The following is a 144,179-nucleotide window of genomic DNA, read 5'->3' as shown; positions in this document are numbered from 1 at the left end:
GACCCCTCTACTTAGCCCACTCCCCGCCCCTCTAAGTATTTATCCTTCCCTTTCCCACCTAGCAGAGCCACTTAGAAACCTTTTATTCTGTTTTTCTAGTTGGGCCCACCCTCCCTAATTACCCCCTCCCCTTCAGCCCCAGAAATCAGGAGATCCCAAAGCGCTTTACCGCGGTTCTCAGGATCAGCCTTTCCAAGGCATCCCGGTAGCCCTCGGTGATGGAGGCTGGATCACGTATTTGGGGAGTGATAGAGGAGGGAGAGGGCCGAGTCTACTGGCCGGGGCGGGAAGGGTGGGCAGAGAGCCCAAGGGAGGACAAGACAGCGGTGCCACTCAGCCCCTACTCAAAAAAGCAGCAGTCCCCCGGCTTGCTCTAAACAGGAAGTGGCAACTTGGGGGGACCGCGGAGACCGACGGGGAATGCAGTTCTTGCTTCTAGCTGTCCTTGAACTTCTCGCCCCTCCCGGACTACAAGCCCCACAAATCCTCGCGGAAAATCTGGACTCTCTTCGGAGCGGTAGTCTCCACCTGGTTCCAGAATAGAGACTTGGGTGGCTTTTCTGTCGTAGGCTACCTCTCCTTCCTGGCTTCTCTGGGAACAGTTTTGGGGCCCTCTGGAGGGACTCTAGTCACGTGCCTTAAGGGCTACTGGGACTTGGGACCCCAGTCCCGGCTTCTTCTCACATGATCATAGCTAGGCTGCTGTCACATGCCTCTTCCCCACCCCCAGGATGGCTGCAGGAGCTGGTTTGCAGTTTCGAGGGCAGGCTTCTTGTCTTGTTTTCGAAATAATTTGTCAGACAAGTAGAAATATCTCCTTCCCTGGGATTGGATAGAACTAACTCAACAGTAAAGAAGCCTATCTTTTAACACACAGAATATCTGGACCCTACAAATACGTGGAAAGTACTCAGAAGACATTGATCCATGTTTGAGAGCTGTATGTTAAGTGACTTGAAAAAACTCATTAGTCCTTTTGAGCCTCAGTTTATTCATCCGTAAATGTGACATTTGAGCTAGACCTAGCATTCTTAACCTCTTTCAGTGTCATAAACTCCTATACTAGGGAAGCCCTATTTAAAGCATAAAATGCACAGGATTACAAAGTATAGCAATTACATATATTTTTAATCTTTTTTCCCCCTTTATTTTCAATTCCATATTCTCTCTCAAATGTGTTCCCCTTCCCCACCCTTGGAGAGAGCAAGAAAAATAAAGCATTACAAATATGTATAGTGATGGGAAATTAATTCCTACATTAGCCCTGTTCCCCCAAAAAGGCAGGGAAATATTTCAATCTGCTCAAGTCCTATCAATATATCTAGAGATGGATATGAGTTCTTTATGAGTCCTTTGAATTTGTCAGTTATTGTATAAATTATTTTCCTGGTTCTGCTTACTCTCTATTTAGCATCAACTCATACAAATCTTCCATACAAAGGGAAACCAGTTATATTGAAATATAAAATATAAAATCTGTTTTAAGCCAAACATACCCCACGCATACACCCTAAAGATAATTTCTAAGGTCTTTTCTGGCTCTAAATACCATTACCCCATGAAGACTCCCTACCATATTTCCTCATTGAGATATGGCAAGTTCAAAGTTTTAACAATTACTGCACCCTTATGGCCACTATTTTTTTTTTTTAACCCTTACCTTCCGTCTTGGAGCCAATAATCCAAGGCAGAAGAGTGGTAAGCGCTAGAAGGCAATGGGGGTCAAGTGACTTGCCCAGGGTCACACAGCTAGGAAGTGTCTGAGGCCAGATTTGAACCTAGGACCACCCATCTCCAGGCCTGGCTCTCAATCCACCGAACCACCCAGCTGCCCCCCATGGCCACCACTCTTTTTTTTTTCTTTAATACCCTTACCTTCCATCTTGGAGTCAATACTGTGTATTTGCTCCAAGGCAGAAGAGTGGTAAGGGTAGGCAATGGGGGTCAAGTGACTTGTCCAGGGTCACACAGCTGGGAAGTGTCTGAGGTCAGATTTGAACCTAGGATCTCCCGTCTCTAGGCCTGGCTCTTAATCCACTGAGCTACCCAGCTGCCCCCTGGCCACCACTATTGAGAGATAACTTTGCCTACTATGTTATCTGAGAAGACACCAATTACTGTGTGAGCTCTTTCAGCTTCTCCTTAAAATATTTGGTTTTACCATTTTCCTTTTATCCTGTCTCTGAGGTAAGCACCTCCCCTTTTTAAAGCTAAGTCCAAAAAGCTGTTCTTGAACCTCATCCTCTTTGATTTCTAGAAAATAAAGCAAATGGATTAGAATTTAGTTAGACTTGGTCCTTTGGTGACATAGAGCCCAAAACACTGGTAAGTGCTGCCTAAACCAAATTAAAATGTAATTGGGAAATATTTAACAAAATGAATAAAACACAAAACATAATATTAACACATGGTTTTTTTAAGCCAATATGCAGCTCTCAGGGATCATTATATTTGGTTTAGTGGCCCCTGTTTATTTTTTTTTTTTTTAATTTGACACCACTGGGTTAGTTGATCTCTAAGATCCCTTCTGGCACTAAATCTATGATCCTTGCTGTAACTGGAAAACAACACATTAATGCATTGTTAGTGGAGCTGTGAACTTGTTCATCCATTCTGGAAAGCAATCTGGAACTATGCCTGGAAAGTTATTAAATCATGAATACCTTTTGATTTAGCAGAACCATTATTTTTTGTTGGGTTTTTGTTTTTGTTTATTCATTTAAAAATATTTTTCCATATTTACATGATTCATTTTCTTTCCTTCCTCTTTTCTCTTCCCACTCCCATAGCCAATAAGCTATTCCACTGGATTATACAAATGTATCCATTTCCATATTTTTCATCTTTGCAGTAGAGCAAGTGATAAGTCATATGTTTTTCCTTTTTTAGCAGTACCATTATTTAATCTATACCCACAAAGAGATCAAAGAAAGAGGAAAGTGACTTTATGTAAAAAAAGAGCACTTTGTTTTTGGAAACTAAGAAGGTACTTTTAGGGCATGAAGAATGGCTAAACAAATTATAAGTGAATGTAATGGAATCCTGTAAAAGACTTATTTGAACTGATACAAAATGAAGTGAGTAGAACGAGGAAAATAAATACAATAGTATCAAAGCTCTTTATAATCTAACTTTCCTCTCTTTTTTTTTTAAATACCTTATCCCTTCTCTCCCTCTCCTTTCTTTGCTACCCTGTGACACTGGCCTCCTTGCTGTTCTTCTAACAAGACACTTAATCTCTAGATTCAGGCCATTTTCACTTTCTCATGCCAAGAAGGCTTTCTCTTCTTATCTCCATTTCCTGGCTCTCCTGGATTTTTTAAAATCCCAGCTAAAATCCTATTTCCTACAAGAAGCCTTTACTGATCCTCCTTAATTCTAGTACCTTTCTTATGTTTATCCTGTCTATAGCTTGTTTATACATTGCTATTTTGCACACACACACACCCCCCATTAGACTATGAACTCTTTGAAAGCAAGGGTCTTTTACCTTTTTTGGTATCCCCATTGACAAAATTACAGTCCTTGACACATATCAGGAACCTAAATGGTTTATTGACTGACAAAAGAATGCATCTAACCTAGCACTGCTTTTGGCAACTGTCTCTCTTTAATTGGCAATTAAGTCAAATGTTTGGTGGCTAAGGTGTCTTCTGTGTTCTTTTGGTCTGCATGTTGTAGCAATTAACTTACATTTGTTTAACTTCTGTATGAAATTATTGTAGTCAGTGTTAATTTCACATTTTTCACTTTGAGTCAATAATTCATTTAAATCAGGGTTAATCATTTCTTAGATAGCTGACTCAAAGATAACTTCCATATCCATGATAACCTTTTTCAAGTTTATTAAAATATACTTTCCCAGATATTTGTCATTGTCCTCACCTTTCCCCACCATGGAAATGAACTTAATCCTGCCATTCTCCTAGCAGAATTCCTATTTTTTAATTTAAATTTTTTCGAAAAATTTTTTCCGTGATTACATGATTTATATTCTTACTCTCCCCCAAACACCCCCCCATAGCCAATGCACATTTCCACTGATTTCTTCATGTGTCATCAATCAAGACCTATTTCCATATTATTGATAGTTGTAGGAGGGTGGTCATTTAGTTTCCTTCCCAAATCATGTCCACATCAATCCATGTGTTCAAGCAGTTGTTTTTCTTCTGTATTCCCACTCCTGTAGTTCTTCCTCTGAATGTGGGTAACGTTCTTTTCCATAAATCCCTCAGAATTGTCCTGGGTCATTGCATTGCTGCTAGTATAGAAGTCCATTACATTCGATTTTACCACAGTGTATCAGTCTCTGTGTACAATGTTCTTCTGGCTCTGCTCCTTTCACTCTGCATCAATTCCTGGAGGTCTTTCCACTTCACATGGAATTCCTCCAGTTCATTATTCCTTTGAGTATAATAGTATTCCATCATGAACAGATACCACAATTTGTTTAGCCATTCCTCAATTGAAGGGCATAATCTCGTTTTCCAGTATTTTGTTACCACAAAGAGTGCGGCTATAAATATTTTTGTTCATGTCTTTTTATCTATGATCTCTTTGGGGTACAAACCCAGCAATAGTATGGCTGGATCAAAGGGCAGGCAGTCTTTTATTGTTCTTTGGGCATAGTTCCAAATTGCCATCCAGAATGGTTGGATCAATTCACAACTCCACCAGCAGTGCATTAAAATGTCCCAATTTTGCCACATCCCCTCCAACATTCATTACTCTTCCCTATTGCCATTTTAGCCAATCTGCTAGGTGTGAGGTGATACCTCAGAGTTATTTTGATTTGCATTTCTCTAATTATTAGAGATTTAGAACACTTTTTCAAAGTTCATTGATACTTTTTATTTCTTTATCTGAAAATTGCCCATTCATGTCCCTTGCTCATTTATCAATTGGGGAATGGCTTGATTTTTTTGTAAAATTGATTTAGCTCCTTTCATATTTGAGTAATTAGACCTTTGTCAGAGTTTTTTGTTATAAAGATTTTTTCCCAGTTTGTTGTTTCCCGTCTGATTTTGGTTGCATTGTTTTTGTTTGTACAAAATCTTTTTAATTTAATGTAATCAAAAGTATTTATTTCACATTTTATAATTTTTTCTAACTCTTGCTTGGTTTCAAAATCTTTCCTTTCCCAGAGATCTGACAAGTATAATATTCTGTATTTGCCTAAATTTCTTATAGTTTCCTTCTTTATATTCAAGTCATTCACCCATTCTGAATTTATTTTGGTGTAGGGTATGAGATGTTGATCTAAACCTAATCTCTCCTATATCGTTTTCCATTTTTCCAAGCAGTTTTTGTCAAATAGTGGATTTTTTGTTCCAAAAGTTGGACTCTTTGCATTTATCATAGACTATCTTGCTGATGTCACTTACTCCAAGTCTATTTTACTGATCCTCCTTTCTGCTTCTTAGCCAGTACCATATTGTTTTGATGACTGCTGCTTTATAGTATAGTTTAATATCTGGTACTGCTAGGCCACCTTCCTTCACCTTTTTTTTTCATTATTTCCCTTGATATTCTTGATCTTTTGTTATTCCAAATGAACTTTGTTATATTTTTTTCTAATTCCGTAAAAAAGTTTCTTGGTAGTTTGATAGGTATGGCACTAAATAAGTAAATTAATTTGGGTAGAATGGTCATTTTTATTACATTAGCTCGTTCTCCCCTTGAGCACTAAATCTTTTTCCAATTGTTTAGATCTAGTTTTTTTTTTGTTTTTTTTTTTGTTTGTTTGTTTTTTAAACCCTTGTACTTCGGTGTATTGTCTCATAGGTGGAAGATTGGTAAGGGTGGGCAATGGGGGTCAAGTGACTTGCCCAGGGTCACACAGCTGGGAAGTGGCTGAGGCCGGGTTTGAACCTAGGACCTTCTGTCTCTAGGCCTGACTCTCACTCCACTGAGCTACCCAGCTGCCCTGTTTAGATCTAGTTTTAATTGTTTGGAAGGTGTTTCGTAGTTGTGTTCATATAATTCCTGTGTTTGTTTTGGTAGATAGATTCCTAAGTATTTTATATTGTCTAGGGCAGTGATGGGCAAACTATGGCCTGTGAGCCAGATGTGCCCCCTGAAATGTTCTATCTGGCAGCACGATATTATTCCTAATCTGATGAATACAATGAGTAGAATACCATACAATGAAACTTTGAAAAAGTTGCCTTAGAAACAGACTGATAAATGAGCATTTCCTTTCCTTTGGCCCCGTCTTTAAAACGTTGGCCGATGCATCACTGGTCTAGGGTGATATTATACTTTTTTTGTTTGTTTGTTTGTTTTTAACCCTTGTACTTCGGTGTATTGTCTCATAGGTGGAAGATTGGTAAGGGTGGGCAATGGGGGTCAAATGACTTGCCCAGGGTCACACAGCTGGGAAGTGTCTGAGGCCGGGTTTGAACCTAGGACCTCCTGTCTCTAGGCCTGACTCTCACTCCACTGAGCTACCCAGCTGCCCCATCTAGGGTGATTTTAAAAGGTGTTTCTTTTTCTAACTCTTGCTGCTGTGATGTGTTGGAAATATATAAAAATGCTAATGATATATGTGCATTTATTTTGTATCCTGCAACTTTGCTAAAATTGTTGATTATTTCTACTAGCTTTTTAGTTGATTCTCTAGGATTTTTTAAGTAGACCATCATATCATCTGCAAAGAGTGATAGCTTAGTCTCCTCATTGCCTATTTTAATACCCTCAATTTCTTTTTCTTCTCTAATTGCAATTGCTAGTTTTTCTAGTACAATCTTAAATAATAGAAGTAATAATGGGCATCCTTGTTTCACTCCTGATCTTATTAGGAAGGCTTCTAATTTATCCCCATTGCATATGATGCTTGTTGATGGTTTTAGGTATATACTGTTTATTATTTTTAGGAAAGGTCCTTCTATTCCTATTCTTTCTAGTGTTTTCAATAGGAATGGGTGTTGTATTTTGTCAAAGGCTTTTTCAGCATCTATTGAGATAATCATGTGATTTTTGTTTGTTAGCTTGTTGATATGGTCAATTATGTGGATGGTTTTCCTAATGTTGAACCTTCCTTGTATTCCTGGTATAAATCCCACCTGATCATGATGGATAGCCCTCATGATCACTCCTGGAGTCTTTTTACTAGTATTCTATTTAAGATTTTTGCATCTATGTTTCATTAGGGAGACTAGTCTGTAGTTTTCTTTCTCTGTTTTCAATCTACCTGGCTTTGGAATCAGTACCATATTACTGTCATAAAAGGAATTTGGTAGGACTCCTTCTTTGCTTATTATGTCAAATAATTTGTATAGTATTGGGATTAGTTGTTCTTTCAATGTTTGATAGAATTTACTTGTGAATCCATCAGACCCTGATATAAAATATGACACAAAATACAAAATAAAAAATGATACAAATGATACAAAAATGATACAAAAATACAACACCCATTCCTATTGAAAACACTAGAAAGTATAGGAATAGAAGGACCTTTCCTAAAAATAATAAACAGTATATATCTTAAATCATCAACAAGCATCATATGCAATGAGGACAAATTAGAAGCCTTTCCAATAAGATCAGGAGTGAAACAAGGATGCCCATTATCACCTCTATTATTTAACTTTAGTAAAGTTGCAGGATACAAAATAAATGCACATAAATCATCAGCATTTCTGTATATTTCCAAAATATCCCAGCAGCAAGAGTTAGAAAGAGAAATTCCATTAAAATCACCCTAGGCAATATAAAATACTTAGAATCTATGCCAAGACAACTACAAAATGCTTTCTTCATAATTAAAACTAGGAAAAACATTGATTGCTCATGGGTAGGACAAACTAACATAATAAAATGATAGTCCTACCCAAATTAATTTACTTATTCAGTGCCATACCTATCAAACTACCAAGAAACTTTTTTACTAAATTAGAAAAAAATTATAAAATCATTTGGAAGAACAAAACATCAAGAATGTCAAGGGAAATAATGGGGAAAATGTGAAGGAAGGAGGCCTAGCAATACCAGATCTTAAACTGTACTTTAAAGCTGTGGTTATCAAAATCATATGGTACTGGTTAAGAGACAGAAGGTAGGATCAATGGAATATACTTGAGGTAAGTGACCTCAGCAAGATATTATACGATAAACCCAAAGACCCCAGCTTTTGTTACAAGAAATCACTGTTTTACAACAACTGCTGGGAGAATTGGAAAAAAGTATGGGAGAGGGGGGCAGTTGGGTAGCTCAGTGGATTGAGAGTCAGGCCTGGAGATGGGAGGTCCTAGGTTCAAATCTGGCCTCAAACACTTCCCAGCTGTGTGACCCTGGGCAAGTCACTTGACCCCCATTGCCTACCCTTACCACTCTTCTGCCTTGGAGCAAATACACAGTATTGACTCTAAGACGGAAGGTAAGGGTTTAAATTTAAAAAAATAAAAGTATGGGAGAGATTAGGTCTAGATCAATATCTCACACTCTATATCATGATAAATTCAGAATGGGTAAACAACTTAAATATAAAGAAGGAAATTATAAATAAATTAGGTCAACATAGAAAAGTATACCTGTCACATCTATGAGAATAAAAAGAATTTAAGACCAAGCTAGAAATAGAGAATATTACAAAATCTAAAATGAATAATTTTGATGACATTAAATTTAAAAAGTTTTTGTTCAAACAAAACCAATGCGTCCAAAATTAGAAGGGAAGCAACAAATTGGGAAAAAAATCTTTATAACAAAAAACTCTGACAAAGGTCTAATTACTCAAATATATAAAGAACTAAGTCAATTGTACAAAAAAATCAAGCCATTCCCTAATTGATAAATGGGCAAGGGACATGAATAGGCAGTTTTCAGATAAAGAAATCAAAAGTATCAATAAACTTTGAAAAAGTGTTCTAAATTTCTTATAATTAGAGAAATGCAAATCAAAACAACTCTGAAGTACTACTTCACACCTAGCAGGTTGACTAATATGACAGCAAAAGAAAGTAATAAATGTTGGAGAGGATGTGACAAAATTGGGACTCTAAAGCATTGCTAGTGGAGTTGTGAATTGATCAAACCATTTTAGAAGACAATTTAGAACTATACAGAGGGCTTTAAATGACTGCCTGCCCTTTGGCCCAGCCATTCCACTGCTGGGCCTCTACCCCAAAGAGATAATGAGGAAAAATACTTGTACAAAAATATTTACAACCATGTTCTTTGTGGTGGCAAAAAATTGGAAAATGAAGGGATGCCTTTCAATTTTGGGGAATGGCTGAACAAATTGTGGTATCTGTTGGTGATGGAATATTATTGTCCTGAAAGAAATAAAGAACTGGAGGAATTCCATGTGAACCGGAACCACCTCTAGGAACTGATGCAGAGTGAGAGGAGCAGAGCCAGAAGAACATTGTATACAGAGACTGATACACTGTGGTACAATCAAATGTAATGGACTTCTCTACTAGCAGCAATGCAATGACACAGGATAATTCTGAGGGACTTATGAGAAAGAAAGCTATCCACATTCAGAAGAACTGTGGGAGTAAAAACACAGAATAAAGATATTTCCTTGATCATATGGTTTGATGGGGATATGATTGGGGATGTAGATTCTAATTGATCACTCTATTGCAAATAATAATATGGAAATAGATCTTGATCAATGTACACATGTAAATCCCTCGTGATGTTGGAAATTTGGGGTCCTTGATCATAATAGAGGGATCCATGATATAAACTTCCTGTGTACGTTTAGGAGACTTGAAAACGACATTTCCCATGATTCCTCTTATGTAATACAGATGGGCAGGAAGTGTGATTACACAGACAGAGGTTTAAAGTCTCTGAACTTGATTGGGAAGCTCTCTTTCCTATGAAGTAGAGAGAGTGAAGGTATGGCGGGCATTTTGAATTAGATCTTAGCAGGCACGTGGCTTTCTTAATTAAATGTAATTAATATGGATACAATAAACCATTAATATTTTTAATATACCCTTCTATATTAATTTTATTTGTAACACCCTTTTAAATTGCTTGTTGGCTATGGGAGGTGGGAGAGAGGAGGGGAGGGAAAGAACACGAATCATGTAACCATGTAAAAATATTCTAAAACAAACAAATAAATAAATAAAGAATTTGGAATATTACAAAAAGCACTTATGAATTTGTAAAAATATGTTGCAACCAATTGGGATATTTGAATTATTACCAAAGTATATACCTTGGGCAAAAATGGTTTTATTACTGAATGTAAATATGGATTTAATGTAATCTATTTGCCTATACAATATAATTTTGTGTAAAATCCAAATGATGTATGAAATGTGTACTGTGAAGAAAATTAATATCTGAGGTGAATTGGATAAGACAATATGTAAATATATGACATGTAAATTAAATTATGTATGAGATGATGAAATTGATAAGAAGAATTAAAATTAGGACTCTTCTGAGCCACTAATAGCAGGTGACAGAGTACCTGGTGGAAGTTAAGTTGAGTGATGGCAAAAGTAAATTGAAGAAGGTGAGAGAGGTGTAATTTAAGCGTATGAAAGACATAAGGTATAGGAGACATAATAGAATATTGGGCCTCTTTATGATAGCCAGAAGACAGACATGTTGTTTGAACAATGTAAGCAGGTATGTGAAGGCATCAGAAGGGAAAAGAGAGAATTCTGCTTGAAGCAGAGGTTTGAGGGGGGAAAGAGTAGATGTTTAAAAATTGAGGAAGTGGAAGTCTTTTGAAGACCATGGTAATGCAAATATAAATAAAGTTTAGAAAATCACATGTTTAAGAGTTGAAACATCACAGTTCCTCCTTCTGTAGGATTTGACAGAGGGGAGGAGGAGAATCTTATGTCAGAATTATTATAAAAGTCTGTGATTGTACCTAGAAGAAGAGATTTTTGTCCTGAGCAAGCGACTTGTGTGGGCAGAATCTCTTTTCCTCTTCTTCCTTTTCAACCCCACTGCTGTGTGCTGTTTTTTCTGAATAAAGCCACTTTTCTCTGCAAGTATCTTATCAAGTCTCCTGTCTGCTCATTAGAATGATTTCTAGGGGTACTAACCTCCCTAGAATTCCACTCCACACAACCTCAGTAATGGCTATAGGACTTAGGCTAGAATTCTGTCACAGGGCTGGTGATCTTAGTGGCACAGCTCTTGCCAAAGATCTTGGGTTCAGGGTCCTGAACTATCCTCAGAGTCAAAGGGGAGATGATGGTCAAGATGGTGGAGATGGTTTGACTTGCCTGGCATATGTTGCTTCTTCTTTCTCCTTCAGATTTCCCACATGGTTCAACTAGACTGGTTTGCCTGACTCTAGGTGGCAGTTGGTTGGCAGTTGGTGGGGACATCTGACTCCTCTACAGGAATTGTTTCCCAGTCAAATAGCTATAGAGGCTGGGATAGAAGTAAGATCTGAAACAGTCTATATAGTACTACTGCTCCCAAAGCTTATGTGCTTACTTGCTTAATCTTGGCAGTAGATATTGGTGGTGACCAGGAAAGGATGTTCTTTCTCCATGATCACTCCCCTCAATGAACCAGAATCCCTTGATTCTAGTCTCCAGCATATCCTGATTATATGACCCTTGGGAAAAAACCCAACATATTTAATCCCCCTTCAGTAGACTAGCTTTTAAAATATTTGAAGACACCATAACACTCCCCTGAGTCTTCTCTTCAGCAACCCCAGTTCCTTCAACTAATCCTCATGTGCCATGGACTCAAAGCCCTTCACTATCCTGACTTCCTTCATTTATATTCTCTCCACCTTAGAAATTTCTGAATGAAAATTTGTTTTTAAAAGTTTTCACTCAAGATGGCAAAGTAAAGTCATGGGAAGCTTGAATCTCTGTAAGAATCCTCTCCAATCGACTTTAAAATAATGCTTCAGAATGGATGCTGGAGTGGCAGAACCAACAAGGGGATGGATTGGAATAATTTTTCTGCAGAAAACAACTTGGAAGGTAGGCAGAGAGGATCTCTTTCACTGGGATGAGAAGAGAGCATAGCCCACAGTAAGGCCACACTAAGCCAATAGCAAACCTCCCCTCCCCCCCAACCTCTAGAAGTGCTCAAGGTTCTGAACCTGGGCCCAACCCAATATTGAGACCCAAAGATCCTGCCTAAACCAACAACAGAACACCCACATGCTCACCCCTAGAAGTTCTAAGCCTTAGTACAAGCCCATAGTGAGGCCCCAGAGCAAGGCACCTGACTGGTACAAGCCCAAGCGAAGGCCCAGAGCTTCATCACAAGGTAGCTCATAGTGCTCTGGGTCCTAGAGGCCCTAGAGGCCATCAGTAGGCACTGTAGGAAACTGTATCAGCAGTGGGAGGTGGCTTTCAAAGCTTCTAGTCCATAGGCCATCATACTACCTTGGAAGAACTAAAATTTGCAGAAATCCAGAACTAGAGCTGAGGGTAGCAGCAAGGAAAAACTGAAGTTTAAGAGAGTACTCCCTATACCCTGTGAACAGAGCCCACTTTTAAAATAAAAGTCAAGAAAAAGACAAGGAAAAAGAAGAAACAAACAACTCCAAAAAACCCAACCCCAAACACCTATCTATAGAAAATTAATATGGAGAAAAAGAGCACAGCAAAAACTAAGAATGGGACAGTGAGATCAAAGCAGCTACATGTAAAACTTCAAAGAAAAATGTGAATCAGTCTTAGGTCTCAAAGAGCTCAGAAAGGATTTCAAAAATCAAATAAGAGAGGCAGATGGGAAAGAGAAATTAAAGCAATAAAAGAAAACCTTTTAAAAAAGCAGAATTGGCCAAAATGGAAAAAGAGATACAAAAATCCAGTGAAGAACAGGGTTTCTTAAAAAGTAGAACTGGCCAAATGGAAAGGAGTTCAAAAGCTCACTGAGGAAAATAATGTCTTAAAAATTAGAATCAGGCAAATAGACACTAATGATTTCATGAGACATCAAGAAACAATGAAACAAAATCAAAAGAACAAAAAATAAAAGAAAATATGAAATATCTCATTGGAAAAATGAGACAATTTAAGAATTATTGAACTACCTTGAAAAGTCATGATTTAAAAAAAAAAGCCAAGACATCATATTATAAGAAATTATCAGAGAAAACTGCCCTGATATTTTCAAACAACCAGGTAAAATAGAAATTGAAAGAATCCACGAATAATCTCCTGAAACAAATCCCTAACATTAACGCATTGCTGGTAGTGTGAATTGATGCAACTATTCTGGAAGGCAATTTGGAATTATGGTCAAGGGCTATAAAGGAATACATACCTTTTGATCCAGTAATACCACAAATAGGTGTATATCTCAAAGTCAAAAAAATGAGAAAGGGCCTGTTTGAACAAAAATGTTTTTAGCTGTGCTTTTTGTGGTGGCAAAGAATTGGAAACTAAAGCAATTTCCCTCAATTGGGGAATGGCTGAACAAATTGTGGTATATGATATTGATGGAATACTATTGTTCTACAAGAAATGATGAAGAAGATGATTTCAGGAAGAATGGGAAAGACTGATATGAATTATTACAGATTGAAATAAGCAGAACCAGAAAATCATTATACTCAGGAAGTGCAATATTGAGGAACAATCAAATATGACAGACTTTTCTACTAACAGCAATACAATGATCCAGGACAATTCTGAGGGACTTATGAAAAAGAATGATATCCAGCTCCAAAGGAAGATCTGTTAGAGTAGAAATGCAGATGAAAGCACATGACTTATCACATTTATTTGGGCACATGATTTGGAGTTTGGGTTTTATAAGATTATTCATTTACAAAACTGAATAAAGTGGAAATATGTTTTGTTTGATAATACATGTATAATCCAGATTGAAATGCTTGTCAGCTCTAGGAGGGTGGAGGGAAAAAAGGAGAGAGACAACATGGATCATATAACTTTGGAAAATTTATTTGAAAATTTGTTCTTAAAATGAAATAAATCCCTCAACAACTACTTATTATTGTAGCAAAATTCCAGAACTCACAGGCCATAGAGAAAATAATACAAGCAGCCAGAAAGAAACGATTCAAGTATCATGGAGTCACAGTCAGGAGTGCACAGGACTTAGCAGCTACTACATTAAAGGATCAGAAGGCTTGGAAAATTAAATTTCAGAAGGCAAAGAATTAGGTTTATGACCAAAAATTACCTACCAAAACAATATATTTTTTCAGGGGGGAAAATGGTCATCAAATAAAATAGGTTTCCAAGCATTCCTGATAAAATGACCAGACATAAACAGAAAATTTGATGTTCAAATATTAGATTCAAGAGATTATAAAAAGATAAACGAGGAAAAGGAAATTTAAGAGATTCCATAAGGTCAAACTATTTATATTCCTATATGGAAAAATATTTGGAACTCTTAAAATTAGGGAAGTTAGAAGGAGTATACAGAATGCAGAAATAAATTGGCTGGGATGACAATATCAAAAAAAAATCAAGGGGTGAAAAGAATTGCATTGAGAGAAAAGGGAAGAGAGAGGGATAATGGGATAAATTATCTCATCCAAAGAGGGATGAAAAAACTATAGTGACAGGCAATGCTTAAATCTTACTTTCATAATTAGCTCAGACAGGGAATAACAATCATACTCATTTAGGTACAGAAACCTATGTTACCCTAAGGGATGTAAGAGAGGAATAAGAAAAAAGTAGGGGTTAATAGAAGGAAGGGTGAAGTAAAAGAGGCAGTAGTTAAAAGCAGGGACAGAGTGAAAGAAGAGAGAAAGCAGGATCAAAAGTAAAAAATAAGATGGAGGAGAATACACAGTAATCATAACTGTGAATGTGAATGGAATTAACTCACCCATAAGACTGAAGCAGATATCATAATGGATTAAAAACCAGAATCCTGTGATATGTTGTTTACAAGAAACACCTTTGAAGGAGAGAGGGACACAGAGATTAAAGATAGAGCAGAATTTAGTATGCCTTATCTGAAGTAAAAAAAAGCAGGAGTAGCAATCGTGATCTCAGACAAAGCTAAAGTAAAAACAAACCAAATTAAAAGAGATAAGGAAGGAAATTACATCATGATAAGACGTACCATAGATAAAGTAATATTAGTACTAAATATATATGCACCAAGTGGTATAGCCTCCAAATTTTTAAAGGAGAAATTAAATGAACTATAGGAGGAAATAAAATATATTATTTGGCAACATCAATTTTCCCCTCTCGGAATTAAATAAACCTAACAAAAAAAACAATTAAGGAAGAAATCAAGGAGGTAAATTAGAAAAGTTAGATTGAATAGATCTATGAGGCAAATTGAATGGGAATAGAAAGGAATATACCTTCTCAGCAATTTATAGCACCTACATAAAAACTGACCATGTATTAGGGCATACAAACTTCACAACCAAATGCAGAAAAGCAGAAATAATAAATGCATCCTTTTCAGATCAGAATGCAATAAAAATTATAATCAATAAGAGTCCATGGAAGAGAATATGAAAAATTAATTAGAATTATATATACATAGAAACAATAATTTCATTAAAGAAAATGACAATGAGAAGACAACATCTCAAAATTTATGAGATAAAGCCAAACCAGTACTAAGAGGAAAATTCATATCTACAAATGCTTATATTATTAAAATAGATAAAAAGATTAATGAATTGGACCTGCAACTAAAAGAAACTAGAAAAAGAAATTAAAAAATCCAAAATACCAAAATGGAAATTTTAAAAATCAAAGGAGAGATAATACAATTAATAAAATTGAAAGTAAGTGAGCCATTGAACTAATACATAAGAGTAAGAGTTGGTTTTATGAAAAAAAAAACAAAATAGAACATTGATTAATTTGATTTTAAAAAAGGAAAGAAGAAAATAAAATTACCAGTATCAAAAATTAAAAGGGTGAATTCACACCTAAAGAAGCAATCATTAGGAGTTATTTTGCCTACTTATATGCCAATGAATCTGAATAAGTGAAATGGGTAAATATTTCCAAACATATAAATTGCCCAAATTAATAAAAGAGTTAATTGAATACTTAAATAATTCCATCGCAGCAAAACAAATTGAATAAGCCATCAATGAATTTCATAAGAAAAAACACTAGGCAATATAGAATCATAAATGAATTCTATCAAATGTTTAAAGAACAATTAATCCCAATTGACTATTTGGCAAAATAGGCAACTAAGGAGTCTTACCAAATTTCTTCTATGACACAAATATGGTGCTGATACCTAAGCCAGGAGGAGTTAAAACAGAGAAAGAAAATATAGGTCAATTTCCTTAATGAATATACATGCAAAAATCTTTTTAAAATAGCAAGGAGACTACAGCAATATATCACAAGAATCATGTACTAGGACCAGGTAGGATTTATATCCAAAATGCAGACCTGGTTTAATATTAAGAAAATTATCAGCCTAATTGACCACATCAATAATCAAACTAATAGAAATCACATGATTATCCGAATAGATGCAGAAAAAGCCTTTGACAAAATATAACACCCATTCTTTTTAAAAACACTAGAAAGCATAGGAATAAATGAGCTTTTTCTTAAAATGATAACTAGTATCTCTCTAAAACAATAAGCAAGTATCATCTATAATGGGGATGAGCTAGAAACTGTTCCAATAATATCAGAGGTGAAGCAAGGATACCCATTATCATCACTATTATTTAATATTTATTAGAAATGCTAGCTTTAGCAATAAGAAAATTAAAAGAAATTATAGGAATTGTAGTAGGCAATAAGGAAACTAAACTCTCACTCCTTGCAGAATCCTAGAAAATCAACTGAAAAACTAGTTGAAATAATTAAACTTTAGCAAAGTTGCAGGATACAAAATAAAACCACATAAATCATCATTTCTGTATATAGTACCAACAAAACCCAGAAGCAAGAGATAGAAAGAGAAATTCCATTTAAAGTAACTCTAGATCAGTGATTGAGAAGCTATGGCATAGGTGCCAAAGATGGCATACAGAATGCTTTCAGTGGGCATGCAGCCACCACCCCCAACTCCCACCCCCACCCCTATCCCGCCCCCAGAGTTCTTTACTAGAAAGGCAGAGGGATTTGGGCAGAGCTGCTCCCCTCACCCTCTCCACCTAGCCTGATGACATTTTTTCACATCCACCACCCCTCTGCCCAGCAGCCCAATGGGAACTCACAGGAGGTAAGGTGGGCGGCTCACAGGCAGCAGAGCTGGAGGGGCACAGAGTGCTTGGCCACTCCCCTCCCCCCTCTACTCTTTTTTAAAAATTTTTAATCATTTATTAATATTCATTTTTAACATGGTTACATGATTCATGCTCCTACTTTCCCCTTCACCCCCCACACTCCCCCCACCCATGGCCGATGCACATTTCCACTGGTTTTATCATGTGTCCTTGTTCAAGACCTATTTCCAAATTATTGTTAGCTGCATTGGTGTGGTAATTTCGAATCCACATCCCCAGTCATGTCCTCCTCAGCCCATGTGTTCAAGCATTTGTTTTTCTTATATGTTTCCTCTTCTGTAGTCCTTCCTCTGAATGTGGGTAGTGTTCTTTACCATAAATCCCTCAGAGCTGTCCTCGGTCATTGCATTGCTGCTGGTACAGAAGTCCATTACATTCAATTTTACCATAGTATATCAGTCTCTGTGTACAATGTTCTTCTGGCTCTGCTCCTTTCACTCTGCATCAGTTAATGACCTTCCCTGTCTTTTTTAATCATATCTATTTTTACTTTGGCTTTGTCAGAGATCATAATAGCCACTCCTGCCTTCTTTTTCTCATTTGATGCCCAAAAGATTTTGCTCAAGCCCTTAACCTTAAACTTGTGTATGTTTACCTGCCTCATATGTGTTTCTTGTAGACAACATATGGTAGGATTTTGGTTTCTGATCCACTCTGCTATTTGCTTCCATTTTATGAGTGAGTTCATCTCATTCACATTCAGAGTTACAATTGTCAGTTGTGCATTCTCTGACATTTTTGTATCCTCCCCTGGACTCACTCCTTCTTCTTCCACTATTTTCTTTTAAACCAGTGGTTTGCTTTGAGCCGGTATCCCTTATCCCCTCCCTTGATTTACTTCCCTTTTTACCCCCTCCCTTGTTATTGCCCTCTTTTTATTTTTAAAGGCCTAATGAATTCCCTCCCTCTTCTTCTCCCCTCCCTTTTTTGACCTCCCCACTCCCCTGCTCCCCTTGGCTTATCCCTTCTGACTTTCTCAGTAGGGTTAGATAGAGTTTTTTATCCCAATGGATAATATAGCTACTTTTCCCTCTCCAGGTTGATTACACTGAGAGTAAGGTTTGATTATTACCTCTTAATGCTCTCTTCCTCTCCTTCTTATAATAGTATTTATCCCCTTCCCTTCCCATGCCCTCTTTGTGTGTAATAGCATATCCTATTTTTCTTATTTACTCAGATTTCTCTTGCTGTCCCCTACGATTCCCCCCCTCTTTCCCATCCCCCATGTCATCTTAGACCATTTAGTATCTTGCCCTATCCCTATGAATTATTCTTCTGATTACTATGATAGTGAATAGAGTTCACTACAGAGAATTATACATAGCATTTCTCCACATAGTAATACAGATAATTAGATCTTATTTAAGTCCTTAAAGAGTCAAATTTAAAAAATTATGAGTTTTCTTTCTTTTCCCTCTGTTTCTTATTTACATTTTCATGTTTCTCTTGATTTTTGTGATTGGATATCAAACTTTCCATTTAGTCCTGGTCTCTTTTGTGCAAAAACTTGGAAATCTTCAATTTTGTTGAATGCCCATACTTTCCCCTGGAAGTATATAGTCAGTTTTGATGGGTAGTTGATCTGTGGCTGAAGGCCCAGCTCTCTTGCCTTTCTGAATATCGTATTCCAAGCCTTGCGGTCTTTTAGCGTGGAGGCTGCCAGATCCTGTGTGATCCTGATTGGTGCTCCTTGATATTTGAATTGTCTCTTTCTGGCTTCTTATAAGATTTTTTTCTTTTACTTGAAAGCTCTTGAATTTGGCTATTATATTCCTGGGTGTTGACTTTTCTGGGTCCAGTGTAGAGGGTGATCTATGGATCCTTTCAATGTCTATATTGCCCTCTTGTTGTAGGACTTCAGGGCAATTTTGCTGAATAATTTCTTTAAGTATGGAGTCCAAGTCTCTATTAATTTCTGCTTTTTCTGGAAGACCAATGATTCTCAAATTGTCTCTTCTAGACCGGTTTTCTTGGTCTGTCACTTTCTCATTGAGATATTTCATGTTTCCTTCTATTTTATCAGTCTTTTGACTTTATTTTATTTGTTCTTGTTGTCTTGAGAGATCATTGGCATCTAATTTCTCAATTCTAGCCTTTAGGGACTGGTTTTCCTTTTCAATCTGGTCATTTCTGGTCTTCAGTTGGCTTGCCTCACTTTCCAATTGTGAAATTCTGCCTTTTAAACTGTTATTTTCTTGCCAAATCTCTTCCATCTTCCTCAACATCTCATTTTTGAACTCTTCAATAGCTTGTGACCAGTTTTCATTGTTTTGGGAAGGTTTGGATACTTGTTTGTCCTCCTCTGTTGTCTGGATTTTCTCTGTGTAAAAGTTGTCAAGTGTTCCAGAGTTTTTCTTGATAATCTTTTTTCTTCTGGGGTTCTCGGCTTGCCATTGTTAGCCCTGCCCCTTTTCAGCTTTGTCTTCACACTCAGAGTCTGCCTCCACTTTCTAAGCTCCCGAGGGCTCCAGTTTCCTTGTCCTTGGGGTCAAGCCTCCTGGTCGTCCCCGGTCTGCCCCTCTGCCTGAGGCTCCTTCAGCAGTCTCAGGGGCTGCTTCCACAGCCATGCTCCCATCTTCACCGGGTCCCTCGAGGTCCAAGCCTGTGCTCGAGATCTTTGTCCACGTCCAGGGCAATGTCCCCACCCGCGCAGACGCTCGGGAAAGTCCATGCGTGTTCTTTAGCCACTTGGGGTCCTATGTCCTGCAGCTCTCAGGTACAAGCCCTGGAACTGCCGGTGACTCACTGGTTGCCCCAATCCCACTTTCACTCTTGTGCTTTGGCCTTGGTGCTGTGCGTGGTGTGGGGGGTGGTGGAGGGGTTTCTTCCTCTCTCATTTTAGTGAGAGCTGTTTCACCCCTTCACAGTATGGAAATGCCCCGGTTCTGAGTACCTTCAATGCTGCACCCCGTTGTGGGGTTCTTTCGTTCGTCTGTATTTGTTTTTATGTCCCCTTGAAGAGTCCTGTATGCTTCTGTTAGGAGAGATGGCGCAGCTGCTCCTTACTCTGCCGCCATCTTAACCAGAAGTCATCCCCCCTCTACTCTTATTGAGGACATTCCTCACTTCAACCACCCAACAGCCCAATGGGAGCACTTCCTCTCTTTCTCCCCTGTGTGGGGTAATAGGGAAGCAGGGTGTATCCAGCATGTTGGTGGGGAGGGGCCCAGCACTCTGTCTCTAAAAGGTTCACCATCACTGCTCTAGACAATTATAAAATACTTGGCAGCCTACTTGCCAAGACAAAATAAGAATTATATGAATATAATTACAAAACACTTCATATAAATAAAATCAAAGCTAAACAATTAGAAAAATAATAATTGCTCATGGATAGGCCAAGTTAATATAATAAAACTGACAATTCTATTTAATTTACTTATTTAGTGCCATACCCATCAAACTACCAAAAAATTATTTTATAGAACTAGAAAAAAATAAAAAAAATTGGTCTGGAAGAACCAAAGGTTAAGAGTAGCAGGAGAATTAATGGGGAAAAAAGGTAAGGAAAGGTGACTTAGCAGTACCAGATCTCAAACTGTACTATCATGCAGTAATCATCAGAACAGTATGGTACTGGCTAAGAAATAGAATGGTGGATCGATGGAATAGATTAGACACACAATATACAGGCAAAAGTGACCATAGTAATCTAGTGTTTGATAACCCCAAAGATCCCAGATTTTGTGATAAGAACTCACTATTTGACAAAAACTGCCAGGAAACTTACAAAATAGTATAACTAGGTAGAGACCAATATATCAGATGCTTTACCAAGATAAGATAAAAATTAATATACTATTTAGACACAAAGGGTGATGCCACAAGCAAATTAGGATAACATAGAATAGTTTATTTGTCAGATCTATGAAGAAAGGAAGAATTTATGGCCTAACAAGAAATAGAGAACATTACAAGATATAAGATGAATAATTTTGATTACATTAAATTAGAAACTTTTTGCACAAACAAAACCAATGTAACCAAGATTAGAAGGGAAACAACTGAGAAAAAATTTTTTCCCACAGATTTCATTGATAACAGCCTAATTTCTCAAATATATAGAGAACTGAGTCAAGTTTATAATAACACAAATCATTCCCCAATCAACAAATGGCCAAAGGTTATGAACAAGCAGTTTTCAGATAAAAAAATAAAAATTATTAGTAATCATGAAAAAATGTTCTAAACTATTCTTGATTAAAGAAATGCAAATGAAAACAATTCTGGGGTAGCACCTCACACTTATCAGATTAGCTGATATGACAGTAAAAGAAAATGATAAATGTTGGAGGGGATGTGGCAAATTGGGACACTAATGTATTGTTGGTAGAGTTGTGAACTGATCCAACCATTCCTGAGGACAATTTGGAACTATTCCCAAAGGGCTATAAAACTGTGCATACTCTTTGATCCCATAATGTCACTATTATATCCATATCCCAAAGAGATTTTTAAAAAGGGGTAAAGGACCTACTTGTATAAAAACATTTATAGCAGTTCTTTTTGTGGTGGCAAAAAATTGGAAATTGAAGAGATGTCCATCAATTGGGAGATGGCTGAACAAATTATGGTATATGTTGATGATGGAATACTATTGTTCTATATAACAAATGATAAACAGGCTGATTTTTTAAAAAGCTGGAAAGATCTACATTAATTAATGCAAAACAAAATAAGTAGAACTGTGACACAGTACAGCAATACTGTATGATGATCAACTGTAAAAGACTTAGCTATTCTCAACAATATAATGATCCAGGACAATACTGAAGGACTTATGACAGAATGCTATCCACCTCCAAAGAAAGAACTGTTGGAGTTGGAATGCAGACCAAAGCATGTTGTCTTTCACTTTCATTTATTTACATTTTTATTTGGAGGAGTTTGGTTTTATATGTGTTCTCTTACAAAAATGTGTTTTACATGATCATACAGGTATAACCTAGATCAAATTGCTTATCATCTCCAGAAGAGGGGAGAGAAGGAAGAGAGGGAGACAATCTGAATCTTATAATTTCAGAAGACAAATGTTGAAAATTGTTGTTACATGCAATTGGTAAAATAAAAAATTTTAAGTTCTTACTATGCTAAACTCAGGGTCACAAGACTTATTAACTCTGATTGCAGTACGCTAAAACAGCCAACTCTTTTTTTTTCTTATTTTTATTTTTTTAAATTTTAAAACCTTTACCTTCCGTCTTATAATCAATACTGTGTATTGGCTCCAAGGCAGAAGAGTGGTAAGGGCTAGGCAATGGGGGTCAAGTGACTTGCCCAGGGTCACACAGGTGGGAAGTAGCTGAGGCCAGATTTGAACCTACGACCTCCCATCTCTAGGCTTGGCTCTCAATCCACTGGGCTAATCAGCTGCCCCCTCTATTATCTTTTTTTTTTAAACCCTTACCTTCCATCTTGGAGTCAATACTGTGCCTCCAACTCTTTTTTAAATAAACTATGGTCTAACCATGAAGATCTTGTACTTGTGAAGTCAATTGTTTGAATCTAAGTGTGTAAGACTTTATTTGTATCCTTATCATGCCCTGCATGACAGGTCTAAGCCTTTGGGATTTTGTATTAGTTCTAACAACTTCTCCTCACATTGACATAATGCTGGAAGCCAGCCAGCAGCTCCAGGGGATCTGGGAAGGTGTATAGTTTAGGTGAGAAAGAAGAGAATCAAGAGACACAGTGGATTTCCGAAAGCTGTTCTGAGAACTTTCCTGTGAAATTTTATTTTTTATACTTTTCTCTCACAGTCATACAAACACTGGGAAAAATTTACATTTCAAAATCAAAACATAGACAAGGTTATGCCTAGTTGCATAAAATTTAGCACACAAAACGTATTTCTACATATACCTAGTCTTAACAGTCTTCAAGGCTACCAAGACCTTATGTTATCCAAGTTTTATTTTAATAAAAGAACCTTCAACATATTTCAAAAGTGGATTGAAGTGTGAGAATGTTGAAGTTCCTGGGGTTGAGTTTAGTGTGGGAATCTAAAAAAATGAGAGTATATTGTTTTGATTTATCATTCTGTGTCCTTCAAATTTCTGAGTCAGAGAAAAAAAGCAGCTTCTCCTGTCTTGTTTTTTACTAAGGGTAGGAGCTATTAACTCATTAAATGCTGGTTTGTTATAGAGTAATTAGAAGATTTCTATGAAGGGATTTCTATTAGACTTGGGGCTATCCTAAAAATATAGATTAAAATAATTTCAATAAAAAAAGTGTTGGTCAGAAGAGAGTCACACAGAAGAGTCTGATTGGGTTTTTCTATCCATCTTGTGGCTCGATTTTCAGGCCACAGGGATCAAAATGCAGGGCTTTGCCTTCTGCATTGACTTGATGGACCCCGATGGAGACCCTTATTTCTCTGGGGGGCTCTTGGCAACATAATATTAGTAACTGAGTCCTTGCTCTTGGTGCATTTTTGATGTTTTGCTTTATTGTATCTCCTTATACCCCAAATCTGTAAAATGATAGAATCTTCTAGGCACTGGCCATTAGAGTTGCTGGAAGCTCCATAAAATAAAGGGAGAATTTTGTTCAAGAGAGATGAAATAATATGATTTCAATGTCTAGGTTTAAAATTCTTTTGTCTCATCTGAATGAAAGATCTAGTCAGTTTTATCTTATTTAGCTAAGGAGACAGTATCTAGCCATTTTGGGGATTAGCCCAGAAAAGATTGCTCTCTGAAATGCATCCAACTAAGAACAGGAGGCTTTTGATTAATTCAATTAATAAAAATATCTCTTAGTTAACCTTTGATCAGAATGAAAGGAGATTCCTTAGTAGGAGTGTTTAAAGAGGGACCGAATGGTCTCAGGAAAATAATTTTCCAGGGTTCGTGGAAAGTTTGTGGAAAGAGTGAAAATGTTTGACCAAAAAGATTTTGAAAGAGGATGGATTTCAGTTCTTTTGGGTTCTCTTTCTAAGTATAAATATTCTTATTTATTCATTTATTGATTAATTTATCTGTTTACCTATCTATTTAATTTGTCTTTGGCACATTTCTGCCTAAAATGCATACTACAGAATTTCTTCCACATTAGATTACTACAAATGAATCAAAACCCAGCACCTATATAATGAAAATGGAGTCATTAACAATACTCCTTAAAATAGAAGATACACAATTATTTTTGGAAAGAGAATGGCAATAGATTAACAAATGATATATAGCCTAAACCCATAGGGTTTTCCTTAGATATGAACCTACTGTATCTATCTCATAGCAGAAGCAAAGGAAATAAAAAGAGAAAAAGGGGAAAAAAAACCCTGATAATGGCCCACCAGAAGAATAACTTTTTTATTGACCTCTGCTCCAGATATTGAGAAGCCACCAGGCTCCCTATTTTTTTGTACTTCAGCAGAGGAGAGAACTAAAACAGAGAGGAGAGAAAAGGGAGATAAACTGATATATAGAGAGACAGAGACAGATAGGCAAAGAAAGAGAGAGAAGATAGAGACTTGAAGAGACCAGTAAAGGAAAGACAGAGATTGAGACAGAGATTAAAAACGCTGATCCTCAGACCAACTGGAAGTGGAGAAGACCAAGATCTAGAAAAAGAATACAAGAGCAGGACCAACAGAGCTAGAATTCCATGTGATGGAAAAGGCTTTTTCTGTAGCGTGTTAATATCTGGGCTTTAGATTTCCTCCTTCAAAACCATTACTCTCTCCATGCCTCATTACAATTGTCTCTGAAGGACTCCCTTGAAGATGAGCCTTCCCTTTCCCTTTTTAATACTTTGCCCTCACCCTCATCCTTATTATATTGTCCTTTATTCTCCTTCATTCCCCCTTCCAACTTAATTTGTCAGCTGTAGTTTCAGCCACAACTATAGTAGCATCATTAACAAATATGAGGGCCAAGCCTCAAATCCTCTGTTTAGCCTGAGGGAAAGGAAAGGACTGGGAACAGAGCCAAGAGGAAGCAGCTTTCATGGCCAATAAAGAAGGGAAGAGAGCTAACTCAAGAAAAAATTTCAAGAGACCTTGTCTTGAGCTCTACTAACTGCTTCTGATCAGGTAAGATCCTGAATCTTCTGGGGTAGAAGTTTTATAAAGCTTAACCTTTGAAATGAGGTCTTTTCCTTCTTTCCAAGCTCTACAGTGCTGAAGGTCACTGAATGTAAGGTCCCTTTTCCAAAGTAAAAGTCAGCCTCCAATCAGAATTTTTACCAAATTCATGAACAGAAAGCTTTGTCCTCAGTCTTACTTGCTGGGGATCATTTTTATACTGTTTGTAGCTGAGTGAGGGGGAACAGATTATTTTAAGTTTCTTTTCCACCAACCCTCTTCCCTGTTTAAACAGTTAGAAGGTCTTAATAGTTAATTCTAATAGTCAATGATGGCTTAGCTTGAAGAAGCATCATTGAATGAATGGATAAAAAAAGCATCTGTCAAGCACTTCTATAATCTGAGCACTAGGCTAAATGCTGGGGAAACATAGAAAAAATTAAACACCCGGAATACTAAGATAAGTGCCAACCAAGTATGTGATTTAAACATAAAGGGTAACATCATAAACAAATTAGAGGATTAAAGAAGAAATAACCTATCAGATGTATAGAGAAGGGAAATATTCATGACCAAACAAGGGAAAGTTTCACAGAAAGTAATTTATTACATAAGTACATAAGTATTACACAAGTCATTAGTTACATAAAATTAAAAAAGGTTTTGTACAAACACAGCTAATAAAGGTAAAATTAGAAGAGAAGCAGAAAATTTGAGGGGGAAATCTGCAGTAAATTTCTCTCATAAAAGTCTCATTTCTAAGATATATAGAGAATGGAATTTAATTTCCAAGAAATAAGACCCATTTATTTACCAATTGATAAATGGTCAAAGTAGATCAACAAGTAGTTTTCAGAGGAAGAAATCTAAGTTACCAATAGCCATATGAAAAGATGCTCTAGATTACTAACAATTAGAGAAATGCCAATTTAAACACCCATCATTTTAGCTAAGTTGACAAAAAGGAAAAAAATAAATGTTAGAAGGGCTCTGGGTAAAAGGCACTTGAGTGTACTGTTAGTGGAGCTATGAGCTGGTGCAACCATTCTGGAAAACAATTTGCCTCCCAAATCTGTTAAATTTTGCATCCCTTTTTACCCAGCAGTGCTTCTGCACTAAGTCTATACCCTACAGAGAGCAAAGAAATAATAAAGGACCCATATATACAAACACATTTATAGCAGCTCTTTTGTGATACCAGAGAATTAGAAACTGAGGAGATGCCTATTAACTCAAGAATGGCTGTACGTGAATATGATGTTCTATAAAAGATGATGAAGGGCATAGCTTCAGAAAAATCTACAAAGTAAAGTGAGAAGAAACAGGAGAGCAATTTGATAGTAACAACATTATTAAATAAATGTGAAACAATCCCAGCTCTTAAGGAGCTCAAAATAGTAGCTTTCACCCTTGTGCATAAAGTAGAGCTACTAGGAACTATAAAGGATAATTTAATTAAGATTCTTTATAACTGTATATGCCCTACATGTAATCTAAGTAGATAGTATTAAAAAGATAAATTGTAATGATAGTAAGCAACAGTCCCAGTTAGGAAGATTGAATGAGTAACTGTGTATGAGAATCAGTAATCGATAGTTATAGTAACTTAAAATGACTAATAGAATTCCCTAAAAATACCAAGCAGAGTTTGCCTTCACTGTCTTGGAATGTGTCCAGGTGTTTCTAAGGCTGTGGGTCCATAATATCTCATTTTAGCTTTGAAGAAATCACAGAATAACCTTTTTTTACATGTATGGACAGGTGTCTTATAGAAGGGAGGGTGCCCATCCCCAAGGAGTAGAGAAGAAATCACCTATCAGGGCTATAGAGAAGAAAAACTTTCATGACAGAACAAGAGGTAGTTTCACAGGAAGTAAAATGTAGGTGATCTGCCTCCAATGGAAGATTGACCTCCAGAATAAAGACCCTTCATGGCAGTCTTTTAAACTGAATTTGTATAATTTAGCTCTTTTGCATAAGTATAAATATCATTCAATTTATAAATTCAGGGTCTCAGACAATACTGGGTATATCTACAGACCACTGATTCATTGATATGATTTGTGCATTTACAATACAGTCAGTTTTGTTCAGAAAATTGTTCTCAGTATTTTTATTTTACAGAGGCAATGAATATTCTGTGTTGAAGAGAAGTCTAAACTAATTTGGTCACAGTGACAATAGAAAAGGAAAGATGGTGAAAGCTTCCTGAGATAAAATTAAATCTAGCAACTGATAGGCTGTTGTCATTTTGGAAGAAGAAAAAGGCATCTTGGAACCCTGGAATATTGTGGTTTTCTGATTCTTTAGTTAGGGAGAGTGACATGGGAAAGGGTGATGAGTAGTCATTAATGTATTAGATTTTACATGAGTCTGAGAAATAACTTATATGTAATGCCATTAATCTAAAATATTTATTTTGCCTTATGTAATTTAAAAACTTATGGTAGAATTAAATTTAATATGATATATTATAGTTTGGATTCAATTTAATAAAAGGAATACATTCTTATAATTAATAGATTCACTAAACTATTGACCAAAGTGTGGAGGGATTATGATCTAGAGTATCTAAGTCGATAATTAGTGAATATGAATTATTTTATTACATAATTACATAATGAACACCAGGTCCTGAGCCTAGTGGGAGTTATGTAATAGTCAATAAATAAAGAAAATTAGAATTGGGAAAGTTTGACAGGTAGGAGAGAAAAAGGGCTAAGTCTAAGTTTGGCACCTTGTTCCAGTATGTTGCCTGGAGTTGCCTTTAATGTGGCACTGTTGGCATTTCTATGCAATAGGATAAGGACACTGGAATATTGGGTAGAGAAGGGGTATGTACTGAAAGTGGGAAAAGAATCATAAGAGGTTGCTGAAGATACCTGGTCTTATTTACACTTTTGTCCAGGAGTCTTGTTAAAAGACAGACCTTCCCTTCCTTCCCCTCCATCTCTCTCTCTGTCTCGCTCTGTCTCTGTCTCTGTCTGTCTGTCTCTCTTTCTTTCTCTCTCTCTGTTTCTCCTCTCTCTCTCTTACTTTTTCTCTCTTTCTCTCTTTCTCCTCTCTCTGTCTCTGTCTCTCTGTCTCTCTGTCTCTCTGTCTCTCTCTCTCTCTCTCTCTCTCTCTCTCTCTCTCTCTCTGTTTCTCCTCTCTCTCTGTCTGTCTCTTTCTCTCTTTCTGTCTCTCTCTCTCCTCTCTTTCTCTCTCTGTCTCTCTGTCTCTGTCTGTCTATGTCTCTCTCTGCTTCTCTGTCTCTGTCTCTCTCTCTCTCTGATCCCTCCCATATCCAATCTATTGTTTCCAGTTTCATAACATCTTTCCTCTATGCCCATTTCTGAAACTGCCACTATTTTTGCCACCTCATCACCTTACTTCTGGATTACTGAAATAGCCAGGAGGTTGGTTTCCTTGCCTAGTCTCTCCCTACTCCAGTCTATCCTCTACTCAACTATTAAATTAATCTTCCAAAAGCTTGGGTCCAACCATGTCACCCCCTATTAAACAAACTCTAGTGGCTTCTTATTATCTCCAAGATCAAATAAAAATCTTGCTTCACTCTTCACTGACCTCTTTGTACCTTTTCAGTCTTCTTAAGCCTTGTTTCCCCCCCATAGATTAATCTGTCATCAAGTGACACCGACTTCTTTGCTATTTCTTGCACAAGACACTATCTTCCTACTCTAGGGAATTTTCACTGGCTAACTTCCATGCCTAGAATGCTCTCTCCTCCTCTTGTCTCCTAGCTTCCCTTGTTTCTTTCATGTCTCAGCTAGAATCTCATATTCTAGGAGAAGTCTTTGCTGTTGTTGTTATTCAGTCATTTCAATTGTGTTTAACTCTTTGTGACTGCAATTGGTGTTTTCTTGGCAAAGATATTGAAATGATTTGCCATTTCCTTCTCCAGCTCAGATAAGGAAACTGCTTATAGATAAGGAAACAGAGGTGAAAAGGGTTAAGTGACCTCCCCAGGGTCACACAGCTGGTGCTGAAGTCCTTCTTTGAACTCAGGACTTTTAAACTCCAGACCTAGCACTCATCCACTGTACCATCTTGCTATTTTTCCTGGTCCCCATTAATGCTAATGCTGTTCCTCAGATTATCTCAAATTGATCTTGCTTATCCAATCTTGTTTGTATACAGTTGTTTGCATGTTATGTTGTGAGCTTTTTGAGGATATCTAGTGTTTTTTGCCTTTCTTTGTACTCTAGGACTTAGGATAGTGGTTGGCACAAAGAAGATACTTATACATGCTTGCTGGTTTGACTTAGTTTGACTTTTTGAAAATTGTCTTCATATGTTTTTTGACCGTTTAGCCACTGTGATAGAAATGAATAATATGATTTAAAAAAAAAAGAATGCCTTTATTTGGAACTATGCCCAAAGGGCTTTAAAAGACTACCTACCCTTTGATCCAGCCATACCACTGCTGGGTTTATACCTCAAAGATATAATAAGGAAAAAGACTTGTATAAAAATATTCATAGTCATACTCTTTGTGGTGGCAAAAAATTGGAAAATATGGGGATACCCTTTGACTGGGGAATGGCTGAACAAATTGTGGTGTCTGTTGATGATGGAATACTATTGTGCTCAAAGGAATAATAAACTGGAGGAATTCCATGTGAACTGGAAAGACCTCCAGGAATTAATGCAGAGTGAAAGGAGCAGAATCAGGAGAACATTGTACACAGAGATTGATAAACTGTGGCACAATCATATGTAATGGACTCCTCTTTTAGCAGCAATGCAATAATCCAGGACTATTCTGAGGGTCTTATGAGAAAGAATGCTATCCACTTCCAGAGAAAGAACTGTGGGAGCAGAAACACAGAAGAAAAACAGTTGCTTGATCACATGGTTCGATGGGGATATGATTGTGGATGTAGACTATGATCACCCTAATGCAAATATCAATAATATGGAAATGGGTCTTGATCAATGACACATGTAAAACACATTTAATTTTGCTTATTGGCTATGGGAGGTGGGTGGGAGAAGGGGAGGGAAAGAACATGAATCATGTAATCATGAAAAAATTAGTAAAAAAAATAAATAAATGAACTTAATTAAAAAATGGATGCCTTTGGTTTTTATATCATATTCATTTCATAGTATGTCCTTTTGACCTTAGATGCTTAGTATGTGACTATGGGCAAGTTGCTTAACCTCTGTTTGCCTCAGTTTCTTCAACTGTAAAATAAAGATTACAACATCCACCTTGAAAGACACGTGATGATCAAATGGAGAATATTTGGAAAGCATTTAGCATATTGCCTAGCATATAATAAGCACTCTATAAATGTTTATTCCCTTCCCTTTCCTTTCTCTCCTCCCCTAATACAGGTAAATTACCTTTTGTAACAAAGATTAAAAAAAAGAAGAAAATCAGTTCATCAAGACTTACCAGCACAGTTACTGGAATATATTCCACAGCCATAGGCCCCATCTCTGCATTGAAGGGGATATGAAACATTTTTTTAAAACTTTTTTTCTAGAGCAAGGTTGGGTCATTATAATTATACATTGTTCAATTTTTGCTACTGTCTGTCTTTCCATTAACATTGTTGTAGCCACTGTGGATATTATAATTCTGCTTTGGCTTTCATCATTGTCCATCAGTTTCATATGTCTTCTCATCTTTTTCTTAATTCTTTATATTTGTCTCATAGTTAAACAATTTTCCATTACATTTATATATTACAATTTATTCAGTCATTCCCCAATCAATTCCTCTAAACAATGAGTATCCAGGGGCAGCTGGGTAGCACAGTGGATTGAGAGCCAGGCCTAGAGATGGGAGGTTCTAGGTTCAAATCTGACCTCAGACACTTCCCAGCTGTGTGACCCTGGGCAAGTCACTTGACCCCCATTGCTACCCTTACCACTCTTCTGCCTTGGAGCCAATACACGGTATTGACTCCAAGAAGGAAGGTAATGGTTTTAAAAAACAAACAAACAAAGAGTATCCACTTCTTTTCTTAATTACAAAAAATTTGCTGTTATGAATATTTTAATATATTTGGGACCTTTCTCTCTTTGTCTCCTTGAGGAATATGCCTACTAACTGTCGGAGTCAAAAGCTATAGATAATTAATTCACTTTTTAATAATCATCATTCCAAATTGCTTTGAAAAATGGATATACCCATTTCACCAATATTAGATTAGCATACTTATATTAAACTAAATTAAAGGTAAGAGATAGTAATAGTATGTAAGGAGCTGACTCCAAAATCAGGATGACCAAATTCAAATCATGCCTCTGACATAGAATTGTTTTGTGAGATGAGGCAAATCATTTTACCTTTCAGAATCCCAGGAAATCCTCTAAGACTGTAAGTTGCAGAGCAGAAACCCATATCTAATATTTAATTGGTGATATGAGACTGAAGAGAGATGGGTTAGAAATAAAAAGCATATTAGTATTATCAGCATAGAAATTATAATTAAACAGACACGTTTAGATTTTCTCTTCTATTTCTGGTAGTAATCACTTTAGTCACGGATTTTAGTTGATAATATCTTTCAGATCTTTTTAATCTTAGAAGTAAATTTGTCTGTTTTCATTTTTTTCTAGATACATATTTTAAGGGTCCAATCCTGATTAAAAAAAAATTTGTGCCTTTATATCCATCTTTAACTTTTCCTTTGATGTTTTAGAAAATTATGATTTTACTTTAATTAGTACTTTAAGTGTGCTTTAAAAATACTCATTTTTCTTTTTATAATTTCTTTTTCTATAATGTAACATAATTTATTTTTATAATTCTATAATTTTATGATTATGGACATCTTCTTGCTAGTAGCCTAAGTATTCTTCCTATTTTTATAATGCCTAATCTAGTCCATGTTGTTAATCTTTATATTTAGGTTCTTGAATACAAAGACTAGTTTTTCCCTCCTTCAATATCTGTTGGATTTTAATTTCCGTTCTCTTTGCTTTGTCTTCTAAATTTGTTACTTTATTCTTTAAATATTTTAGTTACTTTTTCAGTTCTCTGGCTTCCTGGAATGGTTTTACAGTTTTATTAATAGAATCTATTGATCTTTGCTTGATTTAATTGATATTGGGGTGAGGTTTGTTTTGTTTATTTTTTGACATTTCCATAAATACTTTTAAACTGTATACAATCATCAGTTTTCATGGGGGTAATATTTCTACAAAATTGCTTGAAAAGAAAAATGCAAATGTTGATATCTTGAACCTATAAAAAATAGGGGATTAAGTTCTCGTGGACACCAAAAGCTGTAATCTTTTCAAAGAAATTACTGAAAATATATTTTTCTGCATAAAATTCCTTATAACAAAACACTAATTCGAATAATGCGCACTTTTCCTAACACAGTAACCATGAAACAACAAACGAAATGCAGTAGATAAAATAAAATTAGTAATATGCAAAACATTTTTTCTTGCTAATAATTCCCTAAGATTCTGTGACTTTTTATGCTAACATCTCAATAAGAAAGCACTGATTTTAGACAACATTCATTTTTAATAACACATGAAATCTGGAGTGCCATAAATATTGGACAGCAAATAAAATTCTTAAAACTAGAACATTTTTCAACTGAATTTTTACCTTCTGTCTTATGGTAGTATAAGGATGTTATACTGTATGCTATACTGCTGAAAATCTCTTTACCTAGTCTACTGTCTGAAAACCAAGGAAGAGGTTTTTGGGACTTTAGTTGTTGCTGTCAGAAGATGCTGAGACAGATGATGTCTTGACATCATTTCTGACACTCTGTTTTTCACAGTTGGTGAATGATATTATATTAGAGATCATGAAATATTTGCTAGCTTGAATTAATTCATCAATGACTTCTGCCTACAATGACTACAGGAGCCTAACAAAGGTGAGTTGACATTTAACCTTGAGGCTATCAATGATGGGATCAGCAGCCTTGGTGTCTCTAGCTAGTTAGTAGTTGATTATGTCAAACCACCCTTGTAGAATGAATACTTATAACTCTACAAACTTTCAAGCATTATATCTCTCATTTTTTCTCTATTGTGCATAGTCTTGAACGTGCATGATTGCTAATGCCAAAGTGAAAATGAAGTTACTAATAAAAGTGTAAGAATGTTTGAAATTTAGAAAGTTAAACTCATCAATGTTGAAGATTGATTGTATATCATTTTGTAGTTTCCCTTGTTACTACTTCTTGTGGTTTTAAAATTATTTTAGTTGCCTGCCTTCTTCCTTTGTATGTTATCCAATTTAATTTTTCTTTTGGCACATATTCTCTCTTGTATTTTTGTATTTCAACTTGTATTTTTGTATTTTGGAGAGAATTTTTTTCTTTAGGTCTTTTATGTTACAGATTTTTATTGAGATGTAGATTTTCTTTTATTAAACAGTCATTTTTCTCTTCTAAGATGGGAATGGTGAAAGTGTCATTGGTGTGTGATGGGGTAGGATGGCAGATAGGAGGCCTTTCTCAAAGATAGGAAAAGAATTATTTGATATCTATTGGTAGAAGTAGGGGATAAATCAGGTATTCCTTTCAGTAATTTTCGAGGATGAAGGAGGTAGGGGGCTGGACTTTCATTAAGGAGGATCTCAGCCTCATTGCAGCTTTCTTGAGTGTAGGGACTGGCCCATGGGGCTAGGTCTTATTCCCTTTCTTTAGCTCAGGACTAGGCTGAAGAGAAATGCAGATTTTTGCTTTAAGCTAAGGGGAACAAAGAAGCTAAGCAGTTCAGGAGGCAGTCCAGGCAGCAGCTAGCCCTGGCTAATTGATTTGGGGAGGCAGAAGTGAGGAGTTGGAGTCCAGGTTTACAACTTGGTCATAAATAGGCTAGAGGGAATGATGACCGAAACTACTTCCTTTGCTCTGGAATAGCTCCAGAGAATTCCTGGGATTTCATGGAGCTCCATCATTTTTCTTAGAGTGGGGTTGAGGATGTGTCTAAGTCGGCAGTAGGTCAAAAGCTAAACTCCTTAAGCTCTTCTGGCTAGGACTGTGCACAGGCCAGTCTTGCTTCTGGTTCTGATGAGCTCCAGCTCCACATAGGGAAGAAAAAGAGGTAGGATACAAATGGATCCCAGGACCAGTCAAGAAATGAAAAGGGTGTCGATGAAGATATGGAAGACAGCAATACACTGGTTCTAGGTCAGCATATCTCTGAGGCTCTCTCCTTGGCTGTATATGCCTATCTTGCCTTAATAATAATAATAATAATAGCTAGCATTTATATAGTGCTTTAAGTTTCATGAAAAAATTACATACATTATTTCATTTGATCTTTGCAGCAGTCCTGTGAGGTAGGTGCTATTATTATCTCCATTTTATAGTTGAGGAAATTGAGGCTGAGAGAAGTAAAGTGAGAAGCCGGGGGCCATGTAGCTACCAAGTGTCTGATGCAGGATTTGAACCCAGATCTTCCTGATTCCATGCCCCAACATCTATCTCACTGAACCACCTACCTGCCTTGGTCATTTCCCATTTTTGTCTTTCTAGTCTTGCTTCTTCTTTACCTTTTATTTTTTTAAAGAAGAAGAGTTTGAATAACATTTCGTAATCTATGGGGACTCTATTCTCTTTGTTCCTTTCCCAGTGCTATGTCATGGAGAGGTGGGGATTTGGTTACAGAAGGAACAGGAAGTAAGGAGAGACACAGCCTTAGAAGATAGGTGATGTTCAAGGTCTGACAAAAAGGGATGCCAAGACATCCTAGAGGCAGGAGTCTTCTCTTTGTCAGCCACTGAGCCCACTCCCCCTGCTTCATGATGGCTAGATGTGATAGATCTGTCAGGCAGCCTCACTGAGGAATTGAAGAGCCAGACACAGAGATTGGAGGTCCTGGGTTCAAATTTGATCTCAGACACTTCCTAGCTGTGTGACCCTGGGCAAGTCACTTAGCCCCCATTCCCTAACCCTTCCATTCTTCTGAAACCTTGGAACCAATACACAGTATTTATTCTAAGACCGAAGGTAAGGCTTTAAAGACAAAAAAAAAAAAAAAGGAAGCTCAGCATTTTCCCTGGTGGAATGGATGTGGGACTCCTCAAAGAGTAGTGATTGATAGATAGATGGATTGTCTCAGGGCCACCTGGTAGTTTTAGTCAAGGAAGTGACTATCCTGGCTTTCTTACTGCTCAGCCATCTGAACGAGAAGTCCCTAACTCCCTTTTCCCAAAATTTTCACCTTGATTCATCCCTCTTGGATTATTCAATACAAAAGTTCCTCATGTCACTCAGGCTTTTCAGTCTTACTCCATCACAATCTTTCTTTCAGGTTGGCTTATACAACCAATACCAGCCTGAGGCTACTCCCTAATAATCTTAAATGGGCAAGAAAAGAAAAGGCCCAGGAAATAAAATGTTCACAATTGCCATGGTTTTAGCTTCTTGATAGCCATTATTACAAACATGTATTTGAATATTTACATGTGAAAAAGAGACTAAACTTGTTTTGCCCGGCCTCAGAAGGTGGAACAAAGTTCAATGGGTGGAAATTGCACGGGAATAGATTTTGGTTAAATGTTAACAAAATACTTCCTAAAGCTACTTCAAATTGCTTTGGAAAGCAGTGGGCTTTCTATCAGTGGAAGTCTCCATGGGAAATCTGAATAATACTTGTGTAGGATAATGTATAGGTGATTCCTGCTCAGGTGCAATTTGGACAAGATGAGCTCTAAGGTTCCTTCCTACTCTGAAATTCTGGGATTCTTTATTTTAATGAATAATTTCTTCAGCAGAAGACTCAGAATTAAGCTCACATAGTAAATAAGTTTTAGATAGGTGGAAGTAGGTGATGGGAGTTGGATGGGACATTTGAATATTTTGATCCCAGAATATTATGGCAGACTACTTTAAAAATCAGTTAACAAACAGAATTGGTTGTTGATATTTGAAGTTGTTGTACAGGTTTTGATGATTTCTTTCTGCATTCTGTCCCTAGCCATCAATTCTGTCTCTGGTTTTAACTGTCTGAACAAATTATTTCTTCTGGTTCAGTTTGGCATGGTTTTGTCTGGTATCAGATAATTAATGGTGGAAATGATGGGAAAAGGAAAGTACTCATTTCATCTAACTTATCTTCAGGTACTTTGTTTTAGTTAAATTGACCTATTTATCCCTCTAAATAACATTATGTCTTTATGCCTTCTTAATTAGCTTTTACCAATTAGAGATGTCTTAGGATGTTCAAGGGTGTGGTTGAATAATGAATTCCTAAAAATCTATTTGTTAAGCTGCCTGACTTGGGTCATAGCCTGGGTCATCCGTGGTCATGAGAGAGCTATAGAGATCGTATATCACTTTGTTGCTTATGATGCTGGCTTACCCAATAACCCTGATATAATCAATAAACTTATGTTCTTAAAAATAAGCTTCCCTAGAAAATTTTAATTGTAACAGTGATTGGGAGAAATGTCGAACAAATTGTGACACATCAACTGATACAGAATGAGGGGAGTAGAAGCAAGAGAATAAAAGATAAGATGACTAAAAGAATGTAAGTGAGAACAATACTAAAAGGAAGGGGAATTCATGAATTTTATTGATTAGTATTGATCCAGTAGAATGAGTGACAAACATTTTTTTCTCATTTTCTTAAATTTGTTTTGCATACCTGTTTTTGAAGACATCATATTTAAACTGCCATAGCACTAGATTTGAATGAAGGAATAAATCCAAACTCTGACAAAACTTTGAGCAGCTCATTACTTATTGAATCAATTTATGTTCCTTAGTTTGATATAGTTTCCTTTCTTTTCTTTTTTCAAATTCAGAACCTACCAACCATCAGGTAAAATGGGCATTTCCTTAAGCAAAGAGGAGGAGATGATGAGTATCATTCATGAAGATGCAAGTCTTTACTTTGTACAACTTGCTTTACCTTTTGTATATATAATAAATTCAGTAAGTTAATTTCAAAGCATCTGTGCTTCTGTCTGATTTCCTTATATTCACTTAAAAAGTATTGAATGATTTAGGGTTTGGTCTTATAAGATTACTCTTTTACAAAAATGAATAATATGGAAACAGGTTTTGAATGGTATAACCCACTGGAATTGCTTGTCAACTCTGGGAGAGGGGAGGAAAGAGCGGAGGGAGACAAAATAATCATGTAACCTTAGAAACTTATGTAAAAACTTATGTATAAATATCACATAAGGTCACTTTGTTGTTTGGGGTTTTGCTTTATATATATATACATATATATATCTCAATACATATACACATATATATTTTTTCATCACGAGGGAGGATCAGATGGAAAATAATACTGGGAAGTTAATGTAGACAGCAATACAATTTATATGTATATAAATATTTTGATTTTTCCCAATCACATGTAAAAACAATTTCAAACATTTGTTTTCCAAAATTTTGAGTTCCAAATTCTCTCTCCCTTCTCTCCCCCCATCTTTGAGATGGTTAGTAACTAAATCTAGGCTATACAGGTATGATCATGCAGAACATATTTCGGTAATCAATAGCATTTTAAAAAGAAATGCTGAATAATAATAACAAAATAAATAAAAGATTATTATAGAAAACTTCCACAAAGTTCTATACCAATACCTCACTGTAGTTATGGAGGTGAATTCTCAATTGCTATGCTACCAGAGTGAAAACTGTGGTGGGTTCTATTATGCAAGAAAAGCTTTGAGTATGATCCTAGAAATAAACTATTTCTTTTGTCTAAGAACTGGTCTAGTTAAGTACAGAAAAGTTCCATGGCTCCTGAGTGATGATTTCTTTGGTAGTGACAAATTGTGATTTTTAGTCTGCCCAAGATTGGCAGCTAAATATGAAAATTTTGCCTAAAACCCCAAAATTTGACATGTTACTTGAAAAATTCAGTTCTATTGATACTAATGTTCTTGTTCTAAATTAAACCAGAAGGTAAAAAGAAGTTACAACTAAACAGAAAGGATAGCTTACTAGATCTACTTGGAGATTTAAATGAAGATATTGATGGATTTAGTCAAATGTTCAAGGGCAATCAAAAATATAATTTCCTGCCATGTTTGATCCGCTTATATTGTTGTGCTTATGATAATTATTTGTAAACTGAAGGGGATGTCCATTAACTAGGTAATGTTTGAATAAAGTATGGCATTTGAATGTATAGAATACTGTTGGGTTGTCAGGAATGTTGAAATGAATGGCTTTTTATTGATTTGGAAAGACATATAAACTGATGCTGAGGGAAATGAGCAGATCTAGGAAAATAACTTATATGATAATAACAACATTGTACAAGTAACTTTGAAAGACATTGGAACTCTGATCAAGGTAATAATCAACCATGATTATAAAGTACCAATTATGGAGAACCTCCCAGCAGAGAGACGATGGACTCAAGATGCAGAAAGGGATACATTTTTAGACATGGACCATAAGAGAATATATTTTTCTTGATTATGTTTATTAATTATGAGGATTTAAATTTTCTTTTTCTTATTTTCAGTGTTGGGGAGTTGGGAGTAGGGAAAAATAAATGTTAATTAACAAAATTATATTAAAAAAAGAAATCACAAACTTAGAGTAGCACACACAGCATTCATTAATTTACATCTATAGTCACAAATAGTTTAAAGGCTAATATTTTAAATTTTTTCAGAGCATAACACTGTTGTGCAATGTTACTAATTAAACATTTCACATTTCACTTTGGCTCTGGGTAGTCATCAAATAGCTGAGCTTGGTCTTCTTTCAGGTAAACCTTAGGGCTAGTAAGAAATGGATTTTATTGGTCCAGGATGGTTACAGATGTCATGAAGAGGTTGGAAAATAATAAATAATCAACACATCATTCAACCAGCTAGAAGACTACCTTCCTGAAGTGATGATTAGCAAGATTTCCTGGAGACTGAGAGCATTTTATAAATTTGATTAATAATATTTATTATTTATAAATATATAAAATATAATGATCCATGTTAAAAAATTTCAAACTTTCTAACTGTAGAAAAAAAGAGGAAAAGACCCTTGCCCTAGCTAGAAAAACTCTTGAGCTAATTGCTTTTATCTCCTAGCTCTTAGGTGACCATTGAACAGAGGCCTTTCAATTTTCTCAGTGTACTAAGAGAAAGTAGGAATAGAAGTAGGGGCTTATCAATCCCACCTATGATTCGGAGAGAGATGAGGGGGTTGGGAAATGATCCTTCCTCAAACTGCCCTTCATAACATCTATTAGTCAACAAATGCAAAGTTAAGCATAGGGAGAATAGTGACTAATATGTTCAGGAGTAAGAAATTAGAGAAGTCAAATTATTATGCATTGTGCAGAAGCATCACACTATATACTGTAAATAATTTCTCCCGGAAGAGAGTTGCGAGGCCTTAGATATGGCAAGCACTGTGCAATATTATAAAAAATGAAATTGAGTTCATTTTAACAGACATAAAAATGACAAGTTTCCAATCAGTTTTCTTTGTATAGTTAGTTTTAACTTGTTAGAGCAAAGATCAAATCAGTTTCAAACAGAATAAAAAAAAAGATGGATATAGAAATTAATTGAGACAACTCTAATCTGACCTCTGTGAACAAGATGTCTGTGCTGCCAAATGGGACAGTTTTCAAACAACAGATATTTATATGGATTGTTATCTTTTTCTAGAACATTTTTGTACATTACATAATTTGCAGACCAAAATGAAATGGTCTCCAGCTCAGCTAGCAAACATTTAATCTCCTTTCCGAAAGAAAGATTTGGTAACCAAGTGCAATGTTGTTTAGAGCTTAGACTCATTTGTGAGATTTTAAAGAGGATAGTGGAAGATTATGAACAGTTTTGCCTCATAAAGCACTGAAAAACAGGAGAGAAAAATTAGTTTAAATAAAGTTTGATGATAGGACACCTTTAAACTAAGCAACATCATTCTGAACCAGTATAGATAAACCAAGAAAGAAAGGAAAGACCAGAGAGGCAATGAAGAAGGTGACTACTGAGATATATTCCAATTATCAAGTGTAAGAATTCTGCTTAGAATAGGTGATACAACAAACTTTGAGATTTACAAAGCACTTTTTTGTCATCCTCTTTTTATAAGAAGTAAGGAAGGCTCAGAGATTAAGTTACTTGCATATGGTTATTGTTTGGGTCTTTCAGCTTTTTTCTTGACCCCTTTTGGGGTTTTCTTGGCAAAGATAGTGGAGTGATTTGCTATTTACTTCTCCAGCTCATTTTTACGGATGAGGCAATTGAGGCAAAAAGGGCAAAGTGACTTACCCAGGGTCACACAGCTAGTATATATCTGAGGCCAGATTTGAACTCAAGAAGATGAGTTCTTATTCCAGGTCAAGTGCTCTCTTCACTTTGCCACCTAGCTGCCCTTTGTACAAGATTAGAAGGCTACTAGTGATTGTAGGTAGGTTTGCATTATGGTTCTCTTTTAATTCTATATAATGCACTCACTCTCTGGTACTAAACTCCATCTGTTGTTTGCTTTAGAAAAACAAACAGTATAATTAGAAATTTTTCATTACATTCTAATGAAATAATTTTACAAGGAATGGTAGATGTAAAATTTAACTATTTTAATAAATGCAAATGTATTAAACTTCCTCACAAATAGAGATCAAGTTAAAGAATCCCCATTTATGTAAGAAATTAAAATAAATCCAAGATTAGAAACGTTTGGGGAAGATAATTTATTAAAAATTATTGGACACAATGGGGAAAATATGAGAAAGATCCTAAACTTCATAATTTCAATTGATATTTTTAATATGAAAAAAATGGGAAAAAAGGAAAAAATTATTTCATTTATTTTTAATTAAAATTTAACTTCTTGCAGAAAATTTAATTTCTTGAAGAGGACAAAGAAATAGAGAAATTATATAAGAAGCTGGGTAAGATCCTATGAATTCAATCCATATAATGCAGTATTTTAATACTCAGTGGCTTCAATACAAAGGATATGGAGAGGACAGGAAAAAAATCGTTAAATATGGCTCAGTGTGGAAAAGAAACCAATTAGAAGTCTCATATCTTAGTAGATCAATTGTTTATTCAGTGTCTGCTCAATATGGTGTAATTGATGGGCCAAAATCATACCTAAATCTTGAGATTTTCTTTTAGGCTCTTAAATTTCCAGAATAAGAAAATATTTAGATGTCAAAATTTAAATTTCTAATAACCATTCTCTCTATTTATTTTCCCCTTTTGATTTCCTCCTCAGAGGTCTAACTGCTCCCACCCCACTGACACTCTTTTACCTCATTAAGCCCCTCTCTCCTAAATACCTATTCACTTTTAATTACCTTTAGACTTGAAGGCACCTAGATACCCGTTTCCTTATTTAAAAAAAAAGAAGATTGGACTAGTGGATCTTTAAGGTCTCAGCTCTTTTATTATACACTCACTCTGGAGTGAATGAATATTGTTACATGAAGCTTTAAACATATTCAAATAACCAAGAAAATATTTACTTGAATTTATCATGTTTACCACATTAATTACGCTTTGCTGAATAGGACCGTTTCCTATAAAAACCAAAAGCAAATTATTCTACACAAGCGCATTAAGTCCTTGGGGATTGGCTGGGGCCCCCAGAGGTTAAATGAATTGCCCGGGGGTGCATGGGTAATACGAGTCAGGGCCTGGAATTTGATCTCTGTCTCCCCAATACTCCTGTCTCTCCAGAATCGGAATTGCTCTGTTAACTGTATGCAGTGCCAATGCGGGTACATGCATGGGTTTTATATCCAAGACCTTCCTCAGCCTGCTTGCAAGCTGGAGCCTCCACAAACATCCGGTGGGAAGGCCCTAGGAGGAAACTGCAGGCTCTGTTTCCCCCTCCCCTCCCCCGCCCCAGGGTAGACCGAGGTTGGGGGTGGGGGGGTGGGGGAGAGAGCACTGAGTCGAGCTTGGTAGAGCAGACGTGGCGTCGAGAGTGTGGGATTCGAATGAGCGGACGGGCGGGCGGGGCAGTGGCGGCAAGTTGAAGCTCGCCTGAGAGCTGATTGGCTGCCGGCGCCCGTCGCCCGGTGCGATTTGTTGTTTGGACAGGGCACGTGACGCCGCCAGGGCGCCGGCACGTGCGGCGGTTTAAGCGCCGGCCGCGTTTGGGCGGGACCGCTCTGTGAGGCGGTGGCTGCCTGTGGTCGCGGGAGGTGAGGAGGCGGCCCAGGAAATGGGACCTGGGGCCCCCAGACCGTCTAGCCGGGGCGGACACCGAGCCTCGCCGCTGCCTCTCAACCCCTTTCATGGTCGGATGGCAGCAGTGGAGGGAAGGGAAAAAGGGAAGGCCAGGGTGGGGACCCCGCATTGCCCGGCCTCGAGTAGGTGCCCGCGGGGGGCCAGCGGGCCCAGGCCTCGCCGCCTGGGAGACCTGAGTGTGTCCCCGGGGCGGCTTTAGGGCTCGCTCTCTGGGACTGAGGGGTTGGGGGCCGGCGGGCGGGATGGGTTCCTTTGTACCCCCCATCGAGTCTCCCCCTTCCCTGCCCACCTCTTCCTTTAACCTTGGAGCCCTGTCCCCAAGCTGTCCTTGGGAAGAAAACTCGGAGTTTTCCTCCAAGGGAGTCTCAGAGTTTCCTCCTCCTCCTCCATCCCACCCTTCTCTCCTCCCTTTAGTTTTGTTCGGGACTGTTACAGGGATTGCAGTTATTTTCTTTGGAAAGGTTGAACCTGTGTACTGTGTAGTCTGTGGGTGATGGGGGTGTATGTGGGTAAATTTGAGTATTAGATGAACTAAACTCCTCTTGTAAGGATTGATTATTGATGCATAAAACCAGATAATAATAAGCCATTTATATAGCCCTAAGAGGTGTTCAAAATGAGTTGAATAATTTTTAAAGTCTATATATGAAATTGGAATATAATTATTATGCTTATGGTTCTGTGGTCAGATATGCAGAGTTGTGTTTTTATTTGAATAGAACTTGTGGCCAACATGGGAGATGAAGATTGGGACACAGAAATCCTCAAACCTCATATACCGTCTTTTGTCCCTGTATTTGACAAGGTGATACGCTTAAAGTTATATTATGTGTGTTAAAATAATGCACCCGGAAGTTTTAAATGTTGTAGTTTTAGTTGGCTTTAAGACATGTTTTGGAGTGATAATTGGACAGCCTTATATGGAATGGAATAATAAGAACTTTTAAGAAAACCAAGGCATCATGAAAGTGTATTCCCAGATTCTGTAACGAGGAATTTAATATACTCTACAGGTTTCGAAACAGGAAGTAGTCATATTAAGACTAGTTTATGATCACTTGGCATAAGAACAACTGAAAATGGCTATTTCTGTAATGGAAATTTCCTCTTTTGACTTTCACAGAGTCATTGACTTTGGCTTGATCAAAGTTTGTGTCTGAAACAAAAATCGAGAGAGATTAGCCAATAAAAAGCAATTGGTGTACAGTTTTCATTAAATATTGGCACTTGGTCCCCTTAAGGAGATTCCCATGAATTAAAAAATTCAGTTATGCAGTATTTTGATTTCTGTTTTGTATAAGAGAATGGTTTTTTGTTTAGAAGAAAATCTGACTTCAAGTTGTAAGAAGAAAACTTTCCTCTTGGTAAAATGAATATAGTTAGCTATGAAAACGGAAGAACAACATAGATTTGATGATATAATTCTATAGAAGGAACCAAGACTGCTTATTAGCTGTGTCACTGAGCAAATCATAATTTTGGTGGACCTTAGTTTCTTTATTTGTAAAATGAGAGAGTTGGAGTACATGATCTTTTAAGTCTCAGCTCTCTGAACAGAACTTTTGAGTTTTTGTTACATGAAGTTTAAATTCATGAAACATCAAAATCCCAAGAAAATATTGATTTGAATTTATTGTATTTCATGCCCTAGGACTTTTGTACCCTAAAAAACACATTGTACTTAAAATCATAGAATCATAAGCTTTTAAAGATGAAAGATCTTAGAAGCCATCTAGTCCAGTCCATACCCAACCCTAATATTACAAGTGAGAATATAGAGGTCCAAAAAGCTTAAATGATTTATTTAAGGTCACACATTGAGTTAATGATAGAACTAGAACTTAGGTGTTGGGATAATTGAGGAGTACTCCTTCTATACCATGCTATGTTTGAACCACAAAATCTGTTGTTTATTTTTCTCTCCTCAGTTTTAGGGTAACTTCATATATTTGAAATATTTTGCTACTCATTTGGAAGCAAAAGCAGTGTCTTTCTGCTTTTTTTTTTTTTTTTTTTAATTTAAAGACTGAGGGAGTTTTTGCAGTGGATTTTTAAAAAATAACATTATTATTACCATGGGCAGCTGGTATAGTACTGTCTTAATTTCAGTAAGGAACTATATTTAAGAATTAAGGTAGTCCTTTGGATGTAGTTTTTTGGGGGAGTTATAGGTCCTGACTATACTTTAAAGTAAATCATTAAGTTTAATCTTTTTTTTTTTTTCTTTTCTGCTAGGATACCTATTCTTCTGGAGCAAATGGAGATGCTTTTAATAGGGCTTCAGATTCATCAGGTATGTGTTAAGGCAGAAATGTGAATTTCACCTAGGATTAGGTAGGATAGTATGAAATTTTTTTTGACCTCATTCTGAATTTATCCTGTTTTGGATCTTGTATCCCTTTAAAATGCTATCTTGGAGCATGTTTGACCTCTGGGTCAAAGCCTTAGGTTTCCTGTTGAGGGTAGGATCCAGAACCTGGAGACTCTTGAGTGTTGAAAGCATTTGGGACAGGGAGGTTCATGTCTAATCCCCTTAATTTCAAGGGATTTTCATCCGGAGATGGGGTTGTTGACAAGTTAACCCAAAATCTTCCCTTTGATAACATATCTGTTGTGCAAGTTTTGGCACAATTCTTAACCTCTTAGGATTTCATGTAATTCTTTTAAGACTGTAAATTACAAAAAATAGTTGCTGATTTGTTCTGGTATTGGTGGTTTGCTCACCGTGAGCTCCTTTACACTGATGAAATCACAACTGTTAACCAAAAATAACCCATACCTAAAATAAAAAATACTATTTCTTTTTGTAAAGAAGATATATTTGTGATTGAATTAACTTGCCATATTCAAACTAGCTTACCATTTTTATAGTCATGATTCATTCAATGCGTCTTTTCAATTAGATTTTAAGTCCTTCAGTGGAATAATGTTTAGGATGATGAAGGAATTTAAAACTATGCCACATAAAGATTAACTGAAGGGTTTGAGGATGTCAACTTGGACGAGAAAACTTAGTGGAAGTTGAAGATAGTGTTCTTTAAAGTATGTGAAAAGCTCTTCTGTGGATAATTGTTTAAAAAATGCTTGACTATATAGGATAGAAATATGAACAATGGGTAGGAGTTGCAGAGTCATTTTTTAGCTTTTTGTTAATATAACTGTTCAAAAGTAGAATGGATTGTTTTGAGAGATGGATTTTCCATCAATAGAAATCTTTAAGTAGAGTCTGGGTGACTACTTGTAGAAGAAATTCATGAATAATGCCTTACAAAATTGAGTGGATTTGAAGTGAGATTTGGCTTTAAATGATAGCTCTGTTAATTAACTCCTTCAGCGACCATGGCAAGTTACTCAGCCTTCTTTGAATTGGTCTTTAATCTGTGAGGAAATTGAACTAGTTGACTGCTAATGTTTCTTCTAGCTTTACATTTATGATACCTTCAATTTCCCTTTCCTCCTTTGAAGGCATTCAACTCAAATTTTAAAAGCATTTTCTCTGTATCTTCTTTTCCTCATCATTCTTCAACTTGTATTATATTTTTTTCTTTGTGTATTATGTTTGAATTCTATTTCTTTTTTTTCTTCCAATTTGAGTCAATTTAATATCAAGGCCAAAGATTATTCTTTAAAAAAAATTTATATCCCCACAATAGATTCTTAATAAATGTGTGAATAAATGATTCTTGCTAATTGTCTTTTTGTATTACAAAACCAGCTTTTGCTTCAGCTCTGCTAACTTAGTGTATAATCTTAGGCAAGAAACTACCTCTCTAGGCATCAGTTTTTGAAAACAAGAATTTTTTCAGATTTTAGTAAAAAAAGATTATTCCTTAAAATACTAAGCTTATTAACTTGCATGCTTAATAATGCTTATTAACTTATTCATTAATTACTAACATTTTAATAATATATAAAGAATTATTAGTGTAATATTTTATGTAAGTAGAAATATCTTTTTTTTGTTTTATTAAACCTGGACTATTAACAATAACTGTTTAGTTTAATCCAACTCTAGGTCCAAGGTTAATCAAAAACAATTCATTCTGAACCAATTTTTAGTCAAATGCTGCCTTCTTTATAATAATAACTAACTTATATAATGCTTTTCCTACTCTAGCTACAATTTGTTTTATATTCTTTCCTCATTCACACTCTGAAAGTGTAAAACTGCTTTGTCTACTTTCCTGGAAGTGAAGGGAGAAAAGTGTGGGGAAGGAGAAAGTAAAACTTTGAGTGATAGGTCTGAAGGCCCAACCCTTCTTTTGGTAGCTAGCTTAAATTTAGTTCAGTATTATACAGTGTTATATGGCAAAGAAAGTTGTATCATGAGCAAAAAAATTTTTGAGTGCTTTAATAAATGAGTCACAACATTTCTTCTCTAAGGTAGGTAGTGTAAATATCTTTATTTTACAGATTAAAAAAATGAGACTAAGCTGTTAATAACATCTGCTCACATTTATATAGTTGTCAAATGATTTACCCAAGAATCATATAGTTAAGAAATATCAGATCTTTTGTTTTCCAAAAAAATCTAGCATACTTTCTGAACCATGCTCTATGGCTCTGGTGTTTACAGGTATCTCAGGAATAAAAGATATTTGGCATACCTTGCTGTTAGTGTTTAGTACTTTCCCATTTTAACATCTCAAGGGAAAGACTACATTTGTACTTCTAATTACTATCTTTGTTTTTCTCCCAACTTGTCACAAAATCATAGATAAACAACTATGCTAAAGTATTGTTCCCTGGTGCCTGGGCAAATTTGTTTTGGTTTCTTTTCAGTCATGAGAATTTTTCTTTATTTTAGCTTTCATTTGAAACTGGTCTGAATACTGATTTGAATTGACAATTTTATTTGTAACCACTCACAGATTGCTAACTCTGAGTAAGCTTATTTTATATATATATATACATATATATATATATATATATATATACACACATATATACACATATTAAAAGAAAAGATACTTTCCTCCCCCTTTAGACATCTAAAATACATTTTAAAACAGAGCTCTATTTAAATGAGTACATTATCCATAATCTGAAACCCAATCTACTCCTGGGCAAATAAATTGTGAGACTTTATTTCTTCATCAGAAATAATTAAGATAATACTTACATTGCTTCTCTCACTCTTCAAAGGTTTTTGAAGAAATTGATTATCAAATTTAAAACATCCTACATAAATCTTAGTTGTTGTTTTATGTCTTCTTCCTTCCCCCATTCTAGATTGTTATGTCTTATGATATATAAAAGGGCTATATGGTTTTAAGAATCTGAAGCCTTTTATATGTTGCTGTGTCTTTTGTTCATCTGTGTAACTTTCATTTATGTAAGATGTTTTCACAACTGTCAGACATTAAAAATGTTAACAGTAGTCCCATTTTGTATATGAGGAAAGAGAGACTCAGGTTAAGTGACTTATCTAGTATTTGAACTTAGAGTTGTTCTAACCTCAAGGCTAGTCTTTGTTGTATTAAACCACTTGATAATATTTGCATGTTTTTTTAAAAAAACTTTTACCTTTTGTTCTAGTAACAATTCTAAGACAGAAGGGCAAGGGGGTTAATTAACTTGCCCAGGTCACACAGTGGGTGAAGTCACATTCGAACCCAGGTCATCCTAACTCCAGATCTGGCACTATTTCCTGTGCCACTTATCTGCTCCTCCCATCCTTATATTTTGTATTGCATTGCATAGGTGTATGTGTATATATACACACACATATATATACACACATATATGTAGCATATGTGTATGTGTGTATATATATGTACATATATATATGTATATATGTATATACTATATATTTATAACAGGTAATGTTTGAAATTAGCCTATTTTTTTCTAACTAAGTTTAACCTGGAGCTACTATAAGGGTAAAGGACCAATAAGACTTTATTTTTAGCTCTAAGCAAAAACAGATTAAACCATGTTCATAGACTCTGACTAAAATATAATAAAAGGAGAAGAATTTAAAATGTTGAGAGGAGAAAAAAGAAAATTCATAAAATATATATGGGAAGAGAGAACATTGGAAATGCTTTGGCACATTTAACTAGTACTCTAAAGTTTGTGTTATAAGAGAATGTGGTAGTTTTTGACTTAAGCCCTAGGGAACATCAATCTCAGCAAAACAGCATTTTTATTATTTGTATATATTGAAGCTTTTAAGATCAGATCATTTGTGATAGTTGTTTCATACTTTTTGCTTTTATTTTGTTTTGAGGTAGGTGCTTTGTTCTGAAAATGTTATATGCTTTAGTTGATATGATGCTTAAAACTGAGTGGAGTAGTAGAGTTATAGCTTTAATGGAATCAGAATTCATGATCATTCTGAGAATTATAATCTGAATTTTAATAGGGCAAGTCCATCTTCCCAAGGTTTCTAGCTTATGTTTGTGGTTAGAGTGTTCTTTTGGCCTTGGCAAATTTTGAATCTGAGTTTGAGATACAACACTAAATTGGATACCATATCAAATTCAATATTAGAACTGCAAGGAATTGAGTTACAAATAATATCTTTAAAGATTTCTTATGAATTCAGCCAGAACTACACATTTTTCTTTTCATCAGATAAGAGACATTTAAAGTCTATTATTAATTAGTTGGTAATAAGTCAATTCATTTGACTAATGAGACATGGAGGATGGCCTATGCAAAGACATGGAGATGGAAAACGGAGCACTGTGTTTGAGGAACAGAATTACTTTTTAATGAATATTTGTAATAGATAGACAAAAATCAAACTGTACTTTTAAATTATAAATTTGCAAAGTAGTACTGAGTACATAGTTGCTCCTAGTAGTGTGTAGAGAATTGGATGAATTCGGACCTTGACCTCTAAAAATATATGATCTAAGCTCATATTTCATACAGGTAAAAATACATTGAAGTTATGTGGCTCTGATGTTTAAATTTAAAAATATTTAGTAAGTGCCTTTTATGTCCATCACTTTCCCCTGCTTTCTGCCCTCCAAGAGGAGGAAAGTGTTTTACCATTAGTCTTTTGAAGTTACGATTGGGTTTTGTTTCAGTCAGAGTTCTGAGATCTTTCCATCCTTGTTTATTTTTCATTTTCTCTTTGCTTCTTAAATTCTGAATTTTACAGATTTGAAATGGTCTTTTCCATTTATGTAAAACAAAAAAATTGTATATATATATAACCATGAATATGTCATGTTCAATTTTTTCTTTTCTAAAATATAATTCATGATGTAATTTTTCATAGCTGTCCTCCTTATCTTTTTTTTTTTTCTGACCTTCCATTTGTGCTCTAGTTCTTTGTTCCTTTTTTAGGGGGAAGGAGACTAGCCTAATTCCTAGTTCCTCTTTTCTTACCACTCACCTGTTAGAGAAAATCAACCCTTATAAGACAAGTTCTATATTGGCCATTTCTAAAAATGTAGGTTTTAAATTGCTTCTTGAGTCCATCATCTCCCTTTTAGAAGGTAGGTGGCATGTTTTATCATTAGGCCTTTGAATCTGAAGTTTTTTAAAAGTTGTTTTCCCTTACATTATTATTGTGGTGTAATGTAAATTGATCTGGTTCTTTCATTCTGCTTCAATTCATACAGGGTTTCCCATATTTGTTGTGTCCTAGAGTGTAGTAAAATTTCATTATATTCCTGTGTGCCAGTTTGTTAAATTATTCACTAGTTGATGGGTTCCGGTTTCATTCTCTTTTCCTCTTAACTTTGTTCTGATCTTCTGTGTTTCTGTCAAGGATATCACCATCCTTCCTTTTGGCTGCACAGGTTTGCAGTCTTTTGATTCCTCTGCTTCATCTCACATATCCATTTATTTACCAATCCTTGTTAATTCCACCTTCACAAATCTTGTATATATATCTCCTTTCACACAGCCATCATCCTAGTTGATGTCCTTATAACCACCTCTCAAATTTGAACTATTTCAGCATCTTCCTAGTTAGTCTCTCTGCTTCAAGTCTTTCCCTACAACAATCTGCTTTCCACACAGTTTCCAAAGTGATCTTCTTAAAGTATGCTCATATCACTTTTTTTATAAACTCCTGTGGTTTTTTCTTATGTTTAGAATTAAATGTAAACTTTTCTATTAGTTAAAGTCCTTTATAACTTGGTCCCAGCCTGCCTTTTGTGCTTTATTATTCATTACTTCTGTTTATGTACCCTGTGGGCTGGTCAAACTGACTTCCTTATTATACATGACACTCCCTCACTTGATTGCTGTGCTTTTACACTGGCATTCCATCATACCTGGAATGTCCTCTCTTCTGATAAAATGTTAGCTCACTGAGGCAGCTTAGTGTTTTACTTTTGTTTTTATGCCTGGTATAATACTTTTTCATAGTTAGCACTAACATTTTTTTGATTGATTGCTTCAATAGATATAGCCATAAAATACTCAAATTTAGGGACAGCTAGATGACACTGTGGATAGAGCACCAGGCTTGGAGTTGGGAGGACTTGGGTTCAAATCTGGGCTCAGATACTTCCTTGCTATGTGACCCTGGGCAAATTACTTAACTCCATTTGCTTAGCCCTTTTGCCCTTCTGTCTTAGAGTTGTTACTAAGATAGAATGTAAGGGTTTAAAAGAAAAAAACCACCCAAATTTATAAGAAAAGAAATACACTGGTGTGGATTCTGATGAAAGGACATTGGATATTGATGGGAGGGAAAGTAAGGGATGGATACATGAAATAAACTTTTCTAGAAATTCTAGAATTGCTTTTTGCTATGTTAAACAATACATGTGGCCATACAGAGAGAATTTGATTTAAAAACATGATTTTCCTATCTAATTTTTGGGATCCTATCTGAGGGCACTTCTGTAGTTATCAATGTATTATAGCCATTTCAATTTTAGATACTCTTAATTTTTTATTATTAAGTGATACCTTCTAAATGGTTACTGGTGTTTTAAAAAATTTTTAAAATTATTGATATTATTATACATCTATATCCACATATATCTTATGTAAGATCTTGATTTTTCTCCCCCTATATTTACTTCAAATGTGAATTGCTTTAGAAATCAGTGATGTACCAAACCGGAGAGATCAATTCATGAGGAGTGGATTTGCTTCTGGACGGAGTTTGGGAAATAGAGGTATGTATCAAACATTTGAATGACTGCTGAACAAATAGGTAGTAGAAGCAATAATAAAGTGAGTAGGTTGCTTTTCTCTGCATGCATGTTTTTTTTTGTATAATTACTATTATTTTTTCCTTTAGTTAAAAGAAACTTTTATGAAATAAGTTGTTCACTAAATGTATAGTGGATGACATACTAGAGAAATTTTAGGCCAATGTTGGTGAAACTTTGCTTGTAAACACTCCTGCATTACTTCACACAGTGGAGGGAGGAAGTGCTTGCATTGGGCTGCTGGGTGGAGCTTGTGAAAAATGTCCTTAGGTGTTGTGGAAAGGAGGCACGGAGCAACCTGCCCCCCTCCCCACCCCTCACCCCTCACAGTGGGGCATGCATGCCACACCTTCATCAACACAGTTCTAGGTCTTACCCTGCCTACTTTACCTGTTGTGAGGATAAAAAATGAATTAATGAAAGTAAAAATATTTCATAAACTGTAAATTGCTATAGAAATGTGAAGTGATTAATTTTTCCCCTTTAAAGATATATTTGAATAAGTCCTAGTTTTGTCACTTGCTGCAAGTTCACCTCAGTAGGCCTCAGTTTTATTATCTTTAAAATCAGGTGTTTGAACTAGAATGTGTTTATAATCCATTCTAAATTCTTAGCAGTTTGATAATATACTGCAGTTTTTAGGAGTCCTTGATTAATTCCTTTTGTCCTTTTAACTACTACCAATATGTAGTTGGTACTTAGAAAATAAAGTACTATACATCTTAGCTTGTCTTGTTTTTAGTGTTAAGCAGTTTAGTTTATTTTTCCTTAGTTCTTTTTTAGCATTTTTGATTTTGAAATTTGTTCAAAGAGATGTGACCAAGGTGATGAGGGGAATCAAAGCTATGCTTTATGAAAGTTGGTTGAAGGAAGTGAATATGTTTAATCTGAATAAATAACCTTCAAATATTTGAGGGATTTCTCATGGGAGGAGAATTAGACCTGTTTTACTTTGTTCCTGAATGCAGAACTAGGAAAAATAGTGGAATTTATGTAGAGGGAGATTTTGGCTCAGTATACGGAAAACTCAATAGTTATAGCTGTACAGAAAATGGACTCCTTTGAAGTATAATGAGGTCTCTGTCATTGAGTAACTTTAACTTGTTGGGGAGAGTATTTGCAGAAAGTTAATATTTTTGGGAAGAATTTGGCATAGCTCACTTTTGCAATTTCTTCCAACTCTCTCACTGTAATTCTTTATACAGTCACATTGGTATTTACAGAGCTCATTAAAAAGAATTTTTTTTTATGCAGTAGCAGTAGGTTTAATGTTATTTTTTTTAGATTTATTCCTAAGCCTTTTGTTTTATTTTTATTTATTTTTCAAAATTAGTAGAATGCTATCTTTTGGCTGGTCATTTACAAGAGATTTTTTTTTTAAACATTATGGATTTAATTCTTTCTGAACTTTTGCAGATGCCAGTGATCAGTCTTCTAAGAGAGAGAATCTATCCACAATGGGTGGATTTGGAGCTGGAAAGGGTTTTGGAAATAGAGGTAATGACCTAGTCTTAAGTAATTACTTCCTAGACAGATGATAGTTACCTCAGAATTTTATTAATGTGTAAGATGATAGCGGTAGATTATAGTATAATAGTTTCTTTTTTTCTTTTTTTTAAACCTTTAACTTCTGTGTATTGGCTCCTTGGTGGAAGAGTGGTAAAGGTGGGCAATGGGGGTCAAGTGACTTGCCCAGGGTCACACAGCTGGGAAGTGTCTGAGGCTGGATTTGAACCTAGGACCTCCTGTCTCTAGCCTGACTCTCAATCCACTGAGCTACCCAGCTGCCCCAGTATAATAGTTTCTTAACATATACATTAAGGTCTGCTATAACACATGATCCTAAAAATCATTGTGCTATACGAAGTACAATGAAACCCACAGAACTTAAGGGGAAAATGGGATTCCTGAGCACAACACTCAAAAATTCATCAGTTACACATGAAAAAAAGGTAGGAACACAATCAAAATGCTAGTAGTTTTGTACATTTTAAATTGTTAAGAAATACATGACTACTAACTATAAGTAGTGGTAATGTCAAGAGTCTTGGGCTATTGCTCAGCCTCTGGGGTTCTTACAGGACTTCAAAACTCAAACTGACAAAGTAAAGTTGCTATGGGTGAGAGTAGGACCTCAGTGGACTGACACTCCAGTTTTTAGATCTCAGCCATGGTAGAAGGTGGAGTAAGGGGTAGACTAGATTTCCTCAGCTCACAACTCTTAGTGTCCTAGAAGATACATAATAAATATGGCATTTTACCTTGACAATTTGCTTTTTGAAGTTTGCTTGTGAAAATGGGTATCAAAAGGTGCAGTTTGTGAGTTATTGTGGAGTAGTGTAGTTTTCGGAGTTCACCTAATGTTTCTTGAAGACAAAATTGAACATAAATAGAAACAGAATTGTTGTTAAACTCAAAGTGTTATGTATCAATTGGAACAAATTCACTTTTAAAAAACACTCCTGAGCATGCATATTTCTATATTTTAACTCAATTACATGAGAAAAATAATTTTTAATCTTTTTTAAGGAGTTTAAGCTAATTTTTCCTTCTTTCCTCCTCCCAAAATGACAAGCAATCTGATATTGATTTTATATGTGTAATTGTACAAAACATCTTCCGTATTAATTCTTTTGTAAAGAGAACTTGAATAAACAAAAGAAAAGTAAAGAAATAAAGTAAATAAAGTATGTCTTGGTCTACATTCAGACTCCATCAGTTTTTTCTCTAGAGGCAGATGACATTTTTCATCTTGAGTGCTTGAGGATTTTCTTGGATCACTGTAATACTAGGAAGAGCTAAGTTTATAAATATTCATTATATAATATTGCTATTACTGTATACGACGTTCTCCTGGTTATTCTCACTTCATTTTGCATCAGTTCATATAGCTTTTTTCAGGTTTAAAAAAAAATCCTTCACATCATTTCTCATAGCTCAGAAGTATTCCTTTACAATCATATATCACAATTTGTTTAACCATTCCCTGATTGAAGGATAACCTCTCAGTTTCTAATTCTTCGCCACCACAAAAAGCTGCTATAAATATTTTTGCCCAAACAGGTCCTATCCCTTTTTATCTTTACCTCCTTTTAAAAATCTCTTTGGCATATAGTCCCAGAAATGGTATTAGCTGGATCAAAGGGTACTGCATAGTTTTAAATCTTATTGGGCAACTTGCCTGTTTATCCATTGACCTATTCATATCAATTGGGGGATAATTTGTATTTTTATAAGTTTGCCTCAATTTTCTATACATTTGAGAAATAAGACCTTTATCAGAGATACTTGCTGTAAAAAAAATTTCCCCAGCTTTCTCTTTTTCTTCTAATCTTGTTTGCGTTAGTTTTGTTTGGACAAAAACTTTTTGGCATAATATAATAAAAGTTTTCCATTTTCCATTTTATTAAGCTTGTTTGATCTTAAATTCTTCTTATCCATAGGTTTTACAGCCTAATCTATGTTCTTCCAATTTGCTAATGATAGTACCCTTTATTTCTAAATCGTGTCCATTTTTGACCTTATCTGGGTATAGGATGTGAATCTTTTCCCATTTTTTTCCAGCGGTTTTTGTCAAATAGACAAATTCACAGTTTCCAAAAATGTTAAAGCAGAACTGACTATTCTGTCCTGAGAGAGAGACAGTGAAAGAGTGTGTGTATGTGTGTGTTAAAGTAAACTGTGATCAGTAAATATATGTTCAGATTGTGCTAATTTTGTATTTTGTTATAATTATCTCACTTTTCCTACAAAAAAGTTTGTTTAGGGAGAAAAGATTAGTATATCTAAAAGGAAACTTTTTGAGAAGCACTTTATGTGCAAATTGCATAAAATATATAATTATATCACTGTTACCTTGAATCTTTTTATCTATAGCTCATGTAGTTGCAATTGTGCTTATTATCCCCAGAAGTATTGTGTTTTGAGCATTTATTAACAAAACAGTGGACCAAATAAGTATTCTAACAAATTTGTATATTTTCATATTATTCCCTAGGTTTTTCAAGTAGCAAATTTGAAGAAGGTGATAGCTCTAGCTTTTGGAGAGGTAAATTAAATCTTATGGTTGTGAATAGATCCTATTGTGTGCCATTTAGGTTATAAATGGAAAAGAAATTAAGATTTGACTAAGTATAACTGTCTATTCCAGTTGACTTTTACTGAGATAATTTTAAAAATTGAGTTTGAAGTTACTTTTTTTTTTGCCTTGGAACTCAGGAATATCATTATGGAAAAGTTTATGATTATATATTATATCATAGAAGATCAGTACATAGGTAAAGCAGTGCTGGATTGGAAATAGACCTGATTTCACATTTTACTTCTGATCCTTAGTAGTGTGCCTCTGAGCAAGTCAATAGAATCTATTTTTAACATTACTTTTGTCACCTCAATCAAAGGATAGTTGCAAGAGCTTTGCAAGCTGAAAATTCTATTTTAAAATGTGAGTTATTCACTTTTCTGGACTTCCTTAGCTATAAAAATGATGGGGCTGGCCTAAGTAACTCTCTCCATCCCTTCTGAATTTATGATCATTAAAGTAATCTATAGACACAACCCTTTCAATATGTTGTACCAAAATGAGACTAGGCATTAATACCACCCCCCCCCACTTTGATGTTTAGAAATCTGTTCGTTTCAGATTGACCTTGTGTTAATTATTGAAGAGCACATACATCATGGAAAATGATCACCATCTATAAGATTACTAATACTGAAAATTACAAAGACTTTTGTAACATTTCTGTCATACCCAGGTTTTTGGATTTGGTGTGTAAAAATAGCTCGAAATAGGGAGAAATTCATGAAAGAATGACTATAGAAGGGTGACTTACTTAGAGAAGCCAGGAAGCATGGCTGAGACTTGATCTTCTTAACCTGTGGCAATATATGTAAAAATAATGCATTTGGAATAGAGAGTTGACATTTGGGCCATTTGGGAAGAGTTTCCCCCCTCCCCCTAACCCTTAAGTTCTGTGTATTGGCTCCTTGGTGGAAGAGTGGTAAGGGTGGGCAATGGGGGTCAAGTGACTTGCCCAGGGTCACACAGCTGGGGAGTGTCTGAGACCGGATTTGAACCTAGGACCTCCCATCTCTAGGTCTGGCTCTCAATCCACTCAGCTACCCAGCTGCCCCTGTGGAAGAGTTTTAATAATTTTTTTCTTCTAATTTTTAAACATTTTTTTATCTATGTTCCTTATGGATTTATGATGCCACATTTTGATTCATTTATTTCTGTTATATGACCCCTGAGCCACTTTTTATAAAAGTTCAAATTTTCTCAGTATCTTGGACTCAGGAACTTTTCTATTCAAGAGTGCTAATTAGTAATTTTTGTAGACAAGCATGATTTTTCATGATCCACATGTTCTTAAATGACTAATATAGAATTAATATGAGATTAATACTTCTTTCTCCAAGACACTTAGTTTCTTATATTCATTCCCTTTTGTTTTCCTTCTAAGCCTTTTTTAAATCAGAAATTAAATGTACAGTTAGAATTGTTTTGATCCTTAGTGGCACACTAATGAGGAAGTTTAGGCCTCAAGCTAGAAGATTTTTCCTATGGACCTAATTATTTAGCTCAATCCATGCTAATCTTGGACTGTGGATGTTACTTTATTTTCCTTTCTTAATCTCTGTTATAGTTCTTTCCTTAGTCATTTTTCTCTTGCTCCAGTCTAACCTACTATTCCTTAATTCCATCCATTGTCGTTCACTCTGCTAGTAGTGAACTGTCACTCCATTGGATTATTTCTTCAGGGTACATTTTTTTGAGGAAAACTTTTCTTATTTTAATATTTTATTTTCCTAATTACATGTAGTAACAATTTTCAACATACGTTTTCCAAAATGGAAGATCTTACTTGTGCTTTTCTCTTCTATCTTTACTATCTCTACTCTTGGCTATAGTAAGACATTTGATGTGAGTTATACATGTATAATCATGCAAAACATATTCCTATATTGGTAATTGTTGTTAGGGAATATTCATATAAAACCAAAATCTTGGATCCTTTTGGAAGTCTGGTTATTACTCAAGAAAAACCCCAGTAAAAGTCAGCAGCAAGACTATTAATTTACCTGTGTTTTTAGCCCTAACAATGAAGGATTCCTTGCCCCAGTGATAACAAATTATGCTGATTATTTTTTTTTGAATTTGTCAAAAGCGTGTTGTGAGAAGAAAGTAGTTGAACTTTAAATTGATTGATCATAATTAATGTTGTAATTATGGTGGGTGAAAAACTAACAGTAGAATGAAATACCTCCCAAGGATCATCTATGTCATCTTGTTTTCTGCTGGTTAATCCTTTTTCCTATTCCAAAAGATTATTGGGAAAATTGGTATAGATTTGAAACACCAGGACAGTGTTCTTAAATATTAGAAAAAAATTCATGGTGGAAAAGCATAGACAAGACTATATTGAAAACATTAAGGCTGCGATAGGATTAGATCACAGACAATGGAAAGACAATTCCATTCTAAAGCTGGATTTCTTTTGGATGTTTTGCTTAACTATGATATATTCATTTGTCATTTAAGAATCTAATGATTATGAAGATAATCAGACAAGAAGCAGAGGATTTGCCAGGAGAGGTGGTAAGTATATTTTATATTTAATCACATTTTAATAAGTGTGGTGGTGTACCACTGAACTCATTCTAGGTGAGAGAAATTTTACTTTTCAAACACAAAAAGCCTAAAAATCCCCTTAGGTGCATGTTTACTCTTAATTAAAGACTAGAGAGAAATTATAGCAGAACTTTGCTTCTAGAAGAAGAGGCCAAAACAAATTTTAGTGGTGGAAGAAAACCTTTGCAAGAAAACAATATGCCTTTGGCCATATTTAGGAAGTGCCTTTCTGCTTCTGAATTTACTGGAATATTAGTACTTAGGTGTTGGCAGTATTTTTACCAACTCTAGGCTGTGGATTATCTGAGTTTTTGTCAGGTAAGCTGAAGTTAACCTGGCCTCTGAGGATGAGTGATAGACTAGATAAATTATTTTCTGCTAATGATCAGCAGTTATTCACCATATTCAACCAATACATTTTTTAGTCCCCATAATGAGGAATATGTAGAATTACGACATCTTTATGATCTGGTAAGAAGATAGTTGTATTGATAGCTGCAGTAATATTTATATAGGTTTTTTAAAAAAAAAAGATCCTTACCTATTATCTTAGAATCAATACTTGGTTCTGTATTGGTATTGGTTCCAAGGCAGAAGAGTGGTAAGGACTAAGCAATGAGGGTTAAGTGACTTGCCTAGAGTCACGTGGCTAGGAAGTTTCTGAATCCAGAATTGAACCCATAGCCTCCTGTCTCTAGGCCTGGCTCTTTAGCCACCAGTTATATAACCAGTAACTATCTAAGCTCGGATTTGAGTTGCCTTCTCTAGGAGCACAGATTTTTCATGTTTTTTGCCTTCACATTTAACTGGTAGTTTAATAGCAGCTATTCTTTAAACTTGTTAGTGCTTGGGTCTTATCCTAAAGATAACTTGGATGCACAGAGTTTTTTTCTCTGTAAAACATGAGATATGACCTGTGGATAAAGATGCTCTTCTCTTCTAGCCTATCCCTTTATCAGAGTTCTTCATTCTTAAAAACTATGAAGGATATTGGTATAATCTCACTGAACTTAAAATCAGTAGTTTCGAGTGTCCATTTATTTGAACATGGCTACCATAGAAACTGAGACGTCTAATGTTGGAAGACCCAAGTTCAAATCCAGCCTTAGACACGTTCTAGCTGTGGGACTCTGGGCAAGTCATCTGTTTGCCTCAGTTTCCTCATCTATAAATGGAAATAGTAATAGCATCTACCTCTCAGGGTTGTTATGAGGATTGAATGAGATAATAATTGCCTGGTAAATAGTGCTATATGTTATATGTTGTAATTATTTTTCTTGTTATTGTTGTTATTTAACCGTCTATAAATGACCCTACATGAGTATCATCAGCTGTAGGAAATAAGATCCATAATCCTTAACTTGACTGGTTTGAAGAAAAGCAGATTTATATGATTGAGATATATATGATAAGCTGGAACTTGAAGATACTAGACTTTGACTTATAATGTCTGGTGACTGGCAGTACTGTGCTTATTTATGCCCTTTTATCTTTCATTCTCCTTTCCGTGATCTCCCCTTTCTTAGAAGAACATAACACTATTTAAATGAAGCTAGTATCAAGAATAACTATCAGAAAGTATGTAGATAACTTGTTTGTAGACGTAGATGCAGACCCAGTTGTCTCTACTTTTCTAGACAGACACTAGTGGAACAGGGATCACTGGGAATTTTAAAACTCAAACCACTGTGAAGTAATCTCAGTATCAAACATAATTGGAAACCCTGGATTTGGAGGAGAGAACAAGAACTGCTTTTGTGGTCACCATATTATTTAACAAATCTCTTTATCCTTGACTGGCTTCCTCATCTCTTCCATTTTTGTAGAACACTTAGAGATGAAGGAAAGAAGTAAGAGTTGTCTTAACTCCAACATCTCTGGTTTAACATTATACTAATAATTATATGCAGAACATAGTCAAGCTCAGGGCTCAGGATGTATGTGTTTTGAAATAGTATTTTCTTTTTACAAACTTAAACTAGAGAATATATCACATTCTGAATTAGCTGGACTTCCTCTATAGTATTAAGGTTGATTTCACAGTGTATTATAGAGATTAGTCTAGAGCAGTGATTCCCAAAGTGGGTGCTGCAGCGATCCAGGGGGGTGGTGATGGCCACAGGTCCATTTGGGAGCGGTGATAGTATGTGACAGGGGGCGCTAAGTAATATTTTTTTCTGGAAAGGGAGCAGTAGTCCAAAAAAGTTTGGGAACCACTGGTCTAGAGGTAAAAGAATTTATAGGTTATGTTGGTAGTGTGCTATTTTGGAAGAGGCAAAAGGAATATCATAATCGCAAAGTAATCCTGAATGAGATGTTGCAAGAATTTTCAGGAAACTTTTTTGTAAAAATAAAACATTGTCCAAAAGCATGGGAAATGGAGGTCAGAATACAATCTGTAGATTTGACCAGACAGAGCAAGAGGAAACTGAAATCTAACTCTCCTAGAAATGTAATTAAGTTCTAAAGCTTCAGATCAAATAATCATGTAAGCAGACAGGAGCCAGTTTACATAAAAAAACACCAATTCAGATTGTGTGAGACCAAGCAACAAGGGTGAGGAATATAAGAGACTGGAATGTGTGATGCAAGGGAAATTGAGCTGTATCACCAAAATTACCTGTCTTGTATAACCATAGTGGTCCATCATGAGATGTAGATGGCTCTAAAATGAAAAGAACATTTAATTTATCCTTGTTGTGAATTCTAGAACAGGGAAAAGGCTTTGATGTGCACATTGATTGACCAAGCAACTGAAGCTGTTGGGTAGTCTGGAATTGAATGCAAGTAAGAAGTAATAGATGACTCCCTATTAATGTGCTGTAAGGAGGTGATAAGTCTATTGTAGATTTTCTCACCTTGTAGAAGGGTCATTACCAAATCATGCCAAGATTTTTGAGGAAGAATCTCTTGAAAAGAGTATAAGAACATAAAGGTAGCTAGGGAAAAATGAATTTTAGAAATGAAATACTAGAAGTAAATGTTAATGAAACAAAGAATTATGGAGGATGAGAGAGAGAGATAACTTTCCTAAGGAAAGAGTCAAAACAAACTAAAGTTCTCTCAAAAATAGAATCTGGTCAGGACAGGGGAGTAATATTGGTTTGTTAAAAAGTAAAAGTTAATGCTGTTTCATTAGGTCAGGATATAGTGTGTATATTTGGGTTAACGAAGGAACAAAATATCTGACATAAAGAGGCAAGGTTAGATTTAAGGGAGAAAAGCTGAGTTATGGAATTATAAGATTTAGTGTTGGTAAATTGAATTCCTTAGTAAAATGGAAGCAAATTGTAAAATGGATTAGGAAACAAAACCTATCTGTTGATAGTTTATTGTTTAGATACTTAGAATAAATACATTAAAAACATAGAGATTGATGCAGATTTAAATGACCAGAATAGCAAAAAGACTATCATGGTTTAGCTAAATTAAAAAAAATCAGAGTAATAATAATAGACAAGAAGAGACAAATGGGAAAGCTATATATTACTAGAGGTACCAAATAGCACTCATTGTATTAAAGAAGTAGCTAACTGATATGTAAAGAGACCTAGATGATAAAACCAATTCTAGGTTACTTTTATGTTCCTCTGGTAAAGCTTAATGAATTCAAAAGAAAGATTACATTTAAAAGGCAAAATTACAGACTTGCCCAAAATGTTGGGAAAACTATTTGATCAATGAATGGAGACTTCTGAAAATCTTAGTATGTAGTTTTCAGGTTCCCATGGGCATTTAACAAGAATTGACCATTTGGCCAGGGTAAAAAGAACTCATATACAGAAAGACTAGAATATTAAATATCTCCTTTACAAATTAAAACAAAATTTTAATCAATAAAGGAAATGTTTGAACAAAACACTTAAGTTTTAAAAGTTTATAAGTTTAAACCTTTACCTTCTGTGTTAGAAACATCACTGTGTTTTGGTTCCAAGGCAAAAGACGGGGTAAGGATTAAACAGTGGGAGCCAAGTGACTTGCCCAGGATCACATAGCTAAGAAATGTCTGAGGTCAGATTTGAACCCACGACATCCCATCTTTAGGCCTTACTTTCAATCTCCTGAGCTGCCCCCCAAAACTATAGTCTTTAATGGAACCTAAAAAATGGATATTGGAGATCAGACCATAGAAACAAAAAAAATTAATGAGATTTATGGGATATTGATAAAATAATCTTGTAGGATAATTTTAAGTCCTTGAATATGTAACAAAAAACGATAATAAATTGAGCATGCAGTTTAAGGAGTGGAAAACCAATACTTAAACTAACACAATAGGAAGTTGGGCAAGAGATAAGAAACAGAATTAAAAATAAACAGTTGGATAGTAATAAAGAAGCTAGTATTTTGAAATATACCAAAATGGATCAATTGCTAATTTGTTTTTTTAAATAAAAGGAAATTTAAAAGTGAATAAAGAGAAATTATTGCTCAAGTAGTTAATAGAAATTTATATGCCAAATTGTATAACAAAAGTAAAAACCTAAAACAAAAATGGATGAATACTAAAAGAAATGAATAGAAAATATATAAACCACCTGATTTCAGAGAAATTGAACCAAACCATAAATCAGTTCCCATAGGAACACTCCATTATGTAGAACGTTTTTAAGTGAATTTTGTAAATTTTTTAAGGAGCAACTAATTCTTAAGCAACATTGGGCTTTTATTTAAAATGGGAAAAGTCAGCATTATGCCACATTTTTCTGAGAGACAAACATGGACTTGGTTGCCAAGAAAGAAATGAATAAAGTAAGAATAACAATTATAGAAGAATACCGTTTATAGATCATTAGCTTTGATGTAAATATATTAAATAGAATTTAAAGGGTTTCTAGAAATTCATTACAAAGTTTTATTGATGCCAGAAATGTAAGGATAGTTCAATATTAGTATAACAATTAGCACAGTCACCAGCGATTAAAATAACTCTTAATAGAGGAAAAAGTCTTTGAAATAAAACACTGTCATATTAACACAATGAGGCAGTGGAATAAAAAGACTGAATATTAGCAGAACCATTTAAAATTAAGAGCTAACATTCTTTGTAATGGAGAAACACTGACAGCTTTGTCAATAATTTAATTCAATGGATAGATGTTTACTAAGCGTTTATGTTCTTGACACTGGACTTAAAAAAATAATGGGGGGGGGTGAAGGGGATAAGAGGAGTATGAATCAGGCAACCATGTTAAAAATGTATATTAATAAATGTTAAAAAAAATAAAAAAAATAAAAAATAAAAAATAAATAAATTCCATAGGGGAAAAAAAAATAATGGAAGTGTTTGCTATTTTAGAGCTTACATTTTACCAAAGAGCTCAACATGTAAAAAGATATGTAAATAGAGGACACTAATTACAGGGTTTTAGAATCTCATGTAAAGTGGCACCTGGTCTTTTTTTTTTTTGGAGGAAGCTAGGGATCTTAATTTTTTTTTTTGATATCATATTGTTTTATTTTATTTTTTTAATTTTTATTTTGGATATTTTCCCATAGTTACATGTTTCATGTTCTTTCCCTCTCCCCCAAACCCCCTAACCCCACTTAGCCAACGCACAATTCCACTGGGTTTTACATGTATCATTGATCAAGGCCTAATTCCATATTATTGATAATTGGACTAGAGTTATCGTTTAGTGCAGGGGTTGACAACCTTTTTGGCAGTGAGAGCCATAAATGCCACATTTTTTAAAATGTAATTTCGTGAGAGCCATACGGTGCTCACAGTGCATGCTCCTGTAACAGCGCCTGAAAAAAAATTGACTTTATGGCTCCTGCAGAAAGAGCCATACGTTGCCGACCCCTGGTTTAGTGTCTACATCCCCAATACTATCCCCATCAGCCCATGTGTTGAAGCAGTTGTTTTTCTTCTGTGTTTCTCCTCCCACAGTTCTTCCTCTGAATGTGGCTAGTTTTCTTTCTCATAAGTCCCTCCGTCTTGCTCCGGATTCTTGCATTGTTGCTAGTAGAGAAGTCCGTTATGTTCGATTGTACCACAGTGTATCAGTCTCTGTGTACAATGCTCTCCTGGATCTGCTCCTTTCACTCTGCATCAATTCCTGGAGGTTATTCCAGTTCACATAGAATTCCTCCAGTTCTTTATTCCTTTGAGTACAATAGTATTCCATCACCAATAGATAACCACAATTTGTTCAGCCATTCCCCAATTGAAGGACATTCTCTCATTTTCCAATTTTTTGCCACCATAAAGGGAGCGGCTATAAATACTTTTATACAAGTCTTTTTCCTTATTATCTCTCTGGGGTATAAACCAAGTAGTGTTTGCTATGGCTGGGTCAAAAGGCAGATGGTCGTTTAAAGTAGGGATCTTAAGATACAGAGATGAAGAAGTTCATGTATTCCAGATATGGAGGCAGCCTTTGCAAAGACATGGAAGGAGTAGATGAGGTACTATTTGTCATGAACAGCTTCTGTTGAATAATTTGAATAAAATGAGGTATGCATGAAAAAAAGCAATGAAATCATATTGCAAAAGTAGATGGAAAGCCTTATTGGAAGGATAATGGACTTGGAGCTGAAAGAGATTTTAGAGGCCATTGGGTTCAGTTATTCTCATTCTCCAGATGAAGCTAAAGTTAAATCAATTAGTGTCTGAGGCTGAGTTTGAAGGCCAGGTCTTTCTGAATCTCTAAGGCCAGTATTATTGTTAAATGTGCTACTTATAATATTGTTTGGATTCTGTGGTTTATGTGAGAGGCAATAAAGAAACACTGAACATCTGAGTAGTAAAACAGTAAAGTTAGATTTCTGTTTTTAGGAATAGTTGCATGCTCACCTTCTGAGGGCTGAATTGAAAAATGAAACGATTAGTACTAAAAGAAGAATGTCCACCTTACATTATTTGGCTTGTAACAAGAAATTCCAATTCACAATACAAAAGGAAAAAGAAATTATGGTGTAAGCTTTAGCAAAAAAGATACAAGATTATCATCATTTGAGTGATGAGGTTTCCTTAAGCATAGAAAGATTAAGGGAAAAAATGAAAAATGAGTTGTCTCAGCAAATAAGCATGATGTAAAACATAAAAACACAAAAACTATCAGCATTTCTGTATGTTTCTAATAAAAACCAGGAAGAAGCAGCATAGAAATACGGAAAATAAGCTTTTTAATATCTGGGAATTATTAGAAAAGACATAAGACTTGTCTAAGCATGACTACTAAACATTTTTCTGAGAAATTATAAAAAGATGGTAATAGACATAGAATATCGTTTTGGCTCTGCCAGTATAGTAAAGATTACATTACATTTAAATTAGAATTAAGTAATAATGTTTATAGGGAAGAACAAAAGGATTGTTTTCAAAAAAAGTAAAAAAAAGTATGAACAAAAGTGATTTGTCATTAAATTCCAAATTAGCAAAACTCTCTGTATCGGAAAAAGAAGAAAAAAGTTGATTAGTGGCATTGGGTCTGTGCCAAATCAATCATCTATAATAGTCTGTTCTTTGGCTAACTCAAGAACATAAAATGTTGGGAAATAACTAAATTCAACATTTTTTGTGTAATGATTTGGTGGAAAGTGGCTTTATAGCAACATTATGTACCACAATAAATTTCATATGGTTAAATGAAATGATTAACATGAAAACTTTCACCATTATAGAGGAGCATGCAGATGATATCTTACAGTTCTAGATAAGGGATAAGTTTGTAACTAGCCGTAACATAAGAGTATGTTAAAAAGACTAAATCGGTTATAAATGATTTCTGATGATATTAAAATCAGAGTGACTAGAATTAGATGAAGAAATAGAGACTGGTGAGCATCTTTGCACAAAAGCAGCCCTCAAGAAAAATTGACATCTTCAATCTTTAGGAAATTAACAAATCTTTAAAATTGAATCATTATTAGTCATAGGATACACACAAATTGTTTTCAAAAGCAGAAATGAACTATCAGCTATCTAAAAAGAGCTTAAATTGCTGATCATCAAAAAAATGTATATTGTGATACCTTTATAGGTTTGCTCTTGGCAAATGTGGCAAAAGCAAAAAACGTATTTGTGGAGATTTTGGAAAATAGACATGTAAATATACTACAGGTAAAACTGAATTAATTCATCCTTTTTGAAATTAGATTAAAAACTAAAAAATTCTTTGTATTGTTTGACCCAGTAAGTAAATTGGATTTATAGATCAAGGAGATCACTGAAGACAAGAAAAGATTGGTATAAAAATGTTCATAGTACTATTTATGACAGGAAAAATTTGGTAACTGGGATAAGAGAGGAGGTATACCTGAATTAATTATGATAGGTGGATATAATGAAATATTACTGTACCATAAGAAATGATAAATATGAAGTTTTTAGAGAAATATGGAAAGAAGTCAGTTAGGTGATAGAGTGAACAAAGCAGAGCCAGAGGTAGTATATAAAATTATTATAATTACTCTAAATAAGGACAAATTTAAAATGGTTAGAAAATTCACATGAAGATGTTGAACAATATTATTGATAACTTTTAAGTTGTTGTTTGTTGGTTCATTTGGGTCCAATTCTTTGTGATCTTTTGAACCTTAGCATGCCAAAACTGTCTGAGGTTTTCTTGGCAAAGATACTGGAGTGGTTTGTCATTTCCTTTTCTAAATTTTAAGTTAGTATATGACAGCTAGTTGGTGAAGTGGCTAGAATGTTGGACTTGTGTGTATGTCTGTTACAGTCTCTTTAAGCCTCATTTTTCCTTTCCTATTCTATTCCTCTCTCCTCAATTAAAGGAATACCTTGTAACAAATAATTAGTCAGAAGAAATTCTTCACACATTGGTTGTGTTCAAAAATGCTTTATTTCATTTTGTACCTAAAGTTTATACTACCCATTTGCCAAGAAGTGGAAGCATGCTTCATCAATAGTCTTATGCAGTCATTCCCAATTACTAAATTGTTCAGTTTATCAAAGTCATTGTCTTTACAATATTGTATATGTTGTTATTTTGGATACTTCATTCTGTATCAGTTCATATAAGATTTCTTATCTTTTCCATTTGTCATTTCTTATGCCAATAGTTTTCTATTACATTCATATACTATAATTTGTTTTGCTGTTTCCCAATTCATACTTCTTTTGTTTCCGATTCTTTACTATAACAATAAATTCTTATCTTTGTTAGGTTATCTTTGACCCTTTGGGGGTATATATATGCCTAGTAGTGGTATTATTATGTTTCGTGTAGTGGATTTGCAGGAAGAGTTCTGAATTCCTTTCCTGAAAGGAGGCAGTTAAGGTGGCTTGGAGGCTGCTAGATGGCTCAGTTGATAGAGTGCTAGGCCTGGAGTCAGGAAGACCTGCATTCAAATCCTCTGACCTTGAACCAGGAAGACCTGAATAGAGATCTTGTTTCAACCTCTTACCAAATGTGTGACCCTGGGCAAGCCACTTAACTTCAGTTTGCTTTAATCCTTTGGAGAAGGAAATGTCAGACCACTCTAGTGTCTTTGCTAAGAAAATTCCACAAACAGTATTGGTGTGCTGTGGACCTTAAGATCTTAAAAGGTTGAACATGATTGAAGAACCATACTATTTCAATGATTTGCCAAAATTATAGGTCTCTTCGTGAATTGTTTTCTTTTTTGTTTTTGCTAGTTTGATGGATGTGAGATAAACCCCCAGCGTTTTAAATTATACTTCTCTTGTTATTGATGATTTAGAATATTTTTAATATGGCTGTTGATAGCTTACATTTCTTAAGAAAACTGCTTTTCTTTTGACCATTATCTGTTGTGGAATAGAAATTATATATTTATATTATTTCTGTATATCTTGGCTAACCTTTATCATAGAAGTTTGACAAATCTTTTTTTCTTCAGTTGACTACCATCTAATTTTAACTGCATTGATTTGTTTTTACAAAATCTTTTTAATTTTATGTAACTGAAATGGTCTATTTCAGTCATGGGCAAACTACAGCCTGTGGGCCAGATGTGGCCCCCTGAAATGTTCTATTTGGCTCGCGTGACATTATTCCTAATCTGATGAATAAAAAAGAATACAGGCTATAAGAAAAATAAATATTTTACTCTTTTTTCCTCTCTTTCGTTTTATATCAGTGATGACATACAAATTTATTGACTTATCCTAGATATTGGAATGTTACATTGAGAGTGAGAGACTGGCTGCTGGCAACTTTGTAGGGAAGAGTAAAACTGGCAACTGGGAGGGGCAAGGAGAGTGGGTAAAATCACAAAAGAGATTTAGCTATTACTTAGGAGGGTGGGCAGGGTGGAAGCTGGAAGGGGGACTTAAGCCAGTTTCTTTAACTTCTTTAAAATCCCAACTTCCAGGTAGGGAATTGGACTCTCCTCCCCTTGGCCTTGGGGGATTGCAAATCATAACCCTTTTCTTCCTCCCTCACAGCCTAGGACTTCTGAGCCCAGGTCAGCTGGAAACCCTGCTCTCTAGTTTTCCACATTTTCCCTAGCATCTGCTGTGCGCTGTGACTTCTGGGGTTCTAGGGGCTGCTGCTGCCGCTGCTGCCTCTGTCCCAGATCAATGGAGCCTCCTCCCAGTAGCTACCCCCTCCACTGTGGCTAGATATTGAAACACATTTCTTGATTCAGACCTGTCTTAGCGTTGTTGTTTTGCTAGTTTTACTCTTCATATTGTGAAAAATTTTAGCCCTAAGATGTTATCTAAGAAACATAAAGTTGATTCTGAGTGCCATGTTTTCAAAGATGAATGGACTTGGAAGTACTTTTTCACAGTTTTTAGGGATAAACCACTATGTCTCATCTGCAACAAAACTGTAGTAGTCTACCAAGAATATGACATTTCACGTCACTTCAACTCTAAGTACAATGATGTCAAGGTTAGAGCCATGACCAAAGAGGAAAGAAAACAAACAAAAAAAAGATCTATGCAAAAAACTATCAGGCCAGCAAAGTATTTTTAAGAAAGGAAAAAGTTCTCAGCAAGCAGCTACACATGCAAGTTATGTTGTAGCATACAATATTGCTAAAAGTAACAAAACTTTCTATGATGGAGAGTTTGTTAAACACTGTGCTCAAAGTTTGCAATATTTTAAGTCCTGACAAAAGAAAAGATTTTGAAACAATAAGCTTATCTCAGAAAACAGTGACTTCTAGAATCAAAGCAATAGATAAAAAACGTATTATCATAGTTGGAATCAAAAATTGGCCAATTTAAATTCTGCTCAATTACTATGGATGAAAGCTCTGATATAAATGATACTGCACAGTTACTATTATAAGAGGTGTTGACGAAAACTTCTGTATTAGAGGAACTAGTATGCATGAGGTCGTTGAAGGGAACTACAACAGGGTCAGATATTTTTCATGAATTTATGGAAGGAATTTCAACTTTGAAAGTACCTATAAATTGCACATGTAGTACAACAACAAATGGAGTGAGAAATATGATAGGGAAAAAATCTGGATTTGTTGGGATCTTTAATGAAAAATATCCAGATAACAATGTTATATTTCTACATTGCATCATACTTCAAGATGCCCTGTGTAAATCTGCTTTGGATATGAAACCTGTGCTTGACATTATTGTGAAGCTGGTTAATGCTATTCAATCTCGAGGGCTTGCTCACAGACAGTTTCTGGAGTTTCTAGAATCCATGCAATCTTGAGTACTCTGACATATTGTACTACACAAAAGTAAGGTGGATACATCATTGCTCGAGATTGGCAGCTGAAAGATGAAATAGTGACATTCTTCCTTGAGAAATGGGTCAGTAGAGTATAAAATCCTGGAAGATGTTGCATGGCTTTTGGACTTTATATTTTTTTACTGATCTTCTCTGCCACATGAGCAAGTTGAATGTCAAGATTCAAGGCAAAAATCAATTTATCGATGATATCTGGGGCCATCTCAAAGGTTTTAAACTACAACTTGTTCTATTCATGAATCAGCTTGCCAAGAAAGACTTGTCTTACTTCCTGAGGTTGAATTTGATAGCCCTGGTGATGAAGGAAAAGTTTAAGGGTTACGAAGATAGTCTGAGAAGACTCTGTGGTGAATTTTAACGAAGAGTTGAAGACTTCAGTGTCATTGAAAAAGACTGAAATTTTCAGTATGCCTTTTAATGTGAACTGTGAAACAGTGAAACCGGACTTGCAACTTGAATTGATTGAATTACAATGTAATACTAAACTCAAAACAGTTGTTTCTTAATGTTCTAAAATTAGAGTTCTACAAGTCCTTGTTGAAATCCACTTTCCCAAATCTGATATCTCATGTCCAGAAAGTTACTGCTATGTTTGCTTCCTCATATATATGGAACAGGTGCTTTCTATAATGAAACTTCTAAAGAATTGCCTTAGAAACAGACTGACATGAGCATTTAACTTTGCTTCTAAGAATAAATGCATCCCAGTTTGAACCAAATTATGAGAAACTTTTAGAAATGCAGTCACAGTTTCATTCATCACATTCTCCCTCATAATCTTTCAGTCATTAATAGGGTTTAGTATCACAAAAAATACAAGAATTTTGTAAAATGTATCACTGTTATTTTTTAATAAATTATATTGGCCTGCCTAAAGTTTTTTTCCTTACCATTGGCTCCCTCTTTAAAAAATTTGCCCATCACTATTTAATCTTTTGTTATCAATACTTTATCTTTTTTGGTTAAAAACTTTACCCTTAATCTATGGTGGGGTAAAAGATCTTTCCTTTTTTATCTGAGTTGTTTATAATATCATCTTTTATATCTAGGTCATATATCCCTTTGACTCTTATAGAATATAGTATAAGTCTTTAATCTTACCCTAATTTCTCTGATATTGTGTCTTACTTTTTCTAGCAGTTTTTTACAAAAAATTGACTCCTTAATCAAGTTGGTATCTTTGGTTTTATTGATCATTATTGATATTCTTTTTTATTACTTCTGTCTGGGTCTTTAATATCTGATTTGTTCCCTTGATCAACTATACATACATACATACATACATACATACATACATAAAGTTAAAAAAACTTTACCTTCTGACTTAGAATCAATACTGTGTATTGGTTCCAAGGCAGAAGAATGGTAAAAACATGGCAATTGGGTTTAAGTGACTGATCTAGGGTCACACACAGCTAGGAAGTGTCTGAGGCCAGTCCTGAACCTGGGACCTCCTATCTTGAGGCCTGCCTCTCATATCACTGAGCCATATAGCTGTCCTCTTTCCCCCTTAACTATTAATCTAAATTGCTAGAACTTCTTTTCTAACTCACTTCCTCTCATAATTTCCATTGAGATCTTTGACATTTTATTCTGCTGGATTTTCTTGGTCATATAAAAAGAATTGATGTTTATGGTTTTCTGTACTGCTACTTTACTAAGATATATATTCTTGTAAGCTCTTAAGAGGTGATATGATAAAACGTCCAGGGAATCTACTGTAATCTCATGAGTTTTGGACAAAGTTCTATAATTCTTAATGTTGTTTGACATTTGGACGCTTTGGAGGGTATGACAACTAAATTGTTTATTGCAGGTGCTAAGCTAAGTACCTAGATACCACTTTTATTACTTTTAAACTATATTCCTTTTCTTCAGGGAAAAAGGAAAGAAGAAACTTCCCTTACTTAAAGGAATTACTCTCGCCATTAATTAACTTCATTTTTCTTCTTGTAGTTAAACTCAACTCTTTTTAATTTGTGGTACTTGGGAATGTTGCTCCAGGTTGCTAGCCACTTTCTGGGTGAATCATACTGATTTGCTTGTATGTATATTTATAGGAAAATGTAAAACTTCTTTCTATTATGTTATGTATCATTTCTACTCTCTAGTTAGGCATTATCAAATGATATTAAAGAAATCTCTGAACTTACAGCACACTAGAGAGATTTTTTTAGTGTATAGGGTTTGGTAAATTGGTAACTTCTATAGTGGGTATTAATTAGAGACTAATAACTATTTGCTGGTCTACTTATTTCTAAGGTAGATTTTTTTTAAATCTGCCATCAACAAGGTCTATATGCAGTTCAGTACCAAACTATCACTGCATATTTGTATTTAGTTGGTTTCTCTGACTTTTTGGTTTTTGTTCAAAAGAGAATCTGATTTTATTGGTACCTTTTAATATCTAATAAATTTAAAACATTACTGTTTACAATGTTAAATTAGAACTTATCTTAGATTTTGTGTCCAGGTTTACAAGAATTACTCATTTTATCCTTAATTTAAATAATAGTGCTTTTAATGACTCCAAGCTTCTCCTGGAAACAAAGAATATGAGTAAAATGATAACTTTCTTCCACTGATGCTGTATGTCATATAATTCCTTAATCTCCAAAGGATTAAAGCTGCAGTTCATTCAAAGGGCAGTATTGATATGTTTACACAATGTACATAAATGGGCTATATATAACATGCTACTAATGAAAAATCATTCAAGAAAAGTAATGTAACCATAGTGAGTACACTCTAGATAAAATTGGGATACTTTCATAACAGTTTACAATTTCTTAAACACTTGTCATGTAGTTACATACTAATTAAATTTCATGAGCCAAATTATTAAGTTTTTGTTTTATTGCATCTCTGTAGGTTATCAAGATGGAAATGATTCAGAAGCTTCAGGGTCATCAAGAAGAGGCGGACGTGGCAGTTTCCGAGGTTGCCGTGGAGGATTTGGTCTCACTCACAGTTAGTAGAGTGGTGAATTGTGTGCCACCTTTGATTTAGTATTGATATTACTAAGATATCTTTCTAGACTTGGAGTTGAGAAGTACTTTTGAGATCTTATAGCCCCTTTTCTGATGGATGAATCACTTCTAAAACATCTCAATAAGTGTTCCTTTAGTTAATTGATCTCCATTAATGGGAGATTCACTACATAAAGTGGAATTGTTTTTTCTGTTTTGAACAACTATAATTATTGAGCAATTCTGATTGAGTTGAAATTTTATTTTCATTCATTGGTCCTTGTTCTCCCCTAAAGAAAAACAGAATAAATGTAGTCTCTCTTTAATATGATAGCCCTTTAAATTTATGACAATCTCTGCTATGTTCTTCTTGCTGTTTGGAATGAAATGTAACAAAAGGGCAAACTGAAGCAATTTGCCAAGTAATATAATGTTTGTTAAAAGTGATGTTTATAGTTCTGAATCAGCAGATCAATAGTTTGTCTCGACTTATGCCAAAGCAAAGAACAGCCTCCTTTTGAAGGTTTTAGGGATTACAGAACAGGGCAACATGATTGGTTACAGAGCTGAGGTATAGAGAACAATATGATTGGTTGGAAGTTTAGTAATGAAACACTAGCAGAAACTCCCTCCTTCTTCCTGAGACTCAGAAATATTGATTGTTTTAGTTCAGCAGCCAGGTCTTAGATATACAAGACCTTTTGGATAGCAAAACACACATCCTTGAAAAATAACTTGATGGTGTAAAGATACTAAGCCTGATATTTTGGTGTCTCTATCTCCTAAAGATAGATAAATTCCTTGAGGCAAGAATAGATATGAGATTAGCAGGAAAGCTGGATTTTTAAACTTAACCTGGTACAGACCAGCTGAATTTTGAGCTAAGTTCAGAGACAAAAAAACTGTGGCTCAAGCAATTACAGGACAAGAGAAGTGATAGGACAAAATCAATTATTTGTAAATAGAATGAGTAAATAGATGATACAGGATCAAGTTTAATCTCACTGCCCTGATATGTCTTTCTTGTTGAGTTTTAAAAAAATATGTATATACAGAAATGATTCAAAATTATTTGGGGACAGACTGAGTTTTCAGGGTCTTCAAAGATGGGCATGCCAATATGGTATGCTTTGGAAATTTTTTCCATGATTCTCTTTGTTTGCCATTTTGCCACAAATGTTCTTTAGTGGTCACCTTGGGTTAAGTTGTTGCTTTAAAAAAATCACCATACAAATGCATATGTTTCTTGGGAGGAGAGATTATTTGGTAGCCAGGATAGGAAAGCATTTCTTATTTAGAAGTAGGAGGGTTGAGTCCTGGTCAGTGGACTGTTTTGATGAAGAGTCAGCCAGAGTGAGATGCTTTGGGGAGAGATTCTGGGTAACAAGAAGATATCAGTTAGAGGTGTGATTTTGGTTTATTCAGTAATTTTGCATATGACCAATCCTAACTAATATTAAAGATTTTTGTTTATAAACAAGAAAAGTTATTTCCAAGAGAAATTAAGCTAACTTCAGGAGATAACTTAGGACCCTTTCTCAGCCTATATGATTTGTGGGAAAATCTTTTTCAAGATTGGTTGGGGAGAAACCTTTGCTCACTAGTTTGTTTAAACTTAAGTGGTTATTCATACAGTAAGCACTTTATTAAGCACTTCCCAGGATGATAATATTATACATGGTGCTAAGAATACGAAGGCAAAATGAAAAACAAGTTTATGACCCAAAGTGACATCCTTTCAGTTGGAGGATGAGGAGTGGTGTATATCACATTTATATAGAAACATTAAAGAAGAAGTTTTTTTTTTTGTTTTGTTTTTTGTTTTTTTTATCCTGGGACTCCATTCTAGGAGCATAGGGCCACAACCAGTAGGCAATGGGTCACACAGTCACTCAGGGTCACCCAGCTGGGAAGTGTCTGAGCCCGGATTTGAACCTAGGACCTTTCATCTCTAGGCCTGGCTCTCAATCCACTGAGCTAGCCCAGCTGCCCCTAAAGAAGAAGTTTTGACCAAGGAGAGAGTACTAAATTTGCGGGGTCCAGAATGGCTTCATTTAGGAGTGGAACAGTGAAGGAATTTAATGATTTTGAGAGGCAGAGGTGAGCAAGAAGTGCATTCCCTGCAAGCCTGGCTGTGCAAGAACCTGGAGGCAGGAGATGAAAGGCCAAGTGGGAAAAGCAAGTAAACCAGTTTAGTTAGAATGTAGAGAACACAAAGAATACTTTAATATAAAATCAGTCTGAAGAGTTGGGCTAGAGCTAGGTTGCAAGGGACTTTAAATGCTATGCTGAGGAGTTTGAATTTGATTCTGGAGGCACAGAGATTTACTAGAGGTTCTTTTAACAAAGAATGACATGGTCATAATTGTGCATTGTTGGCAAAAAAAAAAAAACAACAAAAAAACTGCATTGTTATTTTGGTTGCTGTGGTGGAAAGCGAGATTAGTGGTGGGGGTGGGGGGAGAGCTCTCCAGTAGTTCCTGGAAGAGATGGAGAGAAGGAAGGGGACAGAGGTAAGTGAGAGTGCTTTTCTGGAGATTGCATTGAGTAGATGTAGTAGCTGATTGGATGTGTGTCTCTGATTATCTTTAGACAAATATTGAACATAATTAAGTGATTTTAAATCATTTGAAAAACAACAAATTATATAACTTACTTGAAGCATATAATATATTTTATATCTATAAAATTTAGATAGTGAATCTGAACGAGAAGATGGGCCTCAACGCCCTGGTGGATTTTTTAGTTCACGAAGAACAGGATTAGTTGAACCAGCAGGTAAGAATTTAATAGTTATTGACAAAAGTGTTTAACATTTTTATATATAGATATATGTTTCTTGATTATTTAGTTTTAATAAGTAGTGCATATGCTGTGGTGAAACACATATATGTTCTCTTTCCCTGTTGTCCTTCATTCTCTGTTTTTTGCTTGTTGAAGTATTGATGTCAGGCATGAGGAAGAGTAGCTTATTTTCTTTTTTCCTAGTGCTTTTGGTTTGAGAAAATTTTTGTTGCTTTTAAAAAATCTGTGCTCTGTGCATTGTTTGTTACATTAAAGCTAATTTCAGGGTATAAATTAAACTTGATTAAAATCATTGGTGGGGGGAGAGGACGAAATGTGAACATTTGTAGACCCTTGGACTAGTGTCAAGGGGAATGAAATTAGAAGAAAATTAGAGGAATGGATAGGATTTGAGAGTAAATGAAAAATGAGAGTATAATAGTTGTGGAGAGATTTATTTAAATATAAGGAAAGTTTGAATTAGATAAATAATTTGAAGAAAGCTTAAGTAGAAGAACGAGAATGAGTAATTCCTTCGTTCAGGTCAGCAGCAATGAAATAGAAAGCTCCATTTTGGCTTGTGTGGTTGAGGGGAAATTAAAAATTTTAAGCTTGTTGTCAAATACTTTTCAGGTAATGGTGACAATTTCCGAGGCAGAAGTGTTGGTGGAAGAGGTGAGGTTTGGGGGGGAAAGGGTGCTTACTTTAAAATTTGATTACAGTAATTCAGCTTGAAATTAAAGTTATTCAGCATTCTCCCTCCCTCTCTTTCTCTCTCTTTCTATTTCTCTCCCTTCCTCTCCCTCTCCCTATCCTCCTCCTTCTCTCCCTACCCCTCCCCACCTTCTTACCTTTTTATGGGGAAGTGTGATGGTGCTTAGAAACAAATACTTTTATATTAAGTTGAAAGTCAGGGCATTTGACCTGGAGATAGCTGAAGAAGTAAATAGTTCTATATGACAAAATGTTTCTACTTGTATAAGAAAGTTTTAAAAATGCTGAAGCCTTTTAGTTTTAGAGGAGCTTGTTTTGACTTGTTTTATTGTGAAAAATAAACTACATTTATTTTGATTCTCTAATACTTTATCTCAGAGGCTTTCTAAAATATTTTCTCTTCTGTTTTCCCTTCCTTAATGGGTTTTCCATTGCATAAATAATTAGTTAAGGGCCAATTAAAACTATATACCACTGTTTTTTGATGGTTGGTAGCAGAACTTCCAATGCATTATGTGATGCTGTTTGTAAAGCCTTTTTGCCTTAGTGGTAAGGTGTTTGGTTAGATAGGTTGCACCATTTGGAGAATACCAGATGAGAGAATTTGTTAGGTCTATCCTGATTTTTATTTGCTTTTGTGACTATTCTGTTGTTCTGTGGAGTGGTTCTGTACCTAAGGAAAACTTCCTTTGGTTTTTCTGGGGCTCCCTCCAATTGAAAAACAAATTATGGAGCATAGCTTTAGGGAATAGAGAAGAATAACTGGTCTACTTTAGGTTAGAGGGTTGCAAAATTCAACACATTGCTGGATTAATATGTAGGTTCCTACTTCTGATATTTATTTTAAACATTTGTTAAGTATTAGTATGCTTAAAAGATACTTGTCTACCTTTTGAGCACAAATGATTATTGAAAATATAAGGAGCAATATCATATGTGTGTAGTCTTGTATGTTTACTATTTTATTGTTAACTACTTTAATAGGTGGTTACAAAGGATTCAATGAAGAAGTAGTGGCAGGTTCTGGAAGAAGTAAGCTTTTACTTTATACAAATGATTTTATTTGTTTGATTTTATTGTGATAATTTTTCATTCCCCATTGTGAAACGTGGTTTTCTTTTTCCTTTTTTATTTTCTTTTTGATCCTTTACTAAGACACCTGGAAATCAGAGGCTGAAGGAGAAAGTGGTGACTTTCAAGGTATGCTATAGGTCACCTTGTTTATGTTATATGACACATAGTGAAAATATGTTTAGGACATAGATATGTTTTCAGGAGCACCCTTGAATGAATTAATGAACTTGGAAACATTTTGGGGGTAGAGCTATATAACTCTTTAAAAGTCTTATGTAGGAGAAGTAAAGTCTGAAATATTGATGGCTTATTTTTCTAAACCAGTTAGTTTCTTCTAATGAAACATTAAAGACTTTCAAAAGGATAGGGGAGTAAAGCATTTAAAACTTGGTCATCTATTTAACTTGCAATATTCACATAGCTTTTATAGGCCTCTGATCCTTTACATTTTTATTCAGTGCTTTATTTCTGTTGCCAAATTTGTAACTCTTGGGATATTTTTTTATGTTCAAGGACCAAAAGTGACCTATATCCCACCTCCCCCACCTGAAAATGAAGAAGCCATTTTTGCACACTACCAAACTGGCATAAATTTTGACAAATATGATACTATTCTTGTGGAAGTATCTGGGCATGATGCACCACCAGCGATACTGGTTAGTATATATTTCTACTTTGTATATTTACTACCAAGCAAGCCTTTTCCTAGTATCTTTTTCTGAATAGTGTTTTGTAAATATGTTTCTCAAAATTAATGTCAAAGAATGTAAAGTTCCTCTCCAACCTTACTATCATGTACTAGATATGAAATTTAGGAACAGATGAATTGTCCAGAATGAAAATTTGTACTATATTATAATAACATGAACCAAATATTCTTTCAAATATGAAAACTTTTAAAAATGTTTTTGAAGGGGGGCAGCTGGGTAGCTCAGTGGAGTGAAAGTCAGGCCTAGAGACAGGAGGTCCTAGGTTCAAACCCGGCCTCAGCCACTTCCCAGCTGTGTGACCCTGGACAAATCACTTGACCCCCATTGCCTACCCTTACCACTCTTCCACCTATGAGACAATACACCGAAGTACAAGGGTTTAAAAAAATGTTTCTGAAAGCCAAAAGCATAAAATCTCCAACCATTCCAAAATTTAACTTTTTTCAAGAGCAAGAGGAAAAAGTAGTTTTAGTTGACATTTCAGAAATTTTGGCAAACGGTAAGATTCTTGAAGATGGATTTTAGAGTGGGAAAATTGGTGGCATAACTTTGAGATTTTAAATGGATGTAAGTTTTTAAAGAAAATGTGAATGCTACATGATTAAGAGCACATTTATGGAATATAGTTACTTGAGTCATTTGCTATTTCCTTCTCCAGTGGATCCTTTTGTCAGGCAGTCAGATTAGGAAATGTCTGAGGATGTATTTGAACTCAGCTCTTTCTTATTCTAGACCCAGTGCTCTTAACCACTGAACCACAGCTACCTCTTATTTTTGGAATACAAACTAAAATTTTACACTTTGTATTTTTTCCCTAGACTTTTGAAGAAGCTGATCTTTGTCAGACACTCAATAACAACATTACAAAAGCTGGCTATACCAAACTTACTCCTGTGCAGAAATATAGTATTCCTATTATACTGGCAGGACGAGATCTGATGGCTTGTGCCCAGACAGGGTCTGGAAAAACTGTAAGTTATCATCATCAAATGTATCTTGTACTATATTTGAGTACTATAGGTTTAAAGATTTTGCTACTTACAGGTACCATGATTCTGTTTTGTTTGTAAGTCAGAAGGTTGGATTACTACAGATTATCATAAAAATGTACATCACTTTCTTTGTTTTTTAATTCCTAATTTAATAGGGTTCTGACTTCTTAAGGATTTGGTAGGACTCTGTTGAGCTAGTTCTAAGAAATCGTTTTAGACTACAGAGGAATACAAAATCAGTGGAAGGTAGTATAAAGCACAATACTTTTATTTAAATCCAAGAGTTTAGAAAACAAAGAAACCAATTATCTGTTATAGGTAGGATAAGCAAAAAGGAAGGAAATTGCAATATCTGTTTGGATTGTTCCTACTTGTTTAGATTCAGAGGCAGCTGGTTATTAAACTTAGTTTAAAAGATCTAAGGATTCAGAACTAACTAGGAAAGTAGATTGAATGGGAATTTTAGATCTGCTCATATGAGTCCTGGAGAAATTATCTGGACTCTGTAGTTCATTCTTTGCACTTGCACCAGGATTTATAGGGTAGAACTGGAAGGAAAAGATGTGAGATAATTAAGACTGGTATTGATGTGACTCAGTGAGGAAAAGGAGCCCAGAATTTTGTCTAACATAAGGTCACATAGTTGATAATCTGTGGATGGACAGTGTCCTGTGTTTATAATGTTTGTCTTCCCAATTCACTTAAGGTGTGTATATGTATACATATTCACACATATATATACCCATACATACATGTATGTATGTGTATGTGTGTATATGTAGAGAGAAAACCTACTGTGTGCTAGGTTGTATGTTAGATGCCAAGAATATAAAAACAAAAACTAAGCAGTCCTGCCCTCACAGAGCTTTACTACATTTTTTACATTTTTTAGTGAGCTAGAGGGAAGACACAATATGTATGTATATAAATATATACAAAATAAACGAGGGAGGGAGAATGCTAACAATTGTAGGTATCAGAAAAGTTCTGTTTAAGGTGTCTCTTAATTAGATGTTTGAAGATAAGAGGAGGTAAGTAGAGAATAAATTCCAGAAATGGAGGATAACTGGTACAAGAGTATAGAGATAAATGATGGAAAGTTGTGTGTGAGGAACAGCAAGAATGCCAGGTGGCTATATATAAAGGGAATTTTGCATAATTTGAAAAGACAGTAGTATGGGATCAGGTTATGAAAGATTTTAAAAGCTAAACAGAGGAACTTGTCTTTGATTCTAGAGGTAATAAGATGACACTGGAAGATAATAATAATTTATATAGCGCCTATGTATCAGGAGCTGTACCAAAAAAATCTCATTTGTTCTAACTAGAACCAAGTATGAGAGATACTATTATCATCCCCATTTTTATAGTTGAGGCAAACATAAGTTAAGTGACTTGTCCTGTCTCATAGCTAGTGTCTGAGTCCAGATATGACCCCAGATCTTTCTGACTCCAAACCCAGTGGTCAGTCCATTGCTCTACCAGCTACCACCAGTCAAGGAAAATAATGGTCATCTTTTCAATTAAGGAAATTGACTTTGGCATGTATGTAGAGGATGTAATGGAGAGGGGAGAGACTTGAGGTGTGCAGACCAGTTAGGCCACTGTAATATTTTTGCTGAGAGGTAATGAGCCCCAAAACTATGAGTGTGTGTAGTGGAGTTGACATGATATGTCATTAATCTGGGATTGTGAAGGACAGTAAGGAGACAAAGATAAGACCAGTGTTGTGAATATGAAGATGATTGTGATCTTGATAGAAATTAGGATGTTGAGAATGGTAGTGTTTGAGAAAAGATGAGTTCTGCTTTGGATATGTTGAAATTTCAGATGCCTGTTGAACGTCCAGTTTGAGATAACCATTGAACAACTGGAAATGTGTGACTGGAACTCAGTTGGGAGACTAGAGCTGGTGTATAGATCTAGGAATCATTTGCATGGAGATAGTACTTAACCTGGGAGGATTGATGAAATTCCCAAATGAGAGGAAATATAGAGAAAATATAAGGCATAGAACATGGCTTTAAGGTACAAAGTTAGGTAGGGTGATGTGGAAGAATAGCTAAAAAAGGAGACCGAAGAAGAGGAAAAGCAAGAGAAAGCAGTATTCAAAGACCTAGAGAGAAAGAAACTATCCAGGATACTTCGAGTGATAGTTCTATAATTACTTCAGAAGGTGTCATTTAGGAAGAGTGTGCTAAAGACATCTATAGTGGTGATGCCCATCATTAGATTATATTTGTGTCTTTTTTTTAAAAGCCATCTTATTTTTATCTTTCATTATCAAATCAACAAATGTTGATGAAAAAACAGTGCTGGGCAAGAATTTATATTCTATTGGCAGAGACACTGTACTTTGTATGCATTTATACAGATTAAATATGAAAAGAAGATAAATGTTATTTAGGCAAGGGAGGGCATTAGTTCTTTTAAAAAAATGAATTAATTAAGGATATTTTCCCATGGTTACATGGTTCATATTCTTTCCTTTCCCTTTTCCCTTTTCCCTCTTGTAGCCAATGAGCAATTTCACTCGGTTTTACATGTATCATTGATCAAGACCTATTTCCATATTATTAATATTTGCAATAGAGTGATCATTTGAAGTCTACATCCCCAATCTGAGGGCATTATTTCTGAGAAAATAAAGTCTTTGTAAAGAAAAAGGTGATGCTTGAATTGAGTCCTTTTTAATATTTGCAAAGTTCTTTTATTTATATTTTATTTTCAGATTGACATTTTCTTCTTTCCTCTTCTGTTCCTTCTCACCAATTGAGAAAGCAAGAAAAAAAACAAAACCCTGTTACAAATGTGTATAGTTAAGCACAACAAATTCTCACAGTGGCCATTTCCAAGAAAATAATATATTTCAGTATATATTCTTTTGAGACCAACATTATCAGGAGATAGGTAATATATTTCATCTTGAGTTTTCTGGAATTGTGTGTGGTTAGTCACTGGACCGATCAGAATTCCTAAATCTTTCAAAGTAGTTGGCCTTATAATATTGCTGCTCTTGTATAAATTATAAGCCTAGCTCTGCTTACTTCACTTTTTATTGGTTCATATAGAGCTTCCCAGTCTTCTCTGAAACCATCCCCTTTATATCATTTCTTACAACTTACAATGTTACACTTCTTACAATTCTTACAATGATACCGCATGACTGCATACCATATACCATAACTTTTTCACCTTTTCTCCAAGTGATGGGCATCCCTTCAGTTTCTAAATCACAAGAGAGCTGTCGTAAATATTTATAAACACAATGTTCCTTTCCTTCTTTCTTTGATTTCTTTGGAGTATAGACCTAGCAGTGGTATCACTGAGTCCAAAGGGTTTGTGAATTTTAGTAGCATTTTAGTGATAGTTCCAAATTGTATTTCAGAATTGTTGAGTAAGTTCACAGTTCCATCAGTAGTTCATTCATGCTTTTCTGCAGTCCCACCACCATTTTTTCATTTTGTTTTTGTTAGCTTTTTCATTATGATTGGTGTGAGGTGGAACTTCAGAATAGGTTTTTTTTTTTTAAAAAACCCTTATCCGTCATCTTAGAATCAATTTTGTGTATTGGTTCCAAAAGCAGAAGAGTGGTAGGAGCTAGGCAATTAGAGTTAAAGGACTTGCCCAAGGTCACACATCTAGGAAGTGTCGGAGGCCTAATTTGAACCCAGGAACTCCTATCTATAGACTTGGCTCTCAATCCACTGAGCCACCTAGTTGCACCCTCAGAGTAGTTTTAATTTGTATTTTTCTAATTATTAGTGACTTAGAATTTTTTCTTTAAAATGGCTGTCAATAGCTTGTATTTCTTCTATCGAAACTTCATATCCTTAATTGAGGAGTGGCTCTTATTCTTAAAAGTTGAATTAATTCCCTATATTTCTTAGCAATGAGACCCTTATCAGAGAAACTTGCTATGAAATCTCCCCTCCACACTTAACTGCTTCTTTCTCAATTAGTAGCTGTTTTGATTTTATTAGTATAAAATATTTAAGTTTTATGTAATCAAGATTGTCCATTTTGCTTTTCCTGATCCCCTATTTTATGGTCATGAACTCTTATTATGTGATGTATCATTTCTTCTTTGCTTCCTAAATTTTTTATGATGTTACCTTTATGCCTTACGATATACTCATTTGGAGCTTATTTTGGTATGTGATGTGAAATGATGGTCTATACCTTGTTTCTGTACTTAGTTGCTGTCAAAAAAATCCAACATTTTTGTTGAATAGTGAGTTCTTGTTGCAAAGTCTGGAATATTTAAATAAAAAGCTCCACTCATACACTTATTTGCTTCTGTATGTTGTATATCTAATCTTTTCTATGGATCATCCTCTCTATTTCTTAATAAGTACAAACATTTTGATGACTAATGCTTTGTGATATAGTGTATTCTCTGGTACTTTTTGACCACTTTGCTCCCCACTTTTTCATTCTCTTTATGTTACTGCTCTTTTGATACTATAGATGAATTTTATTATTACTATTTCCTTGCTCTATAAAGTAATCCTTAGTTTATTTGGTAGGGCACCACTTGAAGATCTTGTGGGAAGAGATAAATTTCATGAGGAGAGAATTCATTCCAGAAATGGGGGACAAGCTAGGGCAAAGTTTTGTGAATAGGGAGATAGAGTGACATATATAAAGATCAAAAAGACAAGTTTGTTAGGACCTTAAATTATGGGAAAAAGATATGTACGATATAATGAGGCTCTTAAGGTAGATTGGGACCAAGGTGTTAAGAGCTTTAAAGCCAAATAGAGAAAAAAAAATTTTTTTAATAGAGGCATTAGACAGTGATGGGCAAACTTTTTAAAGAGGAAGCCAAAGGAAAGGAAATGTTCATCTGTCAGTCTGTTTCTAAGGCAACTCTTTTGAAGTTTCATTGTATTGTATAATGTTGAGGGGCTGGATAGAACATTTTAGGGGACTGCATCTGGCTTGTGGGCCGTAGTTTGCCCATCACTGCATTAGAAAGTGGTGAGTAGGGGAGTGACATGGTCAGATCTATGTTCAAGGAAATCCGCTTGGCAACTATGTGAAGGGGTCTGTTGGAGAAGGGAGAAATGACAAAGTTTGGCAACTAAATGTGGGGTATTTTTGATGAGATAAGGAACATGGGAGACTTGATAACAAAATTACATACCTGGTGGTATTTTTTGACAAAAGTGGGGAAGTAGATTTGAGAGAAAAGATTAGTTCTGCTTAGTCATTTTGAGATTGAGATGTTTCTGAAACATCCAGTTTAAAATATCCAATAGCTGTGTGATGATAATGGAACTGAAGCTTGGGAGAAATGGGCTAGACATAGAGAAGTTTTATTTACTTAGAGGTGATAACCACCACTAGAGGGTGTGACCATTTTTGTGTGTGGAGGAACAGATACAAATTGAGTGAAGACACTAAGTTTACAAACGACTGGACTAAATTATTCAACTGAGATATCAAAGACTGATTTTATAGTTCATTGTTTCCTATAAGATGAGCAGAGAGACCTTAAAATTTGAGTTGCTTTTCTATTTCTCTGTTGAAAATATTTTAAAGGGACAGCTGGGTAGGACAAGGGAATAGAACACTAGACCTGGAGTGTTAAGAGTTCCTGGGTTCAAATTTGGCCTCAAGACACTGCCTAGCTTTTTACCCTGGGCAAGTCACTGCAAATACCTAGCACTTACCACTCTTTTGTTGTGGAATAGATATTTGGTATTGATTTTAAGAGAGTAGGTAAGGGTTAAAAAAAAGAAAGAAAATATTAAAAGTTGTTAGGAAATATTGTAAATTTTACATTTTAACTTCTAGGCAGCTTTTCTTTTGCCAATTTTGGCTCATATGATGAGGGATGGAATAACTGCCAGTCGTTTTAAAGATCAACAGGAACCAGAATGTATTATTGTTGCTCCAACTCGAGAGTTAATTAACCAGATCTTCTTGGAAGCAAGGAAATTTTCTTTTGGGTAAGTGTGTCCAAAGTGTCCATCATAACATTTTTTCCTTTCATAGTTTCAGAAAAAAAAATTTTCCTCATCAGGAGGTTGTGATGGGGAATGGAATTAAGAATAGATATATTATCTGTATAGTGTAACTCAATTCACTGGAGTATTCCAAAGATAACTAAATCTCTCTCTAGGAATTTTGTTTTGTATTACTACTGGATCATTTATTATTTCTTAGTTGGTTTCAAATTGTAAAAGAAAAAATTTCATTTTAATCCCCATGTCAGTTTTCATTAAAAAGGTCTAAAAAAAGGTATGATTGTTACTATAATTATTATCTAATCAATTAATTATTTATTATGTTATATTTATTACTAATAAAATATTATTTAATTAATAATTAATGCCATAATTATTAGTACCTTTTGCATCTAAGCATTATTTTTCATGGTGATTCATATAATGAATACTTAGTGAACTTGAATTTATTTTTTTAGAAATAAAAACTGACGTATTCTTTTTGTTAAAAGGACTTGTATAAGACCTGTTGTAATCTATGGGGGAACACAATTGGGACATTCAATTCGCCAAATAATGCAAGGCTGTAACATTTTATGTGCAACACCAGGAAGGCTAATGGACATCATAGNTATTACTACTGGATCATTTATTATTTCTTAGTTGGTTTCAAATTGTAAAAGAAAAAATTTCATTTTAATCCCCATGTCAGTTTTCATTAAAAAGGTCTAAAAAAAGGTATGATTGTTACTATAATTATTATCTAATCAATTAATTATTTATTATGTTATATTTATTACTAATAAAATATTATTTAATTAATAATTAATGCCATAATTATTAGTACCTTTTGCATCTAAGCATTATTTTTCATGGTGATTCATATAATGAATACTTAGTGAACTTGAATTTATTTTTTTAGAAATAAAAACTGACGTATTCTTTTTGTTAAAAGGACTTGTATAAGACCTGTTGTAATCTATGGGGGAACACAATTGGGACATTCAATTCGCCAAATAATGCAAGGCTGTAACATTTTATGTGCAACACCAGGAAGGCTAATGGACATCATAGGTAAAGAAAAGGTAGGATCTACAAGATGGTGACATAAGGTTGTGGGAATAATTACAAAATCCCTTTATTGAAGAAATTCCTCTCTCCCTTTCTTCCTAATTCTCTCCCTCCCTTCCTCCTCCTTCCCTCCTTCACTTCCTTCCTCCCCCTTCACTTCCTCCCTCTTCCCCTTTTCCTTACTTCTTTTCTTCCTCTTTTTCTCCCTCCCTCCTTCCCTCTGTCCCTCTCTCCTTCCCTTCTTCCCTCCCTTTCTCCTTCCCTCTTCTCTCCTTCCTTAATAATGGGGGCTTAGAAATTTATTAGGTCTTTATACATGAGTTCTAGGAGAGAATGTGTACTAAAACTTCTAGTTAGGTGACTATTTTGAATCTCTAAATCAGATCTTCATTACCTTTTTGCCACACATACAGTAACTCAGAAGTAATTCACCACCTTTTTAATAACTCTGAGAATCACAAAAATAACTGACTCAAACATACTTTATCATGTGGCAACATGCATATTAGGTTTTGTTTTCTCTTTCCATAGGTTACCTCTTTTTATTATATACTTAGTAACATCACCACCACTGCTAAAAAACATTTAAGTAAACCAACAAATAAAAAAGATTATGTGCAAGACCATAAAATCTACCTTGTTTACAATTTGCTTAAAATATGTAAATTATATATCTATGCTAATATAAGCATCTGCTTTTGAGTTCCTTTTGGATTTGCCTTACTTGGATACTTTTCTCTTGATTTCATGGCTATTTTAAATCATGGCATGTATCATTATTCTTTTTTCATCTCTTCATTAATTTCTCTTATTTCATATTTCCAATATTTGTCATTTCAGTAACATTATAATACAATCCATTCCATTCAAATATCACAATCTATTCCTCTCATTCATTGTATTTGTATTATTTCCAGTTATTTTATCACATTAAACAAAGCTTCCATGAATATTTTCATACAAACACAGCTTTTTATCCTTTTAATAATGTCCTTAGGGTCTATGCTTATTAATGGGATCTTTGTGAGCATGAACAGCTTTATAGCTCTAATGTATAATTTCATCTTTTTTTCTAGAAAAACATTCACAGCTGCTCTCTAGTAATGTAATATTTGCCAATTTCTCAATGTTCCTAATTGGCACTTAATTTGATCCCTTTAGTTTGTCTGGTTCTCAGTTAACATACCAGGACCACATTTAGGTAGCTTGTTCCTAAGGCAGCAGACACAATTATTTGCCAGGACCATACTCTTTCCAAAACAAATCTTTTCTACTTGGTCATACCCAGTGGAACTTCAGTTCCGATGCCATAATGAATACAGGATTATCTCCATAGTATAATGAGTATTAGGGTAAAACTTTTGCAGAATATTTATGCTTTCTAAGCCATTGTTGTCTCACCAGCATAGGTTACTTTTTTTTTAAAACCCTTACTTTCCATGCTAGAATCAATAGTTTGTATTGGTTCCCAGGCAGGTGAATGGTAAGGGCTATAGGCAATGGGGGTGAAGTGACTTGCTCAGGGTCACACAGCTAATAAGTATCAGAGTGGATTTGAATTCCGATTTTCCTGACTCCAGGCACTGGGCTCTCTTTTCTCCACTTAGCTGCCCCGACAGCTATTTGCCCAGGATCACATAGGCCAAATTTGAACCTAGGACTTCCCGTCTTTAGGTCTGGCTCTTAATCCACTGAGCCCCCCAACAACTTCCCAAAATAGGTTACTTTTTTGAGAGCATTCAGTTTTATGAAGAAGCTAGCAGCTAACTATCTCTCAGACATTTTCTACAAAAATGTCAACCAAGACATCTTAAACTTTTAACCTGCAAGAAATCACAAGTTTATTTTTAATTTTTCCACTCCAGATTATTGCAGCACAAGCTTCTATATTTTAACATTTTTTACTGACTTGTGAGAGTAAGGTTCCTAGTAGTTCTGAATGGTAAGAGAATGGAATGTTTACTAGAGCTATCATGAGAATAAAGGAAAAATAACATTGTTTATTCAGGGATAACTTTTTAATAATAGAGCCTAAACTGAAATGGATTAAATTTTTTAGGTTAATGTTTTAATTTTAATCATCCACGTGCATTTTTCTTTCTACCCTCTGGAAAAGATTGGCCTCAGACAAATCAGATATTTGGTATTGGATGAAGCTGATCGAATGCTGGATATGGGTTTCGGTCCTGAAATGAAGAAGCTAATTTCATTTCCAGGAATGCCATCAAAAGACCAACGCCAAACCCTAATGTTTAGTGCCACTTTTCCAGAAGAAATTCAAAGGTAAATTTTTTTTGTTTTAAAAACAGCTTTGGGGCAGTTAGATATCTCAGTGGAAAGAGAAAATTGGAGAGAACCCAGATATTCTGACTTAAAATTCATTGTATTTACCAATGTACCATTCTGCTGCTCCAATCTGGAATTTATTGTTTAGGAAGCTTGAATTTTGGATAAAAACTGTTTTGGATATGTGATTTCACTGCTTTGGTTGCTCCCTCTATTTACATTTTCTCAGCCTGGAGCATAGACGTTGCACTGTCTACTGAAACCAGGCCATTTTACAGGTGGGGAAGCATAGAACCAGGCAAATGAAGGGAAGGGCTTTGTCCATGTGTCAGAGGTTGTTCGAACCCAGGTCCTGACTCCATTAAGTATTGTTCTTCCCATTGTGCAACACTGCCTCCTGAGTGTAGTTTTTGTCCATGTTTTTCTACTAATTCCAGGAATTCTACTTAGCATTCTGAGAGTCTCCCTTAGATCTCTTCACATAGACTTTCCTTGCACAAGTATATTATCTCCTTCCCTGGTCACGCTCTCTGATTATCTTCATGACACTTTTGCCTAATTTTAGTTGGTAACATGATAACTCTCCTCACACCCAACATTTCCTCTGAATGTCCATTCAGGGTCACTGTAAAAATACTAATGTGAAAAGGTGGGCCTTTTTAGAGTGAAGATGAAGATTGCAGATTTAAAAAGGATTATGCAGTTTTCCAAGTGTAGTCTTGCTTGTTACTATTTTTAATTCTGGGATGAGTTTGTTGTCCATCTGAAGTGTATATGTATATTCATTCAATCAACTAGCACTTACTATGTTCTAGGCCCTGTGGTAAGCACTGAGAATAATCCTCCTTCCCCTAAATCCTTGTTCTCAAGGAATTTGGATTTTTTTCAGGATACATACTTATGGAGTACCTTGATGGGTTCTCTGGAAATTGAATTTTATATTTGAGATAAAAGACATACTTAATCCACATGTTCATTTTCACTTATAATAATTAGGCTAGAGGTTATCCAATTTTGAGATCATTGAGGGAAGAATTTTCAACATTTTAGGCAGAAACTAAATTCATTTTTAAAAAATTCTTTTTTGATAGTCTTTACTTGATTCTACAGAGCTATCCTTGTTTTCTTAACAGCTAATGTCAGTATAATAAATATAATGGAAATATTTGAATATTTCCTAGTGTTAGACTGTAGGTACTATACATAGACAAGCCCAAGTAAACATGGAGAGACTCCTCTCTACTAGGCAGCCTTTAGGGCAACAGTCGGCAACCTTTTTGGCCTTGAGAGCCATAAACACCCTTTTCAGACTCTCAAAACAGAATTTGTTAATGACTCAGTTGTTTTTTTAATCACTCAAAACTTGTTTCCATATTATTCATTTTTGTAATAGAGTAATTTTTTAAACCAAAACCCCAAATCATATACCCATACAAACAAGTGATAAATCATGTTTTTTTCTGTATTTTTAGTCCAGTTCTTTCTCTAGCTGTGGATAGCATTCTTTCTCATAAGTCCCTTAGAATTGTCCTGGATCATTGCATTGCTATTAGTAGCAAAGTTCATTACATTTGATCATCCCACAATGTTTCAGTTATGGTGTATGATGTTCTCCTGGTTTGTTTTAAAACAATCACATCAGTCAGCTCAAGTAGGTCTTTCCAGTTCATCATTCCTTCCAGCACTATAGTATTCCATCATCATCATAAACCACAATTTGTTTAGCTATTCCCCAATTAAGGGACATCCCCATATTTTCCAATTTTTTGCCACTACAAAAAGCACAGCTATAAATATTTTTGTACAAAGAGGTCCATCCCCATTTTTTTATCTCTTTGGGATACAAATCTAGTAGTGGTATTGCTGGATCAAAGGGCATAATACATCCCTTTAGAGCCCTTTGGGCATAATTTCAAATTGCTTTCCAGAAAGGTTGGATTGATTTACAACTTCACCAGCAATGTATTAGTGTCCCAATTTTGCCACATCCCATCCAATATTTAATATTTTACTTTACTGTCATATTGGTCAATCTGCTATGTGTAAGGTGGTACCTCAGAGTTGTTTTGATTTGCATTTTTCTAATCAGGAGGAATTTAGAACATTTTTTTCATTTGATTATTAATAGTTTTGATTTCTTCATCTGAAAATTGACTATTCATATCATCCCTTGACCATTTGTCATTTGGGGAGTGACTTGATTTCTTATAAATTTGATTTCGGTCTTAATATATATTTGAGAAATTAGACCTTTATCAGAAAAATTTGTTATAAAATTTTTCCTCCAGTTTGTTGCTTCCCCTCTAATCTTGGCTGTATTGGTTTTGTTTGTACAAAACCTTTTAATTTAATATAATCAAAATTATTCATTTTATATCTTGAAGATGTTCTCTGTCTCTTGTTTGGTCTTAAATTCTGCCCTCCCCATGGATCTGACAGGTATACTATTCTATGTTCACCTAATTTACTTATAATATCACTCTTTGTTTAAGTCCCAGATCCATTTTGAACTTATCTTGGTATACATGTGAGATATTGATCTAAACCTAATTTTTGTCATACTCTTTTCCAATTTTCCCAGCAGTTTTTGTCAAATGGCGAGTTCTTATCCCAAGAGCTGGAATCTTCGGGTTTATCAAAACACTAGATTACTGAGGTCATTTACCCCTAGTTTATTCCATTGATCCACCCTTTTTAGCCAGTACCAGATTGTTTTGATGATCATTGTTTTATATTTGGTACTACCATCCATCATATTTTTTTTATTTTCCTTGATATTCTTGATCTTTTGTTCTTCCAGATTAATTTTGATATTATTTTTTCTAGTTCTATAAAATAGTTTTTAGTAGTTTGATAGGTATGACACTGAATAAGTAAATTAATTTAGTTATATTATTGTCATTTTTATTATGCTAGCTCATCCTACCCATGAGCAATTTGTTTTTCCGGTTGTTTAGATCTGGTTTTATTTGTGTGAAGTATTTTGTAGCTGTGTTCATATAATCCTCATGTGTGTCTTGGCAGATAGATTTCCAAATACTTTATATTGTCTACAGTGATTTTTTAACCATTTGTTAATATTCATTTTTAACATGGTTACATGATTCATGCTCCTACTTTCCCCTTCTCTACAGTGATTTTAAATGGGGTTTCTTTTTCTAATTCTTGCTGCTAATTTTTGTTGGAAATATATAAAAATGATGATTTATGTGGGTGCATTTTGTATCCTGCAACTTTGCTAAAGTTATTATTTCCACTAGCTTTTTAGTTAATTTTTTAGGATTCTCTAAGTATATCATCATATCATCTATAAAGAGTGATAGTTTAGTTTCCTCATTGCCTACTTTAATCTCTTCTATTTCTTTTTTCTTCTCTTAATTGCTACTACTAGCATTTCTAGTCCAATATTAAATAATAATGGTGATAATTGGCATCCTTGCTTCACTCCTGATCTTATTGGGAAGGCATCTAATTTATCCCCATTGCAGATGATTCTTGCTGTTAGTTCTAAATAAATAATAATTATTTTGAGGAAAGGCCCTTTTATTCCTATGCTTTCTAGTGTTTTCAACATAGGAATGGGTGTCAACTCTGGTTTTTTCATTAGAAATGCTTGAAAAATTCTCTGTTCCATTAAAGATCATTTTTCCCTCTATAGTAGTAGTAGTAGTACACTCAAGTTTACAAGATAAGTTAGCATTGATTGTAAGTATTTATTTTTTTTTCCTTTTGGAATATTTTCTTTTAAGGTCTCTCATGTTCAGTAGAAGCTACCAGGTCTTATGTGATCTGACTTTTTTCTTGGCACACAAACTGCTCTTTCTGGATGATGGCAGTAGTAGTTTTTCTTAGATTTGGGATCTCTGAATTTTGGCTAGGACCTTCCTGAGACTTTTTCCTTTTGGAATTAGTCTCAAGAGAGAATTGATAACTTTTTTTCCTTACTTTTTACCCTCTTGCTCTATATGTTTCTGTGCATGAACAAAACAATCTTGGCAGTTTTCTTGGAAGTTTTCTTTTATAATTTCTTGAAAATATAATGTTAAAGTATCCAACTTTTTTCTTAACTAAGGAGCCCAGTGACTCTAAAATGAACTCTTCTTGGCTAGTTTTCTAGGTCATTTGTTTTCACTATCAGATAACCTGAATTTTCTAATATTTTTTGCTGTCTCATGGAATCATTAATTTCTGCTTACTCTGCTCAACTTTTCAGGAATTCTGTTTTTTGAGTTGTTTAATACTTTTTCTAAGTTCTTTTCTCTTAGAGCTTTTAAGCTTTTAAATTCATTAATTTCTTCTAGTTATTTATGAATTCCTTATGAAAAATCCATTTTTTTCCTTCGAGTGTCTGCTTACACTTATAGAGTTAGATTTGCAATAATTAATAATTAATACTGGATGGTGTTTTCTTTGATTTAGTTATCTCTTAAGCCTGAGTTATGGATTTGGGCAGTGATGAGCAAACTCTTTAAAGAGGGGGACAAAGGAAAGGAAATGCTCATCTGTCAGTTTGTTTCTAAGGCAACTCTTTCCAAGTTTCATTGTATTGTATCCTACTCATTATATCCGTCAGATTAGGAATAATGTTGCGCTTAGGATAGAACATTTCAGCCCCTCACCTCCCCCAATCTGGCCCATGGGCTGTAGTTTGCCCATCACTGGATTTGGGGCTTTTTGCCAAGGCCAGGTCCTTTCTCCTACTTCGCATTAGGAGGAAGGTGATGGCTTGTGTGGTTTCTCCTTCAGTCTGTAGGAAACTCAGCTTTCCTCTACCAATTAAGATTAGGATAGACTGGATCTTTGAGGATCAAAGTACTGGATTTTCAGGACCCTCACTGGTCTTTCAGGACAGAGTATTAGGGACCCAAGAGAGTCCCTTGCTCTGGGCTCTCCCACTTTGAATGTTCAGATACCATATTGGCAGTTTGCTTATTGTTGCTCTAAACTGCTTCCTCCTCCTTAAAAATGTTTAAAAACTAATTTGTTTGTTAGTTGTATTAAATTTTCTAGGTATCTTACAACCCTTTCTGCCCTTCCCATACCATAGAAGGCATACTTGACCCCTCCCAAATGTATATATAATTTTTTTTGTGTTTCTATTTATTAGTTCTTTCTCTGGAGGTGAACAATCATAAGTTATTCTTCGTAATTTCATGGGTGTCTTTCCAAGTTTTAAAAAATTAATTTGTTCATCATTACGACACAGTAGTATTCCATCAGAATCATATGCCACAAACTTGTTCAGCCATTCCCTAATTGATTGGTATCACCTTGATTTTTAGTTCTTTGTCACCATATAGAGAGTTGTTTTAAATATTTGGGAACATTTAGATTCTTTTTCTTTTTCTGTGATCTCCTTGGGAAACAGAACCAATAGTGCTTAGACCCTTAGTCTAAGGGTACACACAATTTTATAGCACTCTGGGCATAATTCCAAGTTGCTTTCCATGCTTAAGCCTTCTTAAGCACCCAGCATGGGACTTTCTGACTACTCCAGGGACAAATAAGTCACTGACTGTAGTTTCTCTTCTTAACAGATTTCTTGATCATTATTTCAGTATGGTATGAACTTCAGGGTTTTGTTAGAGTAGCTATGTGGGAGCTAGGTAGTCTGCCTCCTCTTCAGATGGCCATTATGAGTATTTCCTTTAAGAAGACTTTAACAGCTAGTAATTATATAGTATTTACTATGTACCAAGCCACTATACTACACACTTTACAAATATATCACTTTATCTTCACAATAATCCTGGGAGATAGGTGCTATTATTATCTCTATTTTGCAGTTTAATAAGCTGAGTTCAGGAAGAGAAATTAAGTGACTTCAAGATTATATAGCTAGTAAGTCTTTGAGGTAAAATTTGAACTTGGGTCTTGACTTCAGGTCCATTTTTTTTATCTGATACACTACCTAGGTGCCCATTGGACATGGTGAGAATTAAGCATCACAGGAAATAAAATTGATAAGAGTCTATCTGCTGATAGTAGGATTAATTTCTAAGTAAGATATATGCAACCATTTCTTAATCCTAATAAGAACAAAGGCTCAAATACTAGGTTAGAAGAAAGCATAAAAATGAAAATGTATTATATGCAATTACAATATTGTCCCTCCTCAGATCTGTCCTAAAAAGTTATTGAGACCAGAAAATCAAAATAAACAAAGGAAAAGACATGGATTTGCATTATCAATACTTCTTACAAAAGTTTGATGTAAATTTGCTACGTTGACAAATCACAGTCCAGATTCCTTGCTAGATGCAATCAAGTAAATAACTTATGTTTTGCAATCCTCTTATAAACATCCAGCAAGGCATAAAAGGAGACATACATACCAGACATTTACAGTTGTGATGGAGATAGTCCAGAGTCCAAATGAAAGATTCCATATGGATGGCAAGATTTTCCTGATGATTCTCTTTATGCATAATCTTCTACTAATTGTTTCAAATCTTAGAATACTACAGGGGCCCTTCATTGACCCATGCCCAACAAAAGCAATCACTCTAATTCTTATAAAGTGACCTGCTGAGACCATGACATGCTATTGAATGAGTTCATTGGTACTAATAGATAATGAGTCACAATTTAATAGGAAGAAAACAGAATAGATTTCATTTGGGAAATTGTGCGGTACTTCAGTGATTTCAAGTTATTTTTAATACCAATATTATTCTGGGGATCATATATGGTTGTGAATCACAGAATACCACACTATAGGAATCATAATTTCTATTGACTCAAAAGGAAAAAAATGTGAGATTACTTAAAGGATATTAATAAGCTATAGTACATCCATCAGAGGGCGAGTCCCCAAATCATGATAGAGGAGCATAAATTGAGATAACTAGAAATATTTAGCCTAGAAAAAAAAGAGTCTGGAGATGGGGGAACATAGAATTATTTGGAAAGAGGGCTTAGATTAATTTTGTTTGTTTCTGGAGTGCTGAATTAAGAGTAGTTGGTGGAATTTGCAATGCAATGTATTAAAGCTTGATATAAGGAACATTTTTTTTGACAAAGCTATCCCAAAGTGGAGTGGACTACTTCTAGAGATAGTGTTCTACCCCATTATAACTGTTGAAAGACTGAATTTTTATTTCACAGATATGTTGTCTTAAGGATTCTTTTTTCCTGGGATATATGTATGGTGTGTGTGTGTGTGTGTGTGTGTGAAATTAAAAAATACTTTGAAGTTTATGAGTTTAGAAATTAAGGTGGGGTTGGGTCATGTAATAATGAGCACAGAACATTCAAGCCTGAGTATGCATTCAGTAGTAGTAATGTACCTAGTTTCTGGTACTTTGGTGGATTGCCTAAGAAGTATTAATGAAAATATAGGTATGATAGTTACTCAGGGTGAGAAGGTGTATATATATTGGTTGCTTTTTTGTATTGTTGGAAGGAGTTGCCTGCATCGCTAAAAGAGATAACATATTCATTAATGTTACAGTATACAGGAGATCTTTATTACACAAGAATAATTCACACTTGGAAAAAGTCACTTAAAGTAAATCTGCTTGAAGTGTGGGTATCAATATTTCTAGTAAGTAATAAAAAGTTTGGACTTTATCTTCAGAAATGAAAAAAAGATGAGGTTTATTTTTTCTTTGATTTTTCTTAGAAGGATCTTATTAAAAAGAGATTCCTTATTATTCCAAAAGACCTCTAATCCTTTGGTAATTAAACCATTCTCCTTTGAAAGGATGAGTTAGAAGAACCAGTTGCCTGGATGAGTCAGAATAGATACGAGTTAAGTGGGGGGCAGGATGGAGGTAGGGAATGATTGTTTTTTAAATCATTAATGATTTAAATTATTAAAGTTAATTAACAAATGTTTTGATAGTATGATAACTTTTACTTCCGTGTGCTGTGGTGTAGTGGTGGTGGGTATAAGAGAGCTTTCCTAGGAATAAGGAAGATTAGAGTTTGAATGTTATCTTTGACATGTGTGTGTATGTGTGAGATCCTGGAGAAATCAATCTCTCAGAACCCAGGATGATAGTATTGTTCTATAATAAAGATGCCTTATCCTTGATTTGAGGTCCCCATTACCTGTCCTTTATTCCCATACATCTCAGTCTACCATTCCCTATTCTATCTCAACCTTGCTCACTTCCACTCTTGCCCTTTGGAATTCCCATTCTGTAATTAATATACTTTTTTTCATTTTGGTCCTCTTCTTTACATGGTTCTTTCCATCTTCTGACACAGACCTCTCTCCCCTGATGACATTTATCCTTTTCCATTACTGTCATTTGTACCTTCTGCCTTACCTTCTTCCAAACACACTAGCCCCATAGAGTACTAGAACACTCCTGCCTCATATACTACGATATCCATATACTACTTAGAGATTGTATCTCTTCTGCCTTCACTCAGTAATTTCTTTTTGCCTTTGAAATAAATTTTATTCAATTTTATCACACACTGATAGGTGTCTTTGGTCACAACATGAGAAGTATGGAAACATGTATTGCCTGAAAGCATTGGCATAACCTATATCAGGGAGGAGAGGAAGGGAGAGAGAGAGAAAATCCGAATTGCAGAATGTCAGATAACAATTGTCAAAAATTGTTTCTATGTGTATTTGGGAAAAAAAGATAAATTTTTACAAAAAGAGGAAAAATTATCACATATTTCAGATGGGAATAACTGTTAATCTACTAGTCCCTAGGATTCCTGCCTTCTTTTTCATTGAATTCAGTACTCATCATCATCCCAGATATCAGAACTTCTGCCCTTTATACTATGGCACTTAACACATATCACCAATTCATCAGTTTGCTCAGTGCTTATAACCTACTTCTCTCTCTCTCTCTCTCTCTCTCTCTCTCTCTCTCTCTCTCTCTCTCTTTCTCTCTCTCTCTCGGCCCATTCACATGTAGAATAGTTATGATATTGTTGTTGCTATAACTCCTAAGAAATTTACTTCCATGATCAAAAATTCTGAAATTCCTCTATTTACTTAAAAATCTACTATCATCTCTGCATTATTCTTCCTAAATGTATTTATCCTTACCTTGACCTCTGATCCTGCTACTCCTCAGAACTTTGTTCTCATTTCACTTTGTTCTATTCCCAATTTCAACCCTTTAGTTAACAAATTCACATTCTCAACCCTTGAATCCCTTGTTCTTGCCTTTTGTTATTTACTCCTTGCCAAATCCAGTCCTGAATTATTCTCACTAACCACTATCTCTCATCTTACTCGTTGAAGGAGATAGAAGAAATTACAGCATCATGCTGACTGATTATTTAATTTGAACTGGGTTTTCAGTGCAGCACAATATTCCTTTTACTCCTAATAGATTCTTTATCCTATTCACCTCAGTGCTATTCCACACTACACAAAGCTTTTATTACCTTCCTTTATATTTTTAGCTGAAGACCTTACCACATACTTAACTGAGAAAACTGGGGCCATTTTCTGTAAGCTTGCTTTCTTGCTCTCTTTTTCTCCCTTTCTTTCTCCCTTATCTTCCATCTTAGAATCAATACTGTGTATTGGTTCCAAGGCAGAAGTGTTGTAAGGGCTAGGCAATGGGGGACAAGTGACTTGCCCAGGGTCACACAGCTAGGAAGTGTCTGAGTTCAGACTTGAACCCAGGACCTCCTATCTCTAGGTGTGGCTCTCAGTCCACTGAGTCATTTAGCTGCCCCCTTGCTGTAATGTTTCTTTAATCCCGTCTCATTTCATAAACCTGGACATCATCTCTCACTAGTCTTTGAGGAGGTAGGTTACCCTTTTCTTTGATAAGACCAGCCCTAGTTCATGTGCCATTGTTCTATCTCATCATATTCATTAAATTGTCCTTGCTATCGGCTCTATACCATCTCCTCTCATTTTTAGTCTGTCCCAATCAGTTCCTTTCCTGCTGTCTTCAAACAGGCTGAGAGCTCCTCCAATCTTCAATACCCCTCACAAGAAAAAAGCTTCCTGGCTGTTCTATCTCTCAACTCTCTTTATCAGTCATTAGCCAATCTTTTTACACAGAGTTGCCCACACTCACCTTCACTTCCTCTACTCTTTTTAACTTTGTAGTCTGGCTTCTGCTCTCATCACTTAGCTGAAACTACTTTCTTTATAATTACCAAGGGTTTTTAAATTGCCAAATCTAAGGACCCTTTTTCTCAGTCTTCAGCCTTCTTTTCTTTGTAGCATTTGACACTATTGATCATTCTTATCACTTGGATAGTTTTTCCTTTCTGAGTTTTTATAATGTTGTTTTTCTTTATTGTCCTTCTGTTTGATCCTTTCTTGGTTTTATTTGCTGGTATTTCACATCCCTTAAGTGTAAATGTATCCTAAAGCTCTGTCCTGGGCCTTTTTTTCTTTCTTATTTGGTGACTTCTCCCTTATTTGGTGACTTCATCATCTCCTTTGTATTTAATTATCATCCCTTTGCAGGTGACTTCCAGATCTGTACATCTACCTGTAGTATTTTTCCTGAGCTTCTAGTCCTGTATCACTGACTGCTTATTGGGTGTCCCAGATATATCTTACAATCACCATATCCAAAATAGAACTGATTATCCTTCTTTACAAACCCCAGTTGTCTTTTGAACTTCCCATTTTCTTTCAAAGATACTACTGTTTTTCCAGTTTACCTAGCTTAACAACTTGTTGTCATCATCCTCAATTCCATACTTTCATGTCATATACTCAATCAGTGGCCAGTTCTTGTTTCTGCTATCTTACCAGCTTTCACATCTTGTTCCTCTCTCCATTCATACTTTGTCTAGTTTGAGCCTCTATTGCCTCTTTCCTGGAGGAGTTGCTCCTAACTTGGCTGTCTTGGTTTCTCCATATATGCTTTACAGTTTTCATTATGATTTTCTTCCTTTTTAAAAAAATATTTAATTTTCCCAATTACATGTAACAATAATTTTTAACATACATTTGGATTATACATGTCCAACCATCATGCAGAAACATTTCCATATTGGCCATGTCATGAGAAAATACTCATATAAAACCAAAACTGTAATAATAATACACAAGTAAAATAAGTAAAATACACAAATAAACTAAAGTGAAAAGTAGTATGCTTCATTCTGCATTCAGATTCCATATAGTGATTTTCTTAACATGAAGGTCTGACTTCTGAATTCAAGATAATCTATTTTCTGCAAGGTTGAAAAAAAATCCCTTTATTAGTTTAACATTTAACGCTCTTCAAAATTTGTCTCCATTCTACATTTCCACCTTATTACACATTATTCCTTTCTGTTTACTAGGCAGTTTAGCCATAGTAGCCTAACAGAGCTCATTCTCTTTTCCTCTTATCCTTCTCTTATCTTTTAACTTTGCTATGACATGCCCACACCCTCAATACTCATTCTTATCCCAACTATTCAATATGCAGTTTTGTTTCTGCCTTCTTCATAGTTCCTATTTAATATCCTCTTTTATTGTATTATGGGTGTCCTGGGAATGTTGGAAAACCCATTTTGTGATAATTTGTTATTGTTTTGAGTTTGTTTGTTGTTTTTAACAAAACATGATTTATCATTGTGCCTATAGTAAGACTAGATTTTTGTCTGTTAGATACTAGATGGGAGAAAACCATATTCATCTATGCAGATTTTTTGTTGAATCTTTCTGCAATAAGTCTGTCACTGAGTAACTTACAGAATAAGATATAGCCTCATAAGTTATAGGCTTAATTTTAATAGTTTTTTTGTAACTTGATTTAGGTTCACTTTAACTTTTACTATGAATATAAGCAAATTTTATGTGACTAAAAGTGACAAAATACCTTGGTATTCTAATTAATTTATTTGGCATTATTATTACCAAAATTTAACACATTTTTGCATTGCCATTTAATAATTTCATTTAATAATTAGCTTTTCAAATACTATTTGATAATATATAACATATTGTTAATGTGTGATTGAAATAATTAGAAGCAGCTATCTAGTTCAATTTAAAGTAATCCTAAAAGAATGCCAGAATAAAAATTATAATAAGATGAGAAATAAAGGAAGCTTTAGAGGTTAAATTATTATTATTATTTTCCTTTCTAGGTTGGCTGGAGAATTTTTAAAAACTGACTACTTGTTTGTTGCTGTTGGACAAGTGGGTGGAGCATGTAGTGATGTTCAACAGACTGTTCTGCAAGTTGGCCAATACTCAAAACGAGAAAAACTTGTTGAAATTCTACGAAATATAGGTAACTCTCATATACTTATTCTTTATAATGAATTGAGTTTTTAAAATTTTTACTGACTTTAAGAAGAACTGCTTAATGTGTTATATAATTTTAAGAATAATATATTTGGATTTTGATTCCCACATAATCCTAATTTTTTTACAGATAGTTTAAAGATAAATGCAGATAATTTCTGCTTTCATTTTTCAGATTGCTGTGAAATCTTTGAATAATAAGTGTGGAAATTCAGACTTTTGTTACAGAACTTCTTTCTGCAATTATGACCAATAGCATATTCCTTTAATACCATTTCTTCCAGCTTGACTTTTGATCTGTGAATCATTCTCTCCTGAGAAATAATTATTCCTGAGAATAGAAATTCTAAACTATGTCTTGATATTGAAAAAAGCTACTACTTTGATTATGCTTTTGGGTCCAGTACCTTTTTTGCTGGATGAAGGTACTTGCTTCTTTATTCATCTTTCTGATCTTTTTATGTTCTCTATCTTCTATCCTTTTCCCTTTAAAATATGTGTAGATTTTCTCTGCCTGGGCATAGAGTAATTCATTTCTACCACTCGGGTTATTTTATCAGCTATTTGACTTCATACTTGGAGTTCATCCTTCTTTCACTTAGTACCATTTGTATCATTTCTCACCATTCATTCAACTCCTTTTCAACTCACTAGTGGGCCTCTGTAGCAACTTTTTTGCTTGGCACTTGCCACCCCCTACCCCCATTTATGTATGTTGCAGATCTTGAATTGGAAAGGGACCTTAGGGGTCATCTAATCAACACCCTAATTTCAAAAATCCTTCAATAAGCATTTATTAAGCATTCACAGTTTGTCAGGCATTGGTGTGGAAACCAGGGTCCAGGGAATTCAAGTGACTTACTCTGGCTGCCTCTTAAACCCAAGATATATGCCTTTTTTATTTTTACTTCTTAAAATCTCCCATTTCCTTCAAAGCTCTCTTCATACCCACAGTTTGCTACTGCCCTATTACATTGTATTTATTTTGAATTTATTTTATATGTACACTTATACATACATGCATACTTTTATTATGTGCCTGCTGTGTTCCAGACACTGTACTAGGTGCTTGGTTAAAGATACAAAACCAAACCATCCCTGTTCTCAAATAGCCTACATACTTTTGTGAGGAAGATAATATGTACATATATAGATATTTATGAAACATAAGAATTACAAGGTAGGGAATAGCCAGTATAAGTGCAAAGAGTTGAGACATGTAGTAGTAGAATAATAAGAAAAATAAATGATATGACTAAATAATAGTGTATGGCTGTGCAGAACTAGACATAGAGATAATTGAATTAATGGTATAGTAATGTGGAGAAAAGCAAAGAGGACCTAGGACATAACTTTAGAATATGCCTACAGTTAAGTAGTGGGGCAGCTAGATGGCACAGTGTATAGAGTACCAGACCTGGAATCAGGAATACTACTCTTCTTGACCTCAAGTCTAGCTTCATAAACTTCCTAATTGTGTGACCCTGGCCAAGTCACTTAACCCTGTTTTCTTAGTTTCCTCATTTGTAAAATGATATGGAGAGGGAAATGGCAAATCACTATGGGACCTTTGCCCAGAAAACCCCAAGTAGAGTCACAGAGTTGGACTTGACTGAAAAACGACCGAATAATAGCAGAGTAGATAAGTGCTGGTAAGACGACGTTCCAGCAAAGGAGAATGAGAAGGCATGATTAAATATCTAGCAGTAGCAAGAGAGAGTGCTATGGAGAAGATCCAAAGAAGTCATCTAGGAGGAGAGGGTGGTCAACAATGTAAAATGCTACAGAAAGGTCAGGAAGGATAAGGATTGAAAAAAGGCTATTAAAATCTAATCATTTAAGGCACCATTGGTAACTTTGGAGAGAAGAGTTATTTTTCTTATTAGAATGCAAGTTCCTTGGAGGTTGTTCCTATTTTGCTTTTTACCTGTGTGTCTTCTAAGTTTGTAAGATAGTTCTTGGTACGTGATAAAGTTTTAATAAACGATTCTAATAAATTCATTGTTTGACCAAAGTCAGACAAAGTAATTGGCAAATACATTACTTCAAAAATATGTAAATAATTTGGAAAAGAATGTAGGAGAGAGCTACAAAATTCTTTAGATAAGTGGTATTAAGTAGTAGTTCAGAAATATAGCTAAATTTGTGGATTAATTAACCAAAGATTGGGTAATAAGTTTTTGTCCAGATTTCATTGCAGAATATCTAATTAAATGAGTAAGAAATGAGATAAATATATGAACTTAGGGGAAAGAAATATTAAGGAAACAAATCTATTTTCATATTTATTTGGTGACTCTACAAGTTAGTATAAAACACTAACTTCTGGTACCTTAATACCAAAATTTCATAGAAATAGCAATTTTATGGTTCTTATAATGGTCACCATTTCATTAATTCAAAATAGTACGTACTATTAACTTTTAAAAGTGATAGTTAGAGTCTTCTGCAACAAATTACAAAAATAGCATGAATAGAATTTAGTGTTTCAATTATCATTAAAATGTAATATGAGGGGCAGCTAAGTGACTCAGTGGCTAGAGAACTAGGCATGCACATGGGAGGGGTTTTAATCTGATATAATGAATATCAGTGGTAGTTATCATGTTGTAACTGGCTTAAATGTTAAATGGTTTGGCATGAATATTAAGCAAAATGACCAGTTTTATCTTTACAAAGTTAAAACTAGGGTCAGGAGAGAGAGAGGATTTTAATAGAATGGGAAAAAGTTCTGACCTCTCTCTGAAGATCCTGTAATCTATAATCCATGAGTTCCCATGCCTCGAAGGCTTCTCCAGCTGGTGTCGTGTAGAATAGTTGCTGAAAAAGCTTTACCCTCATTGGCAGGTATATCGAATCTTATGTGCTTTGAATCATAACAGGAAAGAAATTTGTATAGGATGGTAGTCTTGGCTTTCCATTAAGGGAAAATTAGATAAAAAATAAAGAATGAGGAAAGAAACCTTGGGATTGTGAAGGAGGAAAATTTTGATTTCCAATCTTCTTTCTGAAATATGGTTTTTATGTAAAAGGAGTAAGTTGAGATCTATGACTTAAGGAAGGTTCCTTGCTCCATAAGATTTCTCCCACAATGACTGAAATTAGAACATTTAGAGATTCATTTGGGTCAAGAAAGAAGTACTTATCCTTAAGAGGGTGAAGGAGGAAACTATTTACCTTTCACAATTTATTGTGAAATAGACCAACTAGTTTGCTTTCCTCATCTAGTTGGGATAAGTTTTCATGGGAAAAGGTGAGTTGCAAGGTAATTATGGAACAATAGAAAAAGGGCAATTTTGTGGGACTTTGGGCAATTGGAGAACAGCATGAAGGCATGGAAGTTAGAAAGGAATTTGAAAGTAGAGAGGACAGAAAAAAAAAAAAGTTTAAATTTTGCCTGTGGACCAAGTGTAACTGTTACTTGACCTATCAGGTCCCTCACCCCAGTTCTCCTGGGAATAAGATATTTCTCCTTATTTATGAATGGAAGCATTTTTTCTCACTTTATCCAGATCTATTGCCACTTGACAAATTCTTAGTCTCTTCATTTGGCTCAAGGGTCTAGTTTCTGCTTGTCATACAGAAATCATGTGCAAGAATATGTGCTGTAGGGGGACATTTACTCAGCATATATATATTTTTTTTGACCTAGTTGGCTACAGAGTTAAGGTATGTGTTAGGGGGATATTGAAGAGGAGCAGCATGCTTTCTTTGTCCTGGAGGAGAGAAAAGACATAAAGCATAGTTAATTATGCATTGCCTGCTATTATTATTTTTTTTAACCCTTAACTTCTGTGTATTGGTTCCTTGGTGGAAGAGTGGTAAGGGTGGGCAATGGGGGTCAAGTGACTTGCCCAGGGTCACACAGCTGGGAAGTGTCTGAGGCTGGATTTGAACCTAGGCCCTCCCGTCTCTAGGCTTGGCTCTCAATCCACTGAGCTACCCAGCTGCTCCCCCCCTGCTATTATTTTAAGTATTATAATTAATGGTAAAAAATACTAAGTACTTATAGGAAGTCAGAGATATAATTAAAGCCTTAGGATATTTGAATTAATGTAGATTTTTATTTAACTCCATCAGGAATTGATTAAAATTTTTTTACCATATTCTTTACAACTAATAGATTTCATCTTAGATGGCCTCTTGAGTCTTATTTAAGCTTATGTGCCAAAAAATCTTTTGGAGAAGATGAAGAGGTAGAAAAATTCTATGAATAATTTGAAATAATCTTTCAGTATATTTTGATATTCAGTGACTCTAGTATAGGTTGATAAAGGAGAAAACTGAAAAATATATTCAGGATTAAGGGATGAAAAGTCATCTTCCTGAGTTCAAATTTTGCCTTAGAATACCCACTTGTGTGATCCCCTAGGCAAGTCACTTAACCCTATTTGCTTTAGTTCTTTATCTGTAAAGTGATCTGGAGAAGGAAGAGGGCAGACTACTCTTGTATCTTTGCCAAGAAAACCCCAAATACGGTCAGATATGTCTGAAAAACAACTAAACTAAACAGGCTAATACTTGAAATAAAATGGTTTAAACATGTTTGACTAGTTCACTGGTGCTAACCTTCAAAATCTTTATCAGTAAACCTTTCTTGAAAATTCATCTTTGGGGGCAGCTGGGTGGCTCAGTGGATTGAGAGCCAAGCCCCAGAGACAGGAGGTCCTGGGTTCAAATGTGGCCGCAGACATTTCCTGTGTGACCCTGGGCAAATCACTTGACCCCCATTGCATAGCCCTTATCCCTTTTCTGCCTGAGAACCAATGCACAGTATTGATTCTAAGACAGAAGGTAAAGGTTTAAGAAAAAAAGAAAATTCATCTTTATAAAATTATCTTTTAGCTGTTAACAGTTGAAGATGTTACTGAATATTAACAAGCAAATGAGCATAGTCTTCTCCCTTTAAAAAATGTTACATAAATATAGTTTTAAATAACATGCGCTGTTAGATTGTCCTTTCTAGTTAGATTGGAAATAAGTGAATAAGAGAGAGAGGCATTGAGTGAGTTGAATTTCTTTAAAAGAGAGTAAAATTTCAAAGAGGAATGATGGGAAGAGAACTTTCCCAAGGAGCTTCGGAAAAATCAGTTGAGCCAATGATCACTCTTTGGTCTGTCTGGTCAAGAATGGTGGTCCAAAAAGCTTGCTCTGAGAGTTGGAGAAGATCTGGTGAATTTATCTCTTGAAAAACATCTTGGCAGACAAGAGAAGGGTGGTTGCAGTACCTCCTTTTCATCAGAGGTGGCGAGAGAGAGCAAAGGCTGAGTGGAGAAGTCAGTGAAGTTCTAACTAACAAGCTGAAATTTCATCTGAGTAGCAGGAAAGAAATCAGACTCATTCCTCTCTGTTCGTTAGGTTTATAATTTTAGTTTAGGATAGAAAGTTAGTTAATTTGGGGAATTAGATTAGTTAGAGTAGCTAGGTCAGCCTTGACTTTTGGGACAGAATTGGATTTGGGGTTTAGTTAAGATAAATTTAGAATTAGGGAATTACATTAAGCCTTTCCAGTTTCAATATCTCCAATTTCTTTTTCCTATCACTGTTCCTATAGAAGTCAATATAAATAAATATTTTTTTATAGAAGATTTATCTCCAGTCAAGTCTCTTTTAACTACTGGTCCATATAACTGCCAGCCACCAAACCCCAACAACTAAATCTGTTTATAGTCTATAAATAGGCTGTTATATCTACAATCTATAACTGATCTAACTCCCAAAACAACACCTTCCAATATTTGATATTTTGTGTAGCTTACAATAACATATTTTACATAACATTTTTTTAGGATGTTCATATAAAAGGCATTTAAACAGAAAGCACAATTTAAATATCATACTCTTTGGATTTTTATAGTTTAAAAAAACTCCTTGAAACATTTTAGGGATCATATGAATTACAGTACAAGAAAAAAACAAAAGAATGATTCTTAAGGCAAGTGTTCTTAATATAGTGTCTGTGAACTTGTTTTTAAAAAAATTTTATTAACTACATTTTAATGTAATTGCTTTCAGATTTAATCTTATTTATTTTATCAATTTAAGAATATTCTGAGCACTTGTCACGTTGACTGTAACATGGTAGGTGCTTTTTAAAAAAATGCTTGTTGATCTGAGAGAAAGGATCCAGAAGTTTCACCAAAGGAATCTCTGACACGAAAGAAGATGAAGAACCTCTGCTTTAAGGTCTACATATTATATCTGTTGTGCCCTTTGTTAAAATATGACTGTTGCTATATTATGTTATTTTGTAGGTGAGGAAAGAACAATGGTGTTTGTTGAAACTAAGAAAAAAGCAGATTTTATTGCAACCTTTCTTTGTCAAGAAAAAATATCAACAACAAGTATTCATGGGTGAGTGAAGACTTTTATACTTCTAATGATAATTTATTGTGTTTGAGTAGCATGGTGGCCTTACTTTATTAAGAAATGTGCCATTGTTTATTATACCTAAAAATGTTCTTTTTAGCCTTATACATGTTATCTGAAATTTTAAAATGTTCTCTAAGAAACAGACTTACCCAATAAAGTAAAGCTTATGTCGCTAGATTTATTTTATATTATAGGAATGTTATTAGCCACCTCATTTGTTGTGATCTGAATTTAGGTGTCATATTACTTAGGTACAAGAGCTTTTATTCCTTTGGGACTTATTTGAATAAACTGTCCTAACATATGCTTTATCTTTTTTTTTTTTTTTTTTTAAATTATTAAGTGATCGGGAACAGAGGGAGAGAGAGCAAGCTCTTGGGGATTTTCGATGTGGAAAGTGCCCAGTCCTTGTTGCTACTTCAGTAGCTGCCAGAGGCCTAGATATTGAAAATGTTCAACATGTTATTAATTTTGACCTTCCTTCTACCATCGATGAATATGTTCACCGGATTGGACGTACTGGTCGCTGTGGGAACATTGGCAAAGCAATTTCTTTCTTCGATCCAGAACCAGATAGTCATTTAGCTCAACCGTTAGTAAAAGTACTGTCAGATGTAAGTTTTGTTCTATACACTTAAGGAAGTTTTTACTACTTATAATGTAACATTTAAAAGTTTTGAGTACATATGAAGCAAAACTCAGGAGATGTAATCTATTTAGATTATCTCAATTATACGGCTTGAACATAAAGATAATAATTGCTGGCTTTAATGTGTTATGTGTTTTTATTTAGGCTCAACAGGATGTCCCAGCATGGTTAGAAGAAATTGCTTTCAGTACATATGTCCCTGGCTTCAGTGGTGGTACTTCAAGGGGAAATGTGTTTGCCTCAGTTGATACTCGAAAGGTCAGTTGGAGAAAAAACTATTTCAGAATTTTTTCCCATTAATTGAGTTAAAATTATAGTCTGTGTATGTGTGTGTCTGCTTAGCTTCTTCCTATTTATAAAATCACAGAATTTGAGAAGTTGAAAGAGTCCATCTGATCTATCTTGGAAAAAAGAATCCTCATTACAAAATAGGAGAATTGTTGCCTTTGTTCTTCTTGAAGACCTAACTAAGGAATAATCCACTATTTCCCAAGTTAATCCATTCATCTTTGGATAGGCATATCAATAGGAAATGTTTCTCCTGGCAAGCCAAAATTTGCTTCTGTAAATTTTAACCATTGTTCTTGGTTTTGTCTTTAAGGCAGAAAAAAAGAACAAATTTTAGCTCTTTTTTTTTTTTTAAGTGACAATTTTTCAGTTTCTTAAAGATGTCGACCTTCTCTTCTCCAGATTGAACATTTCCATTTCCTTCCTTGTTTGTTATGGAATCAAGGCATTTTGCCACTGAGATTTCCTTTCTGGACAATATCCATCTTAATTAAAAATGTCCTCCTTAAACTATGGTACCCAGAATAGAATACAAAATTTCAGTTGTGTGACACTTATCTCTTTATTCTTCAAAGCTATGCTTATTTTAATGTAGCCCATAATCCTATTAGTTTTTTGGCTGCCATTAAATAAAATACTATTGTTATGATGTTGAGTTTGCAGTCTATTAAAACTTCTATATCTTTTTCAGTAAAATTGCTCTCCAAACATGTCACAGAATCACCAAATTTTTGAATTGTTAGGGACCTTAGCAGCTGTCTAGTCCAAAACATACATAAAAGAATCTCCTCTAAAACATATCCAACAAGTGATCTTTCAACTTCTTTTTGAAGATCTCTGATGAAGGGGAACCTATCACTTCTTGAAGCATGTCATTCTCTTTTTTCAGGACCTCTAATTTTGCCTCTGTGATTTCTACCCATTATCCTTTGGGCCATACAAAACAAATCTAAACCTTCCTCTGCATGACAGCTCTTCGTGTTCCCTTTTATCAAGATAGTTATCAGGTTCCCTTTGAATCTCCTGATCTACAGGCTAATTTGCTCCAGTTTCTTCAGTCTTTATCTTTTTTTTCAACCTTCAACCTTCTTTAAGCCCCAGCTGTGTATGTCATGAATTGAAGGCTCTCTACCATTCTAATTACCTTCTTCTGGACACATCATCCAGTCTTTTTTTTTTTAGCAGCTATACCTTTTTTATGTTGTCATTTACCCTCATCCTCTTCATTTCAAGCAAAGATCCTTTCCTCTTGGTCCTCCTTTTTCTCCCAAAATAACTAAAAAACCTTTTTTATTGTCTTTAGCTTCCTTTGAGAACCTCAACTAATTCTGAGCTTTGGCATCCTTAAACTATTTTTGTAGGACTGTGAACACTCCCAAGTTCACCTTCTATTAACTGTTCCTACTTCCATCTTGTATACATTTCTTTAAAAAATTGAAATTGAAAAAAAAATTTAATAACATTGATTGGTAAGTCTCCTGTGCATTCTTATTGGAAGTTTTCACCTTTATATCTTCAGAATTATTCCTGAACATCTCCCTTTATCTACCCTTTCCCTCCTGACTGCTCCTATTAACTTTTATTAATTGCCTACTATGTGCCAAGCACAGTGCTAAGTACTGGGATTATAAATAGGAAAAGTAAGGATAGTCCCTTCCCTCAAAGAGGAAGACAGCACACCAAAGGAAGCTGGAAAGCAAGAGGGGTGCCCTTAAGGGTACTCATTGTGGGGGCATTTTGGTCTTTGGAGTTCAAATCAAGCACAGCTGCAGGTGTAAATTAGGGTAGCTGGAAAGGCCAGGTCTTACCCTTTGCAAAGGAGAATTTTGGGCAGAGTTTAGTGCTTTGATTTCCAGTTAGACTTCTCCAGAAGCACTTTACTATACTGGATGTTTGCAGCATTTTTACTACACTTATTTCCCTGTATTTATTTATAAATTACCAAATGGGATCTTATCCATATTTCCTCCAACCTCATTGTAATCTGCTTTTCTCAAATGTCTAAGAAGCATGCCAGACGATCTTCATAATTCTTTTCCTCTATCTGAAACCCTAGAATATTGACACTTTCTCCACAACATTACTGTCATTTCCACCAAAGCAACCAATTCCTTCTCATTACTGAGAATTAGATACAGAATTGAATTTTCCCTTTTTGGTTCCTCTTTCTTTTGAAAGATGAAATTATCATTCAGGCAAGTCAAGAAATTATTAGCTGCAATGCTTTGGACAAAGCGTTAGAAAGATAAGGATTTTAAATTTTAGGAGTTTGTTGGTTTTGTAATGCTAATTTGATATTTTTCTGGCAGGGAAAAGAATATGTAATGTACTAACATTGACCATGTTAAGAACAGTTTCAGTGCTAAAATCTTGTGCTAGAAAAGGCTATTTGTTATTGGATGATAAGTTTAGAATATTTACTTTAGAAGCAATTGGTATGCGAACTATAGCATTGTTACCATTTCACTTAAGAAGGTACACAAAGGGTCAAAATGGCTAGAATTAAAAAAAACTTTTATTTAATTGTTATTTTGTCTTCTAATTTCAATTGAACCTATATCCAGTTAGAATTAGTAAGAATTAAATTCTGTTGTAAATTGAAGGAAAAAATTGCTGCCCATCATGAATCAAGGACCTAATTTGTGAAGTTGAACTAATCTGACAGTTCTTAATTGTCTTTTTCCATTTCTTTTGTAGAGTTACCAAGGCAAGAGCAGCATGAACATTGTAGGGTTTTCTTCTGCACAAGCTCCAAATCCAGTAGATGATGAGTCATGGGATTAAAGCCAAAATTATTCAAGTTCCAGATAGTTTTGATGCTGTGAAGATGGTTTTGAGTTTTGAGTTTTAAAGGAAGTATGACACTCTGTTGGTAACTCCCTGTCCATCCTGTAATCTTCCCCCTCTCCCTTTAAAAAAATTATTTCCTGGCTAGTTATGTGAAATACTAAATGTTGAAGTGTTGCCGTTACTAATACAAATGGTGTTTACTGGAAAGATTTAAACATTCTAAATGTCATGTTTACCTCTTTTATTATTTAGGGATTTGACATGTTTCATATCTATATTAAGTCTAAAGAATATTAATAGTGCTTTTTGAGCCTATAAAATTAGCAAGAAGATGTGAAACACTTCTTTGATTTAAAAATTATTGGGTCCTTTTTATTTTTCCTTTAAAGAAACCTTTAAAGCAATAGTGTCACCATGTGATTATAAAATAATTTACATAAAGCAAATAGTGTAAGATTCATTGATTTTGATTTATATGATTAAATATATGGTGAAGTTTGTTAAATACTTGAAATGTGATCTCTGTACCCAATGACATGACAAATGCTATTACTTTTTGTAGTCTCTAAACTTTCCTTGTAAACGTACTGAATAAAAGCCCAAACACAGATTCTTAGATCACTGTTTTACTGATTGAATTTGAGATGTTATAAAAAGTGTTGGAGTTAAGGAGAAAGGAACTTGGATCATAATGACCTTGATTACCACCTCTATTTTCATTATGCTAGATTCTAGAAGAAGAGGGATTAAGGCAGGTGATTATAAGGAAAAAGGGGTTATTAAAGACCATTTGGGAATTGTATTTTTCTGATCTGACTTTTGCCTATGAAGCTTCCCAGTTAGTACCAATATGCCCACCAAAAGGTAGAGATGTCTGATGGAGGTCATACAACAGTTAGAGATCTCATAGTATCAGTTATGTTAGAAAATTCTCAGTGCTCTGGCCTCAGACACTTCTGGCTGTGTGACTCTGGACAAGTCACTTAATCCCTATTAAGTAACCCTTCCTGCACTTCTGCCTTGGAACCAATACATGGTATTTATTTTAAAATAGAAGGAGTAAGGGTTATAAAAAAAATACTCTGTGCTCTAATGAATGTGATTATAATTTTTTCCAAAAAGATAGTACCAGAGGGCAGCTTGGTAGCTCAGTGGGTTGAGAGCCAGGCCTAGAGACCAGAGGTCCTGGGTTCAAATTTGACCTCAGACACTTCCTAGCTGTGTGAGCCTGAGCAAGTCACTTAATCCCCATCACCTAGCCCTTACTGTTCCTATGGAGGAAGGTAAGTAAGGATTAAAAAAAGATGTACTAAATATGGCTTTTATGATATTTTCATAATTCCTGTTACATAGGTTTTATTTTAAAATCTCAAAGAACATAACACAAATGTTATGCTCTGATGCTTCCTTGTGGAATGGAGTTCAAAAAGATTGTATCAGCTGAGTTAGAAGCTGTCAGCTCCTATGAAGTTGAAAAGCCTTTAAAAAATGAACAAGATGATAGTTCTGTCTGCTCTCTGAGGATGAGTCTAGCTTAAGCAGACAGAAAGTTATTACCAAAAATTTGAAATATACACGATGAATTATTTAGGCCAAAAACAAAAAAAATGACATGAATCTTAATCAGATAATGGAATCCCTATTAATCTGGGTGAAGAGAGACAAAAATTTTGTAGCCTTTAACTCAAGGTGGTAAGACACAAACATTCTTACTCTAAATCAGGGATAGGGGTTGTGTGTAGGGGTGGGATAGAGAATATTCCTCTTTTAGCCAATCATCTTAATACTCTGGTGATGTGAGAAGATTAGAATCAGAGAACTCCAAACTCCAAAAGGTGGGTCTCCTTAAGGTATGAAAAGCTCAGAAATTGAGCCATTATGTGTGCTGCCTGCTACATGCATGAAAGCTCATCAGTTTGGAGATAGGAAGATTTTTCTTAGGCCCTTGATGAACTATTAAAGGATATCCTGTTTGAGCACAATTTCTTCAGTCAACATGGGGTCTATATCTGAATAAAACCATTGGAAACATAATTTAATGCATGAATTGTTTTCTCATTTTTCTTGTATAATAGTGACTATTTAGAGGGCATCTGTTACTAAATACTAAATATTTAGAGGGCATCTGTTACTAAATACTAAATAAATACTGTTACTAAATACTGGGGAATGAACAGGAGAGAAATAATTACTTCTCTTGACCTTTGAAAGTTAACTTCTAGAATAGTTTTCAACAACTCTGGTAAGTGAACCAAGACTATACTTGGAATGAATCCTAGGGCAAAGCTAACCTGATTGAGGTTTAGGGGAGTAGTGAGTAATTCAAATATGACTCTCCTCTTTGTAACCAGTCAGAGATCTTCCTCCAACCTCTGCCTTGATCATCAAGCAGTTTAAGAGACTTGTAATCTTCCCTTTGATTTCTTGCTCAGGGATCGATGTTATTGTTAACAAATCTATTATATTATGAACAATATGAAAATCTGCCATCCCATAAATCCCACTGTTTGCTTCTATTTCCAACTATTAAATAGTTTGCACCTACCTCAAAGAGTATTTGTTGGGAGGATCAAACGGGAATATTTGCAAAGCACTTAGCATAGTAGTGCATGTAGTAGGACTATCTAAATGTTTATTCCTTTCCCTTCCCCTTTATGATACATTTCTTCACATGGAATTCCATCTTCTATCTATCTCTGCTTAAAATTTATTATCTCTTCCTCTCTATCTTCTAGAATCCCTATAGCTTCAGGCCAAGCATCACCTTCTACAAGAACCCTTTCTTGTTCTTCCTTTCCTGCAACTGTTGATGTTTTCAACCCAAAATTCATTCATTCATTCATTCATTCATTTATTTATATTTATTATTATTCCTTTTCCAATCAAATTTTTAGAATTAAAACTTGAGATAAAAAAATCAAAGCCATCAATAATAATATGAAAAAATATTCTAAGTCAGTCTAGATTAGAGAAATGCAAATTAAAACAATGCTGAGGTACCACCTCACAGGTATCAGATTGACCCAATATGGCAGTAAAAGAAAGTACTAAATGCTGGAGAAATTTGTGGCAAAATTAGGAACCTAATGCATTGTTGGTGGAGTTGTGAACAGATCCAACCATTCTGGAGCTATTGCCCAAAGGGCTATAAAAGAATGCATATTCTTTGATCCAGTAATATTACTTCTGGGTCTGTATGTATCCCAAAGAGATAATAAAAAAGGGGGAAGACCTACCTGTACAAAAATATTTACAGTGGCAAAGAATCAGAAATTATGGGAACGTTCATAAATTGGAGAATGGCTGAACAAATTGTGGCACATGTGCTATAAGAAATAAGCAAGATGACTGCAGAAAAAATTGGAAAGGCCTGCGGGAACTGAGAGAACATCATATATAATAACAGCAATATTGTGTAATGATTATCTATGAAAACTAGGCTACTCTCAGCAATGAAATGATCTGGGGCAATCCTGAAGACTTTTGACAGGAAATGCTATCCACCTCCAGAGAAAACTGTTGAAGTAGTCTTTCACATCAGTGTATTTGTTTTATTTTGGAGTTTTGGTTGCTCTTACAATGACTAATATGGAAGTGTATTTTGCATAACAATAAAACATCTTAAACATTAATTTAAAAAATTTGAGTTCTAAGTCAATTCAGCTGCTCCTATGTATTGAGTAGGTGAGCAGTAAGATATCAATTATTCATGTGAAGTCATGCAGGAAAAATGATTATGCGTCAATCTGCTCTTAGTTCTTCAGTTCTGTTTCTGGAAGTAGATAGGAATTTTCATCATAGGTCCTTTGGAATTGTCTTTGATTGTTATATTGATGTTATCTCTCATAGTTGATTGTCATAATATTGCTGTCATTGTGTCCTTTGGGATTGTCTTGGATCATTGTATTGTTGAGAATAGCGAAGCCATTCACAGTTGCTCATCGTACAATGTTGCTGTACAGTGTTTTGGTTTTGCTGACTTCATTCTACACATAAACAAATGCATATATTTGCACAGCTCATTGAAGCCAATATTATTCTGGTGTTATTGTATGAATGAAAGTCATGGTACATTATTACATATTCAAAAAATTGATATTACGACTTTCTAAAAGGGCAGTGGGGAAGAGCACGGTGGTTTTGAGAAGTTTACAGTAAACATTAGAAATAAGGAATTATGGAGAGGCAGTATAAAGGATATCATCAAAGAAATGTCTTGAGCAAAAGACAGGATAGGCAGGTGGTAAGAGTGAAGGATAATGGTTGGATAGGTCAAATGCCTCACTGGTCTCTTCATGATGTCAAGAAAATCAAGGAAGACCCAAACAATGTGGGTGGACTCCCTGTTTTGAATTTGTGGAAGACTGGCAAAATTGATATAAGGTAGGCAAGTAAATGGGTTATAATATGTATTGTGGAAAATGATGAATGGATATTTGCATATTTTAGCACATACATAGACTGAAATATTCTAATGGTTTTTTTTCCCGTAATATAGTTTCTAAAATGACACAGATTATAACTACTCCATTCCTTTCTATCCTATATGAATCTTGTTCCATTTTCTTCTATAACTTTAGAAAGCATGTAAGTGTCAGACCTGAATTCAAATCTAGCCTCAGATAGCTTTTGTGACTCTGGGCAGGTCACTTAACCTTTTTTTGCCTTAATCTGCCAGAGAAAGAAATGGGAAATCACTCCAGTATCTTTGCCAAGATAGCCCCATGGACAGGTATGATTCATGGGGTCCTGAAGAGTCAGACACAATGGAATGAAACAACAACTTCCATCTCTTCTTTTTCTGTCTATTGGGATCAAGAATACATCTAATCTATTTGATAGTCTTTCTAATACTTGAAGCTAACTATAATCCCTACCCACCCAGTATTTTTGCTCTGTTAAACATCACCATTTTCTTTCCTTTATCTCCCCTTTTACCTCTAACTTTCCATACCAAATATCTACCTTACCAAAATAGTCTGCCTTCCCATTATATTTCATATTACCTTTCACATATTTTATGCCCACAGTTTATCCCCAAAGTAAAGCGCTAGGCATTGTTCAAGGAATTCCCTCTCCTACTTCCTTCTAGTCACCTTGGGCGATCTGTGTGCCTTAAGTACATTTCTTTCTCAACTCTCAGAAACCTTAGCTTACTTTGTGTGCCACCTCTTTTTGTAAAAACCTTCCCAGATTATCCTAGCACTCTTCTTTCCCGAAATGTGTATATGGGTACCATGATAGAATGTGAAGTCCTTGCCTTAGAGTGTTGTTTTTCTTTGCACCCTCAGGTCCTTAGGACTTTTACATATGGTAAATCTCTGAATTGAAATAAAGGGTACACTGAAGCATCAACAGGGATGAGAAGACATGAATGAGCTTTAGTCTATACTATTGTAGGGAATTAACCACACTGAGATGATGAGAGATCCATCAAAGTATTGAATATTATTATAAATATAAAGTGTTAAGTACATAATTAAAACTTATTCTAAAATTAGTTTGAACATTATATAATGTACAGATTATAGTGGTTTGTCATTTTCTCCTCCATTTTACAGATGAGGAAACAAAGGCATAGAGAGTTAAGTGACTTGCCCAGGGTCACACAGTGTCAGGTTTTGAATTTAGGAAGAGGAGTCTTCCTGACTCCTGGCACTATATCTACTGTGCCACCTAGCTACCTATAGGAGTGTATAGAACAAGATTATTTCTGTTTATACAACCTTCAAAGAATCTTGTAAACTTTGACATATGCATGTCAAGCAAATGACTTGTTTAGAGACATCTTTAAAGGCGATGGTCTGCTTTACTGAATGAAAAAAAATTTTTTGGGGGTCATTGAACAATCTACATAATGGGATCTTGTGTTTTCTATACCTTTCAGTCAATTGTGTGATTGTGTTGATGAAACCTCTGTAAATATGATTTGTAAAAGCCTGCCTATGCCTTAAAAAAACCTCATCAAGGATGCCTTCAAGGTTTATGTAACTTATTTTAATAATTTGATATTGATGAGGAAGCAGATACATGGGGTTGCAGTTTTTAATGCTCTCTTGAATGTCTCTCCCCCCTTTGCCTTTGGCATCTTTTCCTCCTTCAGATAGCTTGAAAATAGGTAGAAGTAATATTTTCCTTTTTCACTTTACCTTTTTTACTTTACCTTTTTCAATCACTATATAATCCAAACCTGGCTCTCTACTAAGTTATTAGTTTATGGTTTATTTTTTAACTCAATTCCCTTAGGAAAATATTATTGGAAGAAGTGTTTATGGCTCTAATGCCCATTGTTAGTTTTGTATTAAAAACTCATGTTGTTTTCTCATTTTCCAAGAGATTCCCTCCAACATTTTCATTCCTTGAGAGACTACTTCTAGACTAAGAGACAGATAATGCCATACAGTCAGCATTGAATTTCTATACTGTTTTCTGTAGTTAAGAGAGAAATGCAATAATCTTATAGTAACACATTTTCTTTTAAAATTTTTACCTTTTTATTGTTAGATGTACATTCCCAAGTAAGATTAATATTCACATGAGTTTTTGAAATACACTTAGCAGAGAGGTGTCATGGATAGATACCTCTTAAAAATTATTTTTCCTTCACATGTAGAAGCAGTTTATGACAATTGTTTTCTGATTTTCTGACACTTTAAGATGCAGATTTTCTCCTCCTCCAAGTGGTAAATAATCTGATATAGATTGTTTCATGCAACACAGGTTTCCACATAGCAATGTCATCATAGAAGAAATGTATCTCACATACAATAGAAATCTCAAGAGGGAAATAAAGTGGAAAATGATCTGCACTCAGACTCTTAACAGTTCCTTCTTTAGATGTGGGTAGCATTTTCATCATGAGTCCCTTATGGTTATCTTGGAGACTTTGCTGATAATGGCTTAGTCCTTCCCAACCGATCATCATTTAATATTTCTGTTACCGTAAGCATTGTTCTCCTGGTTCTGCTCACCTCACTTTGCATCAATTCATATAAAGTTAGGTTTTTCTGAACTCACTCTGTTCATTATTTCTTGTGGTGCAATAGTATTTCATTACTACCATATACTACATCCATTCTGCAAATGTTGGACAACCCCTCAGTTTCTAATTCTTTGCCATTACAAAAAGAACCTAAAAATATTTTGGTATAGGTAGGTCCTTTTCTACATTTTTACTACAGAGCCACTAGTGATATTTCTGGGTCAATAGGCATGCATTGTTTTATGGCCTTTTGAGCCTGGTTCCAATATTGCTTTTCAGAAGAGTTGTACCAGTTCACAGTTCCACCAACAATGTATTAGTTTCCCAGTTTGCCCACATCTCCATCATTTATCATTTTCCTTTTTGGTCATGTTAGCCAATCTGATAGGTGTGAGGAGGTATTTTAGAGTTGCTTTAATTTGCATTTCTCTAATCAATAGTAATTTGGAGCATTTTTTAAATGACTGGATAGTTTTAATTTCTTCTCCTGAGACCTGCCTGTTCATAGCCTTTGACCATTTTCCAATTGGGGAATGGCTTTAGATTTTTGTAAATTTAACTCAGTTCTCTACATATTTGAGAAATGAGGCCTTTGTCAGAGATACTTGCTATAAATTTTTTTTTCCAAATTTATTTCCCTTCTAATCTTGGTTGAATTTATTTTACATGTACAAAACCTTTTAAATGTAATGTAAACAAAATTATCCATTACATTTTTGTAATGTTCTTTATGCCTTGGCCAATCATAAATTATTCTCTTATCCATAAGTCTGATAGATAAACTTTTCTACATTCCCCTAATTTGTTTATGGTGTCACCCTTTATTCATTTCAACTTTATCCTGGTACATAGTGTAAGATGTTGATCTATGCCTCATTTCTGCCATGCTGTTTTTTAGTTTTCCCAGCAGTTTTTGTCAAATAGTGAGTTCTTTCCCTAACAGCTTGGATCTTATCAAACACTAAGTTGCTATGGACATTAACTGCTGTGTGTAGATCACCTAATCTATTCCATTTATCCACTGCTCTATTTCTTAGATTGTTTTGATGATTACCATTTTATGGTTTAATAGTGTGAAATCTGGTTATAGTCCATCCTCTTCAAGAGAGTCTTAAGTTTTTGCTTTGAGGGAAGATGGAGGAAGGCAAAATGGACACTTGCTCCTTTTCTCAACTATTTGCAAAAGAGGTTTCAGAATAATACATTTATCTGACCTGACCCTTCCTTCCTTTAGTAATGTTGGTTTGGTTATAACAAAAACCATTTTCATTAACCACTAATTCTTAGCTTATATCTAGTGACTTGGCACTTTTTCACCAAACACTGGTTACACAAAATATCATCACAAAGAATAGTGGGTAAACCCATTTATTGAGGTAAAAAGCAAACAATTTACATAGATTAAAATATGCTGGTACATAATATGTGAAGGAATGAGCTTTTTAGATGGGACAAGATCTCAGCTCAACCAAGAGAGAGGCCCTAATCTCACTTTGTGAGACATTTATTCTTGGAAATCTCTCAGAAAGCAAGCTAGGAATTGGGGACAGGATGAAGAACTGACTTCCTCTACATGTCTGCAGCTTCCCAAGTTTTTTTTTAATGTATCTCTCCCAAAGAAAGTAGAATCACACATCTTTCTCTCATAAAACTTTGCCATCAAATTTACCTGCCCTGCCATTCATGTCAGCATCATCTATACCAGTGATTCCCAAAGTGGGCACCACCACCCCCTGGTGGGTGCTGCAGCGATCCAGGAAGGCGGTGATGGCCACAGGTGCATTTATCTTTCCTATTAATTACTATTAAAATTTAAAAAAAAAATAATTTCCAGGGGGCTAAGTAATATTTTTTCTGGAAAGAGGGTGGTAGACCAAAAAAGTTTGGGAACCACTGATCTATACCAATCCTGATTCAGTCTCCTTCCATGTTCATTGCACACAAAATACCCCACTTTTAAATTGGAATGCAGGTTACATTACTGTCAGCTTGATAAAAATATGCAAACAATTCCTTATGCAAAGAAGAGTAGAAAAAACTACATATGAAACTACAGATGTCTAATTCTATTATGTACATCTTTATATGCATTTTCTAGCATGTGAAGCCTTATGATTTTTTCATCTTAAAGAATTATCTTCTAACTGTAGCTGTTTTTATATCCCATCACATGCAAACTTTGATACAAATCTCCTTTCTGAAGTAGTTTCCTGAAGCTCACAATCATCATACTTCAGCCAAAACAAAATAAGATTTTAAAACAGACGTGAAAGCATTTCAGCTTATCAACAGTTTTTTTGAAATGATCTGTATCTTGCAGCCATAGATTAATTATTTTATTACGAGTGCCAGTTAATAATGTTCTGGATGGTGAAATGTATAGTCAGGATTTATGATAATTAAGTTGTTGTCAAGTAACTTGAAAATTAGAACTAGTTTGCAGAGAAGTAGCAGAAAGCTAGAAGAATTCAGAGGAGACAGAGTATTAGATCAGTGAAGGATAGCATGGAGAAACAGACAAAGTAAGATGGAGGATTGGTGACTGGGAATATTACTTAAATAAAACTAAAATTTCTTTGAGATTCTTATCAACCTTCCAGACACAAAGTCTTCAGAAGCTGCTTAGGGTACTTAGGAGAGGAGAGGAGCTAAGAAAATGATTCAATTAAATGAACTACAGATATAGATGTTAAAAGGTCAGCCACCATTAATGAGTTGGTTAATTTTGCTAAAATGTTTTAAAAATTTTTTTTCTTAGTCTTTGTGATATGAGATGATTCTTTGGGTGGGGAAGTGGGGAAAGATATATTTAGAAGTAATGGGTAGGGAGATTGACCAATAAGGACACAGTTCTTAGAGGATGGAGTCTGGGTCAGCCTGGTTCCAGGTATGTGCGAACAATAGTTATTCTCTGATTGACCTGTTGGTGCTGGAAACTTGACTGCTAAGCCAGAATGGAATATGAATGCAAAAGGCTAGGTGAACAGAAGAGACCTTTTTCTCCTTATCAGCTTTCCAGGGAGTAGGAGGAAATGCCCTGACCCTCTGGACACGGAAAGAAGGAATGCCAGATTTGGTGACAAGTGTTCCTGTAGCTCTACCTGCACCATTATGTGGCCATAAACAAATGGTGGTTAGGTTCCTTCTGTCCCTGTTGGGTCTATTCTTTCACAATTTTAGATGAATGAATATCGGAGGTGGAATGAGCAGCTGAGAAGAGTGAGGAGCTAGTCCTGAGGAGTGACCTGCTTGGCCCAAGCAAGCTATGGATTGATATGGCAACAGCTCCTATTTCTCAAGCAAGGGAGAGACTTGTCCATTTGCTATTCCACACCAAAGTAAACCTGGGGCAAATATCGAGAGCCAACACTTCATTTTGACTCTACTCTCCCTCCAGACTGAGATGGTAGAGGAAAGTGGCCTTCCAATTTGAGCAAGTTCTATATTTTGGCTCTTGTTATTTCTTCTCAGTAAATGCCTCCTTATAAGTCGAACTGATATTAGTTGATTAACTGGCAATTATTATTGTGGTGAATATACTGGATGGGGACTCATGAGCAATAAATGGAGAAATCACCCAAACCCCTCAGCACGACCACCTAGAAATCTGGGAGAAGAGATACAAATGGTCTGAGAGACTTGAGAAGAGAAGGTTTGAAAGAGCTATTGTGGATAGATATTATGGCAGCCAATTAGGGAAGAAAACAAGGAATGCTGTCCAACAGTGAAGGCCCAGTTGAAATTAGATAATGCAGTTTGCATGATTTCCTTCAGGGCCAGTGGGCAGCATGTGAATAGAAGGAGGAAAGAGTGAGTATCAGGATAACTCAGAGTTGCAGTTTGGCAAAGCTTGAATCAGGATAGGGCAATGGACAAGGGAATCAAGACCCGAGGACAGTGAGCATTTGTACTGGTATAACATATTAAATATAACTTTAAATTAAGAAGTGAAACCAAAGCCTGACTGAGGCCTGGGGGAGCAAAGAAGAGGTTAAGGTATTAAGATAAGAGGTTGAAGAGTGTTTTAGGAGGGATGGGGGACAAACAGATTTGGAAGTCTAGGAAAGTATGATCAGATCGAGGAATTTCAGAGTTTTGGGTAGACTGAGGTACAAAACTAGAAAACATCCCAAATATGGAAAGGAATATTATTAGATGGACATCAGGAATGGGGCCAGCAACAAGCCCTCCTTCCAGAGTTGTTCAGTTGTGTCCAACTCTTCATAAACTCCATGGATTATACTGTCCATAAGGTTTTCTTGGCAAAGGCACTGGAGTGGTTTGCCATTTTCTTCTCCAGTGGATTAAGGCAAACAGAGGTTAAGTGACTTGCCTTCTCCATTCAGAAGAGTTAACGTTGCTCTTTCCTGGTTATCCTCACCCCTGTTTAATTGCTTCTCAGTCTCCTTTGCTGGATCTTCATCTGAGTCATACCTACTCTCCCTGGTATCTACCAAGAGTCTGTCCTGGATCCTCTTTTCATCTCCCTTTATGCAATCTCTCTTGGTTATTTCATATCAACTCTATGTAGGTGATTCTCAGATCTTCCTACTCAGGCCTAACCTCTGAGAAAAGCAAATCGATTCTAATTCCCTTTCTGTCAGCAGTCACCCCATCTCAAGGGCACTGCTTCCTTTCTAGCTCCTTGAGGATAGAGGCTTTTTTTTTTTTTTTTTGGTTTGTATTTGCCTGGCACATATCAAGTGCTTAAAAATACTTTCAAGAAACCCATTGCAATTATTAGTTTATTACTATCATTTAGGATTCAGATATTCAGTATTCCTCCCTAAATTAAACAAAAACAAATGCAAATCTGAACTAAGAATCAGAAAGTCAAAATAGCACTCTATCATAAAAATATTTAAAATACAAGAATGTTATTTTAAAACACTGGCACTTAAGAGAAACATAATTTTGAAACCATGAAATTGCCAAATTGTTCCCTGAAATGGCAAGCAAGAAAGCATATAGGGGGCAGCTGGGTAGCTCAGTGGATTGAGAGCCAGGCCTAGAGACGGGAGGTCCTAGGTTCACATCCAGCCTCAGACACTTCCCAGCTGTGTGACCCTGGGCAAGTCACTTGACCCCCATTGCCTACCCTTACCACTCTTCCACCTATAAGTCAATACACAGAAGTTAAGGATTTAAAATAAAAAAAAATTAAAAAAAAAAAAGGAAGCATATAAATGGTTGATTTTAATGAACATACATTTTTGGACCTGGGAAGGAAAAAAAATCATATTTGATCAAATTAGCCATTTTACCTCAATGCCAAAGTTTAATTATATATTTTCATTAATTTAACATTTGATTGTATTTTCCATTAAGGTCTATTGTATTTGTACAGGAACAACTATCACAGAGGCAGCTGTGGCTCAGTGGTTACAGTACTGGTCCGGACTCAGGAAGACCTGAGTTTAATTCCAGCTTTAGACACTTCTTAGCTGTGTGACCTTGGGCAAATCCTTTAACCTCTGTTATGCCTAGAAGGCAGCAGTAAGGAAGACTGGAGGTCAAATATGGCCTCAGACACTTCCTTGCTGGGTGACCCTGGGCAAGATGCTTAACCTCTGATTGCTTGACAGAAGGGTCCACTGGATCCACTGGAGAAGGAAATGGCAAACTATTTCAGTATCCTTGCCAAGAAAACCCATGGATAGATATGGTTCACAGGAATCATGAAGTGTATGATTCTACAGAACAACAACAAAATATTTTATAAATTTTAATGAGAAAATACATCTCAGTTTAAATATGACCTGCATTATAATTTCACTTAGGACAAACTTAAATAAAATCTTACATAGCATCTTGAGTTTTCCATGGTCCATTTACTGCTGCTTACTTACACCTTATACCTGAGAGCCTTCTGCATCCACCAAGTCTTTGGCCAAAGATTAACATGACAATCTTGTATTTTCAGATCACACTTTTGGGGTTCAATCTTTGTACTTCTTAAACATGGGAAACATGAACATAACTTCCATTTTGAAATTATGAGTGTATATTCCCCACAAAAGTGTTATAATATACCCTTCTATTGGACCTTCAAGGTCAGAATTTTAGTATGTTTCACTCAGTTCCATGATGCAAATTTATTTCTATATTCTCCACTCTGTAAAATATTGTTTCTAGATATATTATTCCACTATATGAAATTTAAGTTTATTAACTGCTAACTTTTGATTTCCAGGTATGGAAAATGGTGTCTATATAAACTTTTATTTCCCTGTCACAAGTGTGCTGGGCGGTACAGATCAGAGCCTTTTATTGATTAGCTATGTGAGAAAATGAACAATTCACAATTCCAAATGAGAATACCAAAGTATAAAAAGCTTCCTCTCAAAAAAAGAAAAAGTTACAATTTCGAAAGACATCTATCAAAAGGACAATGATAATACAAAAAACTGTATTAGAACTATTCAGAAGGTCAACAAAACAAAAGCAATTTTTTGTATTAAAATGTTTTTTCCTTTTATTTTCATAATTTTATTTTTTACTTTGTTATTTTCATTCTTTTTTTCCTAAAAGGATTCATTTTACAAAAGAGAAAATTGAGGTCCAGAGAGGTAAAGCAATTTTTCCAATGTCACACAAATTAATGGGAGATGGGGGAGAAATTAGAATTTAGATCTTCCCACTCCTAATCAGCTTCTCATAATTGACTTACAGGTCAACACTACATCCCTGCTATAGTAGATTATTTTTTAAGACTAGTTGTTTGGATGTGACTAACTTGAAGGTTTCCCTACACTTCTGAACATGTTTTTGAGTTCTCCAAACCCAGGACTCAGAAGTATAAAGAAAGAGACATTGAAAAGAGATATTTGGAATCAGAATTGAAATCCCAGCCTCTACTTTGTGACCTGGTGCTTGTCTGCTCACTTAGATCTCAGGATCCTACTGTCTCAGACAGCGAAGTGGGGCAGTGGATAGGGTGTATGGAGGGCCAGTCAGGAAGACAAGCCTGACACTAGTTATGTGACCCTCGGCAAGTCACTTAGCCCTGCTTGCTTTTATCCATTGTAAAAGGAAATGGCAAATCACTCCAATATCCGCCAAGAAAACCCCATGGACGGTGTTGGGGTGCAATGGTTCAGGGGTCCCCATGAGTCAGACCTGACTGAAAACTCAAGGAAGATGGGTTTTGACTAGTTCTAGTCCCCGAGGTTCCCTTCTTCCGCGGGACCTTTCCTTCCCTGTCCTCTCAGCAGTGAGAAGCCCAGGGGTCTGTGGAGATTTACAACATAACCTTGTTCCCCAGCCTTAGGTGGCGGGGCCAGGGAGAGCTCTGCCGCTGAATATCTGTGAAGAGTGAGCAAATGGGTTGACGGACAGGTTGAGTCCCCTGGTCAGTGGCCTCAGACACCAGTGGGATGGGATGGGAAGGGATGGAGTGGGGGAAGTGGTAGTGGGGTAGTGCGATGTGGTCGGGGGTCCCGGGCAACTCAGCAGGCATACCTGAGCTGGCCAATTCTCGACACCCCATAAATCCCCTCCCGGTTTACCTGGGTGCTGGCTTTCCTAGAAGTGCGCAGTCCAGTCGCTCTCCGGTTCTGTTCTATCCCTCGGAATTAGACTTCGTGCAATTTTTCTTCAGCGGGTGCAAGGATCTTTTTCCTGGAAAGGAAAGCAGGGAGGAGTTGGAGGCGTTGGAGGCGTCCTGACTTGCTAGGCAGGACCAAGGTATGCCTGGGAAAGTGGATCCGAGGGCGGAGGGATGAAGGTTGGGGTAGGGGATCAGGTCAAGAGATTGGGACTCGCATGAATACAGCGCAGGAAAGGGGCGGGGCGTGCGTAGACATCCTTAGGCTTAAGGGTCAAGATCTGTGTCTGAGAAAGGATGCCAGGACCAGTTGTACCAAGGTGGGGGTAAGTGGCCATATGGATTATTCAAGGGTTGGGATTTGAAGCGGTGGCGGACGATGTCTCCCGTTCTTTGGAATCCTTTGCCTGGTTGTCAGTTAGGAGCGGAGGTGTTGTGCATTTAGAAATTTAGGTTGTCGAGAAATGGATATTTTAGATATTTTGGGCAGGAAGCCCAGACATGGGAAAACAAACAAACAAACAAAAACTTACACAAGGTCACACAGGCAGCATTCTTTCTTCTACACTTTCTGCTGTTCTAGAAGTGGTAATGGAGCAAATTTTGAATTTCAGTGGCTCATGGATAAGTTTCCTAATAACTGGAAAATGATTTAAAGACCTGCAAAGTGGGACACTTAGAGGAGTTAATGTATCAGTTACTTCACAATATTCCTGAGAGAATTCATCTTCAGCCATACCCTAAGGTACTCCATTCTTAATCAGACAGCAGTTTGCATTTGGAGGTTTATACAGGTCATTGGTTTGCAGGGGAGGAGCCAATAAGAAAAAGAGGACTAATGAGCTTGAAATTTTTTTCTTTTCCTTCAAATATTTAAAATGTTTAAAAATTGAGTTCTCTCCTCAACATATGTTAAGTATTTAAAAGTACTAATGTGAGTCTTTTTTTTTTTTGAAGCAGTTATGGTGATTGGAAGTAAAACTGTCTTTTGGTGATTCTTGCCATTTAAACAGCCTATCCAAAGACACACAAAATAAAACTCATTAGGCTTTTAATTCTGGTCACTGCCAAGTGTATTGAAGATCCGTTACTAGCAGCATCTTTGGAGGATTACCTGTTACTTGTATAATAAATAACAAGTCATTTCAGCCCTACCTCCTTTGTTTGGCCATTGGGAAGTGGGTTGTAGATGCTTACTGCAGAGGCTTTATAGATTCCAAAACAACAAAATACCTTGATATGTTCTTTTCCTCTCTAAGGAAAGAAAATTCCTATTCTCTTGTTTTGTGTTTGCACAACGCATGTGTATTGCTTGTTCAGCTTTTGATTATTGCATGTTTCAAAAGAAAGTCTCTTCATTCTTACTTATCACAGGGAAAAGCTATCTGGCTGAAGTAAATAGTACAGCTAAATTTCTTTAGGAAAATTAAATATATTAAAATTTAGGAAAATTAAACCTATCATGTGTTTTGATCCCTATCTACTATGGGATTCTGGGATTCGCTGGGTGAGCTTTCTCTGGAAGCAAATAAGAAAAATCTAGCTAGAATATGAAGTGGAACATAGCCTGCTTGCCTTTAAATCCATTCTGCAAAGGAAGGATAGTTGAGGTTGTGGTAACTCCTTTTTTTTTTTTTAAACCTTTATTTTCTGTTTTAGAAATGATACTAAGTATTGGTTCAAATGCAGAAGAAAGATGGGGACTAGGCAATTGGGGTTAAGTGACTTGCTCAGGGTCCCACTGCTAGGAAGTATCTGAATCCAGATTTGAACCCAGGATCACCCATCTCCAGCCCTGGCTCTCAACCCACTCTGCTGCCTAGCTGCCCTTCTGGTAACCTCTTCCATGATGTCCCCAATTTCAGTCTCTTCTGCTCCAGTCCATCTTTCACACAGTTGCTAGAGTCATCTTACTGTTGCTAAAGCCTGAAGATGACACTCTTCTGCTCAGAAATATTCTCTGATTTTCTGCTGTCTCTAGCATAAAATAGAAATTCCTTAGTGAGGCATTAAGGACTATTCACAGGATAGGTCTAATTTACCTTTTCAGCCTTATTTTACATGACTTGCTTTCACTCCATCTATATTACAACCAAATGGAATTTCTGACTTTTTCCTGATCTTGGCTGTGTCTCCTCCCAATCAGAATTCAGGTATCCCCCAGACCTGAAATAGACTCTCTCTCTATCTCTTGAAATCTTTCCATTGCTTTCAAGAGTGCTCGGGTGCCATGAACCTTTCCCTAATTTCCACTATCTGATTTCCACTTCCTCCAATTTTCCTAGAATACTAATGCTTTATTCCCCTTGTCTACCCCAGGACATACTTCAGCCTGTGTTGTATTCTATCCCACCACCCCCTTCTCCAGCCTAGTTCACTATAAACTTCTTGAGAGCAGGGATATTTTATTGTTGTTTATTCTTGTATTCTCAGCACCTAGCATGGTACACAACTGGTACATAATAAATGCTATATTATACAGCACTGAGGCAAGACTGGTGTTAACTCTTAAGAGAACCCATTTGGGTTTGAAACTTTGGAATAAATGAAATATATAATTCAGTTATGTGAAAACAATTATGTGAAATGCTGGGGAGACAGAAACCACCACCAACAAAAAGACAAGACAATCTTTGCTGCCAAGGAACTTACATTTCAATACCAATCAGAAGCATTCTTAATTATGCCAGAATCATTTATTGTCTTGCCATGTTGATACTTGGCAAATAACTTGATCTTTGTTGGGGTTTTTTTCTGTCCTAGTTTGCTTATTTATAAGGGGCAGATGCTAGCTGGACATTTCCTGGAATGGGTGGAGATGACTGGAATCCTCTGATAAAGTTCTAACACTTTCACATCTCAGGGGAGAGCTTCTAAAAAAGGGAGTGCTGGGATTCCTCTTTCTTTGGCTGTGGTTGCACTGGGGCTCGAGATTTTGGATCTGTGGCCCTAGACAAGCAAAGGACAAGGTAACAGCATGGCCTACCTGCATGGTGGGACATTCCAGATGGGAACGAATTTCAAGGACAGGCCAGGGAAGTAACAGTGAAGTCCTTTGCCAATGACATACAACCTGTCACCAACACAGCTTTCTGGGTACTTGTCAGAGAAAAGCATCAGCCAGTCACCAGTCCCAAGTCACCAACAGGATAGGCAAAGCTTCAGATTCTGCGTCACAAAACTTGCCCTTCCTGAATTTTCTCTCTGGGAACTGGAAGGGGAGACCGAGGTCTCTGTCCTCATTGCTAGCCAGGACTCTGGATTTAGGCAATGTGCTTGCCAACAAAACCTTAGGTTCAGACTAAGGGATAGCTGGGGCTAAGTCCAATCTTTTCTACCATTTACTCTAATCATTTTCCTCATCCCTACCCTCATCCCCAATTCTACCCTTCCACTTAATTCCTGTATGGCAAGAGCTCTTTGTTTGGGTTGAATAATGTCCAGAGCCTAGGACCACCACCAACTCAGGGACCCAAACTCCTCCAGGGGAAACATACCTACCTGCCCACTTGATGAAGAAACAGAACTTTCAGCCAAGAATCTTGGGTTGTTGGAAATGGGATGGAACTTTAGACTATAGAGTCCAGAAGTTCCCAAACTAATTTTGTCATAAAACACCAATTTCAGTCTCAAAACACATGCCCAGAATCTCAAAATACTGGTCCTCAGGGTAGAGCTCATGGGATAGGAGAGTGTGAAATATTTTTCTAAAATCAAGAGAAGAGATAATAAAAATATAGAGTTAAATAGATGAAGATGCTTCAGAATCTATACTATATTTATGTGGATGACAGAGCTCATATGTTGTTATAATAATCATTGTTTTGATGTCAATGGCAAATAAGCCTGTGGCTTTCTGGGAAATGTGTCAGGGACCACATTCCCAACCTGGTGAGTGAATCTTTGTTATAAAATTTCCCACTGGGTTATTCCACAGCCATGGTGCCCAAATAAGGTTTATTTTTTGTTCATCCTTTACCGTATACATACCTCATCTGTCAATTCAACTTAATTACTCTTCTCCCTCTAGTCAAGGAGAATAAGCACAATAATCCAAACATGTGCTTGCTAGTAAAATAGACATGTCCTGACAGTTGCAACTCAACATGTTTCTTCTTTTAGCTGAAGTATTATATTAGTTAAGCTATTTTTTAGGACAGCAAAAGGTTTTGTCTCAATAGTATAGTTGCAAACCTAAGATTATCAATATTAGGAACTAGCAGTTTGCTGTGGTTCTGATAAAAATGGGGAGATTTTTGGTTTAATAGTTGATACTTATTTGAAGTACATTTTGTAGAATGACATTATTAAATTGTGTGTCATTTGTAAAATGGGCTGAGTATAATATCTGTTTTATTAAGTAAAAATATGTATAGGGAAAAAAGTTTATTATCCCCAGTTAAAAAAAAATCGATATTTGTTTACTGATGTCAGTATATCAAAGACAGTTTGGTGGAATGAAATGCCCTGAATTTGGAGTCAAAGGACTTGAGTTCAAATTCCTTTTCTGCTTCTAATTATTGGATGATTTTCCTTTAACTCTCCAGAATTCAACTCTTCTATGAAATAGGGGTGTTGGTCTCAGTGATTGCTAATATTCATTCTAGCTCTAAATCCATGATATACTATAACTTAATAGAGAAGTCTTGTGATTCTTTTAAAAAACATAATCTTTACCTTCTGTCTTAAAATCAATACTGTGCATTGGTTCCAAGGCAGAAGAGTAGTAAGGGCTAGACAATGGGTGTAAAGTGATTTGCCCAGGGTCATGCAGCTAGTTGTGATTCTTTTAAAACAATACAGCAATACTACTTTTAGGTTTGTTTCCTAAGGTGATCAGAGAAAAAAGAAAATAAACCTCTGTGTTCTAAAACATTTATAGCAGCTTTCTTTATGGTGGCAGAGAACTTGAAATTGAAGGATGCCCATTAGTTGGGAAATGGCTAAACAAGTGGTGGCATCTGATTGAGATGGAATACTATTATGAAATGACAAGCAGGTTAATTTTGGAAAAGCATGGAAAGACCTACATGAAATTATGAAGAGTGAGACAAACAGAACTAAGAGAACCTTATATACAGCAATGGAAATGTTGTTTCAATAATGAATGCCTTGTATTTGTCCACTTCCAGAACAAGTGATAAACAGAAATAAGTAAGACATAGTTTTATATATACACATATCTTTTCATCAGATGATACCTTCTCTAATGGAGGAAGGACAGTGAGGGAGGGAGTTAAGTGGATATTTTTTTTATTTTTTTTTTTAATTTAAACCCTTAACTTCTGTGCATTGTCTCGTAGGTGGAAGAGTGGCAAGGGTAGGCAATGGGGGTCAAGTGACTTGCCCAGGGTCACACATCTGGGAAGTGTCTGAGGCCGGATTTGAACCTAGGACCTCCCGTCTCTAGGCCTGGCTCTCAATCCACTCAGCTACCCAGCTGCCCCCTTAAGTGGATATTTTAACATAACAAACAAATAAGTAATTTAAATAAAAAAAATACAGAAACCTTAACTGGTGAGTCTATAATTCAGCCTGCTCATCATCTGCCGTGAGGGAGGAAATGTGTTTAATTACCTCTTTTCCATGACCTTCATTAGCTGTTGATTTTTTTCATTATTCAGAGTTCATTTTCCTTTTTAATGTTCTCTTTATTTAAATTGTTGTCCTATATATATAGACACACACACATATATTCTCTTAGTTCTGCCTATTTCACTCATATCAGTTCGTACAAATCTTCCCGTCTTTCTCTAAATTCCTTATACTTGTTATTTCTTCTTGTATAGTAATATTCTATGCTCTTCATATCCTTCAATTTTTCAGCAGCTCCCTAGCTGATGAACACCTTTTTTTGTTTATAGTTCTTTGATTACCACAAAGAGTATTGTGAATATAAAACAAAATTTCTGTATACCTTCTTTACCCCATTTAGTGTTTGCTTGATCCGTGGCTAGGATTGGGATTGGGGAAGGGATAAAAATTTATAAGCAGGTTATCTACTGATGTTTACTGCAACACCTTAATGATTTGTGAACAGGATAGAGATGCTGGGTTGAGATGTGTAACTTCAGATGAAGGGTCCATTAGTTGCTGCTCACCAGCCTCACCTACTCCTAATTATATGGAGTGGACAGGATATTCAGGGGAGACTAGTACCTCTGGTGTGAGGGCTTGCTGAGCCCTTTTCAGGGGTGCTTTCATCCTTTGGTGTCTTCCTGCCACCCAGCTCTCACCAGTGGCTCCAAGAAGCCATAGCATTCACAGTGGCCACGCTCCAGTAAACCATCTTTATAGATGGACTAAACCGGGTTAAGGGTAATCAACAAGCCTCAAAGTCATCGGTGAGTCTGAAGGATTCACCCCAGCCATGTGAAAACTCCCCCCGCTGCAGAATGGGTGGTTAAGAACAATTTGTTCCAGTGGCTATGAAACAGGTGCTGTGGAATGCTGAGAGCTTGGTCAGACTTTGAAGAAGCCAAGATCATCCATTGTGTGTCAACCAGTTGTTTTGACTTTCGTATTTGCCACTGGACTTCAATGACTAGAAGAGAGTTCAACTCTGCCTCACTTAATCTAATTCACATACAAGTTAAGCTATCCCTGCTTGATGGCATTTGAAAATGAAGGACAAATAATAAAAACAACAGCAACTAGTTATGTATCTGTATTGGCATTATGCATTTTGTAGTTTGACAGTTGGGCACACCAATTTTCCATTTGTTTACTGATCACACAAGAACAAAAGTTCTTAATATGACTTCTAGAGAGTTTAGTGGTTCTGGTGAAAAATACATCTTTATTTCAGTACAATTGACTTTCTTTGTCATCCTACATATTTTACTTTATTCACTTTAAAATATTTTTCTAAGAACTAGTCTGTAGACTTTACTAGACTGCCAAAGGAGTCCATCTCTCTCTCTCTCTCTCTCTCTCTCTCTCTCTCTCTCTCTCTCACACACACACACACACACACACACACACACACAACTTCTTCTCTATGCCTGGACTCTTGGAGATGATAAACTCATACAGGAGTTGCAGAAAGAATATTGGAAACAGGGACAACTAGGTGGCTCAGTGGATAGAGCATCAGACCTGGAGATTGGAGGTCCTGGGTTCAAACCTGAACTTTGATCCTTCTTAACTGTGTGACCTTGGGAAAGTCACTTAGCCTATCCCTTACCACTCTTTTGCCTTGTAACAGATATATAGTATTGATTCTAAAATGGAAGGTAAGTGTTTTAAAAAAATAAAGGAAATAGAAAAGTGGGTAGCTGATGTTGGTTGAGGATCAAAGCTGGTGGTTTTGCCCAGTAGGGATGCCAGTAATGGTCAGAAGAGGTGTCTACAGACTAAACTTCAGGTCTTATGGGGCTACTGATGATGGGGAAAAGCTCTTTTAGTTTAATTACTGAACTATATAAATGATATTATTATTAGCATGCAGAAACTAAATAGGAAAAAGGACAACTTTTTGGGCATCTGCTGGTAAGGGAGGAGACTTTCCTTATAGAATACATAAGTATGATATAATAATATCAACAACCACTGCAACAACAGATCATATTTACACAGTGCTTTAAAGTTCACAATGTTCTTTACTGATCACTAACTACCCCTGTGATGTGGGTTGAACAAATGTTCATATCTCCATCTCTATGCAAATAATTCCTGGATCTTCATATCCAGCCCTAATCTTTCTCCTGAGCTCCGTGAATCACCTACTGAATGTTTCAAACTGGATGTGAGATGTTTCAAACTCTTTCTGAAACAGAACTCATTATCTTTATCCTTAACCCTATTCACCCCTTTTTGGTACTTTCTCATTACTCGCAGGGCATGACGATCCTCAAGATCTTATTCTCATTCCCCCCACATAGCTAACAAGCCAAAATTCATGTTTCTCAATTCTACTTTTACATTTCCTATAAATCTTCTCTCTTCTGGCCCTCATCATCCCATAACTGGCCTATAGTGATAACTTGCTAATTGTCCCAAAGATTGTTTTCCACTTATGCTGGATAGAGCTTATATCTACCAATTTATGTACATGTCATCAACCATATTAGAATGTAATCTCCTTAAGGGCGGGGAATCCCCTCCCCCCCAACACCTTTTCTTTGCATCTTCAGTATTTTTAGCACAATGCCTGGCACATAGTAAATACTTTAATAATGCTAATTTACTGAATTGACTGACAAAATGATTTTTCAGATTATATTTTTCTGGATTTGGGGAAGTTAAGAGACTCATCAAGGGTCTTACAAGAAGTAAGTCAGCGCTAGGATCAGAACCCTTTCCATCAAGTCTGACTAAGACAGCTCCTTCATATTTACTTTCTATGGTCCAGGTTGAGCTTTTTTTGGAGCTGGCCCATGACTAAAGGGAAAAATATAACTACTACACAAACCTATTCCTTAATTGTTTAAAAGTTTTATGTGGAACACATTCTTGAATTCTCCCTATTTTGTACATCAGAAGTCAGAATTCAAATGAATGCACTTACAGATTACAAAGCCCTGAGTGCAGTACTCTTCTGCATTTGCAGAAAATTATTTCACAGTCAGAAACCTGATTTTCCTGTTTTTAGTGCTCTACTACCATTGCCAAGAAACTCATTCCTGAATTGGTACCTAGGGAGAAATAAAAAATTCATCTTCATTGACACTCCTTTGAATTAAAGACACTTTTAACGTTCTAGAGTTGCCAAGTCATTCCATCTCTCTTCTCTAATTAAAATCACTTAGTAGGAAGGAGGAAAGGTGAGATTTACTGTGGATTTCCTTGAATGAAGGACCTAGGAAGGTGGAACAATGCTTGTGGATGCCATTGTTGGCTGAGGAGAGATAGGAAAGAACAGAGAGAAGGAAAGAGATAGAAAAAGCAATGGAATAGGAAAATAGGGAAGAACAGAAAGAAAGAGGGAACAGGTCAGTCAGTCAACAAGTGTTCATTAAGTACCTGCAATGCAGATCCTGGGCTAAGCATTGTGGAACAAAAAAAGGCTAAATAAAAGCAGACTCTGTTGTGAAAGAACTCATAGTCTACTGGGGGAAAACAACATGAAAGCAGCCATCGACAAAGAAGGCAAACTGGAGATAATCAGGGAAAAAGAAAGGGAAGACTATTTATATGTGTATAGATGCACATACACATACATAACATAAACCTTCAACACTCACACAAATTAGAAACATGCATATGTACATAAACACATGCATGTATACACATGCAGACATAAAATATGCACATAACATGCAATCTTAGAGGCAAGACCAGAGCAGCTGAGGGGACCAGGAAAGTCCTCCTGTGGAAGGTGCTCCTCAAGACAAATTGGAAAGAAAACCATAAATTTCAAGATGGAGTGGTAATGATGAAGGCATCCCAGGCACTGGGCACCATGCAAAGATGTGCAGGTGGGAGACAGAATGTTGCATGAGGAAGAGTAAGTAGGCTAAGTGTAGCTGAACCAGAGATTGCATGGAGGGGAATTAAGAGGTGAGAAGGCTGGATTGTAGGAAGGGGCAAGCTTGTAAACAGGTTTAGAGTCCAAAAGAGGCTTTACATTTGATCTTGCAAAGAATAAGAAGGATCTGGGCATGGCTGGACTTGAACTTCAGAAAAATTACTTTGGTGTTTGTATGGAGCAGAGAAATCAAATAGTGTGTGCTATTTGTCATTCAATCTTTGTTTAGTTGTATCCAACTTTCGTGATCCCATTTGGGGTTTTCCTGGCAAAGATACCTAAATGGTTTGCCATTTTATTCTCCTGATCATTGTACAGATCAGGAAACTGAGGTAAACAGGGTTAAGTGACTTGCCCAGGAGTGTGCAGCTAGTAAGTATCTAATGGCATATTTGAACTCAGGTGTTCCTGTCTCCAGGTCTGAAGGCTATTTCCACTGTGCTGCTGTATAATGGAGATTTTGAACCTTGGACTGCATGCCCCAGAAGTACCTTAGTATTTCCCTAAATTCTGTTTAATCTCTCCTGTGCCTCCTCATTTGTGTGGTCACGTTATTGTTTTATAAGTTTTGTAAAGTTCTCCCTTTTCCTTTCTTCTTCACAAGCATGACTGAAGTTAGTTTAGGACCATTTCACTCTAGTTTTTATGTTAGTTTGTTATTAATAAAACTTTATTAAAATATAATACCTTAGTTATTGACTATTAATTTTCATCTATACGCCACCTAGTCAAATTAAAATGTAATGGGGAAACATTTAACAAAATAAATAAATGTGTTAATATGTGGTATTCTAAATCAATATTCACCCTGTAGGGATCCTTATGTATAGTTTAGTATCAAACTATTTGAGTTTGACCACACTGGTGTGAAAAATGGATTGGACTGGGGAGAATTATGAGGTAGGGAGACCAAGAAGAAAGTTACATCAATAGTCCCATGAGAAAAAAAATGAGGGCTTGACTTAGAGAAGCTGCTATGTGACTGGAATAAAGGACATGGATATGAGAGAGATTGTGGAAGCAGAATGAGTAAGACTTAAATGTATGAGATGAGTGAGAGTAAGGAGATGAGGATGCCAACAAGGTTGTAAAACTGGGTGATTAGGAGGAGGATGATTTTTTTCCCCTTTCTGTGAATCACCAGGGCTTGGCACGGTGTCTGGCACTAGTAAATATTTAATAACCATTTATTAGGCAACTCACTGACTAGTGCCCTCAAAAGGCATAGGAAAGTTCCAAGGACGGGTAGGTTTTGGAGAAAAGCTAATGAGTTCTCTTGAATATGTTGAGTTTGAGATGCTTATAGGACAATCAATACTAAAAGTTGGTAATGTTGGATTGGAACTCAGGGGAGAGATTCAGTGCTCTTGTAGAGGTGGTGGAACCCATGTGAGCTTTTGGGGGGTCACCAAATGAGAGCCTAGAGAGAAAAGAGCAGAATCTGGAACTGAGCTTTGGGGTAAACCTACAGTTAGGGGATGTGAAATGGATGAAAATTTAGCAAAGGAGATTGACTAGGAGCAATCAGACCACTTGTCAGAGAGCCAAGAGAGCTTAGTGTCATGGAAACTCAAGAGAGGAGAAAATATCCATGAGGAGATGGTGATCAACGATGCCAAAGGCTATTAAGAAGTCAAAAAGATTGAGAATAGAGAAAAGGTCTTTAGATTTGACAAATAAGAGATCACTGCTAACTTTGGAGTGATGAAGTTGGACTCCACATTGCAGAGGGTTTAGATGAAAGCAAGAAGATAAAAGTTGAGGCACTGTACATAGGCTTTTTCAAAGGAGTTTGGCTAAGTAGGGGAAGAGAGATAAAGGACAATAACAATAGGGATGGTAGAACCTAATGAGTTCTTTTTTTAAGTAGGTCATTTATTTATTTGCTTTTCAAGAGAAAAACTTGGAGAGAAGAACCTTCCCTAATTTCTTTTTTTAATCTAAAGTTTAATTAATTAATTAAGAATATTTTTCCATGGTTACATGAATCATGGTCTTTCCCTTCCCTTCTCCTACTTCCCTCCCTTAGCCAATGAGCAATTCCATTGGGTTTTACATGGGTCCTAATGAGTTTTTAAAAATAACTTATTCTTATTTTTTTAGGAAGAGGGCGATTTAGGCATTTTATCAGAAGCAGGGAAGAAGCCAGGAGATGGGAAGAGACCAAAGTATTAAGAAATAGTCGTGAGGGTCAATCTGCTGGAGAAAGTGGGAGAGAATGGAACCAAGTGTTCATAGAAAGAAGTTGGCCTTTGGGAGAAGGGCCATCCCTTTGTCAGAGACTGGAGTAAAGGAAGAAATAGTTGGGATTATTGTTAGAGGGATGAGATTTGAAGGAAGTGGGAAAAGAGATAGATGATGACCCTTAAGGTTCCTTTCAGTTCTAAATTATTGACTCCATTATTGACTCCTGATGCTGGAAACCCATTCACTCCTAATCAATGCTTGTTGTTCTGAAATTAATCTCAATAGAAATAATTCTAAACACTAGTGCAGAATTCTAGGTTCTTTACTGTCTTCCATATCCATCCAATGAGCCCTCTTCTGGTTCTCTTCATATTTTGTGGACATTAACCTTAGCATTTGTTCTCATCCTTCACTTGAGGCCACAGGGACTTGTTATGAGGGCTTTTAAAATACAATATCCTGTCCTTTTTGTAGTTGATTTTTCCCTGACTGGAAACAGTCCTCAATTCATAGAATCACTGATTTAGAGCTAGAAGAGAATTGAGGGCCCTTCTGGGGCAATGCCCTTGTTTTATAAAAGAAGAAATTAAGGACCATACTAAAACTTCCCTTTTAATGGCACCCATTACTTCCTGGGAGAGGCTTGAGAGTTCACCTTGGCAGGCCTTTTGCCCCATTCCACAGTGTTGGGAAACTAGAGTGACATGATGACTCAAAGTGGGTAGTGGATCCTCAGTTAGGTAAGACATCTCTGTAGAAATGATGACAACACAGCTCATGCAAGATGGGAATTTCTCTTTTTCCTGTCAGGACTACCCCATTATTGCCTTCAGTGTGTTCTGCCAGAGCAGATGAAATGCATTAGGCATTGGAAGTCCATGGGGAATCCTCCGTGTTGACACTAAACATTTCTGAAAACCTTTGCTAAATCTGTCCAGGAAAGAGGGAATTGATGACTCACAGATAACATCATATAGAAACCCTTAGGATAATTCCTCAAAATAACCAATACTATCCCTCAAGAGGAAAACCCAAATGCTGGTTGTTTTGGTGGGAAGGGACAGTACTCTACCAGAGTATGGTTAGATACTAGCTAATAATGATAGTAATAATAGCTAACATTTATATAGCACTTTAAAGTTTGCAAATTACTTTTTGGGGGGGATATCAGGAATTTACTTTCAAAAACAACTTTCATGCAGTTCTAGATTCACTGCAAGTCAGTCCAAATTCCTACACCTTTCAAACTGAGAATCATTGTTTGCTTTATGACTTCTGAGGCCCTACAAGATCATGAATCAATCAGTAAGGACTGCACTCTCCATTCTGAATTTTCTAAGGACTCAAAGGGGCTGAGTGTGCTTGAGAAGTTGAAGTGAATCCAGTCTGCTGGTTAACCTTTGCCTGGCAGCTCCGCTAACTCAAAGTTATTTACAAACTAGTTTCCCTCCACTTCCAAGTTGAGGTTTTATTTAACTACAAAAATATACCAAAAGTCATTCATATTTTAACGGTTAAAGAATTGACTTGATTATAGCAATGCCCCAATATGCACGTTAGCAACCTGTATATTTGCACAAGGAGTAGAAATTTGTAACTCTATCCATGGTACCTTGATACAAAATTTCTTGAGAATTCAAAACGGTCATGGCTTACATACAATTATAAAATAAATTCTTTTCTACTCATAAAACAACTTGTATTTTTAAAAAAAACCTTTTTCCTCTCTAAAGTCTCCTATTTGATTTCTTCATACTGAAAAGTTGTTTTATGTTTTACTTTTGTTAAGAAACTTGTAGTTCTCTGGAGCATCCACACTGGAATATGATCTCTAAGGAAAACTTTGATAGGTTTTTCATTATTTCAGGAAGAGATAGTAAGTGTACAGTACTGTATAATTATCCTAAAATCCAAGGTTTGAAATCTTTTGGAGAAATTTCAGGAAAAGAAACTTGCCAATGCTCTGAATCAAGAAAGCAGATCTTTTGGAGAAGGAGCCACAAAGAAGCCTGCAGAAACAAATTGCTTCATCAAAAGATCCAGAGTGAACTTTGGGATATAATGAAATAAATTGAAGGGGCTTGAAAACATTTATTCTGAATGTAAACTCTTATGCCAAAGGGGACTGCCTCATAATTGGCTTTTTGTCAATGCCCCTATCAACCATTGTTTTTTTTTCTTTCTTTTTTATTTCCCTCTTACCTCCAACTATTGTAATTTCCTCTTAGAAAGTGCAATATTGTATGCACCTATAGCTAGAAGATCTTTAGAGATATAAGCTGGTTATGTGAAACCAGCTTATATCTCTGATTCATTGGGGAGACTAGGCATGTAAATCTGGGAGATTTCAACATGTTCATCTCCCAATAGAATCACAGGGGGGATTGTGAAAAAGAATTTAAACTCTCCTTATTTATTTTAACTTAATCAATCAAGAACTTGGAGTCCCCCACCTTTCACACTTAGTCATTAACACTTAGTTAGTAAGAACTTTTTACTAGAAAAGGAAGTTCATACCCTAAAAAGACCACAAACATTGTCCCACCCTGGGCAGTGGTAGGCAAATTGGGAGACTATGATTATTTCCTGAGATGTGATGAGGAGAGCTGATGGGTGGAGAACACTGCATATAAGTCAGAACTTCTGTGACCCTGGGGGTACTTGTGCAGTCTTTTGCCTTGTGGGCATGAGCTCTGTTGAGGTTCTTTTGCAGCTTTGGATTTTGGCTTCCTGATTTGGACTTTGGATTCTGGTGAAGATTCAGCTTTCTGTGTTGGAGACACAGGCTGAAGAGGAGTGCTTACTCTGGTGAGACTCTTGCTTCCTTGCTGTGAGAGACTGCCCTGGGCAACTCAGCCTCTTTGGCATCAGCCTTGCGTTGTTGAAACACCTCATTGGAGACACTTTCATGGGCTGGTGAGATTCGCGTTTAGATTTGCATTCCTGGTCTGGAGGCATTCAGACCAGGACTTAGGGTATTTTTATTTATTTTATTTTTTATTTTATTTTTAGAAAAATTTTCCATGGTTACATAATTCATGTTTTTACTTTGCCCTTCACCAACCCCTCAACCCCGCCCCCCCCCAGTCAAAACTTATTTACATATTATTGATAGTTACATTGGTGTGGTCTTTTCGGGTCTACATCCCCACTCATGTCCTCATCAACCCAAGTGTTCAAGCAGTTGTTTTTCTTCTGTGTTTCCAGTACTGTAGTTCTTCCTCTGAATGTGGGTAGCGTTCTTTTCCATAAATCCCTCAGAATTGTCTTAGGTCATTGCATTGCTGCTAGTACAGAAGTCCATTACATTCGATTTTACCACAGTGTATTGGTCTCTGTGTACAATGTTCTTCTGGTTCTGTTCCGTTCACTCTGCATCAATTCCTGGAGGTCTTTCCAGTTCACATGGAATTCCTCCAGTTTATTATTCCTTTGAGCACAATAGTATTCCATCACCAACATATACCATAATTTGTTCAGCCATTCCCCAATTGAAGGGCATACCCTTGCTTTCCAGTTTTTTTGCCACCACAAAGAGTGCAGCTATAAATATTTTTGTGCAAGTCTGTTTATCTATGATCTCTTTGGGATACAATCCCAGCAATGGTATGGCTGGATCAAAGGTCAGGCATTCTTTTATTGCTCTTTGGGCATAGTTCCAAATTGCCATCCAGAATGGTTGGATCAGTTCACAACTCCACCAGCAATGCATTAATGTCCCAATTTTGCCACATCCCCTCCCAACATACATTACTCTCCCCTGCTGTCATTTTAGCAAATCTGCTAGGTGTGAGGTAGTACCTCAGAGTTGTTTTGATTTGCATTTCTCCAATTATTAGAGATTTAGAACACTTTCTCATGTGCTTATTGATAGTTTTGATTTCTTTATCTGAAAATTGCCTATTCATGTCCCTTGCCCATTTATTAATATTTTCTACTTCCTTCCTACATTTCCCTCTCTTATTATCACTATTTTGCTGTAATAAAGCTATGAAAGCTTCTAACAGTCTCCTGACTTAATATTTAATTATTATAAATGGTGACTACCATTTTTTTAAAAATTCTTTTTTAAATTTAAAAATTCTTATATTTGTCAAAACAATTTTAATTATTATAGTACATAGCTAAATATTGATCAATGATATTTCAACACACAGATACTGGTGATCATCTGATATACAAACTACTGATTTGATTTCTGTTTTTCTAAAAACCCTTCCCTTTCATCTTAGAATCAATATTGTGTATTGGTTCCAAGGCAGAAGAGCAGTAAGGTCTAGGCAATGGAGATGAAGTGACTTGCCCAGGGTCACACAGCTAGGAAATGTCTGAAGTCAGATTTGAACCCAGTACCTCCCATCTCTAAGTCTGGCTCTCCATCCACTGAGCCACCTACCTGCCCCCAATTTCTTTCTGTTTTACTTTCCTTTAATCCACTCACTTTACTGAGAGGAAGACCTTTCCTTGGCCAAGAGTCCATACTATCCTTATCAGAAACTTGGAGCAGTTCTGAATTCTTTCTTTTCCAGTGGATGGAAATTTTGAGAGACAATATTCCAGGTATGAAAAATTCAGTTTCCTAATTAGCTGACAAATAATCAATAAACTGATGGTCAGAGATTTCCCTTTTACTGCCCTAAGACTACAATGCAGGGTGTCATTTTAAATGCACATGTTATCTCCCTTACAGCTCAGACAGAAAAAGACAACTCTAATTGGTAGACACTTAATAAGAGGAGGTGGGCTAAAGCACTTAGCCCCTTCTGTTGACCATATGGCTGAGATGGGGAGCTCAGCTGAGAAAATAGGCTGGTCATGAGATTTCAGCAGCTCCCAGTGATCTGGGCAAGAAAGGCATCTCTACTCTGGTTGGGTTTAACTTCATGAGCCTAGTTGCCCCAAACTTCAAAGAGAGGGACCAAGGGTACAAGTTCATCCCCCTGGAAAGAATCTGGCTCAAGCTAGGTCTTCTTTATAGAATAAAGGGGATACTTTCAGATACCCAGATGGGGGCCCCCAGCTATATCAGGTTAAGAACAAATGACTTAAGAGCAGGAAAGCAATGGTCTTCCTAGGATTGTTCAGGGAGGGGTATCTCTTTTAAACTTAGTGTAAGGGATGGCCTTTTGACAGAGAAGGAAATATTGCAAATTGATATTAGTAATCAATAATATAATAATAAAATTAACTTTTCTTATTTGAAAAGATGTACCAGAGTATAAACCTGAATGCCTTTGTTGGGAATTACTATGTGAAACATCCTAGCAAGGAAGTTAATAAATTCTGGTATAAATCCTTGGGACAAAGAGACATTCTGGGAATAAGCAGCACCCAAAGAGTCCTTTAATAACTCTTGGAGTTACATGACAGGGTAATTAGTATTTGACTCATGTACACCAGTGCAGGAGTTACTTCTGGATACCAAAGGTCAGAAGTTGGAAATAATATGCCAGTAATTTTCAAATAAATCATCATTAAATGAGAATAAATAAAAATAAAGCCTGGAAGTGCTGCACAGTTTTTGTTTTCAGTCATTTTTGCCATCTCATGCACAATATCTCTGAGGTTTAAATTTAACAGAGCTGCTTGCAAATTCGGGAAACATGTGGCAAAGATTATACAAATGCAAAACTAACTTGTCAAGATGTCTTTAGATCTGGTGGAGCCTTAGCCAGATTCCTAGTGTATTCCAAAAGGAAGCCAACGAGTTTTTTCTAATTTTGCTTTGTTTGCCACATCAAGACTTGGATGGTTGCATTTCTTGACCACCACTAGCCACTGTTCTGTTGATTTTACTGAGAATTAAGACTTAACTTCCTCATAAGAATCACAAGCAGCAAATGTACAGGGGAATTCAGATATAGCAACGTTCATCATTGCTCTTTGGTTTATATCACTTGGGCTTCTTTTTTAGGTGCCTGGACTTGTCATCTACAATGTCTTCTTTCTCACTGTCCATACTAGATTCAAGATCAGAGTGACTTTCTGGAGCCTTACTTTCTTCTGAATCCTTAGTAATTGGCTGTTTGTCCCCTTCCTTTTCACTATCTTCTTCACTACCTTTTTTGGGCTTATTCTTGCTAAGGGTCATCTTTTTCTTGATTTATCTTCTCATTTTTATAAAAAAGTAAACACTGATCAACTTTATCTAAGAAGGAAGCCATCATTTTACTCATCTGCTGACATGTGCTTTGGTTTCTTTTAAAAATTTAATATTTAGGAGAGCTTTTGGACTTCTTGGTTAAGATGGTGGCAGAGTAAAAAGCAGCTGCTTAACCTCTCCTAACCGAAACATATAGGACTCCTCAAGAAGACAGAAAAACAAATCCAGAGGAATGAAGGGATCTCACAACAGGGTGCAGCATTGGAGGTATGTGGAATCGGGGCATTTCCATACTATAAAGGGGTGAAACAGCTCTCACTAAAATGCGAGCTGAGCAACCCCCTCCCCCACCCCACACTACCTACAGTGCCAAAGCCAGCACACAAGAGTTACAAAAAGTTCGGGGCACGCATTAAGTCCTTGGCAGCTACCTGGGGTCACCAGGGCCTGCTCCTGAGAATAGCAAGACTTAAGACCCCAAGAGGCTAAAGAACATGCACGGACTTTGAACACAGACCATGAGAGCAGGCACAAGTGCGGGTGTGGATGCAAGCGCAGACACGGATCCTGAGGGCAGGCGAGGACTCGGATCCTGAGTGCAGGCATGGATCTTGAGTGGGGACTCAGCTCAGAGGGGTACACAACTGTGGAAGCAGCGCCCTGAGACTGTTAAAGGAGCCTCGGGCAGAGGAACAAGCAAGGGGATCACCAGGAGGCTTGACCCTGAGAACAACTAGACCTGAGACCTCAGGAACCTAAAGAGCACAGACAGACCCTGAGTGTGAGGATAAACCTGAGAGGGTGCAGGGCTAACAATGGCAAGCCAGAGATAAGAACCCCAAAAGAGAAAGATCATCAAGAAGAAATCTGTAACACTTGACAACTTTTATACAGATAAAATCCAGACAACAGAGCAAACAGAGGAGGAGAACAAACAAGTAATCATATCCAAACCTTCCCAAAATAATAAAAACTGGCCAAAAGCTATTGAAGAGTTCAAATCTGAGATGATGAGAAAGATGGAAGAGATTTGGCGAGAGAAGTGGGAAATAACTCAAAAGGAAATTAACAGGTTAGAAGACAGAAACTTCCAATTGGAGAAAGATGCCCCAAAATCAAACTAAATGAGAAGCAAATTGGAAACCAAAATCTGGCAAGAAAATAACAGTTTAAAAGGCAGAATTTCACAATTGGAAAGTGAGGCAAGTAAATCAAAGACCAGAAATGACCAGATTGAAAAGGAAAAGCAAAAGATTATAGTCAAAAACCAGTCCCTAAAGACTTGAATTGAGCA

General features: G+C 35.7%; 1 protein-coding gene across 5 annotated transcripts; it reads left to right on the top strand.

The window, feature by feature from the left end:
* Positions 1–42,304: 42,304 nt before the first annotated feature.
* Positions 42,305–110,592, top strand: DDX4 (DEAD-box helicase 4). Of its 5 annotated transcripts, none has more exons than XM_044657731.1 (22): positions 42,305–42,452; positions 43,050–43,135; positions 44,566–44,623; positions 51,348–51,425; positions 52,878–52,958; positions 55,459–55,509; positions 58,006–58,062; positions 72,624–72,722; positions 75,416–75,499; positions 76,139–76,180; positions 77,204–77,251; positions 77,375–77,419; positions 77,807–77,949; positions 78,822–78,974; positions 84,798–84,952; positions 85,905–86,034; positions 88,137–88,303; positions 100,340–100,485; positions 106,754–106,853; positions 107,215–107,485; positions 107,665–107,778; positions 110,506–110,592. In XM_044657731.1, the coding sequence occupies exons 1-22, from the start codon at positions 42,305–42,307 to the stop codon at positions 110,590–110,592; spliced, it is 2,343 nt and encodes a 780-aa protein (XP_044513666.1). The 5 variants fall into 5 exon arrangements, with proteins under 5 accessions (XP_044513666.1, XP_044513667.1, XP_044513668.1 ...); XM_044657732.1 differs by lacking the exon at positions 42,305–42,452 and adding an exon at positions 74,876–74,890 and having other exon boundaries at positions 43,064–43,135; positions 51,348–51,429; positions 52,885–52,958; positions 72,624–72,710; XM_044657733.1 differs by lacking the exons at positions 42,305–42,452; positions 51,348–51,425 and adding an exon at positions 74,876–74,890 and having other exon boundaries at positions 43,064–43,135; positions 44,566–44,627; positions 52,885–52,958; positions 72,624–72,710.
* Positions 110,593–144,179: the final 33,587 nt, after the last annotated feature.

Source organism: Gracilinanus agilis, chromosome 1 (assembly GCF_016433145.1).
Source record: "Gracilinanus agilis isolate LMUSP501 chromosome 1, AgileGrace, whole genome shotgun sequence".
Lineage (NCBI taxonomy): Eukaryota > Metazoa > Chordata > Mammalia > Didelphimorphia > Didelphidae > Gracilinanus > Gracilinanus agilis.
This window is presented reverse-complemented; position numbering and strand designations above follow the sequence as displayed.

Excerpts from the sequence above, each read along its gene's own strand:
- DDX4 (XM_044657731.1), top strand. The coding sequence starts at position 42,305 with ATGGGACCTGGGGCCCCCAGACCGTCTAGCCGGGGCGGACACCGAGCC. Across the intron at positions 43,136-44,565 it reads TTGTCCCTGTATTTGACAAG|GATACCTATTCTTCTGGAGC; the intron begins GTGATACGCTTA and ends CTTTTCTGCTAG. Across the intron at positions 88,304-100,339 it reads TTTCCAGAAGAAATTCAAAG|GTTGGCTGGAGAATTTTTAA; the intron begins GTAAATTTTTTT and ends TTTCCTTTCTAG.